Raw genomic sequence first — 127,795 nt, forward strand, 5'->3', positions numbered from 1 at the left:
GAGAGTAAATTGCATGGCGCAGACGCAGTGACCGTGGATTCAAACAAAGGGGAGGGAGCCAGCGTTTTTTTAACCATCTCCCCGTTTGAAAAATCTATTCTATTCACCTTTCGGGGACCCTTGGTGTTGTAAGTGGCTGGGTGGAGGAAGAAACCTTCACTGACATAAACGGGACATGGCTAGCTTGGTATCTAACCTTGTGCAAATGGGGAGTTTGCGGTTGGGCAAATGGACTGTTTGCAGTTGTTTGCGTTGCATTAAAAGGGGAGTTTGGTCTGTCAATGTCTGTGAAGCGGGCGTAACCCTTACACTACCTGATCGATACAACATCATACCTGATCGTATACACACACTGGATGTTTTAAACCACGTTGTTCAAAAATTTTTGGGATTGTTAGGTGATTTATGCCCTTTATGAATTAAAACCCAACTCTGCGTCAACTATGTAATTTTCCATGGGAGTTTTGCCATGGATCCCCCTCCGGCATGCCACAGTCCAGGTGTTAGTCCCCTTGAAACAACTTTTCCATCACTACTGTGGCTAGAACGAGTCCCTGTGGGTTTTAAAATTCGCCTGCCTATTGAAGTCTATGGCCGTTCGCCCGGTTCGCCCGTTCGCGAACATTTGCAGAAATTCGCATTCGCCGTTCGCAAACGGCAAATTTTATGTTTACGTTATCTCTTTTGGTGACACTGCCACAACTTGCAGGCAGGCCTGCTGCCACCTCCTCTACTCCTCCTACTCCATCCTCTTCGCTAACCTCCTCGGCTGAGTCCTCTTCTGCTGCTGCGTCTTGCTCCACATCAACTGCGCCCCCCCAGCTCCCAAGGGGCTATTCCACATCCCGGATACGACAGTGTGACGCCGTCTTGGGATTGACTTGCCTGAAAGCAGAGAATCACACCAGACCAGCACTCCTGTCCACCCTAAACGCACAGGTGGATCAGTGGCTGACTCCGCACAAACTGAAGATCGGCAAAGTGGTGTGTAACAATGGAAGCAATCTGTTGGCGGCATTGAATTTGGGCAAGTTGACACATGTGCCGTGCATGGCACATGTGTTGAATCTGATCGTACAACGATTTGTGTATAAGTACCCAGGCTTACAGGATGTCTTCAAGCAGGCCAGGAAGGTGTGTGGCCATTTCAGGCGTTCCTACATGGCCATGGCGCACTTTTCCAATATTCAGCGGCGAAACAACATGCCAGTGAGGCGCTTGATTTGCGACAGCCCGACACGTTGGAATTCAACACTCCTAATGTTCGACAGCCTGCTCCAACAACAAAAAGCCATCATCGAGTATTTTTATGACTGGGGTGCTAGGACAGCCTCTGCGGAGCTGGGTATTTTTTTGCCACATTACTGGACGCTCATGCGCAATGCCTGTAGGCTCATGCGTCCTTTTGAGGAGGTGACAAACCTAGTCAGTCGCACCAAAGGCACCATCAGCGACCTCATCCCATTTGTTTTCTTCCTGGAGCCCTGCGAAGAGTGCTGGATCAGGCCGTAGATGAGCGTGAAGAGGAAGAGTTGTGGTCACCATCACCACCAGAAACAGCCTTATCATCATCGTTTGCTGGACCTGCGGCAACGCTGGAAGAGGAGTGTGAGGAAGAGGAGTCAGAGGAGGAATGTGGCTTTGAGGAGGAGGAAGACCAACCACAGCAGGCATCCCAGGGTGCTCGCTGTCAGCTATCTGGGTTCCGTGGTGTTGTACGTGGCTGGGGGGAAGAACAGACCTTCAATGAAATCAGTGAGGACGAGGAACGGTACATGAGTAGCTCAGCATCCAACCTTGTGCAAATGGGGTCTTTCATGCTGTCATGCCTTTTGAGGGACCCTCGTATAAAAAGGATGAAGGAGAACGACCTGTACTGGGTGGCCACGCTACTAGACCCCTGGTATAAGCAGAGAGTGGCTGAAATGTTACCGAAGTACCAGAAGTAAGAAAGGATGCAACAGTTCCAAAACAAGTTAAAAGTATGCTTTACACAGCATATATGGGTGATGTCACAGCACAATGGGAATCTAACTGGGGAAGAGGTGAAAGTAATCCTCCTCCTACCACGACCACGCCGGCAAGGACAGGACGCTTTACAGACGTGTTGTTTATGGAGGACATGCAGAGCTTTTTAAGTCCTACACATCGCCACAGCCCTTCGAGGTCCACTCTCAGAGAACGACTCGACCCACAGGTAGCAGACTACCTCGCCTTAACTGCAGATATCGACACTCTGAGGAGCGATGAACCCCTTGACTACTGGGTGTGCAGGCTTGACCTGTGGCCTGAGCTATCCCAATTTGCAATAGAACTTCTGGCCTTCCCCGATTCAAGTGTCCTGTCAGAAAGGACCTTCAGCGCAGCAGGAGGTATTGTCACTGACAAGAGAAGTTGTCTAGGTCAAAAAAGTCTAGATTACCTCACCTTTATTAAGATGAATGAGGCGTTGATACCGAAGGGACTGACAGTGAGGGATGCATTTGACTAAAAAAGGCCTGATGAGATGCCTTGAGCTTAAAATGGTCCCCACGCTGCTGTATTTAATCTCTGCATACCGGATGACTTGCGTGACTTCTCCGCCACCAACTAGGGTTCAAGCTGCAATGTTTTAGTACACTTTCTGCCTGGAAAACATCAATTTGTCCGGCCGCAACAATACCTAATTTTTCAGGCATGTGTACATGCCTAATTTTTCTGGCCTCTGGTGCCGCACTGTGGCTGCAAAAACAAAAAAAAAGGCACATACATGTGTCAATTCCCCTTCGTGATCGTTACCTTGTTGTGGTGAAGGGGCTTGCGTATCACATCGAAGCGATCACCTCTATGAGTGTGTTGGCAATGTTGGCACACCCCAGATGATAAGGTCGTTGCTTCATTGTGAACAGACCAAAATTGATTGGCTGGATAATTTTGCATAGAAAAAACATTAATTTTCTTTGTGATCATCTAAGGTGATCATTAAAGCCTACTAGGCCAACAATGAGCCCACACTGCAGAATCATTGTTTTCTGGGTCACTTAACTATCACAGAACTACCTCAGCACGACCATAGGCTTTGAAAAACCACCATCGCCTGCAATCTCCCAAACGTGCGCATTAGCACAGTCATCACTACACCAAGATTGACGCATAGAGGAATAAAATTTATGTCATGAGTGTGTCAACTATTGACAACTCTTTGCAGTTGTCTAAAATCTATTCAATACACGTCCCCTGATAGGGGACGTAACAGGGATTAAACTGATAACAATAGTTCTACTTAACACACCACTCATATAGGGTGACACAGTACATTGCACGGCGCAAGCAAAGTGCCCCAAATTGGAAGTAAGAGGACCGACCAATCATCTTTTTCCATCTCCCAGTTCCTAAAATCTATTTAATACACGTCCCCTGATAGGGAAAGTAACAGGGATTAAACTGATAGGAATATTACTACTTAACACACCACTCATATAGGGTGGCACAGTACATTGCACGGCGCACGCGCAGTGCCCCAAATTGGAAGGAAGAGGACTGACCAACCATCTTTTTCCATCTTCCATACACCGGCCCCTGATAGGGGACAAAACAGAGATTAAACTGGTAAGAACAGATTTTTTTAATAAAAAAAAAAAGAGGACAGTCTCTGCGGAGCTGGGTATTTTTTGGGCGCATTACTGAACGCTCATGCACAATGGCTGTAGGCTCATGCGTCCTTTTGCGGAGGTGACAAACCTGGTCAGTCAAACCCAAGGCAACATCATCGACCTCATCCCATATGCGTTTTTTCTGGAACGTGCCCTGCGAAGAGTGCTGAATCAGGCCGTAGATGAGCATGAAGAGGAAGAGTTGTGGTCACCATCACCACCAGAAGCAGCCTTGTCGTCGTTGATTGCTGGACCTGCGGCAACACAGAGAGAGGAGTCTGAAGAAGAGGAGTCAGAGGAGGAAGTTGGCTTTGAGGATGTGGAAGACCAACCACAGCAGGCGTCCCAGGGGGCTTGTTGTCAATTTTGGGGACCCTTGGTGTTGTATGTGGCTGGGTGGAGGAAGAGACCTTTAATGACGTCAGTGAGGACAAGGAATGGGACATGGCTAGCTTGGTATCCAACCTTGTGCAAATGGGGAGTTTGCGGTTGTGCAAATGGACTGTTTGCGGTTGTTTGCGGTGCGTTAAACGGGGAAATTGGTCTGTCAGAGTTTGGTCTGTCACTGTGAAGAGGGCGTAACCCTTACACTAGCCGATCGATACAACATCATACCTGATCGTATACACACACTGGATGTTTTAAAGCATGTTATTCCAAACAATTTAGGAATGTTAGGTGATTTATGCCCTTTATGGATTAAAACCCGACTCTGCGTCAACTACATAATTTTCCATGGGAGTTTTGCCATGGATCCCCCTCCGGCATGCCACAGTGCAGGTGTTAGTCCCCTTGAAACAACTTTTCCATCACTATTGTGGCCAGAAAGAGTCCCTGTAGGTATTAAAATTTGCCTGCCTATTGAAGTCTATGGCGGTTCGCCCGTTCGCGAACATTTGCGTAAATTCGCCTAACTCCCGAAAATGTTATGTTCGCGACATCTCTAATCACTATCTGTCTTAAAAGCAGAGAGATTCAGATTTAGGAAATAGTGAATTTTTCCAAATTTTCAGTACATTTATTTATTTATTTTTAAAAATAAAGGTAAAACATATTCACTTAAATGTACCATTAACATGATGTACAATGTGTCACGAAAAAAACTGTCTCTGAATGGCTTTAATAAGTAAAAGCATTCCAAAGTTATTACCACATATAGTGACACATGTCGGATCAGCAAAATTAGGCTTGGTCATGAAGGTGGTGGGCGGTGGGCAGGGGGTAAATAGCCTGGTCTGGAAGTGGTTTAGAATTATTTTCATAATATGGTAACAATTTTTTTTTAATGTTTATTTGTAGGTGGAGACAATGCTGCAGTTTTGGTCAGGCCAGTTGTATCTTCATCTGAATGTAACCCATTGGGCAGCACGAGCACGCAGCAAGAAAAAGTCAGGATGATCACTTCACGTTGTATAACTGACGAATGCACTTCTAATCCTCCTGCATGTAAGTCATCTATTTCTGTCTTTTTTCCATTTACTTTTAGTCTTGTCCCCTGTTATTAAATTGCATTATATCATATTACATTGCATTATAGCAAAAACATTTTACAGCAGTAACACAATTATACAAGTGAAAGCAGAGAGAGAACTTTTTTTTTAAACTTCATTTTTCTACATAGGCTTATTACCAGCACAGCACCCCAGTGTTAGCCAAAGCAAATTACACAATATGCAGAAATTTTGCCGCCAATGCTGCATCATTATATTGGTGGCAGAGGGACACATTTTTGAATTGCACAGTGTGTTTTATGATACAGGCATTTCCTTTTTAAATACATATATATTACATAGAATTTTCACTTCAAACACTGCATTATTCCCTAAGTAAGTTGTCAATATCAGTATTCAGTGTGTTTGCAGAAGGGAAGTGATATATAATAGTGCCTCTGTCTTTAAATTATAGAAAAAACACTTGCAATTTTGCTAGTACCCTTTAATAATGTGTGTGTGCATATATGTGTATATACTGCTGCGCTGTGACTAAACGTCTTCCCGCTGTGCGCAGGACACAGCACAATTTGTGGCGCCAGCAGACAAAGACCAGGAAGTTGTGAGTATAGAGCCTGCACAGGGAGAGCTGCAGTCACCACTCCACGGTCCTGCTGTATTAATGAGCACTTTCAAAATGGAAGTGCTCATAAGTATTCGACCCATAAGTGCGAAAAGCATAGTATATATAAGGCTAGGTAGAGAGTGCTGGGGCACATAGATAACAACATACACTTGTTGTAGAAATATTAATAGTAGAAATCCGCTCTCATCAGACTTTGTGTAAGGACACGCAAATCTCTCAACCGCAGTCAAAGGTGTTTTCATGTTCAGTTGTGCTGAGCACTGCCCAGCTCCCGCCCAGTCTGTACACTTTTATTGTTTACTCACAAAAGGTGTAACAAGAGAAAAGGGGCCCATCACCCGACCACTTACTTCATGTAACAAGGATGCAGGAAGTTATGACATAGGAAGACAAGACACCATCATTTAGAATAGCATAGCCAGCTAACAAACACATGTATACAATAACCACTGGAGTTAACTTTATCCAGCCTTGCTCAGTGATCAATGCCAGATAAAGTTACTATGATCCTCATGCATGTTCATTTACAGGACAACGTCATTATCTCCAGCGGCTGATCAGGCGCACTAGAGGCAACAAACGCACGTTCCTTTCATATACTGTTCTCTTAACAAATGCATCCACGCCAATCCAATAAATCTGCGTCTTGCGCGGGGGCCCTAGCCGGCGTCCATACATCAGCCAACAAAACACTGCTCTGTTGAACACATCAGTCTCCCCTGGCCCACAGCCCAGTGCTTAGCACATGGACCATTCGCCGATGGAGACCTCTGCGCCCCGCAGCTGTGACAGGACATACACAGGAAGATATCCACTCTAATGGTTTACCCTGACACAGAGAGGCATGATGACAATACACAATATATTAGAAACACATCCTAATAAAATTTCCACAACAGTCCGTCCTCTTTGTCATATACTCCCCAGTGTCCCTTGTCTAATCTCGATCTTCCTCTTTTGAAAAAAAAGTCCTGAATCCATAAAACAAAACAGATGATGGAAAACAGAAAGTCAATCTTGACACGTAGCTCAAAAACAAAACTTGACTCGGATATTCTTTTCTTCGGGAGCTGACTCAGGAGGTGGTGTTTCGTGCTGGTCGCCGGCTGGTTTGGAATCCTCTGCATCTGGTCCATGGTTTGGTCTTCAGGGCATCTTGTCTGTTCGGGCTTCGGTAACTCAGTCGATTAGACATCAGGAACATCTCACTAGTGATGTCGCGAACCTAAAATTTTCCGTTCGCGAACGGCGAATGCGAATTTCCGCAAATGTTCGCGAACGGGCGAACAGCCATAGACTTTAATAGGCAGGCAAATTTTAAAACCCACAGGGACTCTTTCTGGCCACAATAGTGATGGAAAAATTGTTTCAAGGGGACTAACACCTGGACTGTGGCATGCCGGAGGGGGATCCATGGCAAAACTCCCATGAAAAATTACATAGTTGATGCAGAGTCGGGTTTTAATCCATAAAGGGCATAAATCACCTAACAATCCTAAATTTTTTTGAACAACGTGGTTTAAAACATCCAGTGTGTGTATACGATCAGGTATGATGTTGTATCGATCAGGTAGTGTAAGGCTTACGCCCGCTTCACAGACATTGACAGACCAAACTCCCCTTTTAATGCACCGCAAACAACCGCAAACAGTCCATTTGCCCAACCGCAAACTCCCCATTTGCACAAGGTTGGATACCAAGCTAGCCATGTGCCGTTGATGTCATTGAGGGTTTCTTCCTCCACCCAGCCACGTACAACACCAAGGGTCCCCGAAAGGTGAATTGAATTGATTTTTCGAACGGGGAGATGGTTAAAAAAACATCGGCTCCCTCCCCTTTGTTTGAATCCATGGTCACTGCGTCTGTGCCGTGCAATTTACTCTCACACCCGATATGAGTGCTATTTTCTGTAGTTCTCTCTTCTCATCAGTTTAATCCCTGTTACGTCCCCAATCTGGGGTCCATTTATTAAATGGATTTTTCGAACGGGGAGATGGTTAAAAAAACGCTGGCTCCCTCCCCTTTGTTTGAATCCACGCCACGGTCTCTGCGTCTGCGCCATGTAATTTACTGTCACACCCGTTATAAGTGGTATTTTCTGTAGTACTCTCTTATCAGTTTAATCCCTGATACGTCCCATATCAAGGATTGCCTTTTGTGAAAAAAAATTTAAGTCGGGTACCTTCACAGTGACAGACCAAACTCTGATACACCAAACTGAATTGATTTTAGGAACCGGTAGATGGAAAAAGCAGCTTGGTCGGTCCTCTTACTCCCAAGTTGGGGCACTGCGCGTGCACGGAGCAATGTGCTGTGACACCCTATATGAGTGGTGTCTTAACTAGTACTATTTCTATCAGTTTAATCCCTGTTACGTCCCCTATCCGGGGACGTGTGACGAATTGATTAACCATTGTCGAATTAACGAACCATTACGACATCCAGCAATAATTTAGTTCTGAGCTTTGTAATTGTTTGTATTGGAATTGATGGGGATTTTTTAAATTGTCTGGATTATTTCTAATAAACTATTAAGAGACTTTATTATGATTTTTTTTATTTTATGTATTAAAAACCCATACAACTTAAAAAAATAAATAAAAAATTAATGTTTTTTTTATGAAAAATTATCCAGCCGATCGCTTTTGGTCTGATCATAATGAAGCAACGGCCTTATCATCTGGGATGTGGCAACATTGCCAACACACTCATAGAGGTGATGATCGCTTCATTGTGATACGCAAGCCCCTTCACCACAACAAGGTAACGATCAGGAAGGGGAATTGACACTTGTATGTGCCTTCTTTTTTTTTTTTTTTTGCAGCCACAGTGCATCACCAGAGGCCAGAAAAATTAGGCATGTACACATGCCTGAAAACTAATGGTATTGTTGCAGCCGCTGTTGTAGCAGCAGCCGGAAAAATTGATGTTTTCCAGGCAGAAAGGTGACTAAAATATTATGGCTTGAACCCTAGTTGGTGGCGGAGAATTCACGAAAGTCATCCGGTATGCAGACATTAAATACAGTGTCTCCTGCTGCACTGAAGGTCCTTTCTGACAGGACACTTGAAGCGGGGCAGGCCAGAAGTTCTATCGCAAACTGGGATTGCTCAGGCCATAGGTCAAGCCTGCACACCCAGTAATCAAGGGGTTCATCGCTCCTCAGAGTGTCGATATCTGCAGTTAAGGCGAGGTAGTCTGCTACCTGTCGGTCGAGTCGTTCTCTAAGGCTGGATCCCGAAGGGCTGTTGCGATGTGTAGGACTGAAAAAGCTCTGCATGTCCTCCATCAACAACACATCTGTAAAGCGTCCTGTCCTTGCCGCCGTGGTCGTGGTAGGAGGAGGATTGCTTTCACCTCTTCCCCTGTTAGATTCCCGTTGTGCTGTGACATTCCCCTTATAAGCTGTGTAAAGCATATTTTTTAGTTTGGTTTTGAACTGCTGCATCCTTTCTGACTTTTGGTAATTTGGTAACATTTCCGCCACTTTTTGCTTATACCAGGGGTCTAGTAGCGTGGCCACCCAGTACAGGTCGTTCTCCTTCATCCTTTTTATATGAGGGTCCCTCAACAGACATGACAGCATGAAAGACCCCATTTGCACAAGGTTGGATGCCGAGCTACTCATTTCCCGTTCCTCGTCCTCACTGATGTCATTGACGTTCTGTTCTTCCCCCCAGCCACGTACAACACCACGGGTCCCAGATAGGTGACAACAACGAGCACCCTGGGATGCCTGCTGTGGTTGGTCTTCCTCCTCCTCAAAGCCACATTCCTCCTCTGACTCCTCTTCCTCACAATCCTCTTGCAGCGTTGCCGCAGGTCCGGCAAGCGATGATGACAAGGCTGTTTATGGTGGTGATGGTGACCACAACTCTTCCTCTTCCTCTTTATGCTCATCTACAGCCTGATCCAGCACTCTTCGCAGGGCACGCTCCAGGAAGAAAACTAATGGGATGAGGTCGCTGATGGTGCCTTCGGTGTGACGGACTAGGTTTTCACCTCCTCAAAAGGACGCACGAGCCTACTGGCATTGATCATGAGCATCCAGAAACGTGGCAAAACAATTCACAGCTCCGCAGAGGCTGTCCTAGCACCCCAGTCATACAAATACTCGTTGACGGCTTTTTCTTGTTGGAGCAGGCGGTCGAACATTAGGAGTGTTGAATTCCAACGTGTCGGGCTGTCGCAAATCAAGCGCCTCACTGGCATGTTGTTTCGGCGCTGAATGTCTGAAAAGTGCGCCATGGCCGTGTAGGAACGCCTGAAATGGCCACACACCTTCCTGGCCTGCTTGAGGACGTCGTGTAAGCCTGGGTACTTAGACACAAAGCGTTGTACAATGAGATTCAACACATGTGTCATGCACGGCACATGTGACAACTTGCCCAAATTCAATGCCGCCAACAAATTGCTCCCATTGTCACACACCACTTTGCCGATCTCCAGTTGGTGCGGGGTCAGTCACTGATCCACCTGTGCGTTCAGGGCGGACAGGAGTGCTGGTCCGGTGTGGCTCTCTGCTTTCAGGCAAGTCAACACCAAGACAGCGTGACACTGTCGTATCCGGGATGTGGAATAGCCCCTGGGGAGCTGGGGGAGTGCCGTTGATGTGCAGCCAGACGCCGCAGCAGAAGAGGACTCAGCTGAGGAGGTTATGGAAGAGGATGGAGTAGGAGGAGTAGAGGAGGTGGCAGTAGGCCTGCCTGCAAGTCGTGGCGGTGTCACCAACTCCGCTGCAGAGCCACGCATTCCATGCTTGGCAGCCGTCAGCAGGTTGACCCAATGCGCAGTGTAGGTGATATACCTGCCCTGACCGTGCTTTGCAGACCAGGTATTAGTGGTCAGATGGATTCGTGCAGCCACAGTTCTGCTTTCTGAAGGTAACCATGACTTTGGAGTCTAGTGGGGAATTCACGGACAAACTTTTTCCAAATCCAGACCTCAAAGGTCCCTTCTTTGGGGATGGTCCACTCTGAACCTTCAGTCCCTTGGTACCAATCTTTGAGGGGCTTAACAACTCCTTCTCCATAGATGGATTTCATGTACTGCTTGGCTGTCATATAGTCAGAAGTGGTACCCTTCTGTTCCCTATATTTCACTACACCCATGCTCAAGCCTTCTAAAAGTAGGTGCATCCACCTACAGTGTCCCGCGACACACGCCTGGACTGTCCCACGACACACGCCTGGACAGCTGCTTCTCCCCTTCGTTCGCCTCTGAGTTGCCCTAGGGTTTCTGGCACCGACATACAGACTCCGTTCACCCTAGTTAGACCTCAGGAAAAGGAGTGGCAGTGTGAGGAAAAGGGCTCTCGCTGACACACGGCAGCCCTCAGAGTCTCCTAATGAGATATAACAGCCTCGGTTTTGGCTCTGAATAGTGACCTGACCACAGGATAGGGCTTCCAATTGACCTGGAGTGGAATGTGCGCACAGGAAACACACAGTACTCCTGTGGGGAAATGGGTTACTCACACAGCTATTGGTATGCCCGGGTGATATATATCACCTTGTCTCCTTACAAAAAAAAAATCATCAACTCACTTTCCTTTGCCTATATTATTCTATATAGTCAAGCTGAAGAGCACACAAAGCCCTTTTTGCAGTGACTAATCAAAAACCTCTCACTCAGCAGCAACCCTTGAATTCAGACAGTAGTTCCCAAACAATATCACGAGACTCCCAGTACTCCCAACCAAATCTACAGAGAAGAGAGAGAGAGAGAGAGAGAGAAAAAGAAAAAGAGAAAAAGAAAGAGAAAAGAGCCAAATATGAAAAAGGAAAAACTGAATAATAGACTACAAATAAAAATGGGTTAGTAAAAAGGAAAAACTGAAAAAAACTTGATTACATCAATAAAAACCTAAAAAATAAAAATGGGTCAGTAAAAGAAAACGTAGAAAACTTCAGTTACAGGAAGTCATGCTATATACATTGAGATTCAGTAAAAAAACTAAAAAATTTACTTTAAAACAAAACCTCAAATACAAAAAACAAAAACCCTTTGGAAAACATACAACTGTATAGGACTAAATTAACAAATCAATGTCTTGGAGGGTTCACCTGAAACCGTGAGCAGGAGAATTTCTACCCACCCAGTCATTGAAATGTTGATTTGCCCAGCCCCAAACCAGCTTCAGATTCATTTTACCAAAGAAACAGGATTTAACATTACAAGGTCCCAAAACGTTTTTTTTTATTTTTTTTAGGGGAAGGGAAAAATCTATTTAAATTAGGTCTTAGAGTTAAAATGGTTTATAAAGACCTTAATTTACCCTTCTCTGGCACACAAAAATTTGAAACGCTACTGAATTCCAGGAACCAATCTCTTTCCTCTCTGAGCTTCACTTTTTCACATTTTAACCGTTCATATTGGGATTTAAAATCTGCTTCATTGGCTGTCCCTGGGTTCTCTGTCTTTGCAAAGAACCATGTCTGGGACCATTACCCCACCTTGCTGAATAAACCACTTTACTTCTAGGTGTGGTTCTGGGGTACTTAACATACCTGTGTCTGTTGCCATTAGCAACGTCACAATATCGTGCAATGTGCCTGTATTCCCTGCATGAAAAACAATGAATAGCTTGTCTCCCTGAACAATACCTTGTCTGGGCACATGGTGATTTGACTTGGTGCACAACATTAATCATCCTAGCATGACTAGATCCCACACTACTATCTGTATTGAGTCCACTTACCACAGACTCATTTGAGGAATCTTCTGGCATTGTGTTAACACTTCCAACTACTGGGTCAGACACATTGTCCATCTCCATCTCCGAGTCAGATCCACTATGTGACCCACAGTCCTCAGACATCTCCATACTTACAGCCCATACATTTCCTCTAATCCTAGACACATTACTCTCTAACGGTTGCTTCAATGACTCTGGCTGCACTAAGCACTGAGAATGTTCATCTTCTGTCCTCCTGCAGAGAGCAGACAATTCCCTTACAGCACCCTGTGCGTGCGTCAGGCTTTCAGATAACCATTCATTCTTGTTTTGGAGCTCAGTATTACACCTCACAGTACATTCATAATTAGCGCTAGCTTTAGCTGCCTGCTGGACAAGAGTTCTCAATTTACCAATTTCCACTTTTAAATTTTCCACTTCTCCTTCCAAACTCAGCTTCAGCCAACAAGACTCCTGATATTTATCCGCTATCCACCCAGCAGCAAAAATCAGAGCATACTTGCCTTTCCTTTTGCGCCATTTTTTGGTACCGATCAGGTTTGCTACACAATTCTGAGCCTGCAGCCATGGATCAGTAGATCCCTGCATAGCTTGAAGAATGGCCGCCGTGTCCTTCAACTTTTCAACTTCTTTAAAAATACTTTCCATTGCACAAGAAAACAAAACACTGGTACCAATTTCTAGGAGTTGTCCCAATACTTTTGGCACAAAACTAAAAGCACCTCCTTTCTACACTGTAGTACCCGTATTAATTATGCCAAACAAGTCTACAATTCAGTGTAACAGCCACAGATATACAAACATTAAGCAGAATCATCAACTATAGGACAATTTCACTGCTAAACTGCCACTAATGCTCACACAATGATTCCTGTATCAGACTGGTCACTGAGCTATACCATAACCAAACACTCAACTGATATCCAGCACAAAACTTACCAACACAAAATCAAACTGTACATAGAAAGTTACAAAAAGACAAGATAATTATTCTGGACAAAACTGACATTTGAGGCAAAAACAACCACATCGCTTTCCATAGACACCAAAACTAAAAATGAACCAGCTCAAACTTAAATGAATTCCTTGTTAAAACCTGCATCACCAAACTAACCAAGATGGCAGACAAAACCATGTCTTCACACACACAAAGGACATCAAAGATGGCTGACAAACCCACATGGCTTGACACAAAGGAAATCAAGATAGTGTCTACAAAATCCAGAAATAGAAAATCCAAATTAAACAAAACTGTTTCTATATTCCCTGTTCCCCACCCCCGAAGCCAGAGCAAACCTCCACTCTGCTGGTGATTTACAGGCTAACAATATAAAAATACTCTTTAAATGCTGTCTCTAATGTACAAACACTAAAACAAATTGCTGCCTCTAAAAACCTCTATAAAAATCGCCTCTTACAAAATCACAGTAATATGAAAGTTAAGAAGTTACAATAAAAAAACACAATACCCTGTACTGCTCAGCACACTATGTCATCATACAATCTCTGTACAATCAACTCAGATCCACCAAAAACTACACAACGGAAAAGCACCTACCTTGTCCTTACACAAATAGATCGAAAAACGTTCTTTTAACAAGCAGAAATTTTCTCTGACGCAGCAGACAAAGTTATAGTTTGTCCCCTTTTTCCCTGCTGTGCAGAGAAAAAAATCAGTTGAATCCTTCCAAGCTCGCCATCTGTTGTAGAAATATTAATAGTTGAAATACGCTTGCATCAAACTTTGTGTAAGGAAAGGTAAATCCCTCAACCGCAGTCAGACAAAGGTGTTACCATCTTGAATTCTTACTGAGCACTGCCCAGCTCCCGCCCAGTCTGTACACTTTTATTGTTTACTCACAAAAGGTGTAACAATAGAAAAGGGGCTGGCCCATCACCCGACCACTTACTTCATGTAACAAGGATACAGGAAGTGATGACATACAGGAAGTGATGACATAGGAAGACAAGACACCATCATTTAGAATAACATAGCCAGCTAACAAACACATGTATACAATAACCACTGGAGCGAACTTTATCCAGCCTTGCTCAGTGATCAATGCTAGATAAAGTTACTATGATCCTCATGCATGTTCATTTACAGGACAACGTCATTATCTCCAGCGGCTGATCAGGAGCACTAGAGACAACAAACGCATGTTCCTTTCATATATTGTTCTCTTAACAAATGCATCCACGCCAAGCCAATAAATCCAAGTCTTGCCTCCCTAGCCGGCGTCCATACATCAGCCAACAAAACACTGCTCTGCTGAACACATCAGTCTCCCCCGGCCCACAGCCCAGTGCTTAGCACATGGACCATTCGCCGACGGAGACCTCTGCACCCAGCAGCTGTGACAGGACATACACAGGAAGATATCCACTCCAATGGTTTACCCTGACACTGAGAGGCATGATGACAATACACAATATATTAGCAACACATCCTAATAAAATTTCCACAACGCATAACTCACAAAAAGTTATGGATATTTGGCTTGTGGGTGAATTTTCAGTATCAACCTGAAATGCATTCTAACCTTTATGTGACCTTCTCTAAACTTTTGAATGCACATGTCCAATAATTCAATGCTTCAGTACTTTTACCACAACTTACTGATCTCTAACAAGGAGCTCAACACCAAAGTTCACAACAGGTGTTTGATCCATGAATTGCCCAATAACTTTCCTGGTTCAATTAGAATTTGTATTTATACAGTCTTCCTCATCATTAGTCTTGAGCGCGAATATTCAAATAGCAAATTTTTTAGCGAATATTTTGAATATAGCGCTATAAATTCGTTATTTCGAATATTCTTTTTTTTTTTTATTGTTATATTTTTTTCTTTCCCACTTCCCAAAAGTAGTTCTTACCTGTTCTGAGGATTGCTGGCTTCCTGGCTGCTCCAGTCAGTGCCCATTGCCGCTTCTGCCGACTTCCGTGCTCATGGAGCGTCCCCATCACCATGGGAACGCCTCCATACTAGAATTTACTCTCGGATGTGAGAATTAAGTTGAAATCGCAATGCGATTAATATAACTTGAAGTAATCGCATTGAGATTTCAACTTAGACCTGGTTTACTATGGTTGGCTTGGTAGAATTAGAGAAGATGACGAATATGACGAATGTATTCGTCATATTCCTCAAAACGAAGATAACAAAATATTCTCCTTCTTCGTTTTAGTTTCGCTAATTCTAGCAATCAAATAGGAAAGTTGACTATAGAGACAGCTGTGTTTAATTCGCTATGCGATTTTATTACTTTGCTTTTTTTTTTTTTAAATAGAATAATTATAATACTTGATAATATTTTGTTATCTTCGCTTTGAGGAATATGACGAATACATTCGTCATATTCGTCATCTTCGCTAATTCTAGATATCAAACCAATAGGAAAGTTGCCTTAAGTTAAAATCGCAATACGCGATTATTTAAATCGCATATTAATCGATAACTAGAATAATGACGAATATTTGATTTTGACGAATATTCGCTATTATCGGCGAAATCAAATATGGCACCTCCCGCTCATCACTACTCATCATGATGTTCACTTTTTGACATCATGAGACCAAGACAACACCTAAGAATTGATCAACAGTACCTCGCTATTGCGAGGCTTCAACCAGGATGTTCTCAGATGGAAATTTCCACTGAGCTTAGAATATCACAGTGTGTCATCAGCAGGTTGCAACAGATACAGAGAGACTGGAAGAGTCACAGAAAGACATAGAAGTGGACGTTCCTTGGCCACATCCCACATTAATGACCGCAATGCCTTCAGGAACCGGATGATGAATATTACACAACTCCAGGCATATTTAATGGAGGTAAGTGGCAACCAAGTGCCACTTCAGACCATTTGAAACCATTTACATCAGTGTGGTCTGCGTTCTAGACGACATGCAAGTATACCTGACTAGAGTTGAGCGAACACCTGGATGTTCGGGTTCGAGAAGTTCGGCCGAACTTCCCGTAAATGTTCGGGTTCGGGATCCGAACCCGAACCGAACTTCGTCCCGAACCCGAACCTCATTGAAGTCAATGGGGACCCGAACTTTTGGGCACTAAAAAGGCTGTAAAACAGCCCAGGAAAGAGCTAGAGGGCTGCAAAAGGCAGCAACATGTAGGTAAATCCCCTGCAAACAAATGTGGATAGGGAAATAAATTAAAATTAAAATAAAAAAAATAAAAATGAACCAATATCAATTGGACAGAGGTCCCATAGCAGAGAATCTGGCTTCACGTCAGCAGAGAATCAGTCTCTTCATGCCATAGCAAAGAATCTGGCTTCATGTCAGCAGAGAATAAGTCTCTTCATGCCATAGCAGATAATCTGGCTTCATGTCAGCGCAGAATCAGTCTTCATGTCATAGCAGAGAATCAGGCTTCACGTCACCCACCACTGGAACAGGCCACTGTCACACATTTAGGCCCCGGCACCCAGACAGAGGAGAGCGGTCCCGTAACAGAGAATCTGGCCTTATGTCAGCGCAGAATCTGTCTTCATGTCATAGCAGAGAATCAGGCTTCACGTCACCCACCACTGGAACAGGCCACTGTCACACATTTAGGCCCAGGCACCCAGGCAGAGGAGAGAGGTCCCGTAACAGAGAATCTGGCCTTATGTCAGCGCAGAATCTGTCTTCATGTCATAGCAGAGAATCAGGCTTCACGTCAGCCACCACTGGAACAGGCCACTGTCACACATTTAGGCCCAGGCACCCAGGCAGAGGAGAGCGGTCCCGTAACAGAGAATCTGGCCTTATGTCAGCGCAGAATCTGTCTTCATGTCATAGCAGAGAATCAGGCTTCACGTCACCCACCACTGGAACAGGCCACTGTCACACATTTAGGCCCAGGCACCCAGGCAGAGGAGAGAGGTCCCGTAACAGAGAATCTGGCCTTATGTCAGCGCAGAATCTGTATTCATGTCATAGCAGAGAATCAGGCTTCACGTCACCCACCACTGGAACAGGCCACTGTCACACATTTAGGCCCAGGCACCCAGGCAGAGGAGAGCGGTCCCGTAACAGAGAATCTGGCCTTATGTCAGCGCAGAATCTGTCTTCATGTCATAGCAGAGAATCAGGCTTCACGTCACCCACCACTGGAACAGGCCACTGTCACACATTTAGGCCCAGGCACCCAGGCAGAGGAGAGAGGTCCCGTAACAGAGAATCTGGCCTTATGTCAGCGCAGAATCTGTCTTCATGTCATAGCAGAGAATCAGGCTTCACGTCACCCACCACTGGAACAGGCCACTGTCACACATTTAGGCCCAGGCACCCAGGCAGAGGAGAGAGGTCCCGTAACAGAGAATCTGGCCTTATGTCAGCGCAGAATCTGTCTTCATGTCATAGCAGAGAATCAGGCTTCACGTCACCCACCACTGGAACAGGCCACTGTCACACATTTAGGCCCCGGCACCCAGACAGAGGAGAGCGGTCCCGTAACAGAGAATCTGGCCTTATGTCAGCGCAGAATCTGTATTCATGTCATAGCAGAGAATCAGGCTTCACGTCACCCACCACTGGAACAGGCCACTGTCACACATTTAGGCCCAGGCACCCAGGCAGAGGAGAGAGGTCCCGTAACAGAGAATCTGGCCTTATGTCAGCGCAGAATCTGTCTTCATGTCATAGCAGAGAATCAGGCTTCACGTCAGCCACCACTGGAACAGGCCACTGTCACACATTTAGGCCCAGGCACCCAGGCAGAGGAGAGCGGTCCCGTAACAGAGAATCTGGCCTTATGTCAGCGCAGAATCTGTCTTCATGTCATAGCAGAGAATCAGGCTTCACGTCACCCACCACTGGAACAGGCCACTGTCACACATTTAGGCCCAGGCACCCAGGCAGAGGAGAGAGGTCCCGTAACAGAGAATCTGGCCTTATGTCAGCGCAGAATCTGTATTCATGTCATAGCAGAGAATCAGGCTTCACGTCACCCACCACTGGAACAGGCCACTGTCACACACTTAGGCCCAGGCACCCAGGCAGAGGAGAGCGGTCCCGTAACAGAGAATCTGGCCTTATGTCAGCGCAGAATCTGTCTTCATGTCATAGCAGAGAATCAGGCTTCACGTCACCCACCACTGGAACAGGCCACTGTCACACATTTAGGCCCAGGCACCCAGGCAGAGGAGAGAGGTCGCGTAACAGAGAATCTGGCCTTATGTCAGCGCAGAATCTGTCTTCATGTCATAGCAGAGAATCAGGCTTCACGTCACCCACCACTGGAACAGGCCACTGTCACACATTTAGGCCCAGGCACCCAGGCAGAGGAGAGAGGTCCCGTAACAGAGAATCTGGCCTTATGTCAGCGCAGAATCTGTCTTCATGTCATAGCAGAGAATCAGGCTTCACGTCACCCACCACTGGAACAGGCCACTGTCACACATTTAGGCCCCGGCACCCAGACAGAGGAGAGCGGTCCCGTAACAGAGAATCTGGCCTTATGTCAGCGCAGAATCTGTATTCATGTCATAGCAGAGAATCAGGCTTCACGTCACCCACCACTGGAACAGGCCACTGTCACACATTTAGGCCCAGGCACCCAGGCAGAGGAGAGAGGTCCCGTAACAGAGAATCTGGCCTTATGTCAGCGCAGAATCTGTATTCATGTCATAGCAGAGAATCAGGCTTCACGTCACCCACCACTGGAACAGGCCACTGTCACACATTTAGGCCCCGGCACCCAGACAGAGGAGAGCGGTCCCGTAACAGAGAATCTGGCCTTATGTCAGCGCAGAATCTGTATTCATGTCATAGCAGAGAATCAGGCTTCACGTCACCCACCACTGGAACAGGCCACTGTCACACATTTAGGCCCCGGCACCCAGACAGAGGAGAGCGGTCCCGTAACAGAGAATCTGGCCTTATGTCAGCGCAGAATCTGTATTCATGTCATAGCAGAGAATCAGGCTTCACGTCAGCCACCATTGGAACAGGCCACTGTCACACATTTAGGCCCAGGCACCCAGGCAGAGGAGAGCGGTCCCGTAACAGAGAATCTGGCCTTATGTCAGCGCAGAATCTGTCTTCATGTCATAGCAGAGAATCAGGCTTCACGTCACCCACCACTGGAACAGGCCACTGTCACACATTTAGGCCCAGGCACCCAGGCAGAGGAGAGAGGTCCCGTAACAGAGAATCTGGCCTTATGTCAGCGCAGAATCTGTCTTCATGTCATAGCAGAGAATCAGGCTTCACGTCACCCACCACTGGAACAGGCCACTGTCACACATTTAGGCCCCGGCACCCAGACAGAGGAGAGCGGTCCCGTAACAGAGAATCTGGCCTTATGTCAGCGCAGAATCTGTATTCATGTCATAGCAGAGAATCAGGCTTCACGTCACCAACCACTGGAACAGGCCACTGTCACACATTTAGGCCCAGGCACCCAGGCAGAGGAGAGAGGTCCCGTAACAGAGAATCTGGCCTTATGTCAGCGCAGAATCTGTATTCATGTCATAGCAGAGAATCAGGCTTCACGTCACCCACCACTGGAACAGGCCACTGTCACACATTTAGGCCCAGGCACCCAGGCAGAGGAGAGAGGTCCCGTAACAGAGAATCTGGCCTTATGTCAGCGCAGAATCTGTATTCATGTCATAGCAGAGAATCAGGCTTCAAGTCAGCCACCACTGGAACAGGCCACTGTCACACATTTAGGCCCAGGCACCCAGGCAGAGGAGAGAGGTCCCGTAACAGAGAATCTGGCCTTATGTCAGCGCAGAATCTGTCTTCATGTCATAGCAGAGAATCAGGCTTCACGTCACCCACCACTGGAACAGGCCACTGTCACACATTTAGGCCCAGGCACCCAGGCAGAGGAGAGCGGTCCCGTAACAGAGAATCTGGCCTTATGTCAGTGCAGAATCTGTATTCATGTCATAGCAGAGAATCAGGCTTCACGTCACCCACCACTGGAACAGGCCACTGTCACACATTTAGGCCCAGGCACCCAGACAGAGGAGAGGTTCATTCAACTTTGGGTTGCCCCGCAATATAATGGTAAAATGAAATTAAAAATAGTATTGAATGAGGAAGTGCCCTGGAGTAGAATAATATATTGTTAAGGGGAGGTAGTTAATATCTAATCTGCACAAGGGATGGACAGGTCCTGTGGGATCCATGCCTGGTTCATTTTTATGAACGTCAGCTTGTCCACATTGGCTGTAGACAGGCGGCTGCGTTTGTCTGTAATGACGCCCCCTGCCGTGCTGAATACACGTTCAGACAAAACGCTGGCCGCCGGGCAGGCCAGCACCTCCAAGGCATAAAAGGCTAGCTCTGGCCACGTGGACAATTTGGAGACCCAGAAGTTGAATGGGGCCGAACCATCAGTCAGTACGTGGAGGGGTGTGCACAGGTACTGTTCCACCATATTAGTGAAATGTTGCCTCCTGCTAACACGTTCCGTATCAGGTGGTGGTGCACTTAGCTGTGGCGTGTTGACAAAACTTTTCCACATCTCTGCCATGCTAACCCTGCCCTCAGAGGAGCTGGGCGTGACACAGCTGCATTAGCGACCTCTTGCTCCTCCTCTGCCTTCGCCTTGGGCTTCCACTGGTTCCCCTGTGACATTTGGGAATGCTCTCAGTAGCGCGTCTACCAACGTGCGCTTGTACTCGCGCATCTTCCTATCACGCTCCAGTGTAGGAAGTAAGGTGGGCACATTGTCTTTGTACCGGGGATCCAGCAGGGTGGCAACCCAGTAGTCCGCACACGTTAAAATGTGGGCAACTCTGCTGTCGTTGCGCAAGAACTGCAGCATGTAGTCGCTCATGTGTGCCAGGCTGCCCAGAGGTAAGGACAAGCTGTCCTCTGTGGGAGGCGTATCGTCATCGTCCTGTGTTTCCCCCCAGCCACGCACCAGTGATGGGCCCGAGCTGCTTTGGGTGCCACCCCGCTGTGAACATGCTTCATCCTCATCCTCCTCCACCTCCTCGTCATCCTCGTCCTCCTCGTCCTCCAGTAGTGGGCCCTGTCTGGCCACATTTGTACCTGGCCTCTGGTGTTGCAAAAAACCTCCCTCTGAGTCACTTCGAAGAGACTGGCCTGAAAGTGCTAAAAATGACCCCTCTTCCTCCTCTTTCTCCTGGGCCACCTCCTCTTCCATCATCGCCCTAAGTGTTTTCTCAAGGAGACATAGAAGTGGTATTGTAACGCTGATAACGGCGTCATCGCCACTGGCCATGTTGGTGGAGTACTCGAAACAGCGCAACAGGGCACACAGGTCTCGCATGGAGGCCCAGTCATTGGTGGTGAAGTGGGTCTGATCCGCAGTGCGACTGACCCGTGCGTGCTGCAGCTGAAACTCCACTATGGCCTGCTGCTGCTCGCACAGTCTGTCCAGCATATGCAAGGTGGAGTTCCACCTGGTGGGCACGTCGCATATGAGGCGGTGAGCGGGAAGGCCGAAGTTACGCTGTAGCGCAGACAGGCGAGCAGCGGCAGGGTGTGAACGCCGGAAGCGCGAACAGACGGCCCGCACTTTATGCAGCAGCTCTGACATGTCGGGGTAGTTGCGAATGAACTTCTGCACCACCAAATTCAGCACATGCGCCAGGCAAGGGATGTGCGTCAAACCGGCTAGTCCCAGAGCTGCAACGAGATTTCGCCCATTATCGCACACCACCAGGCCGGGCTTGAGGCTCACCGGCAGCAACCACTCGTCAGTCTGTTGTTCTATACCCCGCCACAACTCCTGTGCGGTGTGGGGCCTGTCCCCCAAACATATGAGTTTCAGAATGGCCTGCTGACGTTTACCCCGTGCTGTGCTGAAGTTGGTGGTGAAGGTGTGTGGCTGACTGGATGAGCAGGTGGAAGAAGAGGAGGAGGAAGCTGAGTAAGAGGAGGAGGAGACAGGAGGCAAAGAATGTTGCCCTGCGATCCTTGGCGGCGGAATGACGTGCGCCAAATAGCTCTCCGCCTGGGGCCCAGCCGCCACTACATTTACCCAGTGTGCAGTTAGGGAGATATAGCGTCCCTGGCCGTGCTTACTGGTCCACGTATCTGTGGTTAGGTGGACCTTGCCACAGATGGCGTTGCGCAGTGCACACTTGATTTTATCGGACACTTGTTCGTGCAGGGAAGGCACGGCTCTCTTGGAGAAGTAGTGGCGGCTGGGAACAACATACTGTGGGACAGCAAGTGACATGAGCTGTTTGAAGCTGTGTGTGTCCACCAGCCTAAATGACAGCATTTCATAGGCCAGTAGTTTAGAAATGCTGGCATTCAGGGCCAGGGATCGAGGGTGGCTAGGTGAGAATTTACGCTTTCTCTCAAATGTTTGTGAGATGGAGAGCTGAACGCTGCCGTGTGACATGGTTGAGATGCTTGGTGACGCAGGTGGTGGTGTTGGTGGTGCATCCCATGTTTGCTGGGCGGCAGGTGCCAACGTTCCTCCAGAGGCGGAGGAAGAGGCCGAGGCGGCAGCAGCAGAAGTGGTAGCAGGGGGAGCCTGAGTGACTTCCTTGTTTTTAAGGTGTTTACTCCACTGCAGTTCATGCTTTGCATGCAGGTGCCTGGTCATGCAGGTTGTGCTAAGGTTCAGAACGTTAATGCCTCGCTTCAGGCTCTGATGGCACAGCGTGCAAACCACTCGGGTCTTGTCGTCAGCACATTGTTTGAAGAAGTGCCATGCCAGGGAACTCCTTGAAGCTGCCTTTGGGGTGCTCGGTCCCAGATGGCGGCGGTCAGTAGCAGGCGGAGTCTCTTGGCGGCGGGTGTTCTGATTTTGCCCACTGCTCCCTCTTTTGCTACGCTGTTGGCTCGGTCTCACCACTGCCTCTTCCTCCGAACTGTGAAAGTCAGTGGCACGACCTTCATTCCATGTGGGGTCTAGGACCTCATCGTCCCCTGCATCGTCTTCCACCCAGTCTTGATCCCTGACCTCCTGTTCAGTCTGCACACTGCACCTGTGTTTCGTCATCATCAGAGACGTGCTGAGGTGGTATTCCCATGTCCTCATCATCAGGAAAAATAAGTGGTTGTGCGTTAGTGCATTCTATCTCTTCCACCCCTGGGGAAGGGCTAGGTGGATGCCCTTGGGAAACCCTGGCAGCAGAGTCTTCAAACAGCATAAGAGACTGATGCATAACTTGAGGCTCAGACAGTTTCCCTGATATGCATGGGGGTGATGTGACAGACCGATGGGCTTGGTTTTCATGCGCCATCTGTGCGCTTTCTGCAGAAGACTGGGTGGGAGATAATGTGAACGTGCTGGATCCACTGTCGGCCACCCAATTGACTAATGCCTGTACCTGCTCAGGCCTTACCATCCTTAGAACGGCATTGGGCCCCACAAAATATCGCTGTAAATTCTGCTGGCTACTGGGACCTGAGGTAGTTGGTTCACTAGGACGTGTGGCTGTGGCAGAACGGCCACGTCCTCTCCCAGCACCAGAGGGTCCACTAACACCACCACGACCATGTCCACGTCCGCGTCCGCGTCCCTTATTAGATGTTTTCCTCATTGTTCCCGTTCACCACAATTTTGAGAATGGCAAATTTGGGAATGCTTTTTCAACCCAGAACAAAAAGTCTGCTTTTACGGTCACTACAAATAACTTGACCAGCTAAAACTGTGCAGATTTGGTTGAATAGAGATGTGAGACCTGTTTTTTTTTTGCGCTGTGTGACAGTTATAGGTTTAATCACAGAATGACACTTCTATCAGCACGCTAGCGTGTGTCTTAGGTTTTTCTGAATGACACTATCAATAACTTCAATGTAAGATTTTCTTTTTGGGATAGATTTCAAGTAGGCCTCAAATACCACAAACTAGTTATTTTCAGAATGGCAAATTTGGGAATGCTTTTTCAACCCAGAACAAAAAGCCTGTTTTTACGGTCACTACAAATAACTTGACCAGCTAAAACTGTGCAGATTTGGTTGAATAGAGATGTGAGACCTGTTTTTTTTTGCGCTGTGTGACAGTTATAGGTTTAATCACAGAATGACACTTCTATCAGCACTCTAGCGTGTGTCTTAGGTTTTTCTGAATGACACTATCAATACCTTCAATGTAAGATTTTCTTTTTGGGATAGATTTCAAGTAGGCCTCAAATACCACAAACTAGTTATTTTCAGAATGGCATATTTGGGAATGCTTTTTCAACCCAGAACAAAAAGTCTGCTTTTACGGTCACTACAAATAACTTGACCAGCTAAAACTGTGCAGATTTGGTTGAATAGAGATGTGAGACCTGTTTTTTTTTGCGCTGTGTGACAGTTATAGGTTTAATCACAGAATGACACTTCTATCAGCACGCTAGCGTGTGTCTTAGGTTTTTCTGAATGACACTATCAATAACTTCAATGTAAGATTTTCTTTTTGGGATAGATTTCAAGTAGGCCTCAAATACCACAAACTAGTTATTTTCAGAATGGCAAATTTGGGAATGCTTTTTCAACCCAGAACAAAAAGTCTGCTTTTACGGTCACTACAAATAACTTGACCAGCTAAAACTGTGCAGATTTGGTTGAAGAGATGTGAGACCTGTTTTTTTTTGCGCTGTGTGACAGTTATAGGTTTAATCACAGAATGACACTTCTATCAGCACGCTAGCGTGTGTCTTAGGTTTTTCTGAATGACACTATCAATACCTTCAATGTAAGATTTTCTTTTTGGGATAGATTTCAAGTAGGCCTCAAATACCACAAACTAGTTATTTTCAGAATGGCAAATTTGGGAATGCTTTTTCAACCCAGAACAAAAAGTCTGCTTTTACGGTCACTACAAATAACTTGACCAGCTAAAACTGTGCAGATTTGGTTGAATAGAGATGTGAGGCCTGTTTTTTTTTGCGCTGTGTGACAGTTATAGGTTTAATCACAGAATGACACTTCTATCAGCACGCTAGCGTGTGTCTTAGGTTTTTCTGAATGACACTATCAATAACTTCAATGTAAGATTTTCTTTTTGGGATAGATTTCAAGTAGGCCTCAAATACCACAAACTAGTTATTTTCAGAATGGCAAATTTGGGAATGCTTTTTCAACCCAGAACAAAAAGTCTGCTTTTACGGTCACTACAAATAACTTGACCAGCTAAAACTGTGCAAAAAATAACCAGACTGTTGATGGTTAAATGCACTTCGGTGACACAGGCTCAGCCTGCAGCTTATGTAGGATATAGCACAAAATAACCACACTATCGATGGTTAAATACACTTGGTGATAGCTCGTGCTGGCGCACCACAAGTCACAAAATGGCCGCCAATCACCCCAGAAAAAAAGTGATCTAAAAACGCTCTGGGCAGCCTCAAAAAAGTGAGCAAGTCAATAATAGCACTTCAATGATCCACAGCTGCAGATCGATCACAGAATGAAGTCTTTTGGAGGAGTTAATCTGCCTAATCTCGCCCTAACGTCGCAGCTGCAACCTCTCCCTATACTGATCATAGCAGAGTGACGTGCGGCGCTACGTGACTCCAGCTTAAATAGAGGCTGGGTCACATGGTGCACTGGCCAATCACAGCCATGCCAATAGTAGGCATGGCTGTGATGGCCTCTTGGGCCAAGTAGTATGACGCTTGTTGATTGGCTGCTTTTCAGCCTTTCAAAAAGCGCCAAGAAAGCGCCGAGCACCGTACCCGATCCCGGACTTTTGCGAAAATGTTCGGGTTCGGGTCCGTGTCACGGACACCCCAAAATTCGGTACGAACCCGAACTATACAGTTCGGGTTCGCTCATCCCTATACCTGACCACACCACCAGGCGCAGGCATCATTGTCTTGCATGGACCAGGTAGCATCTACGCTGGACGATGGATCAGTAGGCCTCAGTGCTGTTCACTAATGAAAGTTGATTTACACTAAGCAGAAATGCTGTCCGCCAATGATGTTAGAGATGTCAAGGAGAGTGCTATGCATCAGCCACTGTTGTCATCAAATAAGCCTTTGGTGGTGGTGGTGGTGGTGTTACAGTGTGGGCAGGTACATCTAGTCAATACAGAGCTGCCCTACACTTTGTGAATGGTACAGTGAAAAGCCCATACTACTTGAATAACATCATTAATCCAGTCATTGTACCTCTGCATGAACAACACAGGTCTAATGTATTCTTCATGGATGACAATGCGCCAGCTCATCGAGGTTGCATCATTAGGGAATGGCTGCTGGAGACTGTGTTACCTTAAATGTATTGGCCTGCACTTTCTCCAGACCCAAATTCCATTGAAAACCTATGGGATCAGCTGAGTCACCGTGTAGAGGCTTGTAACTCTGTACCTCAGAACCTCAATGACCTGAGGGCCGCCCTTCAAGAAGAGTGGGATGCCATGCCTCAGCAGACAATAAGTCAACTTGTGAACAGTATGAGACATCGTTGTCAAGCTGTAATTGATGCTCAAGGACACGACAAGGTATTGAGACATTGACATTTTTCGTGGTGGTATACCCACCACTAGAGATAAGCGAATTTTTCAAAAATTAAATTTGCCAGTTTGCCAAATTTTTGGGGAAAAATTCAATTTGATCCGAATTAATTTGCAATGAATTACATTAAAAAACTGGCTGCACAGAGACTTTATAGTAGTGTAAAACACTGTGCCTTGCAGTAACATGCATAGGGAGTCTGCTCTGGTAGTGAAATAATACTGTAAGTCTGTATGACATGCAGATGACAGGTGTTGTTCTTAGATACACTGCACACTTAACTTATTTGGGCTGTCACGGGGCCAAAACTGACCAAATAAATAAAGTATAAACTCAGCCTTACAGGTCGATGTTAGTGCCAAGAAGAAGCACACTCCTTTTACACCCTCGTCAGCTGATTCCACATCTTATTCTACTTATACAAGTAGAGCCCCCTGACAGAGTGGAGAGGGTGTCAGCAGTAAGCTTGTGTTGATGTCACTGATTATTTTGCATTTCTGTCAGAACAATAACCCCCAAAAAACGGATCCTGTCTGTGGAGCATCTGCCTTTACTCGGTCAGCATTTGGTAAGTAATCCATCAGTATTGCTAATGCAAAAAAAAACAGGAGTGGATCTAAAACAGAGATGACATGTGAAGGTAATATTTGCATGTCTTCTGTGTTTTATACCCACTCCTGCTTTTGGCTACCAAATCATAAGCCGATTCTGATGAGACCATACAGGCCTTACAGCTGCTACACAGACATGATCCGTTGTGCATCTCATTTCTCCTTACTTCTGACCGATCAGAAGAAGGGTCAAATAGATGAAGATGTCGGAAAAGCCAAAAAGTCTAAATAGTGGCCCAGTCATGAAGTGGGGAGGGTGGGAACAGCATGAGAAGTCCGCAGAGTGGCCCTATGAAATAATCGTGAGGTGGAAGCAGCAAGAGGAGATCAAAGAGTGGCACAATGACAGAGTCAGGAGGTGGCGGCAGCATCAGGAGGCCACAGAGTGGCACAATGACAGAGTATGGAGGTGGCAGCAGCATGAGGAGGCCACAAAGTGGCACAATTACAGAGTCCAGAGTTGGCGGCAGCATCAGGAGAACAAAGAGTGGCCCAATGACAGAGTCTGGAGGTGGAAGCAGCATCTAGAGGCCACAGTGTGGCACAATTTCAGTGTCTGGAGGTGGCGGCAGCATTAGGAGAACACAGAATGGCACAATTACAGAGTCTGGAGGTGGCGGCAGCATCAGGAGAACAAAGAGTGGCCTAATGACAGAGTCTGGAGGTGGCTGCAGCATTAGGATTAGTGTTGATCGAGCATCATAGTGCTCGGGATGCTCGGGTACCAAACACCCGAGTACAATGGAAGTCAATGGGAGAACCCAAGCATTAAACCAGGCACTCCGTGCTCTGAAGAGGGGAGGGTGCCTGGTTCATAGGAAAAGGTCAGAAATTGATGGAAACACCACCGAAATGGTTCGGGAACAGCATCAGGAGGATGTCTGGATCCATCTTGGACTCACAGATCGCTGTTGGGAACCATGTTGTCTGAGAAGTACGCCACTTTTACAGATTGACAATAATGCGCACAAAACAAAACAAAACAAAAAAACAATTTCAGAGGAAAAAATTTTAAGAAACATTCTTTCCTGTATATTTACTTGTATATAAAGTGCAAGTGCTGCCAAAAATTACAAGGAAGAGGTACTCTGATACAACCTGTATATCACATAATGGAGGGCCTCATTCACATTGTGGTACAATAGTTCAGGTAGTGGGACTCCTACACTTATAAAGTCTATGCACTAAGTGAAAGGGCTGTCAAAAATTACAAGGAACCGGCACTCCAAAACACCCTTTGCTACACATAAAGGAGGGCATCATACACACCCTTAAAAAATTATGATTGATGGCCTGCTGGTGACCCTCAAAAACATTTGGAGCAAGGGCTTGCTGATCTGACCATCTAAAACATTAGTGACGAGGGCCTGCTGCCGCATTGGTGACTCTAGATAACCTCTGGGCGATTGCACGTCCCCGTGATGGCAACAATCCATTTGGATGTCTGCCCTATCAACTTTCGATGTTCTTTTCTGAGCCTACCATGGTGATCATGGGTAACGGAGAATCTGGGTTTGATGCCGGAGAGCAAGCCTGAGAAAAGGCTACCACATCCAAGGGAGGTCAATGGCTGAAATCTGATTGGCTGTTGTTGCCTTGCCCCTTTTTTTCCCTAATTGTGAACCACCCAGAGAGGATGAGACAAGTTATTAAAGCACAAGCGTTGAAGGAAGGCAGCAGGGGCGCAGCAATTACCAACTCCCGACTCGGTAGTGCCGATAAATAACAATACAGCACTCTTAAGAGGCCCTGTTATTGGAATGAGTACACTTTCCGTTAACGAGAATCTATTGGAGGACAAGTCTGGTGCCAGCAGCCAACTTGCTCCCGGCCTGCACAACATTCACCCAGTGTGCCATCATGGTGAGGATTGTGTTGACCAGACTCTTGGCTACTGAGACTGGACTTGTAGGTGAGGGCCTGCTGCCGATTTATTGACTAGATAACTTCTAGGCGGTAGATCCTGTGCCATTCCAGGGTACGACTCGCTCCCGGCCTCCACAGTGTTCCCCCAGTGTGCCGTCAGGGAAATGTAGCGTCCCTGGCCAAATGCACTTTTCCATGTATCCGTGGTTAAGTGGGCCTTTCCAGTAACTGCGTTGATCAGGGCACGTGTGATGTTTCAGGACACATGTTGGTGTAAGGCGGGCACGGCACACCTTGAAAAATAGAGGCGGCAGGGGACAGAGTACCGCGGGGCGGCCGCCGACATCATGCTGCGGAAGGCCTCAGTGTCCACAAGCATAAATGGCTACATTTCCAGGGCAAGTAATTTTGAAAGGTGTGCATTTAGTGCTATGGCCTGTGGGTGGATGGCTGGGTATTTGCGCTTGCGTTCAAAGGCCTAGAGTAATGACATTTGGATGCTGCGCTGGGACAGGGAACTGGATGCGGTCGCTGATGGCATTTGCGAAGGTCCAGGTGCAGGGCAGGAGGCATCCTCGCCTGCGCCTTTGACAGGCGATTGGCCAGCATGTACCATAGGGGAAGAGGAGGAACTGGTGTGACCCGCAGACACAGATTCTGGACCCAGGCGTTCGTCGCCACTTATTACGGTGCTTGGATGACATGTGTCGTATCATGCTGGTGGTGGTGAGGTTGCTAGTGTTCACGCCCCAGCTCATTTTGGTGTGGCACAGGTTGCAAACTACTATTCTTTTTTCGTCCGCACTTTCCTCAAAAAAGCTCTATACTGCGGAACACCTACCACTTGGCAAGGGGGTGCTCCATGGAACAGTTGCAGGCCTGTTTGGTGTGGCCCGCCTACTCAGTTTTGCCACCCCACTGCCTCTTCCAGCCTGTTGTGGTGCTGCAGATCCTTCCTCCTCTGTACTGCTGTCCTCGGTCGGCTTTCCACCTTCCCACGCTGGGTCAGTGACATCATCATCCACCACCTGCTCTTCCTCTTCATCACTCTGATCATCCTCTTCATTTGTTGACTTAACCACAACCTCAGTGATTGACAACTGTGTCTCATCGTCTTTATCAACCTCTTGAGACAGTAATTGCAGTTGACTCATTGGCAACTGTGTCTCATCATCATCCACCTTATTAAACACTAATTGCCATCCCCTCCGTCATGTTCTTGTGACTGTGGATGCTCAAGAGGTTGGAAATCAGGGCACAAGATCTCATGTCCCTCTTCAAGCGTGCTTGCCGAGAGAGCCAAATCAAGTAATGGCATGGTGGGAGGAAGGAGGATCAGGGTGAGAATTCTGTTGACCAGACTCTTGGCTACTGAGACTGGACTCGGTGGAAGACAGGGTGGTGCTTAACCGACCTGAAGCAATATCTGCTGCAATCCAACCGACCACCTGGTCGCACTGGTCTGACTTCAAAAGTTTCGTCCTGCGACGCCCTGTAAACTGGGACAAGAAGCTAGGTATCGTGGATTATTGTTTTTAATGTGCTCGGGCAGCAGGCACAGTTTTAACGCGCCCAGGGCCACGGCCTCTGCAAAAAAGTATGGAAAAAGGAAAATAGATTTCAATTATATTTTTCCTATCTTTGGACCTGACACACAGAAGGTATTGGACAGATGTCACAAGTCACTGCAGACACCCTCTGTAGAAAAAGTATTGAAAATGATGGAAAAATATATAAATTTCAGTAATATTTTTCCTATCTCTGGCCCTGACACACAGATGGTATTGAACAGATGTCACAAGTAACTTCAGACACCCTCTATTAGAAAAAGTATTGAAAATGATGGGAAAAATATACTAGTTTTCAATTATATTTTTCCTATCTCTGGCCCTGACACAAAGAAGGTATTGGACAGATGTCACAAGTCACTGCAGACACCCTCTATAGAAAAAGCATTGAAAATGATGGAAAAAATATACTAGTTTTCACTTATATTTTTCCTATCTCTGGCCCTGACATACAGAAGGTATTGGACAGATGTAACAAGTCACTACAGACATTCTCTATAAAAAAAAGTATTGAAAATTATGGAAAAAACATACTAGCTTTCACTTATTTTTTCTATCTCTGGGCCTGAAACACAGAAGCTATTGGATAGATATCACAAGTCACTGCAGACAACCTCTATAGAAAAAGTATTGAAAATGATGGAAAAATATATATTAGTTTTTACTTGTGTTTTTCCTATCTCTGGCCCTGAAACACAGAAGGTGTTAGACAGATGTCATAAGTCACTGCAGACACCCTCTATAGAAAAAGTATTGAAAATGATGGAAAAAATACACTAGTTTTCACTTATATTTTTCCTATCTCTGGTCCTGACACACAGAAGGTATTGGACAGTAGAGATGTCCCGAACTATTCGCCGGCGAACAGTTCCCGGCGAACATCACTTGTTCGCGTTCGCCGCGGCGGGTGAACATATGCGATGTTCGGCCCGCCCCTATACTTCATCATTGAGCAAACTTTGACCCTGTACCTCACAGTCAGCAGACACATTCCAGCCAATCAGCATACCCTCCCTCCCAGACCCTCCCACACCCTCCCACCTCCTATAAAAAAGCAAGGCTGGCAGCCCTCTTAGATTCATTCTGAATCTGCAGTGTTAGTTAGAGCAGGAAGAGTGCTGCTGCTGCTGAATTAATAGGGAAAGCGTTAGTTAGGCCAGTGTTCTGTGTCCACTCCAGTCCTCAAAGACTCATCTGCTGTAAGGACAGCGTCCTGACAGCACCCCAAAAAGCCCTTTTAGGGCTGGTACATCAGTCTGCTTTTATAACTTTTTCTATATATACAGTACAGACCAAAAGTTTGGACACATCTTCTCATTCAAAGAGCTTTCTTTATTTTCATGACTATGAAGACATCAAAACTATGAATTAACACATGTGGAATTATATACATAACAAACAAGTGTGAAACAACTGAAAATATGTCATATTCTAGGTTCTTCAAAGTAGCCACCTTTTGCTTTAAATACTGCTTTGCACACTCTTGGCATTCTCTTGATGAGCTTCAAGAGGTAGTCCCCTGAAATGGTCTTCTAACAGTCTTGAAGGAGTTCCCAGAGATGCTTAGCACTTGTTGGCCCTTTTGCCTTCACTCTGCGGTCCAGCTCACCCCAAACCATCTCGATTGGGTTCAGGTCCGGTGACTGTGGAGGCCAGGTCATCTGGCGCAGCACCCCATCACTCTCCTTCATGGTCAAATAGCCCTTACTTTCAAAGTTTTCCCAATTTTTCGGCTGACTGACTGACCTTCATTTCTTAAAGTAATGATGGCCACTAGTTTTTCTTTACTTAGCTGCTTTTTTCTTGCCATAATACTAATTCTAACAGTCTATTCAGTAAGACTATCAGCTGTGTATCCACCTGAATTCTCCTCAACGCAACTGATGGTCCCAACTAGAGTTGAGCGAACAACTGGATGTTCGGGTTCGAGAAGTTCGGCCGAACTTCCCGGAAATGTTCGGGTTCGGAATCCGAACTCGACCCGAACTTCGCCCCGAACCCGAACCCCATTGAAGTCAATGGGGACCCGAACTTTTCGGCACTGAAAAGGCTGTAAAATAGCCCAGGAAAGGGCTAGAGGGCTGCAAAAGGCAGCAAAATGTATGTAAATCCCCTGCAAACAAATGTGGATAGGGAAATGAATTAAAATAAAAATAAAATAAATTAAATTTAACCAATATCTATTGGAGAGAGGTCTCATAGCAGAGAATCAGGCTTCATGTCATAGCAGAGAATCAGGCTGAACGTCACCCACCACTGGAACAGCCCATTGTCAGATATTTAGGCCCCTGCACCCAGACAGAGGAAAGAGTTCTTATAGCAGAGAATCAGGCTTCATGTCATAGCAGAGAATCAGGCTTCATGTCATAGCAGAGAATCAGGCTTCAAGTCATAGCAGAGAATCAGGCTTCATGTCATAGCAGAGAATCAGGCTTCACGTCACCCACCACTGGAACAGGCCATTGTCAGATATTTAGGCCCCGGCACCCAGACAGAGGAGAGAGGTCCCATAGCAGAGAATCAGGCTTCATGGCATAGCAGAGAATCAGGCTTCAAGTCATAGCAGAGAATCAGGCTTCATGTCATAGCAGAGAATCAGGCTTCACGTCACCCACCACTGGAACGGGCCATTGTCAGACATTTAGGCCCCGGCACACACATAGAGGAGAGAGGTCCCATAGCAGAGAATCAGGCGTCATGGCATAGCAGAGAATCAGGCTTCAAGTCATAGCAGAGAATCAGGCTTCAAGTCATAGCAGAGAATCAGGCTTCACGTCACCCACCACTGGAACAGGCCATTGTCAGATATTTAGGCCCCGGCACCCAAACAGAGGAGAGAGGTCCCATAGCAGAGAATCAGGCTTCATGTCACCCACCACTGGAACAGGCCATTGTCAGATATTTTTAGGCCCCGGCACCCAGACAGAGGAGAGAGGTCCCATAGCAGAGAATCAGGCTTCATGTCATAGCAGAGAATCAGGCTTCAAGTCATAGCAGAGAATCAGGCTTCATTTCATAGCAGAGAATCAGGCTTCACGTCACCCACCACTGGAACAGCCCATTGTCAGATACTTAGGCCCCGGCACCCAGACAGAGGAGAGAGGTCTCATAGCAGAGAATCAGGCTTCATGTCATAGCAGAGAATCAGGCTTCATGTCATAGCAGAGAATCAGGCTTCAAGTCATAGCAGAGAATCAGGCTTCATGTCATAGCAGAGAATCAGGCTTCACGTCACCCACCACTGGAACAGGCCATTGTCAGATATTTTTAGGCCCCGGCACCCAGACAGAGGAGAGAGGTCCCATAGCAGAGAATCAGGCTTCATGTCATAGCAGAGAATCAGGCTTCAAGTCATAGCAGAGAATCAGGCTTCACGTCACCCACCACTGGAACAGGCCATTGTCAGATATTTAGGCCCCGGCACCCAGACAGAGGAGAGAGATCCCATAGCAGAGAATCAGGCTTCATGTCATAGCAGAGAATCAGGCATCAAGTCATAGCAGAGAATCAGGCTTCATGTCATAGCAGAGAATCAGGCTTCACGTCACCCAACACTGAAACAGGCCATTGTCAGATATTTAGGCCCCGGCACCCAGACAGAGGAGAGAGGTCCCATAGCAGAGAATCAGGCTTCATGTCATAGCAGAGAATCAGGCTTCATGTCACCCACCACTGGAACAGGCCACTGTCAGATATTTTTAGGCCCCGGCACCCAGACAGAGGAGAGAGGTCTCATAGCAGAGATTTAGGCTTCATGTCATAGCAGAGAATCAGGCTTTATGTCACCCAACACTGGAACAGGCCACTGTCAGATATTTTTAGGCCCCGGCACCCAGACAAAGGAGAGGTTCATTTAACTTTGGGTTGCCCCGCAATATAATGGTAAAATGAAAATAAAAAAAGGATTGAATGAGGAAGTGCCCTGGAGTACAATAATATATGGTTAAAGGGAGGTAGTTATAAATGTCTAATCTGCACAAGGGATGGACAGGTCTTGTGGGATCCATGCTTGGTTCATTTTTATGAACGTCAGCTTGTCCACATTGGCTGAAGACAGGCGGCTGCGTTTGTCTGCAATGACGCCCCCTGCCGTGCTGAATACACGTTCAGACAAAATGCTGGCTACCGGGCAGGCCAGCACCTCCAAGGCATAAAAGGCTATCTCTGGCCACGTGGACAATTTGGAGACCCAGAAGTTGAATGGGGCCGAACCATCAGTCAGTACGTGGAGGGGTGTGCACACGTACTGTTCCACCATGTTAGTGAAATGTTGCCTCCTGCTAACACGTTCCGTATCAGGTGGTGGTGCAGTTAGCTGTGGCGTGGTGACAAAACTTTTCCACATCTCTGCCATGCTAACCCTGCTCTCAGAGGAGCTGGCCGTGACACAGCTGCGTTGGTGACCCCTTGCTCCTCCTCTGCCTTCGCCTTGGGCTTCCACTTGTTCCCCTGTGACATTTGGGAATGCTCTCAGTAGCGCGTCTACCAACGTGCGCTTGTACTCGCGCATATTCCTATCACGCTCCAGTGCAGGAAGTAAGGTGGGCACATTGTCTTTGTACCGGGGATCCAGCAGGGTGGCAACCCATTAGTCCGCACACGTTAAAACGTTTCCCCCCAGCCACGCACCAGTGATGGGCCCGAGCTGCGTTGGGTGCCACCCCGCTGTGAACATGCTTCATCCTCATCCTCCTCCACCTCCTCCTCATCCTCGTCCTCCTCGTCCTTCAGTAGTGGGCCCTGTCTGGCCACATTTGTACCTATTAAGTGAATGAACATAATGCGACTAGTATATTATCTGGTCTAACGGTGTCATCATAATTGAGGACCTTGCCATTAGATTGGTTACCTCTTTTTGATGCCTAACTAAAGCATTGTACTTTGATATACGTCCCCTGATGAACCCGACTATCAATCAGGGTGAAACGCGTTGGGACTCCGGCATCTGATTGCATACTAGATGTAGTGCTTCTGGTGCCGAATGTGTATATACATCATAATTTATATACTGATATGTACAAATGTTAACGGCGTATCTTGGTGTGTTGACGTCGCACAGTGTATCCGGTGTGTGGGGTTTACACAGTGTTATTGTCCATTGATGATGCATATTCATAGATAGCCATATCTCTGGCTGTTTATATATTCCTTATGACATATTTATTATTGGCAGCATTTCCACCCACGCCACTGAGTATCCAAGGGGGTGGCTGGATTGTTGCTTTTTGAATGATTATCTATACTTTGTTTTTGTTTTGTGTACCCAGAGCAGGCCCCAAGTAGGGATCCACCAGGGTCACAGGGCCTTACCAGGGCCACCAGGAGGTTCCAGAATACGGGATCGTCCTTATCAGGGCGGCCATTCCGTTCTTAGGCAGGGCTATTTAGCCCAGGGCCAGGAATAGGGACAGGCTAGACTTCATTTCTATCCTCTCAGTCCACACCTGACCCGCACTTCTGAACCATTATAAGTATCATCTTCCATGTCATTAAGGATATATTTTCTGTTTTGTTCTTTTTCTATGTATGTCTGTGGGAGTTTTGTTATTTTATGTTAAAATTAGATTAAAGGCTACGTTTTAAACAGGTCGTTCCCTGTGATTACACATTTGTACCTGGCCTCTGCTGTTGCAAAAAACCTCCCTCTGAGTCACTTCTAAGAGACTGGCCTGAAAGTGCTAAAAATGACCCCTCTTCCTCCTCCTCCTCCTCCTCCTGGGCCACCTCCTCTTCCATCATCGCCCTAAGTGTTTTCTCAAGGAGACATAGAAGTGGTATTGTAACGCTGATAACGGCGTCATCGCCACTGGCCATGTTGGTGGAGTACTCGAAACAGCGCAACAGGGCACACAGGTCTCGCATGGAGGCCCAGTCATTGGTGGTGAAGTGGTGCTGTTCCGCAGTGCGACTGACCCGTGTGTGCTGCAGCTGAAACTCCACTATGGCCTGCTGCTGCTCGCACAGTCTGTCCAGCATGTGCAAGGTGGAGTTCCACCTGGTGGGCACGTCGCATATGAGGCGGTGAGCGGGAAGGCCGAAGTTACGCTGTAGCGCAGACAGGCGAGCAGCGGCAGTATGTGAACGCCGGAAGCGCACACAGACGGCCCACACTTTATGCAGCAGCTCTGACATGTCGGGGTAGTTGTGAATGAACTTCTGCACCACCAAATTCAGCACATTCGCCAGGCAAGGGATGTGCGTCAAACCGGCTAGTCCCAGAGCTGCAACGAGATTTCGCCCATTATCGCACACCACCAGGCCGGGCTTGAGGCTCACCGGCAGCAACCACTCGTCGGTCTGTTGTTCTATACCCCTCCACAACTCCTGTGTGGTGTGGGGCCTGTCCCCCAAACATATGAGTTTCAGAATGGCCTGCTGACGTTTACCCCTGGCTGTGCTGAAATTGGTGGTGAAGGTGTGTGGCTGACTGGATGAGCAAGTGGAAGAAGAGGAGGAGGAAGCCGAGTAGGAGGAGGAGGCAACAGGAGGCAAAGAATGTTTCCCTGCGATCCTTGGCGGCGGAAGGACGTGCGCCAAACAGCTCTTCGCCTGGGGCCCAGCCGCCACTACATTTACCCAGTGTGCAGTTAGGGAGATATAGCGTCCCTGGCCGTGCTTACTGGTCCACGTATCTGTGGTTAAGTGGACCTTGCCACAGATGGCGTTGCGCAGTGCACACTTGATTTTATCGGATACTTGGTTGTGCAGAGAAGGCACGGCTCTCTTGGAGAAGTAGTGTCGGCTGGGAACAACATACTGTGGGACAGCAAGCGACATGAGCTGTTTGAAGCTGTCTGTGTCCACCAGCCTGAATGACAGCATTTCATAGGCCAGTAGTTTAGAAATGCTGGCATTCAGGGCCAGGGATCGAGGGTGGATAGGTGGGAATTTACGCTTTCTCTCAAATGTTTGTGAGATGGAGAGCTGAACGCTGCCGTGTGACATGGTTGAGATGCTTGGTGACGGAGGTGGTGGTGTTGGTGGTACATCCTCTGTTTGCTGGGCGGCAGGGGCCAAAGTTCCTCCAGAGGCGGAGGAAGAGGCAGAGGCGGCGGCAGCAGCAGCAAAAGAGGTAGCAGGGGGAGCCTGAGTGAGTTCTTTGTTTTTAAGGTGTTTACTCCACTGCAGTTCATGCTTTGAATGCAGGTGCCTGGTCATGCAGGTTGTGCTAAGGTTCAGAACGTTAATGCCTCGCTTCAGGCTCTGATGGCACAGCGTGCAAACCACTCGGGTCTTGTCGTCAGCACATTGTTTGAAGAACTGCCACGCCAGGGAACTCCTTGAAGCTGCCTTTGGGGTGCTCGGTCCCAGATGGCGGTGGCCAGTAGCAGACGGACTCTCTTGGCGGCGGGTGTTCTGCTTTTGCCCACTGCTTCCTCTTTTGCTACGCTGTTGGCTCGGTCTCACCACTGCCTCTTCCTCCGAATTCTGAAAGTCAGTGGCACGACCTTCATTCCATGTGGGGTCTAGGACCTCATCCTCCCCTGCATCGTCTTCCACCCAGTCTTCCTCCCTGACCTCCTGTTCAGTCTACACACTGCAGAAAGACGCAGCAGTTGGCACCTGTGTTTCATTATCATCAGAGACGTGCTGAGGTGGTATTCCCATGTCCTCATCATCAGGAAACATAAGTGGTTGTGCGTTAGTGCATTCTATCTCTTCCACCCCTGGGGAAGGGCTAGGTGGATGCCCTTGGGAAACCCTGCCAGCAGAGTCTTCAAACAGCATAAGAGACTGCTGCATAACTTGAGGCTCAGACAGTTTCCCTGATATGCATGGGGGTGATGTGACAGACTGATGGGCTTGGTTTTCATGCGCCATCTGTGCGCTTTCTGCAGAAGACTGGGTGGGAGATAATGTGAACGTGCTGGATCCACTGTCGGCCACCCAATTGACTAATGCCTGTACCTGCTCAGGCCTTACCATCCTTAGAACGGCATTGGGCCCCACCAAATATTGCTGTAAATTCTGGTGGCTACTGGGACCTGAGGTAGTTGGTTCACTAGGACGTGTGGCTGTGGCAGAATGGCCACGTCCTCTCCCAGCACCAGAGGGTCCACTAACACCACCACGACCATGTCCGCGTCCCTTACTAGATGTTTTCCTCATTGTTACCGTTCACCACAATAAGAAAAAAATTATTTGGCCCAATGTATTGAATTCAAATACAGGCCTTTTTTTACAGGCACCTAACACTATCTGGCTATCTATTTAGGTACCGTATTACACTAATACAGGCACAGCAGTAACGACAGATTTAGCTGAATATAAATTGTAGGCCTAGTATTTAGGCGCTGGATGACATGTATCCCTTTTACGGACAGAATTAGACTTGGAAATGCACGGTAGCGTGTGAAGTTATTGAGGATGACCCTATCAGCACCTTCAATCTTATATACCCTTTTATGGATAGATTTAAACTTGGCCTGATACAGCAAAAAACAATTATTTAGGGAATTGCTAAGTTGGGAATTGTATTCAACCCAGAACAAAAACTGTGATTCGGCAGACAGCAGACAGTATTACAATTGGCTAGCCACAGCTGAAACACCAGATTTAGGGTACTGCTATTTTGGCAATTGTATTTTACCCCTCAATAAAATAGCAAACACAGCCAAGCCCCTGATGTAGGATATAGCAAAAAACAAAAACCACACTATTGATGGTTAAAAATGGACTTGGTGGCAGCTTGTGCTGGAGCACCACAAGACACAAAATGGCCGCCGATCACCCCAGAAAAAAGTGACTGAAAAACGCTCTGGGCAGCCTTAAAACTGTGAGCAATTGAATAGCAGAGGTTGTATGATACACAGCTGTATATCGATCACTTCAGTAAGTAAATCACTGCCTAATCTCACCCTAACAGCAGCAGCTGCATCCTATCCCTACACTGATCAGAGCAGAGTGACGTGCGGCGCTACGTTGACTCCAGCTTAAATAGAGGCTGGTCACATGCTGCACTGGCCAATCACAGCCATGCCAATAGTAGTCATGGCTGTGATGGCTTTTTGGGGAAAGTAGTATGACGCTTGTTGATTGGCTGCTTTGCAGCCTTTCAAAAAGCGCCAAGAAAGCGCCGAACACCGAACCCGAACCTTTACGAAAATGTTCGGGTTCGGGTCCGTGTCACGGACACCCCAAAATTCGGTACGAACCCGAACTATACAGTTCGGGTTTGCTCATCCCTATTTATAAGTTCCAGCTTTCTGCAACACCATCCGTGACATTATAAACCGCCATAACCGTCTTAAGCATGGATCCGGTCTCAGCCTTGATTGACCGCATGCAAGGTCTTTCACTGGAGGTAGCAGATCTCCATAAAACTGTGTCTCAGTTTCAGGTGACCAGTTCTGCTTGCGTTCATGGAGTTTGTTCTGAGCCTAAGATCTCGCTTCCGGATACGTTCTCCGGGGGTAGTGAGAATTTTGTTCGCTTTAGAGAAAGGCTTGCAAACTCCATTTTCGCCTACTTCCCCATTCCTCTTGTGATGAGGAGCAGAGGGTGGGGATCAACATCTCGCTGCTCATGGATAACGCTCAGTCTTGGGCTTCGCTGCTGGACGGGGCACGGCCCTGGGACACGGCCCTGGGACACAGCCCTGGGACAGATATATGATGACCCGGATGGTATTGCTCTGGCTGAATCTAAACTGCGTCTTTTATGCCATGGTAAATAGTCCGCAGAGATACACTCACCTAAAGAATTATTAGGAACACCTGTTCTATTTCTCATTAATGAAATTATCTAGTCAACCAATCACATGGCAGTTGCTTCAATGCATTTAGGGGTGTGGTCCTGGTCAAGACAATCTCCTGAACTCCAAACTGAATGTCAGAATGGGAAAGAATGGTGATTTAAGCAATTTTGAGCGTGGCATGGTTGTTGGTGCCAGACGGGCCGGTCTGAGTATTTCACAATCTGCTCAGTTACTGGGATTTTCACGCACAACCGTTTCTAGAGTTTACAAAGAATTGTGTGAAAAGGGAAAAACATCCAGTATGCGGCAGTCCTGTGGGCAAAAATGCCTTGTGGATGCTAGAGGTCAGAGGAGAATGGGCCGACTGATTCAAGCTGATAGAAGAGCAACGTTGACTGAAATAACCACTCGTTACAACCGAGGTATGCAGCAAAGCATTTGTTAAGCCACAACACGCACAACCTTGAGGCGGATGGGCTACAACAGCAGAAGACCCCACCGGGTACCACTCATCTCCACTACAAATAGGAAAAAGAGGCTACAATTTGCACAAGCTCACCAAAATTGGACTGTCTAAGACTAGAAAAATGTTGCCTGGTCTGATGAGTCTCGATTTCTGTTGAGACATTCAAATGGTAGAGTCCGAATTTGGCGTAAACAGAATGAGAACATGTATCCATCCTCTGATGGCTACTTCCAGCAGGATAATGCACCATGTCACAAAGCTCGAATCATTTCAAATTGGTTTCTTGAACATGACAATGAGTTCACTGTACTAAAATGGCCCCCACAGTCACCAGATCTCAACCCAATAGAGCATCTTTGGGATGTGGTGGAACGGGAGCTTCGTGCCCTGGATGTGCATCCCTCAAATCTCCATCAACTGCAAGATGCTATCCTATCAATATGGGCCAACATTTCTAAAGAATGCTATCAGCACCTTGTGGAATCAATGCCACGTAGAATTAAGGCAGTTCTGAAGGCAAAAAAGGGTCCAACACCGTATTGGGCAGCTGATACTGGTTGGAATGATGCTGCACTCCGAAGTCAATTTTGCCATGGTCTTTCGGAAAGATTGAAAGATGCATTTGCTTTTCATGAGAGACCAGCATCGTTAGAGTCAGCCATTTCTCTAGCTGTTCGCATTGACAGGCGTATTAGAGAGAGAGAGGAGACTACTCCTTCCTGTCATATTCAGTCCAAGGACAGTGGGGCTGTCTCATTCAGTGCGCAGTGGTCTCAGTCTCTCTCAATCCCCTCTGAGGAGGAGGCCATGCAGCTGGGTTTGCTTGCCTCTGATAGTAGAGGATTCAGCTCTCAGAGGAGGGTTTGTTTCTGTTGTGGGGGTATAAATCATTTGGCTAATGTTTGCCCCTCTAGGAGATTCATGGAGTTTTCGGAGGGTAATAAAAGAAAAACAAAAAGAAAAAAACCCTCTAAAAACTTTCCATTTGCTACTATTGGCAAGGTTGATGCGGAAATTGAAGGTTTGCCATTTACTTGTAGTTCCCATTTTCTCCTACCTGCCAGGGTGGAGCTAGACAGCAAGAACATTGTTTGTGAGATTTTTGTAGATAGTGGAGCAGCTGTCAATCTCATTTATAATAAATTTGCAATAACGCATGATTTCCAGGTATGCACTTTGGAAAAGGATATACCTGTTTTTGCTATCGATTCCGCTCCACTTTCTCAAAGATCGTTTAAGGGCATAGTTCACAATATCCGTTTGACTGTGGGTGACGCTCATGTTGAGGATATGTCATGTTTTGTCTTAAGCGGATTACCTACTCCTCTAGTGTTGGGGCTACCCTTGCTCACTAAACATAACCCCACCATTGATTGTCAAGCAAGCATAAATGGTTGGAGCGAGTTTTGCAGAGAGAATTGCCTCACGTCGTCTCTTTCAGAGATTTCTACCAAGACTGTGCAATCTTTTCTCTCTGAATTTTCGGATGTGTTTTCCGAGAGTGGTGTCCAGGAGTTGCCCCCGCAACGGGAGTACGACTGCCCTATTAATCTCATCCCAGGCGCCAAACTGCTAAAATCCTTTTATACAATCTCTCCCAACCTGAAAGAGTCGCTATGCATACTTATATCTCTGAGAGCCTGAGAAAGGGACAAATCCGACCCTCGAAGTCACCTGTTGCCGCTGTTTTTTTTTTTTTTAAGAAAAAAGATGGTTCTTTAAGACCTTGTCTGGATTTCAGGGAGCTGAACCGTATCACGGTTTGTGACCCATATCCGCTTACTCTGATCCCGGACGTGTTTAACAAGATTGTTGGGGCTAAGGTTTTTACTAAGTTGGATTTAAGAGGGGCATACAACCTAGTCAGGGTCAGGGAAGGGGACGAATGGAAGACGGCCTTCAATACCCCTGAGAGTCATTTCGAGAATTTGGTTATGCCCTTTGGTTTGATGGCCGTCTTCCAACATTTTGTGAACAGCATTTTTTATCATTTAATGGGGAAATTTGTACTGTTGTATCTGGATGACATTTAGATTTTTTCTCCTGATTTCAAGACTCATCGAGACCACCTACGTCAGGTCTTGCTGATTCTGCGGGATAATAAATTGTACGTTAAACTGGAAAAATGTGTGTTTGCGGCTCCGGAGATTCAATTTCTTGGTTTTCATCTCTCCGCTTCTGGTTTTTGCATGGACCCTGAGAAGGTCCGCACTGTGCTTGATTGGGAGCTTCCTGAGAATCAGAAGGCGCTGATGCGGTTTTTGGGTTTTGCCAATTATTACAGAAAGTTAATTTTGAATTATTCCTCTGTTGTTAAGCCACTCACTGATATGACTAAAAAGGGGGTAGATTTTTCTTCATGGTTAGTAGATGCGCTTAAAGCCTTTTCTAGTATCAAAGAGAGTTTTGCTTCCGCTCCCATTTTGGTACAACCTGATGTCTCTCTACCTTTTATTATTGAGGTGGACGCTTCTGAGGTGTGTGTGGGTGCGGTCATATCTCAGGGTCCCTCTCCTGCCAAATGGCGATGTGTGCTTTTTTCTCAAGGAAACTCTCCTCTGCAGAGAGAAATTACGATTGGGGGAGATAGGGAGTTGTTGGCCATCAAATTAGCTTTTGATGAATGGCGCCATTGGTTAGAGGGAGCCAGACACCCTATTACCGTGTTTACAGACCATAAGAATCTGGCCTACTTGGAATCGGCTAAGCGTCTGAACCCGAGACAGGCCAGATGGTCTTTGTTCTTTTCTAGGTTTAATTTTGTTGTTACGTTCCGCCCTGGGGTTAAAAATGTGAAGGCAGATGCCCTGTCACGTTGTTTTCCGGGTCCCATTTTGGCTGAAGGGGTGGTCGTCTCTGCTCTTTATCCTGATTTGGAGGCAGAGGTTCAGGCAGCCCAGACAGAGGCTCCTGATCTTTGTTCCCCTGGGAGGTTGTTTGTGCCTCTCGCTTTACGACACAAGGTTTTTAAGGAGCACCACAATACTGTCCTTGCTGGGCACCCGGGGAGCAGAGCCACAGTGGATCTCATTGCTCGGAGATTCTGGTGGCCGGCTCTTCATAAGACGGTGGAGGGTTTTGTGGCAGCCTGCGAGACCTGTGCTCATGCCAAGGTCCCTCATTCACGGCCATCGGGTTCTTTCCTCCCGTTACTCATTCCTTCCCGTCCTTGGACGCATCTGTCCATGGACTTCATTCGTTCCTCGGGGAAGACTGTGATTCTAGTAGTAGTGGACCGTTTTAGCAAAATGGCGCATTTCATTCCCTACCCTGGGTTACCCAATGCTAAGATGCTGGCGCAAGCGTTTGTTGATCACATTGTTAAATTGCATGGCATTCCTTCATACATCGTTTCTGATAGGGGCACGCAATTTGTTTCCAGATTCTGGAAGCCCTTCTGTTCTCGCTTGGGGGTTCAGTTGTCGTTGTCTTCTTCTTTTCACCCGCAGTCGAATGGTCAAACCGAACGCGTCTATCAGAATCAGGAGACATATCTGCGCTGTTTTGTGGCGGAGAATCAGGAGGATTGGTGTTCTTTTTTGTCCCTTGCTGAGTTTGCTTTAAAAACCGTCGCCAGGAGTCCTCTGATAAGTCACCATTTTTTGGTGCATATGGGTTTCATCCGCAGTTTGGGACATTCTCTGGAGAGGGGTCTTCTGGTTTACCTGATGAGGAGAGATTTTCCTCATCTTTGTCATTTATTTGGCAAAAGATTCAGGGTAATCTGAAGAGGATGAGTGAGAGATATAAGCGTGTGGCGGATAAGAGACGTGTGCCTGGCCCGGACCTGAATGTGGGGGATCTGGTGTGTTTGTCGACAAAGAATATCAAACTGAAGGTTCCCTCCTGGAAGTTGGGTCCTAGGTTTATTGGGCCTTACAAGATCTTGTCCGTCATCAATCCCGTTGCCTTCTGTCTTGAGCTTCCTCAGACTTGCAAGATCCATAATGTTTTTCACAGGTCCCTATTAAAACCTTATGTCCAACCCACTGTACCCTCCTCTTTGCCTCCTCCTCCGATTCCTGTTGATGGTAATCTCGAATTTCAGGTCTCTAGGATTGTGGATTCTCGTATTATCCGCGGTTCTCTCCAGAACCTCGTTCATTGGGAGGGTTATGGTCCTGAGGAGAGGATGTGGGTCCCAGTGGCAGACATTAAGGCCACTCGTCTCATCAGGGCTTTCCATAGGTCTCATCCTGAGAAGGTGGGCTCTGAGTGTCCGGAGTCCACCCGTAGAGAGAGGGGTACTGTCACCGCCAGCTCTGTGAGAAGATCTGGCAGACGTTCTTCTCTACCTGTTGTATGATGTTCTTTGTTTTGGTTTCACTTTCTCATCTCCTTTTTCATCTCCCAGATGTCACCTATTTGCACTGATTGTCTCCCTTTATATTTCCTCCCATACTGCCTCACTTTGCGGTTTATACTTCTTCCTGGATTGTGATCACTGCTGGAGGCTGCTTCTCCTGATTCCTCAGATAAGTCTGTTTCCTTTATTTGTGTTTCTTGCTGGCTTGATTGTAGGTGACCCTGATTCCGTCCGTATTAAGTGCAGGGAGACAGTGGTCGTGTCCCCTCACTATTAATGGGTTTTCAGGTGTCACATAGTATAAGGTACGAGGACATGCAATCGTCTACCACAAAGATCTTTGCATGGGCATAGCAGTCAGGGAGAGCTCTAGGGGTTTTATAGGGCTCACCCATGTGCTCCTTAGTTTGGGATCAAGCCAGTCGGATGTTTATTTATAAGTTCCAGCTTCCTGCAACACCATCCGTGACAACCGGTCTATGTTGTCAAAGTGATGGCCTGGCACCATGGATGATCTAGTCTGATGAGTCAGGAATTGGTGAATGAAAATCCTGGATGATCCACGCCTGATTCATCTTGACAAATTTCAGTCTCTCCACATTTTGAGTGGACAGGCGAGTTCTTCTTGAGATCACTATGGCCCCCGACGCAATAAACATCCGCTCTGATGCCACACTACTGGCCAGGCAGGACAGCTTTTCCAAGGAAAACTCTGCCAGTTGCGGACAAAAAATTTGTTTGGCTACCCAGTAGTCCAGCAGATCTTCAATTGTGGGGTGGCAGGGTGCTGTCCAAGTATGCCGCCACCTGCTGGTTTAGGTCCTGCTCCAGATATAGCTGCTGATGCTGGTGAATTGTTTCTTCACTTGGTGGGTGAAGAAAGCTGCTCATCAGTGACTCTAGACTCAAGTTGCTGCTGATGGAGCTGGAACTGCTCCTACCCCACCACCCTGCCACAGCAGCCATTGCAGAGGAACGTGAGCGCAGCGGGCCCTCCGGTCAGACCTGCGAGAGGATGGACGATGGGGCAGATAGGCAGCAGCCAACTGACTACATGGGATGTCTCTATAGTAGTTCAGTTTGTCCTCCTTCTCAGCGTGTGTAAAAAATGCTCCATTTTGGACCGGTAGTGAGGGTCCAACAAGTTGGAGAGCCAGAACCATCCCTCTGCCGAATGGTGACAATTCGGCTGTCCCTACACAAGCAAGTGAGCATGCAGTGGGCCATTTGCGCAAGTGACTCGGAGGGACTCCCTGCCTCCATCTCCACTGCATACTGCCACTATGTGCTTGGGTCATCTGCCTCATCTTCCTCATCTCCCTCTTGCTCCTCCGGCTGCTCCTGCTCCTCCTCTCCTGTCACCTGTGTAGAAAAACCACTTATTTTGCTACACATTGCTTGTGCTCCAATGTCCACACCCCTTGTCAAGTGTTCCCTGTGGTCATCACAGAGGCTCTATTTAGTTCACTCTCACACTGCTTACCATGTGGTTGATATTTCCTGCTTGGTGTTTGTTGAGCTGGGGTGTTGTTCCTGTGGATCACCAGCTTCTCCATTTACTCTTTAAAGATAACTGCGTTTTGTTGTTGTGTTTCTAGGCCTCAGGGAGACGCTGGGTCCTTCATCTGGAAAAGAACCAGTAGTCTCATTCCCTGCCATTGTTCCTAGGGATTCCAGGGTCTCCAGTGCCTAGGTTCCGGTGTATGAGTTTTTCCACCTTCAGGGTCTACTCATGCTGGCAGTCTCGATAAAACCTACTATATTGAAAACCTCTGGTTGCGATTTGCACCTATGGTCCACCCCTCCACTCGACTTCTCCAGTCCAGTAGAAGCTTACTATATTGTTGACCCAGATGGCGGCCTGGCCCCCGCCATAGGAGAGTGCGGACAAATTCTACAGCATCAACCAGTTACAATCTACCACTCCAATTTGCCTTCATTGTGGTTGCGCCCAAATTTAGGTGCAACCTAAACAGGTGAGCATAACCACACTTCCTGTACTCTATGCTACTAGTGCTTGACATACTCACCCTATGAGCGCCTTTGTCTTCTTGTGGCCACCATTTTCTCATACTCGCAGGAGTCAGGGAGAGATCTAGGGATTCCTAGGAGGTCACCATCCCTCTTCCTTAGCTTTGAGGTCTAGACTCTGGTTTATTTCCTTCTGTGTGTTTTCTTGTGTTGTCCTCTCACCATTACGTGTGACATTATCAACTGCTGACAAACCGTCATTTTGTATGTGCCAGTACAGATATGGATACGGTCGATCGTATGCAGGGACTGTCTTTGGAGGTGGCTGACCTCCGCACGGCTGTCTCGCTGTGTCAGAGACCACAGGCGGCGGTTTCCGGCAGCAAGAACCAGGCCTGCCCTGAACCGAAGGTTGCTCTCCCGGATAGGTTTTACGGAGAAATGGACAACTTTATTCGGTTCAGGGAGTTGCGCAAACTATATTTTATACTATGTCCTAACTCTTCTGGGGACGAGAGTCAAAGAGTGGGGATTATTATTTCATTACTGAAAGGTGACGCGCAGTCTTGAGCTTTTTCTTTGCCGACCGGATCACAATCCCTCCAGTAGGTAGATGAATTTTTCAGAGCTCTGGGACTTATCTACGATGACCCAGATCGGGTCTCCCTGGCCGAGACTAAGTTGTGTGGCTTACGGCAGGGAGAGCGTTCTGCAGAGTCCTATTGCTCTGAATTTAGGAGGTGGGCAACTGGAGTGGAATGACCGAACCCTCTGTAGTCAATTCTTTTGTTTTTTACCAGTAGTACCCGATTTCTCCTGCCTGCCAAGGTGGCAATAGACTCCATAACTGTGGGAATGGAAGTATTTATTGACAGTGGGGCAGGGGTTAACCTAGTGGATGGCCAGTTCGTCCGTATGCATGATTTGACAACAAGCGCATTAGACAAAAATATTTTGGTGTTTGCGATTCATTCCGCGCCACTCTCACAAAAGTGTTTATCACAAATGGTGCAGGACATTCACCTAAAAATTTAATAAACTGTATGCTAAGATGGAGAAGTGTGTATTTGCAGTCCCGGAAGTGCAATTCCTGGGTTCCCAACTCTCTTTAAATGGTTTTTGTATGGACCCGGAAAAAGTCCAAGCTGTGTTGGACTGGGATCGACCTGAAAATCTGAAGGCACTCATGCGATTTCTGGGGTTCACCAACTACTAACGTAAATTTTTCTTGAATTACTCGACTGTTAAACCATTGACTGATATGACTAAGAAAGGTGCAGATTTCTCAGTCTGGTCTGATGCGGCATTGCAAGCCTTTTTAGCGGTAAAGGAATGTTTTGCTTCTGCTCCTATACTGGTGCAACCTGATGTGTCACAGCCATTCATTGTGGAAGTTGACGCATCCGAGGTGTGGGTTGGAGCGGTCTTGTCGCAGGGTCCTTCTTCTAGCAAATGGCGGCCGTGTGCTTTTTTCTCTAAAAAACTCTCTACTGCCGAAAGAAATTATGATGTAGGTAATAAAAGAGTTGCTCGCTATTAAGCTGGCTTTTGAGGAATGGCGTTATTGGTTAGAAGGAGCGATTCATCCTATTACGGTAATTACTGATCACAAAAATCTGACCTATTTGGTGTCGGCTAAACATCTGAACCCAAGGCAGGCTAGATGGTCGCTGTTTTTTACCAGATTTAATTTCGTTGTCACCTATCGCCCTGGGGTTAAGAACGTCAAGGCGGATGCTTTGTCGCTTAGCTTTCCCGGGGGGGGGGGGGGGGGTTGTGATTCAGAGGATCCTGGCCCGATATTAGCTAATGAGGTGGTTGTATCCAACCTTTATCCTGAACTGGAGGCAGAGGTGTTTTAGGCCCATAGAGATGCACCTGATTCTTGTCCTACGGCACAAGGTGATTGAGGAACATCACAGTAGTGTTCTTATGGGACACCCTGGGAGCAGATCCATGGTTGATCTCATTTCCCGGAGATTCTGGTGGCCAGGGTTGCGTAAATGTGTTGAGGGTTATGTGTGAGCTTGTGAGACTTGTGCGCGTGCCAAGGTGACACATAATCGGCCTTCAGGATCTATACTTCCCTTGTCTATCCTGTCCCGACCGTGGACTCATTTGTTCCTTCTCTTCGGCTTTTCATCCTCAGTCGAATAGACAGACTGAATACACTAACCATAATCTGGAGATTTATTTGAGATGTTTTGTCTCAGAGAATCAGGAGGAGTGGTCTTCATTTTTGTTGTTGGCCGAGTTTGCCATAAATAACCGTAGACAGGAGTCCACTGATAAGTCACCGTTTTTTGGAGTATATGGGTTCCATCCGCAGTTTGGCACATTTTTGGGTACTGAGACTTCTGGTATACCGAAAGAGTAAAGATTTTCCTCTTCGTTGTCATCTATCTGGCAGAAAATTCAAAACAATTTAAAAAAGATGGGCAAAAAGTATAAACGTATGGCTGACAAGAGATGTATGAGTGGTCTGGACCTGAGAGTGTGTTATTCTGTGTGGCTGTCCACAAGATAAAATAAGTTGAGCCCAAGCTTTATTGGGCCATATAAGAATTCTGCCATTATTAATCTGGTTGCCTTTTGGCTTCTTGACCTTCCTCAGGCTTTAAAAATTCATAATGTCTTTCACAAGTCATTGCTGAAAAGATATGTCGAACCGGCTAAACCGTCCTCCTTACCTTCTGCTCCTGTCTTGGTGGACGGTAATCTTGAATTTCAGATTGCCAGGATAGTGAAGTCACAAATTCTTCGTAGATCTCTTCAGTACCTTGTGCACTGGAAAGGTTACGGTTCAGAGGAAAGAATGTGGGTTCCAGCGGCTGACGTTAATGCCAGTCACCTTGTGAAGGCCTTTCACATGGCGCATCCTGATAAAGACGGCCATGGGTGTCCGGAGATCTCCCGTAGAAGAGGGAGTACTGTCATGGCCCCTCCCATGACAGAGGTGAGAAGATGAGGGAGATTGCACGTGAGGCTGATAGTCTCTGTTCTCATCTTGCAGTTGTTGTTTAGTGATGACCACACCCCTTGTCACACCCCTTTCCTGCTTGGTGTTTGTTGACCTGGTGTGTTGTTCCTGTGGATCACCGGCTTCTCCATTCCCTCTTTAAAGATAAGTGCTTTTGTTGTGCATTTTGTTGTGACACTTATGTGTGTTGTGTTTCTAGGCCTCAGGGAGAAGCTGGGACCTTCACCTGGGAAAGAACCAGTAGTCTAATTTCGTGACACCATTCCTAGGGCTTCCAGGGTCTCCACGGCCTAGGTTACTATGTATGAGTTTCTCGACTATAAGGCTCTACTCATACTGGCAGGAGTCAGGGAGAGATCTAGGGATTCCTAGGAGGTCACCATCCCTCTTCCTTAGCTTTGAGGTCTAGATTTATTTCCCTCTGTGTGTTTTATTGCGTTGTCCCCTCCCCATTACATGTGACAGCCGTGCACTTTGGCAGACACCGACAGGCTCAACGACTGGCCCACCTTTTGTTCTACATGTGTGTGCAGGGCTGGTACTGCCTTTTTGGAAAATAAATGACGGCTTGGGACTCTCCACCTCAGCTTGGCACAAGACATCAGTTCTCTGAAAAGTGCAAAGTCCACCCCTTGGAAAGGGAGAGACTGCAGCACCAGCAAGTTGGACAGGAGCACATTCAACATCTGCACCATTGGATGAATGTACGCATACTGTTGTCTCTTGGCAATCGCTTTGGTGATCGATTGCTGACAGAATGAGCGATGAGGAGTAGGAGGAGGAGGATCAGGAGCATCGGGACCAGCAGATGATGGGAATGACAGACAGCTCCTTTCAGCTGAGATGGTGGAGCCTTGACTGCCTGAATCCTGGTGCATGCCACTGGGTGATGCAGCAGTTGCTACAGCAGGCTGGACCACCACATCGGAGCCACGGTTTGCCCAGGCCACTGTATGGCGACACTGCATATGTTGACACAGGGCCGTAGTGCCAACATTGGCACCCTGGCCACTCTTCACCTTCTGCCCACATATTCTATGTATGGACACATTCACCTCCTTCAGCGACTTAAGAAAATACTGCCACACTGCCGAGTAGGTGATTTTATCCCCAACACTACGCACTGACTGATTGCTACTGCCACTGCCTCCATAAACCCCTGCACCGCTACTTCACGGGCAGGTAGACTCCCGCGAAGAGGGTGGTCTACCCCTGCCAGGTTTGGCTTCCGACCTCCCACTGTTGCCACTCTGCTGACTCCTGGCCACGCTTGCATCTTGTTGTCTCCGTCGCTTGTTCACGGGCAAGCTGCCACCCTCTTCTCCCGATTATGATGAAGCCCCTTCATCACCCGGCACCCAAGTGCGATCAGCTACATAATCATCATCAAGTACTGTCTGCACATCACTGATGTCCTCCTCAACCGTCTCTGGGTCAGGAGCCTGACCACTCACAACAGCAGCTCCCACGCCACTGTCCTCGTCACTACTTGCCCGCCTAGCGGATTAAGCAGTGGATGTCTCCTCCAGATCTTGGCTGGGCAGTAGCTACTGACTGTCCTCTAGTACTTCGTCCTCGCTGTATAGTGAAGCTGAGCCCACAGCATACAATACTTCTCTGGCTGAGGGAACAGAAAAGGACTCTTGGCTGGGGGTGTCTGATGTCACTTGCGATGATGTCGAAGATCGAGTCAACCATTCAAGAACCGCTGGTTTGCTGGTCAAGACACGACCGCTAGCTGACACTGGGAGCTCAGGCCTCACGAAGTGACCCTTGCTGCCATGGCCCCTTACTCTGCTGCGACCTCTGCCTCTGCCTGAAACATTTAGGCTTCTGACACTCCCCTGTGAAGAGCCTGGCACTTCTCTGTCTGACATACTGTGAAATCAAATGAATAAATTAAAAGGAAATCAAAACACCCCACAAAAGCTGATAACTGCACTGCTGAGCAGGAAATATATTTTTTCTTTTTCCGCTAAAACACCCCACAAAAACCTTTACTACAGATAACTTCACCGTTGAGCGGCAGATATAATTTTTCTTTTTTCCGCTAAAACACCCCACAAAAGGCTTAACAAGAAATAACTGCACCGCTAAGCGGCAAATGTATTTTTTCATTTTGCGCTTTTTGGGGAATGAAGTGCGCAGGCACGGCAAATCTGTTGAACGGCGCTGGCGATGGCGCTAGATTTCTCACTAAGAGGAGGACGTAATCAGAAGAACCTAGGCAGGCCAGAGGGGTGAAAGGGGAGGGGTTTTGTATGAAAAGCGACGAGGGGCCTGGGCTACGGCTGCATGAACGCCGCCCCTGGGCACCTTCTTAAGCTAATTAACATATTGAATACAAGTGTTTTTCTGAGAAAATCGGCGATGGACAGCAATATGGAAGGTAGCATTCTAATATGGGGAATGTAATGAAGATCCTGATGTTAGTGTTCTATAATGGTGATTTTAGGTGAAAGACTCCCTTTAAGACACCGCTGCACTTCTTCCGGGGTCAGACAGGCCAATTTTAATGGGTAATTTACTTATACACTCTGCATTTTATCTGACAGTTTATTTTTCTCAGTGAATACAGTGGAGAAAAAAGCATATTTAATAGATTTGTTTTCTCCTCATCACTCATCAGCCAGGCTATGAGCTGAGCGCTGCCATTGGCCAGCGCTACAGCATAGGAGAAGAAGACGCCGGCAGGATCAAATGGGTGGAGCCTAACTCCTTACATACCGGAGGCTGTACCGGGCGAACGGAGCAGCGCCCGGGGATAACAGTAAGTGCAGGGGGATCCCTGGGCGCCGCTCTACACCTCTGTATAGTTAGTTTAGAGGCTTTCCTCTGGTGAAAGGTCCTTTTTAAACTTATTACCATTTATATAATTGAAGAATATTTTAGGGTTACTTTTACTCTCCTCGGCAATAAGTCTCTCTGACTCGAGCTTGGCTGCTTTATTTGTCTTTTACATATTCTATTGTTTTCCTTATAGTTTTCAATGCTTCCTCGCTACCTTCCTGTTTAAGTTATTTAAATGCATTATTTTTGTCATTTATTGCTCACTTTACATTTCTATTTATCTACATTGTTTTTTTTTTGTTCATCAAACTTTCAAATCCCATAAGGTATGTAACTCTCACCATGACATTTTGTGGCTACATTTTTATTTTTAAGGACGTGGAGTTCTACTAACGTGAGGCTACTTTTTGGAAGTTTTGTATTTTTGTACCTCCCTGAATAAACACTCTTTTGAATGATAATTGGAAGGTTATTACTTTATGGTCATTATTTCCCAGGTGTCCCCCAACCTGCACGTCTGTTGTTCTGTCAGGTCTATTGGTTAATACTAAGTCCAGTATGGCCGTCCCTTTTAGTCAGGTAGGTCCTGAACCAGTTGGGAAAGGTAATTTTCTTTGTTTATTGCTAAAAACCTGTTATCTTTATGAGATCCACAGGTTTTAGTTTCCTGGTCTATATCTGGAAATAGAGATAAGCAAATTTCTTAGAAATTAGATTCGGCTGATTCGCCGAATTTCCCCAAAAATTTTGCTTTGTGACAAATTACTTAGTCACGAAGCACTTTTTTTTGTAAGTAGTGGGTGCCATAGCGCTTCCCCCCCATCATTGTACTCTCAGATGCCGCGGTTACATGATCGCGGCATCTGAGTGTAATTTCACACTGTTTTTAGCAATAAAAAAACTATTACATCAAACTTACCACCTCCATTTGCTCACGATGGGCCTCCCCACCTTTAACTTTGTCATTGGTTCCAATATGGACCATGATTGCTGGGTCTTCGACCAGCCCCTCCCAGTAATCTATCAAACCTATCCGCGATATGTCAAGCTCGAACGTCAGGAAGACAACACACCGTTTGACGATCCTGGTTTTTGCCACAGATTGCTATATCGGTACCTCTAATGATTGAGTCTCCCACTACCAGAATCTGTCTGGCCTGCCCTGCTTTCTTAGTCCCCTGCTTATTGAAGCTGATTGGGAGAGAAACTATCTGGCTGTAGCAGTGCCATCCTTGAACAGACATTCCTTTCATCCACTGTACTCGGCTATCTCCGATAAAAATGAACAGAGCAATCACGCTCATGCTCGACCAGCTGCTCCATTCATTTCATGGGGACTGCAGCTGGTACAGGGCCCCATTCTCATGGCTCCCACCAATCTAATAGTTATCCACTATCCTGTGGTTAGGAGATAACTTAATGTAACTGGAATATCCCTTTAAATACATTTTTAAAGAAATGTTGTTGATGTTTTTATAAATTTTCCATGACAATAATTTTATTTAAACAAAAAATAAAAAAAAGAATAAATAAATAAAGTCCTGCAGTTTTCACACTGGCCACTAAGCCTAATAATAGGCAGCACTTTTTGGTCTGTACAGATCACTTTACTGCAATTATCTACTTACCTGTCATTTTAATCCTGCATGTAATGGTATCACCTATGTGTATAGATAACACAGGATCCACCATTCACAAGTTGATTGCAAAATCTTATCTACTCTTTCCTTGTACGATAACCTCTGCACAGGTCACATAGCATGCCCAGAAAACTTTGCCATAGAAATCAATAGGATCAGCTCCAGACCATGGTGTCTATAAACCATGGGGCTGTTGTTAAGCAATTTTTTTAATGCTTTCTAAATGCTGTTAAGAACAGCTTAGGCAAGATGGCCGCCCCCATAATCATGTTCAGGATATAGAATTTAAAAAACCTGTAATGAAAAAAACAAAAATAGATTAGATAAAAAGGAACGTGTGTCGCTGACACATTCCATTTAAATGAATGCTTATGAGGGCAGATTCAGGCGTCACATCAGTGTCATCTAATGGGACCAAAAAGTGATACTCAGCAAGCAGACTTATTTTTTACCCTTGGACTGAACATTTTTAATAAAGACCAATTGAAAAATGATTCTTATCCCAAAATGAGTAAAATACAATCATAAAAAAAAAAATTGTCCCAAAGTTGCCCATACCGTTTCAGACCTGTTTTTCTTTATACAATTTTGACAAGAAAAAGTTTTATGTTCATTTATAGGTGCAAAAATGGTTGACGCTTTGTCCAGGACATCTGCATGCGCAACAGAATGTAACTACATGGGCAGCATGAGTCTACAGCAAGTACAATTCCAGATGGGCACCTCATGTTATGGCGCTAACAATTGCACTCTTAGCACCACACGTGAGTCATATATTCCTGTTTTTTCTACTCGTAATTTGTCAAAGAAAACCGCTCATCGTCTCATAGAGCTCGGTGTTTAGTAGCACAGCACAATTTTTAGATTCCACATAGGTGAATAGACATTCTGATGCTCCCCTCCCTATCTTTCCTCTTGGTTCGAAATATCGTAAAATTATTGGAGAAGATGACCAGTTTAAAAGAACAAAACATGTATGTCTAGCTCTGTAATAACACAAAAGTTTTATTTTTCGATGCTAATTATCTTGCGTCACCCAAGGCCAGATGTGGAGAAAAAAAGGAGGAGACAAATCTCTGTCTTATTGAACATTATTTACTATGCTGCCAAGTTATCTTGATGCTTATTTTTATCAATGGAGTACATGGACTCCGTTCATATTACCTTAATCCAGAGCCTTCAGGTGGCGTGACTAAGGTATTTGGCATACAAAACACTGAATCTATCAAATGGACTGCACTGTGCTTCGTGGGGTAAGAGAAGGCAAGAAAATAGAACAGTCCAACACCTCCCCTAAGCCCTATTGTTAGAGATATTTGGGTGGACATTACAAACATCACTACAAAAAATACAGGGTAATACCAGGGTAGTGCCACATACTTCTAACATCCAGTCTCTGAGGTAGATGTTCTCTTTCCTCATCTTCTCCATTCAGACCAGACCACCTTGATAGTATTATACAGGTAAATCTCGAAAAATTAGAATATCGTGCAAAAGTCTATTTACAGTGGATATAAAAAGTCTACACACCCCTGTTAAAATGTCAGGTTTCATGTGATGTAAAAAAAAAATGAGACAAAGATAAATCATTTCAGAACTTTTTCCACCATTAACCCCTTAAGGATACATGACGTACCGGTACGGCATGTTTCCCGAGTCCTTAACGACACATGACGTACCGGTACGTCATGGCTTTAAATCGTGATGCCGGCGCCGCGGGGGTTAATCGGAACGGGATGCCGACTGAAATCATTCAGCCGGCATCCTGTAACAATGCAGGGGGGGGTCATTTGACCCCCCCGCACCGACGATCGCAGAAAACCGCAGGTCAATTCAGACCTGCGGTTTTCTGCGTTTCCGGTCCATTCGGGTGTCCTGTGACCCGATGAACCGGAAAAAGACTGCGATCGGTGGCGTAATTATACACCACCTATCGCAGTCCGAGGATTTGGAGAGGCGGTGCTGGCCCTGGTGCTGAACGCCGCTGTCCAGGGTGCTGATTGGTGCAGGGGAGAGAGGCGCGAGATTCAAACTTCCTGCGCTCCTCTCTCCCCTCCTCTTCCTGTCCAGCACCCTGACCGTGCAGCATCGTCCAGCACCAGCTCCTGTGTCCCCCAAATCGGCATCCATCACCCTCCTGCACCCATCGCCACCCAGGTAGGTTAGGGTCAGTGAGGGAGAGGCACCTTTAGGCAGGGATAGAAGGGAAAAGTTAGAAGAAAAAAAAAAGAAAAAAAGCACATTTATTCCAAACTTTTTTGTTTCAGCTTTCAGACCCCAGACCCCCTGCCACTTGCCCCCCCCGCATACCCCCCACCACCAGCCCCTCCACCACCCCCCCCCCCACCACCGGCCCCTTCCCCCACCACCACTTTTTTTTTTTTTCGCGTGCGCTGACTGGCCGGCACTCTTAGCGTCCGGCCACTGTTAGCGCATCGCCCGCCCCACCGCTGATCAGCGTTGAACCGCTGATTAGCAAGTTTGAACTTTTTTTTTTCCTAAACACTTGCCTGGACTTTTTAGTACGTGAACACCCGTGCCCCCACACACACGCACATACACACGCACACACACACACCAATGGCCCGCCGGATGTTCTCGGTGGAGGAGGCATACGCCCAGATTGCCTCCGACTCCGAGAGCCCCAGTGAGGATGAGGATGACCCCACGTTCCTTTTGTCATCCGCATCCTCCTCATCATCATCGGATGACGATGAGCCACCAAGGCGGCGGAGCCAGGGGCCCCACATGCTAGGGATCCTGTGGCCCACCCTAGTACGAGCCGCCCTGGGGTTCGTACTGGTTTCCCGGCCCACCAAATAAGCCCACCGGAGCCCCTTGCCGATGAACTTAGCTGGTGTCCCCCAGTGGACTTTGAGCCCGAGATTCCGGATTTTGCTTGCAATCCAGGAATCCAGATTCCCACAGTGGGGTTTACTGAAATTGACTTTTTTAGTTTTTTTTTCATTAACCCACTGGTGAATCTGATGGTGGAGCAGACGAATCTGTACGCCCAACAGTTCGTCGCTCAAAACCCGGGCTCATTTTTGGCTAGACCCGGTAACTGGACGCCGGTCAGTGCAGCCGAGATGAGGACATTTTGGGGCCTCGTGCTGCATATGGGTCTAGTGCAAAAACCCAGTGTCAGGCAATACTGGAGTGGGGACATACTCTACCAGACCCCACTGTACAGTACGGCCATGACACGCTCCCGGTTTGAGGCCATCCGGAAATGTCTGCATTATTCCGATAATGCAGCATGTCCCCCCCGAAGTGATCCTGCCTATGACCGGCTGTATAAGATACGGCCGGTCATCGATCACTTTGGGGCCACATTTCAGCAGGCCTACGTACCTGGAAGGGAGGTCGCGGTTGATGAGTCTCTCGTTGCGTTCAAGGGGAGACTCAGTTTCCGCCAATACATTCCCACAAAGTGGGCGAGGTATGGTATGAAGCTATACAAAATTTGTGAGAGTACCTCAGGGTACACTTACAAATTTCGTGTGTACGAGGGGCGAGATTCCCGGATTCAACCCCCAGAATGTCCCCCCACTCTGGGTGTTACCGGGAAACTCGTGTGGGACCTTATGTACCCACTGCTGGATAAGGGTTACCACTTGTACGTGGACAACTTTTATACCAGCATTCCCTTGTTCAGGTCCCTTGCCGCCAGATCCACGTTCGCTTGTGGGACCGTGTGGAAAAATCAACGCGGCCTCCCTGCCCACCCCCTCCAGGTACCTATCCCCAGGGGTGAGACCCGTGCCCTTACCAGTGGAAGCCTGTTGCTGGTCAGGTATAAGGACAAGAGGGATGTCCTTATGCTGTCCACAATCCACAGTAACAGCACCACCCCGTCTCTGTGCGAGGTACCGCGGCAACGGTCCTCAAGCCCGATTGTATCGTCGACTACAATCGGTATATGGGAGGAGTTGATCTCTCTGATCAAGTCCTCAAGCCATATAACGCCATGCGCAAAACCCGGGCATGGTACAAAAAAGTTGCGGTCTACTTGGTACAGGTTGCCATGTACAACTCTTTTGTACTATCCCAAAGCGCTGGCAGCACAGGGACATTCCTCCAATTCTATGAGGCAGTCCTCAAGGCCCTGATCTTTTCGGACCGGGAAAGAGCAGGCCGGAGTACCTCGGGAACTGGAGGCGCCCGGATCGTCCCTTGCCAACACTTTCCAGGTGTGGTCCCCCATACTGGAAAGAAGGGACGAACCCAAAAAAGATGCAGAGTGTGTCACAAGAGGGGGATACGGAAGGACACCACCACTCAATGTGACACTTGCCCCGATCATCCGGGCCTCTGCGTTATCGATTGCTTCAGGGAGTATCACACTTCCATGGAGTACTAAATTTTTATAATCTCCAACAGTCCACTAGAGAACATAAAAAAACTATGTCTCTCAGACTTTGGAGACACAGAAACAATTTTTTTTCCCCAAAAAAATATTAGTTTTAGTGCAGGCATCCTCAAACTGCGGCCCTCCAGATGTTGTAAAACTATAACTCCCAGCATACCCAGACAACCTACAGCCATCAGCAGGGCATGGTGGGAATTGTAGTTTTACAACATCTGGAGGGCCGCAGTTTTAGGATGCCTGCTTAGTGTCTCCAAAGTCTGAGAGCCATACATATTGGGCATCGTCGCGTGCGTAAAAGTCGTCGGTATAAAAATAACATTTGACCAAACCCCTCGAATTAACAGCGTTAAAAATATAAAATAAAAACGGTGCCAAAACACCAATTTTTGGGCAAAATTTCCATTTGAATCCTTTTTTTCCAGTAATAAAGCAAGGGTTAACAGCCAAAAAAACTCAATATTTATGGCCCTGATTCTGTAGTTTGCAGAAACACCCCATATGTGGTCGTAAATTGCTATATAGCCGCACGGCAGGGCATAGAACGAAGGGAACTCCATATGGTTTATGGAAGGCAGATTTTGATGGACAGTTTTTTTTTGACACCATGTCCCATTAGAAGCCCCCCCTGATGTAGCCTAGACTAGAAACTCCAAAAAAGTGACCCCATCTAAGAAACTACACCCCTCAAGGTATTCAAAAGTTACTTTACAAACTTTGTTAACCCTTTAGGTGTTCCACAAAACTAAATAGCGAATGTAGAAAAATTTTTGAATTTTATTTTTTTGTTACCTTGCCTCAAAAAAGTGTAATATAGAGCAACCAAAAATCATATTTACCCCTAAAATAGTCCCAAAACAACAACCACCTTATCCCGTAGTTTCCTAGATGGGGTCACTTTTATGGAGTTTCTACTCTAGGGGTGCATCAGGGGGCTTGAAAGGGTACATGGTGTAAATAAACCAGTCCAGCAAAATCTGCCTTCCAAAAACCGTATTGCGTTCCCCTCCTTCTATGTCCTGCCGTTTAGCCAAATAGTAGTTTACGACCACATTTGGGGTGTTTCTGGGAACTACAGAATCAGGGCAACCCATTTTGAGTTTTGTTTGGCAGTTAACCCTTGTTTTACTCCTGGAAAAAATTGATTATATTGGAAAATTTTCCAAAAAATAGAAATTTCAAAATTGTTAACCCTTTAGGTGTTCCACAAGAGTTAATGGCAGATGGAGAAACAATTTTGAAATTTCTATTTTTTGGAAAATTTTCCAATATAATCAATTTTTTCCAGGAGTAAAACAAGGGTTAACAGCCAAACAAAACTCAAAATGGGTTGCCCTGATTCTGTAGTTTGCAAAAACACCCCATATGTGGTCGTAAACTACTGTTTGGCCGAACGGTAGCACATAGAATGAGGGGAACACCATATGGGTTTTGGAAGGCAGATTTGGCAGGACTGGTTTTGTTTATACCATGTCCCATTTGAAGCCCCCTGTTGCACCCCTAGAATAGAAATTTTTAAAAAAGTGACTCCATCTAAGAAAGTACACCCCTCAAGGCATTCAAAACTGGGTTTACAAACTTTGTTAACCCTTTAGGTGTTCCACAAGAGTTAATGGCAGATGGAGAAACAAAGTTTGTAAACCCAGTTTTGAATACCTTGAGGGGTGTACTTTCTTAGATGGAGTCACTTTTTTGAAATTTCTATTCTAGGGGTGCAACAGGTGGCTTCAAATGGGACATGGTATAAACAAAACCAGTCCTGCCAAATCTGCCTTCCAAAACCCATATGGTGTTCCCCTCATTCTATGTGCTACCGTTCGGCCAAACAGTAGTTTATGACCACATAAGGGGTGTTTTTGCAAACTACAGAATCAGGGCAACCCATTTTGAGTGTTGTTTGGCAGTTAACCCTTGTTTTACTCCTGGAAAAAATTGATTATATTGGAAAATTTTCAAAAAAATAGAAATTTCAAAATTGTTTCTCCATCTGCCATTAACTCTTGTGGAAGACCTAAAGGGTTAATAAAGTTTGAAAAAACAGTTTTGAATACCTTGAGGGGTGTAGTTTCTAGAATGGGGTCATTTTTGGGAGGTTTCTATTATCTAAGCCTCACAATATGACTTCAAACCTGAACTGGTCCATAAAAAGTGGGATTTTGAAGATTTCTGAAAAATTTCAAAATTTGCTTCTAAACTTCTAAGCCTTGTAACATCCCCAAAAATTAAAATATCATTCCCAAAATGCTACAAACATGAAGTAGACATATGGGGAATGTAAAGTCATCACAATTTTTGGGGGTATTACTATGTATTACAGAAGTAGAGAAACTGAAACTTTGAAATTTGATAATTTTTCAAAATTTTTGGTAAAAATTGTATTTTTTTTATGCAAAAAAATTAACTTTTTTGACCCAATTTTAGCAGTGTCATGAAGTACAATATGTGACGAAAAAACAATCTCAGAACGGCCTGGGTAAGTCAAAGCGTTTTAAAGTTATGAGCACTTAAAGTGACACTGGTCAGATTTTCAAAAAATGGCCAAGTCCTTAAGGTGAAATAAGGCTGTGTCCTTAAGGGGTTAATGTGACCTATAAACTCAATTGAAAAACAAACTGAAATCTTTTAGGTAGAGGGAAGAAAAAATATAAAAATAAAATAATATGGTTGCATAAGTGTGCACACCCTTAAACTAATACTTTGTTGAAGCACCCTTTGACTTTATTACAGCACTCAGTCTTTTTGGGTATGAGTCTATCAGCATGGCACATTTTGACTTGGCAAGATTTGCCCACTCTTCTTTGCAAAAACACTCCAAATCTGTCAGATTGCGAGGTCATCTCCTGGGCACAGCCCTCTTCAGATCACCCCACATATTTTCAATCAGATTCAGGTCTGGGCTCTGGCTGGGCCATTCCAAAACTTTAATCTTCTTCTGGTGAAGCCATTCCTTTGTTGATTTGAATGTATGCTTTGGGTCGTTGTCATGCTGAAAGATGAAGTTCCTCTTCATGTTCAGCTTTTTAGCAGAAGCCTGAAGGTTTTGTGCCAACATTGACTGGTATTTTCTACAGTTCATAATTCCCCCTAGCTTAACTAAGGCCCCAGTTCCAGCTGAAGAAAAACAGCCCCTTGGCATGATGCTGCCACCACCATGCTTCACTGTGGGGATGGTGTTCTTTTGGTTATGTGCAGTGTTGTTTTTGCGCCAAACATATCTTTTGGAATTATGGCCAAAAAGTTCAACCTTGGTTTCATCAGACCATAACACCTTTTCCCTTTTGGGAGACTTAAAATATGTTTTTTTAAAATGTAGCCTGGCTTGGATTTTTTTCTTCGTAAGAAAAGGCTTTCGTCTTGCCCCTCTACCCCATAGCCCAGACATATGAAGAATATGGGAGATTGTTGTCACATGTACCACACAGCCAGTACTTGCCAGATATTACTGCAGCTCCTTTAATGTTGCTGTAGGCCTCTTCGTAGCCTCCCAGACAAGTTTTCTTCTCGTCTTTTCATCAATTTTGGGGGGACGTCCAGTTCTTGGTAATGTCACTGTTGTGCCATATCTTCTCCACTTGATGATGACTGTCTCCACTGTGTTCCATGGTATATCTAATGCCTTGGAAATTCTTTTGTACCCTTCTCCTGACTGATACCTTTTAACAATGAGATCCCTCTGATGCTTTGGAAGCTCTCTGTGGACCACGGCATTTGCTGTGGGATGCGACTAAGAAAATTTCAGGAAAGACCAACTAGAGCAGCTGAACTTTATTTGGGGTTAATTAGAAGCACTTTAAATGATGGCCGGTGTATGCTGACTCCTATTTAACAGGATTGTGAATGTGATTGCTTAATTCTGAACACAGCTACATCCCCAGTTATAAGAGGGTGTGCACACTTATGCAACCACATTATTTTTTTATTTATTTTTTCTTCCCCCCACCTAAAAGATTTCAGTTTGTTTTTCAACTGAGTTGTACAGTTTATAGGTCACATTAAAGGTGGAAAAAGTTCTGAAATTATTTATCTTTGTCTCATCTTTTACAGCACAGAAACATGACATTTTAACAGGGGTGTGTAGACTTTTATATCCACTGTATTTCAGTAATGCAGCTTAAAATTTGAATTTTGTGAAAAGGTTCAATATTCTAGGCTGAAAGTGTCACACTTTAGTCAGCTAATTAATCCATACCCCCTGAGCAAAGGGTACCTTAAAATTGTGACTTTGGGGTTTCATAAGCTGTAAGCCATAATCATCCAAATTATAACAAATAAGGCCTGAAATATCTCGCTTTGCATGTAATGAGTCTATCTCATATGTTAGTTTCACCTTTTAAGTTGGATTACTGAAATAAATGAACTTTGCACAATATTCTAATTTTTCGAGTTTCACCTGTATGTAATTGCCTCCTCTGTACTATTAGCATAATATTTAATGGCCCCCCTCTGTATTATTATAATATATAATGGTCCCCTCTGTATTATTATAATATATAATGGTCCCCTCTGTATTAGTATAATATATAATGGCCCCCTCTGTATTATTATAATATATAATGGCCCCTCTGTATTATTATAATATATAATGGTCCCCTCTGTATTAGTATAATATATAATGGCCCCCTCTGTATTAGTATAATATATAATGGCCCCCTCTATATTAGTATAAAATATAATGCCCCCCTCTGTATTAGTATAAAATATAATGGCCCCCTCTGTATTAGTATAATATATAATGGCCTTCTCTGTATTGTTATAACATATAATAGCCCTTCTGTATTATTAATATAATATATAGTGGCCTTCTCTGTATTAGTATAATATAGAATGGCCCCCTCTATATTATTATAATATATAATTGCCCCCTCTGTATTATTCTAATATATAATAGCCACTCTGTATTATTAATATAATATATAAAGGCCCCTCTGTATTATTAATATAATATATAATGGTCTTCTCTATATTATTATAATATATAATTGCCCCCTCTGTTTTATTAGAATATATAACGGCCCCCTCTGTATTAGTATAATATATAATGGCCCCCTCTGTATTAGTATAATATATAATGGCCCCTCTGTATTAGTATAATATATAATGGCCCCTCTATATTAGTATAATATATAATTGTCCCCTCTGTATTATTAATATAATATATAATGGTCTTCTCTGTATTAGTATAATATATAATGGCCCCCTCTATATTATTATAATATATAATTGCCCCCTCTGTTTTATTAGAATATATAATCGCCCCTTCTGTATTATTATAATATATAATGGCCCCCTCTGTATTAGTGTAATATATAATGGCCCCCTCTGCATTAGTATAATATATAATGGCCCCCTCTGTATTAGTATAGTATATAATTGCCCCCTCTGTATAAGTATAATATATAATGGCCCCCTCTGTATTAGTATAATATATAATGGCCCCCTCTGTATTAGTATAGTATATAATTGCCCCCTCTGTATTAGTATAATATATAATGGCCCCCTCTGTATTAGTATAATATATAATGGCCCCCTCTGTATTATTATAATATATAATGGCCCCCTCTGTATTAGTATAATATATAATGGCCCCTCTGTATTAGTATAATATATAATGGCCCCTCTATATTAGTATAATATATAATTGTCCCCTCTGTATTATAATAATAGATTATGCCCTCTCTGTATTATTAGCATACTATTTAATGTCCCCCATCTGATCCCTTAGAGCTTCACAATGGTGTCTCTGATCCCCATGGGTCGCCAACCACTATGGTTGGTTGGCATAGTGGCTCCACAACCACTGGCCATGACGAGATGGTCCATCTAGTATTGCTCAGGTAGAGCAGAGATCTTTTGAAATAAGTAGAGCTCTCTCTAGAGGACCATTAGTATCTTTGTTTTGCACGGAAGTTCACTGATTTCAATCCACTGCCGAAGGAGTTCCTTAGGTAAAACCAAATGACTGTGGCTCTAACAGAGGCACAACCCCAGAGAGAATGGTGGCTGGTGAGAGTACTGCATATGTTCTTGCATTAAAAATATTTTATTTCTCTCTCTCCTATCTGATTCTAGTACCAACACAAAGCTCTACCCTCAATGGCCTGGTCTGCCCATCCTGTGTATCTGCTAACTCTACCTGGTGTTACACTGATGATACCATACAGTGCACAGGGAATGAGAATATGTGTCTTTTTCTGCAGTCAACACAAGAATCAGGTACAGAAATATTTGTTTTTTACTTCACTTTAAAGAAAACCATTGACAAAGATTGAAATGTCCTCAAGATATCAGCTCTGAACTAATGAGCCCTATTCTTCCCCCACATGCCCATTAGGGGGCACCTAAAAGAATAGGCTGTCAGTGTGTTAGGAAATAACAATAACTAGAAAGGACCGATATACAGATGTGTCCAATCTTACCTTTGCTTGTATTTGGTTAAGGACTTCAATTTCACATGAAACAAATTGAATACAATAGTGTGATATTCTAATAAAACCCTTGACAGGCTGCAGTTCACGCCACAACCACTGGGTAGCGGCACATATAAAATAAAGATCTTACGACAGAATATTGTGAAGTAAAGTTATATTTTTTTAGTTTTTTCTCCCGAGATGGTCACCTTACACCACACATATCAGGAAATGTGAATTCAAAAGGAAACTTAAAGGGGTTATCCGAGTTATTTTTTTGTTCTTTCTATGTTCCTAACTAAGCAAATGTAACAGATTTCCAATTAACTCACTTTATCTCCAGTGGCTGGTTTCTCAGATTTCACTGAGGGTCACATGACCTGTGATGTCAGCCTCTCTCCCTGCTCTGATAAAGGTCGTTTACAAGCCTGTAAACGAAACGTCACTGTGCTGACCACGCCCCCCCTTTACTGCCGTCTGCTCTCTCTCCTAAGATTCTTAACCCCTTCAGCTGCACATACTGGCTAGCTGCAGCAGTGACAATTCTGGGCACAGGATCTGACAGACTAGAGAGAGCATTGCACAAGAAGGTAGGGGGAAGATCCTGTGTGTATTAGCAGTGTAATTATACAGCTGGGACTTGTAGTTATACACTTACAAGTTGCTATTGATTCTCCCAGCACTCAGGGCAGCTCTTGTATCCACTCCCTTAGCAGTGTCATTATACAGCTTGGACTTGAAGTCCTACACATACGACATGCTGCAGAGTCTCCCAGCAGGCAGACATGTCACTCAGGGCAGCTCTGGTATTCACTCCCTTAGCAGTGTCATTATACAGCTGGGACTTGTAGTCCTACACATACGACATGCTCCAGAGTCTCCCAGCAGGCAGACATGTCACTCAGGGCAGCAACTTGTATCCACTCCCTTAGGAGAGCAGGGGGAGGGGCAGAGATTGTTTTTATTGCATGTAAACAAAGGGCCAGAAAAGAACCAGGGAAATGAGGAAATATATATATTTTTTTTACATAAAACTTGCTTAGCCTAGTTATATATTGATGCCCATAAGATTTTCAGTGCTATATTATTATTTTTTTCATAACTCGGACAACCACTTTAAAGAAGGACAAATGTCATTTTTTGGCATTGCGGGCTTACAGCACAAGGGCCAATTGATAACATATATATAGTACATTAAATCATTTATTAGCCTGCCAGGTCTTTAATTTAGGTTCAAAATCAAACCTTCAAGACTTATGAAAACTGTTTTATAGAAAATCTTCCTGGAGCTGTACTAGGATTAGTATCTGTAGTCAAGAAGACCCGTGTTTAGATTTAAAAAGTCTTCATATTTCAGGTCAAATATTGTGTTCAATGAAAGTCCTTCTGTGGATTTTTGCAGGATCAATGTCAACTTCAACAGCCTTTCGAGGGTGTGCAACGAAGTCCCTCTGTGATCTTGGCAGTCAGTCCCAAAATAAGACAGGATTATCCACTGAAGTCAAGTTTAACTGCACGAGAGCCAGCATCACCATTGGCAGCACCACCAGTAGCACCATCGGCAGCATAAGTGTCCATAAAGTCGTCCTGACTCAAGTCATTGTGTTTTTTCTACTGCTCAAATTGATCTTCTAAAAGTTGCTAAGGATCCTTGGATGAATGTGGCCAAACGAAATTACAAATATGTATTTTTATATTGTTCTTTTCATTGTTAATTTTTAAATAAACCTTGGCTGGAAAATATCAAAGTGCAGAATATCACAATTGTCTCCAGCATATATTGCCTTTCTTTTCTTTGCAAAGGAACAAAAGTAGTAGGACAAAACGTACTTCAGAAAGGAAAAGCAAACAATAGGGCAGATATATGAATGTGTTTTTTTCTACAATATGCACCAGTTTTGTTGGTACATATGATGTGCATCTCATATACCAACATGTTTGCTCCTTGCTCAATTCATCAAGTCATACATGAAGAAATTAGACTTTTTGTCCTGTTTTTGGACAAATTTTGTCTCTATTTTCAAGTGGCAGATATTTGGCACAAAATATACCAGCTGCAGCCTTTGGTTGGGGTACTATTTTCTCTTATGGAGAGCACTGAGTATTCATCAAGAATATTGTAAGCCAGTCCTCTGGGTTTCAGGGGAAATTATATAAAAATTTGCACAACTTACATTTGCTAACATCAGATAGGATTAGGAAAGTTAATCCGAATATCTTTCCCAGATACCCAGAGGAGCGTTGCCTGACTTACAATACTCCTTACATGTACTATGAATACTAGATGCTCTCCGAAATGAGGAGTACCACCCCAGACAATGCATATATATTGCCCAGAAATCCAAAGTATATCTCTTTCTTTCTTTTTCTTTCTTTCTCTCCCTCCTAGGAGACCAGAGAGTGTTATATACCAACTTTCAAGGCAATTGGAGCATATTTTATATGGATCAAACTTTAAAAATAAATGTGGCTAATTGGATCCAGAACGAATTTCAACAAATTTGCTCATCACTAATCAACTTTACAGTGGCATATACATATATTAGAAGTATACACTGAGAAATAAACATGCCTAATGAAGGCATTAAAAGGATAAAGAAAACAGAGCAAATAAAAAAAGGAACCAAGACAACTTTTATGTCTCCTAAGGTAGTAGTCTATCAAGCAATGCAAATATTACAAGATATCATTAGGGTGCTCAAACCTAGTGATGAGCGGCAGGTGCCATATTCGATTTCGACGAAATTCGCGAATATTCGATAGAATATTCGTTTTATATTCGTCAAAATCGAATATTCGTCATTATTCTTGTTATCGCGATTAATATGCGATTTAAATAATCGCGTATTGTGATTTTAACTTAAAGGCTACTCTCCTATTGAAATAGCAATGCGATTAATTCAAGTTATAATAATCGAATTTCGATTTTAACTTAGCACTGCTATATTCCATATTAGGCTAGAATTAAATATAGCAGTGCTAAGTTAAAATCGAAATTCAATTATTATAACTTGAAATAATCGAATTGCGATTTTCACGTAATTCTCAAATCCGACAGTACATTCTAGTATATGAAGACGTTCCCATGGTGATGGGGACGCTCCATGAGCACGGAAGTCGGCAGAAGCGGCAACGGGCACTGACTGGAGCAGCCAGGAAGCCAGGAATCCAAAGGACAGGTAAGAACAACTTTAGGAAAGTGGGAAAGAAAAAAATATAACAATAAAAAATAAAAATAAATTAAAAAAAAAAACGAATATTCGAAATATCAAATTTATATCACTATATTCGAAATATTCGCGAATTAGCGAAGTGCCGATATTCGCGAAAAAAAATCGATATTCGAATATTTGCGCTCAACACTACTCAAACCCAGGCAGTCCAGATACTTTATATATTTCATCTACCAAAGATACTAAAGGATATTATACTCTCATACCTATACTGTAGGTGACATTAATGGAGTGAGTAACTTCTCCCAACTCGAGGCCACAGCTGCTTCCAGTGTCCAGTTATCACCAGCAAAGATAAGCAAAGTTTTAAAAAAATTGATTCGGCAGCTTCCCCGAAGTTCGACAAGAAATTAAATTTGTTACTAATTAACAAATTAATTTGTCACAAATTGCTATAAATCAGGTATACCCAGGCCAATCTGCCTAAAAGCAGAGTTTTCAAATCCGGCATGAAAACAGAATTGGAGCAAATGGATGTCAATATAATAACATCTATTGAAGTATAAGTTAAATAAAATGGAAACATTTGTTTACATTTTAAAAAACAGGCAGATGGATCCATTGGACGGAAGGCTAAAAACCAGAGAAACGCTAGTGTGAACCCACCCTGTGTGTCAGTATTAGAGGTCACTTAACGGCAGCTCTACAGGTGCAACCGAGCTAAACTTGATGGTTAACGTGTTAAATAAAAAATGGCACAAAAAGGTTAACTGAGGGTACTTTCACACTTGCGTTGCTGGATTCCGGCAATCTGTATGCAAACGGAGAGCATTTGTAGACAGATCCGGATCCGTCTCACAAATGCATTGCAATACCGAATCCGTCTCTCCGGTTGTCATCAAGAAAAACTGATCCGGTATTTATCTTTTTCACATTTTTAAAGGTCTGCTCATGTGCATTTCTCCGGAACAATTGGGGCCAGATGCGGCATTAATGCACTTCAATGGAAAATAATGGCGGATCCGGCATTCCGGCAAGTGTTCCAGACATTTGGACTGAGAAAATACTGCAGCATGCTGCGGTATTATCTCCCTCCAAAAAACCTACAGTGACTGAACTGAAGACATCCTGATGCATACGGAATGGATTGCTCTCCATTCAGAATGCATTAGGACAAAACTGATCAGTTTTTTCCCAGGACAGAACTCAATACCAGAAAAGTTTAACACAAGTGTGAAAGTACCCTTAGGCCCCTTTCACACGGGCGAGTATTCCGCACGGATGAGATGCGTGAGTTGAACGCATTGCACCCGCACTGAATCATGACCCATTCATTTCTATGGGGCTGTGCACACGAGCGGTGATTTTCACGCATCACTTGTGCGTTGCGTGAAAATCGCAGCATGTTCTATATTCTGTGTTTTTCACGCAACGCTGGCCGCATAGAAGCGAATGGGGTTGCGTGAAAATCGCAAGCATCCGCAAGCAAGTGCGGATGCGGTGCGATTTTCACGCACGGTTGCTAGGTGACGATCGGGATGGGGACCCGATCATTATTATTTCCCCTTATAACATGGTTATAAGGGAAAATAATAGCATTCTGAAACCAGAATGCTTAGTACAATAGCGCTGGAGGGGTTAAAAAAAAATAAAAATAAAATTATCTCACCTTAATCCACTTGTTCGCACAGCCCGACATCTCTTCTGTCTTTAACTGTGAGCAATAGAACCTTTGATGACATCACTACACTCATCACATGATCCATCACCATGGTGATGGATCATGTGATGGACCATGTGATGAACGCAGTGACATCATCAAAGGTACTATTGCTCACAGTTAAAGACAGAAGGAGATGTCGGCTGCGCGAACAAGTGGATTAAGGTGAGTTAAAAAATATATTTTTTTTTTAACCCCTCCAGCGCTATTGTACTATGCATTCTGTATTTAGAATGCTATTATTTTCCCTTATAACTATGTTATAAGGGAAAATAATACAATCTACAGAACACCGATCCCAAATCGGGCATGTTCCCGCAACGCACCCGCACCTTTTCCCGCAACGCCCGTGTGAAACCAGCGACACTCTTTCAATGTATTTCAATGTTTTTTGTCACAAGATGGCATAAGATAACACTGTAATCAGAGTCAATTTTAATTCAACTACATCTGTAATTTATTGCTGTATATATAAGTGTGCAGCGCACCAAGATTCATATGTCACGGTCATATTGGTGTTTGACCGTGACGCGGTTGCCGTGCAGACTAGTTGCTTGTGGCAACGTGTAGTTTCGGTTTGCACATGCACTTCCCCCTTAAGTTGTGTCTCCCTGCTGTGTGGTGTGCGTGGGGTTAATATCCTGACTTGGCTAGATCAGGGTGTGGTCTCTTCTAGCTATTTTGCCTATTTTGCCTTTGCTTGTAGCTTGGAGGTGAGTTATGCTCTAGCCTTGCTGTGGGCTGGAGTTATGCTCCTTGTCTGGTTGTTCCATCTTCCAGTATGAGGGCCACCTTGTTGAACATCGAGGTCTCTTAGCAATGTCATTCCTTTGTCTCCCTTGTATCCTCTATGTACCCAACCTCACTTGTATGTTTGGTGTGGGTTTATGTTCAGGGTTTGTTGTATGCCTTGTTTGTTGCTACATGTCTGGGATGTTGTTGGTGTTTGTTCCTGCTTGTGTGCAAGACGTTTCCCTGTTTGTGTTGTTCCTCCGGAAGGGGGTTGGTTTCCCGGAGGGGAGAACCATTTTCCTAGGATGTGAAGTTGCTGGAGTCCTGGTTCCTGTGTGTCAGTACGGACTGCATCCGGAAGGTGTTTGAATGGCAGCGCGTCTGTTTGGGTTCCAGGTTACTTCAGCTGTGTTCTTCATTGGTGTCTTCCAGCAGCTGCGGCAGGTAAGTGACCAGATTTACTGTTGTTGTTGGTTTGGTTGTCTCTGGCCACTGGTTACTTACCTGTAATTTCCTTGGTGGTGTTGTCCTTTGTTGCTAGGACTGTGGGAGACTCTGGTTCATCTGTTTCGTGGATGAACCAGTTGGTCTCTTGTCCCTTTCTCCTTACCTCAGGGTAATTTCAGGTATTTCAGGGTTCTGAGGTTTTGGCGTATCGGCCCTCCTACCATCAGGGTCGGCTCATACAGATAGGAGATGAGGGTCAGATTTAGGGATGCTTTAGGAGGTGACCCAGTCCCTGATCCGAGCATCCAAAGAAACATAGAATGTGTCCGCAGATAAGAACCATTTGGCCCATCTAGTCTGCCTAATATACTGAATACTATGAATAGCCCCTGGCCCTATCTTATATGAAGGATGGCCTTATGCCTATCCCATGCATGCTTAAACTCCTTCACTGTATTTGCTGTTGGAAGGCTATTCCATGCATCTACTACTCTCTCAGTAAAGTAATACTTCCTGATATTACTTTTAAACCTTTGCCCCTCTAATTTAAAACTATGTCCTCTTGTAGCAGTTTTTCTTCTTTTAAATATTCTCTCCTCTTTTACCTTGTTGATTCCCTTTATGTATTTAAAAGTTTATATCATATCCCCTCTGTCTCGTCTTTCTTCCAAGCTATACATGTTAAGGTTCTTTCATCTTTCCTGGTAAGTTTTATCCACTAATCCATGTACTAGTAGCTCTTCTCTGAACTCTCTCCAAAGTATTAATATCCTTCTGGAGATATGGTCTCCAGTACTGCGCACAATACTCCAAATGAGGTCCCACTAGTGCTCTGTAGAGCGGCATGAGCACCTTCCTCTTTCTACTGGTAATGCCTCTCCCTATACACCCAAGCATTCTGCTAGCATTTCCTGCTGCTCTATGACATTGTCTGCTTACATTTAAGTCTTCTGAAATAATGACCCCTAAATCCCTTTTCTCAGATACTGAGGTTAGGACTGTATCGCTGATTTTATATTCTGCTCTTGGGTTTTTACGCCCCAGGTGCATTATCTTGCACTTTTCAACATTAAATTTTAGTTGCCAGATTTTTGACCATTCCTCTAGTTTTCCTAAATCATTTTCTATTTGGTGTTTCCCTCCAGGAACATCTTTGTAACAGGGTTGATGTTCACACCTTACCATCGAGGACTTCTGCAATTTTGCTGATAAAGATATTAAACAATATGGGTCCCAGAACAGATCCCTGAGGTACCTCACTGGTAACAAGACCATGGTCTGAATATACTCCATTGACTACAACCCTCTGTTGTCTGTCCCTCAGCCACTGCCTAATCCATTCAACAATATGGGAGTCCAAGCACAAAAACTGCAATTTATTGATAAGCCTTCTATGTGAGACAGTATCAAAAGCCTTACTAAAGTCTAGATAAGCTATGTCTACTGCACCTCCGCCATCTATTATTTTAGTCACCCAATCAAAAAAATCTATAAGATTAGTTTGACATGATCTCCCTGAAGTAAACCCATGCTGTTTTCATCTTTCAATCCATGGGATTTTAGATGTTCCACAATCCTCTCCTTAAGTATGGTTTCCATTAATTTCCCCACTATTGATGTCAGGCTTACTGGCCTATAGATGCCCGATTCCTCCCTACTACCTTTCTTGTGAATGGACACACATTTGCTAATTTCCAATCTTTTGGGACGACTCCTGTTACCAGTGATTGGTTAAATAAATCTGTTAATGGTTTTGCTAGTTCACCGCTGAGCTCTTTTAATAGCTTTGGGTGTATCTCACCAGGCCCCTGTGACTTATTTGTATAAATTCTAGACAGCAGACTTAGAACCTTTTCCTCTGTAAAGACTCATGAATCAAAAGATTCATTAGTCTTCCTTTCTAACTGAGCTCCTTTTCCTTCATTTTCCTTTGTAAAAACTGAACAGAAGTATTCAGTGAGGCAGTCAGCTAGTTCTTTATCTTCTTCCATATACCTTCCTTCTTTTGTTTTTAATTTGTTAATTCCTTGTTTTAGTTTCCTTTTTTAATTTATGTATCTGAAGAATGCGTATCGCCTTTTTTCACTGACTGAGCTATTTTCTCTTCGGCCTGTGCTTTAGAAGCTCTTATAACTTGCTTGGCCTCTCTCTGCCTAATCTTTTAAATTTGCCTGTCATCCTTGTTATTTTTTTTATAATTACTAAATGCTATCTTTTAGTTTTTAATGATTTTGGCCACTTCTGCTGAGTACCACAGTGGTCTCTTCCTTTTTTTGCTTTTACTGACAAGCCTAATGCAATTATCTGTTGCCTTCAATAGTGACACTTTTAAGTAGTCCCATTTCTCCTGGACTCCATTGAAACTGTTCCAATCTGATAGGGACTCTTATACCACTAATCTAATTTTAGAAAAGTCAGTTTTTCTAAAATATAAAACTTTTGTTTTTGTGTGATGTGACTCAGTCACTGTACTTATAATAAACCACACTGACTGGTGATCACTAGATCCCAAGCTTTCCCCTACAGTAATATCAGATACCAAATTCCCATTTGTGAATACTAAATCTAAAATGGCCTCCTTCCGGGTTGGCTCCTCAACTACTTGATGTGGAGATAATCCCAGTAGGGATCCAGGCTTAGTTGCTACCTTATATTTATTACATTTATGACATTGTACGTGGGGGTTTTCCCCACTCCCCACCGTGACATCATAGCCCTGTGATGTCACAGCTAGGCAGAAACCTATAAAACCCTGATCCCAGGCGTGGAAAACTGATTTGTGAATTAGGCTTTACAGGCAAGTGTAATTTACTGCCATGTACATAACGGTGCATGGCACCAAAATTCATAGCTAATCCATTCTGTTAGCTGTACAGTTACTGTTAGAGATTAGCAAATTTTTCAAAAAATAGATTCACCGGTTCGATGAATTTTTCGGGAGAAATTCACTCGGTCAGCATCCGCCTTCGCTCGGTCAACATTTGGTCAGTAATCCATCAGTATTGCTAAAGGCAAAAACAAAACAGAGTGGATCCAAAACAGAGATGACACGTGAATGGAATATTTGCATGTCTTCTGTGTTTTCTAATTTAGTGCTCTCATTAAGAGAAACAAAATAAGAGTATTGCAGGTTTGATACCTTTTAATGGCTAACAAAAATAGAAGTAATAATGTTACATAGCGAGCTTTCGAGACATCACCAGTCTCTTCATCAGGCGTACTACAAGAATATATGAAGAAACAGCAATACATATACAATAAGAACAGAGGCATGGGGGAATGAATGGACATTTGAAAAAAAAACAGAACAACAAAATAAAGATCTTGAGAATGAGTCCTTAATTTTCTTACAGATAAGGGGTGTAAAAGTTGTATGGTCTCTACATTGATGTTATCTCAGAGACCTGGTGCCCCGACTATGTCTATAGAAGACTCTTTAGATCTTGTAGTGTGTCATTAATCCCGGGGACAAATTCAGTCCAGTATTCAAAGTGTCAAGCAGTGTTATAAAATTTGTATTCCCAAATTCTAATAGCTTTTTGGGAATCTCTCATTTTGTTCAGATCCACTGCACCAGCTGCTGTCACAGGTTCTGGCTATTACTTTTTGACCTTATTGTGATCTGCTTTTATTCATTAGTGGCCATACCTTATTTAACATTTTCCACATGCAGTCTATAGGTTGACATTGTGTATAGCTGGCATTTATTTCATGTCCTGATTTGTGAACGCTCAGTGGATTCTGTATGTGTCGGTTTTACAGGGAGTGCAGAATTATTAGGCAAGTTGTATTTTTGAGGATTAATTTTATTATTGAACAACAACCATGTTCTCAATGAACCCAAAAAACTCATTAATGTCAAAGCTGAATATTTTTGGAAGTAGTTTTTAGTTTGTTTTTAGTTTTAGCTATTTTAGGGGGATATCTGTGTGTGCAGGTGACTATTACTGTGCATAATTATTAGGCAACTTAACAAAAAACAAATATATACCCATTTCAATTATTTATTTTTACCAGTGAAACCAATATAACATCTCAACATTCACAAATATACATTTCTGACATTCAAAAACAAAACAAAAACAAATCAATGACCAATATAGCCACCTTTCTTTGCAAGGACACTCAAAAGCCTGCCATCCATGGATTCTGTCAGTGTTTTGAACTGTTCACCATCAACATTGCGTGCAGCAGCAACCACAGCCTCCCAGACACTGTTCAGAGAGGTGTACTGTCTTCCCTCCTTGTAAATCTCACATTTGATGATGGACCACAGGTTCTCAATGGGGTTCAGATCAGGTGAACAAGGAGGCCATGTCATTAGATTTTCTTCTTTTATACCCTTTCTTGCCAGCCACGCTGTGGAGTACTTGGACGCGTGTGATGGAGCATTGTCCTGCATGAAAATCATGTTTTTCTTGAAGGATGCAGACTTCTTCCTGTACCACTGCTTGAAGAAGGTGTCTTCCAGAAACTGGCAGTAGGACTGGGAGTTGAGCTTGACTCCATCCTCAACCCGAAAAGGCCCCACAAGCTCATCTTTGATGATACCAGCCCAAACCAGTACTCCACCTCCACCTTGCTGGCGTCTGAGTCGGACTGGAGCTCTCTGCCCTTTACCAATCCAGCCACGGGCCCATCCATCTGGCCCATCAAGACTCACTCTCATTTCATCAGTCCATAAAACCTTAGAAAAATCAGTCTTGAGATATTTCTTGGCCCAGTCTTGACGTTTCAGCTTGTGTGTCTTGTTCAGTGGTGGTCGTCTTTCAGCCTTTCTTACCTTGGCCATGTCTCTGAGTATTGCACACCTTGTGCTTTTGGGCACTCCAGTGATGTTGTAGCTCTGAAATATGGCCAAACTGGTGGCAAGTGGCATCTTGGCAGCTGCACGCTTGACTTTTCTCAGTTCATGGGCAGTTATTTTGCGCCTTGGTTTTTCCACACGCTTCTTGCGACCCTGTTGACTATTTTGAATGAAACGCTTGATTGTTCGATGATCACGCTTCAGAAGCTTTGCAATTTTAAGAGTGCTGCATCCCTCTGCAAGATATTTCACTATTTTTGACTTTTCTGAGCCTGTCAAGTCCTTCTTTTGACCCATTTTGCCAAAGGAAAGGAAGTTGCCTAATAATTATGCACACCTGATATAGGGTGTTGATGTCATTAGACCACACCCCTTCTCATTACAGAGATGCACATCACCTAATATGCTTAATTGGTAGTAGGCTTTCGAGCCTATACAGCTTGGAGTAAGACAACATGCATAAAGAGGATGATGTGGTCAAAATACTCATTTGCCTAATAATTCTGCACGCAGTGTATTCTGTTACCGACACGCTGTTCATATTGTATACAATTTTTTTATGTGTCTGTCTGTTTTAGTTGTCTAATAAACTTCATATATAAACTTTTACCTACGGTCATTGTTGGATGTGCATTTATAGGGTGGTTCTTTTGACTCTTCCTTGAGTCTATTTGTTTTGTATCATTTTAAACCACCCGCCTCCACTCCCTGGATTATTTGTACTTATTGGTGTGCCCCCTCCATCCACACTTTATATCATGGTCCTGCTGTGTGTTGGGGATCCGGATCTTATCTGTTGTCATGATATGGGAACAGGTTTTGCATCTTCTTATATTACAGGGATGTGTTCCTTTTTCTGTGGTACATGGCCTTGAACTTGATCTGATCAGAATGTTCCTTAGATTTGGAGATTGTCGGTAAGCTAGTAAGGGGGGATCTAGGAAGATTGTTTTTAGTCGTTCATCCTTACGTAGGACATGATGTAATTTTTTGGCAGTTTTCCTCAGTACCTGTAGTTGTGGGTTGTAGGTCACAACCAGAGGTATGCGCTGGTTCTGTTTCTTTTCATTGTATTGGAGAAGTTTACTTCTGGGGATCTTGGTGGCTCTTGTGATCTGATCTTCAATTGAAGCAGGATGATAGCCCTGGTGTAAAAATGTCCTTTTCAGATATTGTAAATGCTCATCCCTGTCTGATGGGCTGGAGCAGATTCGGTTATATCTGATGGCTTGACTATAGATGATGGACTTTTTAATATGTTTGGAGTGGAAGCTGTCCCATTTGAGGTATGTAGGCCGATCAATAGGTTTCCGATACAGGGATGTCTGTATTGAGCTGTCTTGAAGTTTTATGGTGGTGCCCAGAAAGCTGACTTCTGTGTGGGAATAGTTGAGGGTCATGTTTATGGTGGGATGGAATTTGTTTAATTGTTCATGAAATTTTATCAGTTCATGTTCAGAGTCGGTCCAGATTATTAGGATGTCATCAATGAAACGGAAGTAGGCCAAGGGTTTTTTGAGTATAATCACAGACTGAACATAACCCTGTTCAAGGGAATATGGTAGAATTAGGTCAATTAGTAAACAGATTTCACAGGAATACCAATAATTCCAAAATTTATAACCTTTAATTTATTACTATTAAAAGAATGGACCCTTTAAATATAGACAAAAAAGATAAAGAAAAAAATGAAATCAAAATAGCTATATAGTGATTGTATCCTTGGTAGCAAGAGGGTCAGCCAGATACATTTCTGATAGGCTAAAATGGGGCAATATCCCTAATGCTTACCCTGTTTTAGTAACCCTGCCTAGAAATGAAATAGCCACCCCGATAGGGGCGATCCCGTGTCTCGTGCCTCTTGATGTTCCCTGGAGAGCCCTAGGACAGGTGACAATTAAGACTGTTCCTAACTAGAGGTCCAGACTATTCTATACAAATACAAAAAACAACAACAAAGTTAGTAATACACCCCCCCCCCCCCCCCCCCGTGTAATGATAACTAGACCACCCATAGATGAATAGTGCAAAATTGTAGTAATGAGAAGAATAGCTAGAGTGTTATGTGGACATATCTAGGCTAACCGTCTCAACGCGTTTCGCCCGGTTGATGTGGGGCTCCTCAGGGGACAAAATAAACGACAAACAGCAGAGTATCTTATACCAAAACCATTAAAACATGTAAGGAGGACAAAAAGAGGGCGGGGGGGAAGGGGAGGGGGAGGAGGAGAGAGACAAGGGTATCTCTAACTCTCCTAAAGTAGTGGTCACTAAATATAGAGCCACATATAGATAGTTAATATACAGTGAAATCACTATAGATTGATTGAAGGGACTTGATATAGAACCACACTTTTGATAGTGTTATTAGCAGAACCCCCAGTAGAGGCAAATGTAAGGTAACAAGATAAACATAAATTGTTTAGATATGTCAGTTTAGCAAGTATTCTCTTGGTTAATATAGAAATCAAGAAAGGCAACCTATATGATGCAGTACATTAATACAGTATTATTGCAGAAGCTTGCATCACAAAAATACATCACCAGCAATCCAAATGGGTGAGGGGACCAGCAATACTTGCGTGACCTGTAAGGAGCCCCTCACGGTCAATGCAGCGGCGGACTGAGGGGAGAAGATATTGCAGTCACAGGAGGGATGCCTTTATAGACATGCGGTGTCCCGGCGTGCCTGTAGTCTTAATGGAGACAGGACAGCATCTGAGGCTTGATGGCAGCGGTATTTAAAGCCGACTTCCGGGTCTAAGGTCAGAGGTGGACAGATCACATGACCGCTGAATGCGGTCACGTGACCATCAGCGGCGTCCATAGAGGCCAAAGTCCTGTATAGCTGCATGTTAGTTGCGATGCGATGAGTGTGACGTCAGTGGTAGGTTGTTCACATGACCGCTCCAATGCGGTCACGTGACTAGTGTCAGCGTCCCTGGAGACCAGGCTCTGCATATCGACACGGTGGTGATAGTGTGATGCGATTCTAAATATGGTTTGGATTGCGTTTTATCAAACCTAGCCATATGCAAGTAGAACTATGAATATAAGATGATAAGATGCCTGAACATGAATATATCAACATTTAATATTAGTATTTATTTAATTTTATTTTTTATTTTTTATGTTTCTAGTTTTTATTATTGTTTTTGCACAGTAAAATATGCATGATTAAATAAATTGAAATGAGTTGCAAAGATGAGCACCCTATATATGCCAGTGCATAATATTATACTGACCAAAAAATGTTGCTGATTATCGTGGCAAGTCGCCTCAATCTATTAGATTTATTTGAGTCCAAAATTTCAACTACAATATAGCTTAGATACGTTGCAGGGAAATTCATCCCTGTATAATTTATGGTATGGTACCACTGGTATATTTGTCCCCAGTATTAAATATATATAACCTCTTTATAGGAAACACGCAAAGTCAATGTGTTCATTCAATCCTGCTGGTATTGTGGTATTAAGTCTAAAAATCCACTTGGATTCTTTTTGTTTCAAAAGCTTGTCTCCATCACCTTTTCTGGTGGTGGGTTTAAGGACTTCAATTGTGGAGAAGTGGACCACCTCTGCAGCCCCGGCATGATTTGCCCACACATGGCGAGAGATGGGTTTGTCACGTCTATTACGGATGTCCCCAATATGTTCCAAGATTCTGGTTTTAAACATCCTCTTAGTCTTCCCTACGTATTTTAGACCACATGTGCAAGTGGCCAAATATACCATTGCTGTAGTATTGCAATTAGCAAAACTACGAGTGTGGAAGATTTTATCATCAGAGCTGTTTTTGAATGTATTACCTGGGACATATAACTGCACGCTTTGCACTTGCCACATTTGAAAGTGCCAACTTGCCTATTAGTGAGCCAAGTACTGGTTTCTGGTGGAACAAGGTGGCTGTGCACCAAAGTATCCCCTAGACTCCGACCTCGTCTGAATGTAATGGAGGGGTTTTCTGGTAGAACCCCAATTAGATCTGGGTCTGTTTTGATCAGAGACCAATAGCGACTCAAAATGTCGCAAATTTGTTGAGATTCAGAGTCAAAAGTGCCTATTATCCTGATGGGCTCTTTGGTAGTACTTATTTTCTTTTTAATTTGGAGTAGAGAGGATCGATCTCTTGATTTGGCCCAGTTCCAGGCCTCATAGAGACATGGGCCTGGGGTACCCCCTTTCCCTAAAACGATTAAATAGTTTAGAAGCCTCATGTGTGAAGGTCTCAGGGTCCGAGCAATTCCGTCGCACCCTCAGGAATTGGCCTTTGGGGATGCCCCTTTTAAGGGATTTGGGGTGAAAACTCTCCCACCATAAAAGACTATTTGTAGAGGTCTTTTTTCTAAATAAAGTGGTTTTAATATTGTTATTCCCATCTCGTTCCAGGGTAACATCCAAGAATGTAATTCTGTTCTGATGAATTTCAAACGTGAAGTAGAGGCCTATAGAGTTGGAATTTAATTTATCCATGAATTTATAGAATTCCTTCTCTGTCCCTGACCATAAAAGCAGAACATCATCGATGAATCTGGACCAGAGACATATGTGTTTTGTCCACTCACTCATGTTTTCCGAGAAGACTATCAGGTCTTTCCACCAGCCCAGGAGCAAATTAGCATAAGTCGGTGCACAAAGGCTACCCATAGCGGTGCCCCTGAGCTGGTGGTAGAGCCGGTCTTCAAAAACAAAGTAGTTGTGTGTTAAAACATACTGGAGTAATTCCAGGACAAAATTATTATGATGGCTCATCTCTCTGGACCGGGTATCGAGAAAATATTTTGCTGCTTTTAAACCCTTGTCATGGGGGATTGATGTATACAGTGCCTCAACATCTATCAAGGCAAACCAACTGTTTGGTTCCATCGTGATGCCTTCTAATCTTTTAATTAGATCTGTCGTGTCACGGAGGTAAGAATGTAGGGCGGAGACAAAAGGACGGAGAATCTGATCGATATAGGTCCCTATATGCTGGGTAAGGTTGTCAATACCCGAGACTATGGGACGTCCTTTCAACGGGAACGTCCCCTTATGAACTTTAGGGAGTCCATAAAAGGTTGCTATTTTTGGATTGGTTGGTAATAAGAAATCAAATTCTTTTTTATCAATGCATTTATGAAGCAGGCCACCCTGTAGAATTTGAGAGAGTTCAGCAAGATATATTGCGGTTGGATCCCCCCTTAGAATTCCATAACTTCTTGTATCTGATAAGAGAGTACGACACATATCTCTATATTGTTGGAGGGAGAGGATCACAATGTTTCCTCTCTTATCTGAGGGTTTGACTATAATTTTTTTATTTTTGCTGAGATTTTGTAATGCTGTCATTTCTGAATACGTGGTTTTTCTTGGATCTAGTATGTTCCAACTTTTCAAGGTCAAGAGTCACTGAGGTCAAGAAGATGTCTACATTCGCGTCATTAAGTGTTTTAGGTGGCATTTTAGTGCTTTTGTTTCTGAATGAGGTAAATGGACCATGTCCACTAGGTCGTTCATTATCATCTAGAAGGTCTGTAAGATTGTCCAGACTATCTAGATCTTCTCTATCTATGCCAAGTTCCAAGCATTTTTTTTTGTCAGATGTGGCAAAAATCTTGTGCCAACAAAGTTTTCTGGCAAAAAGATTTATGTCCTTGATCCAATCAAAGCAGTTAAAACGCGTAGTAGGAACAAAACTCAGGCCCTTTCTCAGAATAGACATTTCATCTCTAGATAGGGTTATCCCTGACAGATTGATAATCAGGGTATCAGAGGAGATTGTATTTATTTCTTGTTCTGTTGTTGAGATGGTTGACGATCTTTTTTTGTGATGCAAGCTTCTGCAATAATACTGTATTAATGTACTGCATCATATTTACAATTTATGTTTATGTTTATCTTGTTACAATTTATGTTTATCTTGTTACCTTACATTTGCCTCTACTGGGGGTTCTGCTAATAACACTATCATAAGTGTGGTTCTACATCAAGTCCCTTCCATCAATCTATAGTGATTTCACTGTATATTAACAATCTATATGTGCCTCTATATTTAGTGACCACTACTTTAGGAGAGTTAGAGATACCCTTGTCTCTCTCCTCCTCCCCCTCCCCTTCCCCCCCGCCCTCTTTTTGTCCTCCTTACATGTTTTAATGGTTTTGGCCAGAACCCACCATGGTGGGTTCTAAGAAATTTGCTTATCTCTATTTCCAGATATAGACCAGGAAGCTAAACCCTGTGGATCTCATAAAGGAAACAGGTTTTTAGCAATAAACAAAAAAAATTACCTTTCCCAACTGGTTCAGGACCTACCTGACTAAAAGGGACGGCCATACTGGACTTAGTATTAACCAATAGACCTGACAGAACAACAGACGTGCAGGTTGGGGGACACTTGGGAAATAGTGACCATAAAGTAATAACCTTCCAATTATCATTCAAAAGAGCGTTTCTTCAGGGAGGAACAAAAATACTAAACTTCCAAAAAGTAGCCTCACGTTAGTAGAACTCCACGTCCTTAAAAATAAAAATGTAGCCAGAAAATGTGATGGTGAGAGTTACATACCTTATGGGATTTAAAAGTTTGATGAACAAAAAAAAAAACAATGTAGATAAATAGAAATGTAAAGTGAGCAATAAATGACAAAAAAAACGCATTTAAATAACTTAAACAGGAAGGTAGCGAGGAAGCATTGAAACTATAAGGAAAACAATAGTATATGTAAAAGACAAATAAAAACAAGCTCGAGTCAGAGAGACTTATTGCCGAAGAGAGTAAAAGTAACCCTAAAATATTCTTCAATTATATAAATGGTAATAAGTTTAAACCTGAAAGCGTTGGCTCTTTACAGAGTGTCGAGGGAGGAGTTATGAGAGAGTGATGAGGAGAAAACAAATCTATTAAATATGCTTTTTTCTCCACTGTATTCACTGAGGAAAATAAACTGTCAGATAAAATGCAGAGTGTATAAGTAGAGTTAAGCGAACACCTGGATGTTCGGGTTCGAGAAGTTCGGCCGAACTTCCCGGAAATGTTCGGGTTCGGGATCCGAACCCGACCTGAACTTCGTCCCGAACCCGAACCCCATTGAAGTCAATGGGGACCCGAACTTTTCGGCACTAAAAAGGCTGTAAAACAGCCCAGGAAAGAGCTAGGGGGCTGCAAAAAGCAGCAACATGTAGGTAAATCCCCTGCAAACAAATGTGGATAGGGAAATGAATTAAAATAAAAATAAAATAAATAAAAATTAACCAATATCAATTGGAGAGAGGTCCCATAGCAGAGAATCTGGCTTCACATCAGCAGAGAATCAGTCTTCATGCCATAGCAGAGAATCTGGCTTCACGTCACCCACTACTGTAACAGTCCATTGTCATATATTTAGGCCCCGGCACCCAGGCAGAGGAGAGAGGTCCCGTAACAGAGAATATGGCTTCATGTCAGCAGAGAATCAGTCTGCATGTCATAGCAGAGAATCATGCTTTACGTCACCCAACACTGGAACAGTCCATTGTCAGATATTTAGGCCCAGGCACCCAGGCAGAGGAGAGAGGTCCCGTAACAGAGAATCTGGCTTCATGTCAGCAGAGAATCAGTCTGCATGTCATAGCAGAGAATCATGCTTTACGTCACCCAACACTGGAACAGTCCATTGTCAGATATTTAGGCCCAGGCACCCAGGCAGAGGAGAGAGGTCCCGTAACAGAGAATCTGGCTTCATGTCAGCAGAGAATCAGTCTTCATGTCAAGATTCAGGCTTCATGTCACCCACCACTGGAACAGGCCACTGTCAGATATTTTTCGGCCCCGGCACCCAGACAGAGGAGAGAGGTCCCATAACAGAGATTCAGGCTTCATGTCAGCAGAGAATCAGTCTTCATGTCATAGCAGAGAATCAGGCTTCACGTCACCCACCACTGGAACAGGCCACTGTCACATATTTAGGCCCAGGCACCCAGGCAGAGGAGAGGGGTCCCATAACAGAGATTCAGGCTTCATGTCAGCAGAGAATCAGTCTTCATGTCATAGCAGAGAATCAGGCTTCACGTCACCCACCACTGGAACAGTCCATTGTCACATATTTAGGCCCAGGCATCCAGGCAGAGGAGAGAGGTCCCATAACAGAGATTCAGGCTTCATGTCAGCAGAGAATCAGTCTTTATGTCATAGCAGAGAATCAGGCTTCACGTCACCCACCACTGGAACAGGTCACTGTCAGATATTTTTAGGCCCCGGCACCCAGACAGAGGAGAGAGGTCCCATAACAGAGATTCAGGCTTCATGTCAGCAGAGATTCAGTCTTCATGTCATAGCAGAGAATCAGGCTTCACGTCACCCACCACTGGAACAGTCCATTGTCACATATTTAGGCCCAGGCACCCAGGCAGAGGAGAGAGGTCCCATAACAGAGATTCAGGCTTCATGTCAGCAGAGAATCAGTCTTCATGTCATAGCAGAGAATCAGGCTTCACGTCACCCACCACTGGAACAGGCCACTGTCACATATTTAGGCCCAGGCACCCATGCAGAGGAGAGAGGTCCCATAACAGAGATTCAGGCTTCATGTCAGCAGAGAATCAGTCTTCATGTCATAGCAGAGAATCAGGCTTCATGTCACCCACCACTGTAACAGGCCACTGTCAGATATTTTTAGGCCCCGGCACCCAGACAGAGGAGAGGTTCATTCAACTTTGGGTTGCCCCGCAATATAATGGTAAAATGAAAATAAAAATAGGATTGAATGAGGAAGTGCCCTGGAGTACAATAATATAATGTTAAGGGGAGGTAGTTAATGTCTAATCTGCACAAGGGATGGACAGGTCCTGTGGGATCCATGCCTGGTTCATTTTTATGAACGTCAGCTTGTCCACATTGGCTGTAGACAGGCGGCTGCGTTTGTCTGTAATGACGCCCCCTGCCGTGCTGAATACACGTTCAGACAAAGCGCTGGCCGCCGGGCAGTCCAGCACCTCCAAGGCATAAAAGGCTAGCTCTGGCCACGTGGACAATTTGGAGACCCAGAAGTTGAATGGGGCCGAACCATCAGTCAGGACGTGGAGGGGTGTGCACAGGTACTGTTCCACCATGTTATTGAAATGTTGCCTACTGCTAACACGTTCCATATCAGGTGGTGGTGCAGTTAGCTGTGGTGTGGTGACAAAACTTTTCCACATCTCTGCCATGCTAACCCTGTTCTCAGAGGAGCTGGCCGTGACACAGCTGCGTTGGCGACCTCTTGCTCCTCCTCTGCCTTCGCCTTGGGCTTCCACTTGTTCCCCTGTGACATTTGGGAATGCTCTCAGTAGCGCGTCTACCAACATGCGCTTGTACTCGCGCATCTTACTATCAAGTTCCAGTGCATGAAGTAAGGTGGGCACATTGTCTTTGTACCGGGGATCCAGCAGGGTGGCAACCCAGTAGTCCGCACACGTTAAAATGTGGGCAACTCTGCTGTCATTGCGCAGGCACTGCAGCATGTAGTCGCTCATGTGTGCCAGGCTGCCCAGAGGTAAGGACAAGCTGTCCTCTGTGGGAGGCGTATCGTCATCGTCCTGCGTTTCCCCCCAGCCACGCACCAGTGATGGGCCCGAGCTGCGTTGGGTGCCAGCCCGCTGTGAACCTGCTTCATCCTCATCCTCCTCCACCTCCTCCTCATCCTCGTCCTCCAGTAGTGGGCCCTGTCTGGCCACATTTGTACCTGGCCTCTGCTGTTGCAAAAAACCTCCCTCTGAGTCACTTCGAAGAGACTGGCCTGAAAGTGCTAAAAATGACCCCTCTTCCTTCTCCTCCTCCTGGGCCACCTCCTCTTCCATCATCGCCCTAAGTGTTTTCTCAAGGAGACATAGAAGTGGTATTGTAACGCTGATAACGGCGTCATCGCCACTGGCCATGTTGGTGGAGTTATCGAAACAGCGCAACAGGGCACACAGGTCACACATGGAGGCCCAGTCATTGGTGGTGAAGTGGGGCTGATCCGCAGTGCGACTGACCCGTGCGTGCTGCAGCTGAAACTCCACTATGGCCTGGTCTGTCCAGCATGTGCAAGGGGGAGTTCCACCTGGTGGGCACGTCGCATATGAGGCGGTGAGCGGGAAGGCCGAATTTACGCTGTAGCGCAGACAGGCGAGCAGCGGCAGGATGTGAACGCCGGAAGCGCGAACAGACGGCCCGCACTTTATGCAGAAGCTCTGACATGTCGGGGTAGTTGTGAAAGAACTTCTGCACCACCAAATTCAGCACATGCGCCAGGCAAGGGATGTGCGTCAAACCGGCTAGTCCCAGAGCTGCAACGAGATTTCACCCATTATCGCACACCACCAGGCCAGGCTTGAGGCTCACCGGCAGCAACCACTCGTCGGTCTGTTGTTCTATACCCCGCCACAACTCCTGTGCGGTGTGGGGCCTGTCCCCCAAACATATGAGTTTCAGAACGGCCTGCTGACGTTTACCCCTGGCTGTGCTGAAGTTGGTGGTGAAGGTGTGTGGCTGATTGGATGAGCAGGTGGAAGAAGAGGAGGAGGAAGCTGAGTAGGAGGAGGAGACAGGAGGCAAAGAATGTTGCCCTGCGATCCTTGGCGGTGGAAGGACGTGCGCCAAACAGCTCTCCGCCTGGGGCCCAGCCGCCACTACATTTACCCAGTGTGCAGTTAGGGAGATATAGCGTCCCTGGCCGTGCTTACTGGTCCACGTATCTGTGGTTAGGTGGACCTTGCCACAGATGGCGTTGCGCAGTGCACACTTGATTTTATCGGATACTTGGTTGTGCAGGGAAGGCACGGCTCTCTTGGAGAAGTAGTGGCGGCTGGGAACAACATACTGTGGGACAGCTAGTGACATGAGCTGTTTGAAGCTGTGTGTGTCCACCAGCCTAAATGACAGCATTTCATAGGCCAGTAGTTTAGAAATGCTGGCATTCAGGGCCAGGGATCGAGGGTGGCTAGGTGGGAATTTACGCTTTCTCTCAAATGTTTGTGAGATGGAGAGCTGAACGCTGCCGTGTGACATGGTTGAGATGCTTGGTGACGCAGGTGGTGGTGTTGGTGGTACATCCCATGTTTGCTGGGCGTCAGGTGCCAACGTTCCTCCAGAGGTGTAGGAAGAGGCAAAGGCGGCGGCAGCAGCAGCAGAAGAGGCCGAGGCGGCCGCAGCAGCAGAAGAGGCCGAGGCGGCAGCAGCAGAAGAGGTAGCAGGGGGAGCCTGAGTGACTTCCTTGTTTTTAAGGTGTTTACTCCATTGCAGTTCATGCTTTGCATGCAGGTGCCTGGTCATGCAGGTTGTGCTAAGGTTGAGAACGTTAATGCCTCGCTTCAGGCTCTGATGGCACAGCGTGCAAACCACTCGGGTCTTGTCGTCAGCACATTGTTTGAAGAAGTGCCATGCCAGGGAACTCCTTGAAGCTGCTTTTGGGGTGCTCGGTACCAGATGGCGGCGGTCAGTAGCAGGCGGAGTCTCTTGGCGGCGGGTGTTCTGCTTTTGCCCACTGCTCCCTCATTTTCTTTTGCTACGCTGTTGGCTCGGTCTCACCACTGCCTCTTCCTCCAAACTGTGAAAGTCAGTGGCACGACCTTCATTCCATGTGGGGTCTAGGACCTCATCGTCCCCTGAATCGTCTTCCACCCAGTCTTGATCCCTTTCCTCCTGTTCAGTCTGCACACTGCAGAAAGACGCAGCAGTTGGCACCTGTGTTTCGTCATCATCAGAGACGTGCTGAGGTGGTATTCCCATGTCCTCATCATCAGGAAACATAAGTGGTTGTGCATTAATGCTTTCTATCTCTTCCCCCCCTGGGGAAGGGCTAGGTGGATGCCCTTGGGAAACCCTGCCAGCAGAGTCTTCAAACAGCATAAGAGACTGCTGCATAACTTGAGGCTCAGACAGTTTCCCTGATATGCATGGGGGTGATGTGACAGACTGATGGGCTTGGTTTTCATGCGCCATCTGTGCGCTTTCTGCAGAAGACTGGGTGGGAGATAATGTGAACGTGCTGGATGCACTGTCGGCCACCCAATTGACTAATGCCTGTACCTGCTCAGGCCTTACCTTCCTTAGAACGGCATTGGGCCCCACCAAATATCCCTGTAAATTCTGGCGGCTACTGGGACCTGAGGTAGTTGGTACACTAGGACGTGTGGCTGTGGCAGAACGGCCACGTCCTCTCCCAGCACCAGAGGGTCCACTAACACCACCACGACCATGTCCGCGTCCCTTAATAGATGTTTTCCTCATTGTTACCGTTCACCACAATAAGAAAAATATTATTCGGGCCAATGTATTGAATTCAAATTCAGGCCTTTTTTACAGGCACCTAACACTATCTGGCTATCTATTTAGGTACCGTATTACACTAATACACACACACCAGTAATGACAGATTTAGCTGAATACAATTATTTAGGCGCTGGGTGACAGGTATACGTTTACGGACAGAATTAGACTTGTATCTGCACTGTAGCGTGTGTGTGAAGTTCTTGAGAATTACCCTATAAGCACCTTGAATCTAATCTACCCTTTTAGGGATAGATTTAAAGTAGGCCTGATACAGCAGAAACCACTAATTTTGAGAATTGCAAAATTGGGAATTGTTTTTCAACCCAGAACAAAAACTGTGCTTTGACGGACACTAAATAACTTGACCAGCTAACGCAGTAATGACAGATTTGGATGAATATAAATGTGAGGCCTATTTTTTAGGCGCTGGGTGAGAGGCTCAACTTGCCCCTGATGTAGTATATGGCCAAAAAATAACCACACTATTGATGGTTAAATGCACTTGATGAAAGCTTGACCCTGATGTAGGATATAGCAAAAAATAACCACACTATTGATGGTTAAATGCACTTGGGGGACAGGCTCAGCTTGCCCCTGATGTAGTATATGGCCAAAAAATAACCACACTATTGATGGTTAAATGCACTTGATGAAAGCTTGACCCTGATGTAGGATATAGCAAAAAATAACCACACTATTGATGGTTAAATACACTTGGTGGCAGCTTGTGCTGGCGCACCACAAGCCACAAGATGGCCGCCGATCACCCCAGAAAAAAGTGACTGAAAAACGCTCTGGGCAGCCTAAAAACACTGAGCAATTGAATAGCAGCAGTTCAATGATCCACAGCTGTAGATCGATCACTGAATGAAGTCTTTTGGAGGAGTTAATCACTGCCTAATCTCGCCCTAACGTCGCAGCAGCAACCTCTCCCTATGCTTGTATCAGCAGAGTGACGTGCAGCGCTACGTGACCCAAGCTTATATAGAGTCTGGGTCACATGCTGCACTGGCCAATCACAGCCATGCCAATAGAAGGCATGGCTGTGATGGCCTCTTGGGGCAAGTATTATGATGCTTGTTGATTGGCTGCTTTGCAGCCTTTCAAAAAGCGCCAAGAAAGCGCCGAACACCGAACTCGAACCCGGACTTTTATGAAAATGTTCGGGTTCGGGTCCGTGTCACGGACACCCCAAAATTCGGTACGAACCCGAACTATACAGTTCGGGTTCGCTCATCCCCATGTATAAGTAAATTACCCATTAAAATTGGCCTGTCTGACCCCGGAAGAAGTGCAGTGGTGTCTTAAAGGGAGTCTTTCACCTAAAATCACCATTATAGAACACTAACATCAGGATCTTCATTACATTCCCCATATTAGAATGCTACCTTCCATATTGCTGTCCATCGCCGATTTTCTCAGAAAAACACTTGTATTCAATATGTTAATTAGCTTAAGAAGGTGCCCAGGGGCGACGTTCATGCGGCCGTAGCCCAGGCCCCTCGTCGCTTTTCATACAAAACCCCTCCCCTTTCACCCCTCTGGCCTACCCTTGGTTTTTGTGATTACTTCCTCCTCTTAGTGAGAAATCTAGCGCCATCGCCAGCGCCGTTCAACAGATTTGCCGTGCCTGCGCACTTCATTCCCCACTTCATTCGCCAAAAAGCGCAAAATGAAAAAATACATTTGCCGCTTAGCGGTGCAGTTATTTCTTGTTAAGCCTTTTGTGGGGTGTTTTAGCGGAAAAAATAAAAATTAGATCTGCCACTTAGCGGTGAAGTTATCTGTAGTAAAGGTTTTTGTGGGATGTTTTAGTGGAAAAAGAAAAAATATATTTCCTGCTCAGCAGTGCAGTTATCTGTAGTAACAGCTTTTGTGGGGTGTTTTGATTTCCTTTTAATTTATTTATTTGATCTCACAGTATGTTAGACAGAGAAGTGCCAGGCTCTGCACAGGGGAGTGTCAGAAGCCTAAATGTTTCATGCACAGGCAGAGGTCGCAGCAGAGTAAGGGGCCATGGCAGCAAGGGTCACTTCGAGAGGCCTGAGCTCCCAGTGTCAGCTAGCGGTTGTGTCTTGACCAGCAAACCAGCGGTTCTTGAATGGTTGACTCGATCTTCGACTTCATCGCAAGTGACATCAGACACCCCCAGCCAAGAGTCGGTGGGTTCGTCAGAAACAACCCTTGGTTGGCATGGCCCGGGAACAGGCCCTGTTCCCTCACCTGTCCTCAACCTGCCTCTGTCCTTTTCTGTTCCCTCAGCCAGAGAAGTAATGTATGCTGTGGGCTCAGCTTCACTATACAGCGAGGACAAAGTACTAGAGCTACTGCCCAGCCAAGATCTGGAGGAGACATTCACTGCTTAATCCGCTAGGCGGGCAAGTAGTGATGAGGACAGTGGCGTGGGAGCTGCTGTTGTGAGTGGTCAAGCTCCTGACCCAGAGACGGTTGAGGAGGACATCAGTGATGTGCCGACAGTACTTGATGATGATGATGTAGCTGATCGCACTTGGGTGCCGGGTGATGAAGGGGCTTCATCATAATCGGGAGAAGAGGGTGGCAGCTTGCCCGTGAACAAGCGAAGAAGCCAACAAGACGCAAGCGTGGCCAGGAGTCAGCAGAGTGGCAACAGTGGGAGGTCGGAAGCCAAACCTGGCAGGAGTAGACCACCCTCTTCGCGGGAGCCTACCTGCCTGTGAAGTAGCGGTGCAGGGGTTCATGGAGGCAGTGGCAGTAGCAATTAGTCAGTGCGTAGTGTTGGGGATAAAATCACCTACTCGGCAGTGTGGCAGTATTTTCTTAAGTCGCTGAAGGAGGTGAATGTGTCCATACATAGAATATGTGGGCAGAAGGTGAAGAGTGGCCAGGGTGCCAATGTTGGCACTACGGCCCTGTGTCCACATATGCAGTGTCGCCATACAGTGGTCTGGGCGAACCGTGGCTCCGATGTGGTGGTCCAGCCTGCTGTAGCAACTGCTACATCACCCAGTGGCATGCACCAGGATTCAGGCAGTCAAGGCTCCACCATCTCAGCTGAAAGGAGCTGTCTGTCATTCCCATCATCTGCTGGTCCCGATGCTCCTGATCCTCCTCCTCCTACTCCTCATCGCTCATTCTGTCAGCAATCGATCACCGAAGCGATTGCCAAGAGACAACAGTATGCGTACATTCATCCAATGGCGCAGATGCTGAATGTGCTCCTGTCCAACTTGCTGGTGCTGCAGTCTCCGTCTCTTTCCAAGGGGTGGACTCTGCACTTTTCAGAGAACTGATGTCTTGTGCCGAGCTGAGGTGGAGAGTCCCAAGCCGTCATTTATTTTCCAAAAGGCAGTACCAGCCCTGCACACACATGTAGAACAAAAGGTGGGCCAGTCGTTGAGCCTGTCGGTGTCTGCCAAAGTGCACGGCTGTCACACGTAATGGGGAGGGGACAACACAATAAAACACACAGAGGGAAATAAATCTAGACCTCAAAGCTAAGAAAGAGGGATGGTGACCTCCTAGGAATCCCTAGATCTCTCACGGACTCCTGCCAGTATGAGTAGAGCCTGATAGTGGAGAAACTCATACACTGTAAGCTAGGCCCTGGAGACCCTGGAAGCCCTAGGAATGGTGTCACGAAATGAGACTACTGGTTCTTTCCCAGATGAAGGTCCCAGCTTCTCCCTGAGGCCTAGAAACACAACACACAAAAGTGTCAAAACAAAATGCACAACAAAAGCACTTATCTTTAAAGAGGGAATGGAGAAGCCGGTGATCCACAAGAACAACACACCAGCTCAACAAACACCAAGCAGGAAAGGGGTGTGACAAGGGGTGTGGTCATCACTAAACAACAACTGCAAGGTGAGAACAGAGACTATCAGCCTCACGTGCTGCCAATCTCCCTAATCTTCTCACCTCTGTCATGGGAGGGGCCATGACAGTACTCCCTCTTCTACGGGAGATCTCCGGACACCCATGGCCGTCTTTATCAGGATGCGCCGTGTTAAAGCCCTTCACAAGGTGACTGGCATTAACGTCAGCCGCTGGAACCCACATTCTTTCCTCTGAACCGTAACTTTCCAGTGCACAAGGTACTGAAGAGATCTACGAAGAATTTGTGACTTCACTATCCTGGCAATCTGAAATTCAAGATTACTGTCCACCAAGACAGGAGCAGGAGGTAAAGAGGACGGTTTAGCCGGTTCGACATATCTTTTCAGCAATGACTTGTGAAAGACATTATGAATTTTTAAAGCCTGAGGAAGGTCAAGAAGCCAAAAGGCAACCAGATTAATAATAGCAGAATTCTTATATGGCCCAATAAAGCTTGGGCTCAACTTATTTTATCTTGTGGACAGCCACACAGAATCACCCACTCTCAGGTCCAGACCACTCATACATCTCTTGTCAGCCATACGTTTATACTTTTTGCCCATCTTTTTTAAATTGTTTAGAATTTTCTGCCAGATAGATGACAACGAAGAGGAAAAACTTTACTCTTCCGGTATACCAGAAGTCTCAGTACCCAAAAATGTGCCAAACTGCGGATGGAACCCATATACTCCAAAAAACTGTAATTTATCAGTGGACTCCTGTCTACGGTTATTTATGGCAAACTCGGCCAACAACAAAAATGACCACTCCTCCTGATTCTCTGAGACAAAACATCTCAAATAAGTCTCCAGATTATGGTTAGTGTATTCTGTATTCAGTCTGTCCTATTCGACTGAGGATAAAAAGCCGAAGAGAAGGAACAAATGAGTCCACGGTCGGGACAGGATAGACAAGGGAAGTAGAGATCCTGAAGGCTGAGTATGTGTCACCTTGGCACGCGCACAAGTCTCACAAGCTCACACATAACCCTCAACACATTTACGCAACCCTGGCTACCAGAATCTCCAGGAAATGAGATCAACCATGGATCTGCTCTAAGGGTGTCCCGTAAGAACAGTACTGTGATGTTCCTTAAACACCTTGTGCCGTAGGACAAGAATCAGGTGCATCTCTATGGGCCCAAAACACCTCTGCCTCCAGTTCAGGATAAAGGGTGGATACAACCACCTCATCAGCTAATATCGGGCCAAGATCCTCTGAATCACCGCACCCCCCCCCCCCCCTTGGAAAGCTAAGCGACAAAGCATCCGCCTTGACGTTCTTAACCCCAGGGCGATAGGTGACAACGAAATTAAATCTGGTAAAAAACAGCGACCATCTAGCCTGTGTCACGGCTGTATGTGAGCAACAAGAGCATACACAGTAAATAGAGCTACTGACCGGACCCAAACTAGGGAGGATAAAGGGTGACCCCTGTCAGACCCTCAAAGCTCTCCCTATGCTGCTAAAGCACATGCCCGGATCCAAATGGTGGAACGAGGCATGCCCGCGTACCTAAGACTGATGACCACTGTAACTCCTACAATAGTGGAAGGGGCACGGCCACCGGTGCCCTGCTCAGTATATGGAGGGAACCGTGGTCGCCTCAGATCCAGTCAGAAAATAAACAGATACACTACAATGTCTGCACACTTAGCTGAAGGAGCTGCAGCAGCAGAGAAGACGGATCCAAAGACAGCTGGCAATATCCGGAGTACTTGCTGCAGCAGAACACAGGTCCAGTGAAATGATAGCTTACAAGTGAAGATACTCAAGCAAGAGCTACAACTCAAATGAGAAATATAATCCACACCCTACAAAGGAGGAGGGATGATTTAAAGGCAGGGAAATCAAACGCAGGAGGAACAGCTGGGAGGAAGGAAACAGAAAGTAAAAACCACATCACAGGGGCGGAGAAACAGAGCAGTGAGAACTCCTCCAAGCTCTAGTAGTGACATCATCACAGGGGTGGAGAAACAGAGCTGTGAGAACGTCTCAAAGTTCTGGTAGTGACAGCATGCCTTGGGTTCTGACGTTTAGCCGACACCAAATAGGCCAGATTTTTGTGATCAGTAATTACCGTAATAGGATGAATCGCTCCTTCCAACCAATGACGCCATTCCTCAAAAGCCAGCTTAATAGCGAGCAACTCTTTGTTACCTACATCATAATTTCTTTCGGCAGTAGAGAGTTTTTTAGAGAAAAAAGCACACGGCTGCCATTTGCTAGGAGAAGGACCCTGCGAAAAGACCGCTCCAACCCGCACCTCGGATGCGTCAACTTCGACAATGAATGGTTGTGACACATCAGGTTGCACCAGTATAGGAGCAGAAGCAAAACATTCCTTTACCGCTAAAAAGGCTTGCAATGCCGCATCAGACCAGACTGAGAAATCTGCACCTTTCTTAGTCATATCAGTCAATGGTTTAACAACAGTAGAGTAATTCAAGAAAAATTTATGGTAGTAGTTGGTGAACCCCAGAAATCGCATGAGTGCCTTCAGATTTTCTGGTCGATCCCAGTCCAACACAGCTTGGACTTTTTCCGGGTCAATACAAAAACCATTTAACCACTTCCCGCAACACTAACGCCGAAAGTCGTCATTGCTGCTGCGCTCTCAGGCTACACTAACGCCGATTGGCGTCATCTCGCGTGAGCCGAGATTTCCTGTGAACGCGCGCACACAGGAGCACGCGTTCACAGGATCGCATAGTGCACAAGTTCATCTACAGCCTGCCGGCCGCGATCATTGGCTGGCAGGCTGTGGATTTTTGAATCGACCAATGAAAGAGGCATGTCAGACGCTATTTTGAAAATAGCGTCTGATATAACTGCTACCTGCTCCTCTGGTGGTCCCTTTTGCTTGGATCGACCACCAGAGGACACAGGCAGCTCTGTAAGTAGCACCAAATCACCACACTACACATTAGATATTACCCTGTCATTTATTAACCCCTTATTTAGCACCTAGAATCACCTTAGGTTCTACAAAAAACGCAGTGTTCGCCCGATCAGGCCTGATCTTGTGCGCACACTTGCGTTCAGTCCGCCCCGCCGCAGTGACATAAATTTTTTTTTTCTGATCACTGCAAAAACACTGTAAAATCGCTGCACCGCTATAAAGATCACTTTTGAGCTTTTTGGATCTTTATTAGCGAACGCAGCTTTACTTCGCAAGCACTCCTTTTTACTAGGTAGGTTTGCTCTTTTTCCCGGGTAGTCTCAGAGGAATACCCCCTAAATTTAGTGAACCCAAAATGTCAAACAAGGGGTATTCCGCTGAAGAGGCCTACAGGATTCTGGCCGTGATGGATGAAAGCGATGGGGACGCCTCATCCGCTGAATCCAGTGGTTCAGAATATGAACCTGTAGACAGCAGTGGCACTCTAACCGCTAGCGAAGATGACGAGGTAGAGGTCCCTGCTACGGTCAGGCGTACCCGATCCTTGGGCCTTCTCCTCAGCATGGGTCTAACTAAAAAAAATGTATTGCGGTCATATTGGTCTAAAGACCCAATACATTACATGCCCATGTTCTCTGCTGCAATGTCCAGGGCACGTTTTGAGGTAATCATGTGCTTTATGCATTTCGCTGACAATAACACCTGTCATCCAAGAGGCCACCCTGCTTATGACCGGCTCCATAAAATTCGGCCCCTCATAGACCATTTGTCATCCAGATTTGCAGATGCGTATACCCCTAATCAAAACATCTGCATAGACGAGTCCCTAGTACATTTTATCGGGCGCCTTGCCATAAAACAGTACATCCCCAGCAAGCGCGCCCGGTATGGGGTCAAACTGTATAAGCTCTGTGAAAGGGCCACAGGCTATACATATCATTTTAGGGTCTATGAGGGAAAAGACTCAAAACTGGAGCCGGTCGGATGTCTTGACTACCTGGGGAGCAGTGGCAAGATTGTCTGGGACTTGGTGTCACCCTTACTCCACAAGCGGTACCACTTATACGTGGACAATTTTTACTCAAGCGTGGCCCTCTTTCGGCACTTACATCTAGTCGGAATTCAATGCTGTGGCACCGCGCGACCTAGTCGCCGGGGCTTCCCCCAACGGCTCGTTAGTACCCGACTTGCACCGGGGGAGAGGGCTGCCTTGTGTGACCAAGAACTGCTCGCGGTGAAGTGGAGGGACAAGAGGGACATTTACCTTCTGTCCACCATTCACGCAGACACGACTGTACAAATTGAAAGGGCAACTGGAGTCATTGTGAAACCCCTCTCTGTCCACGACTATAACCTTCACATGGGAGGGGTGGACTTCAATGACCAGATGTTGGCTCCCTATTTAGTTTCCCGACGCACCAGACGCTGGTATAAGAAGGTGTCTGTATATTTAATTCAATTGGCGATGTATAATAGTTTTGTTCTCTACAGTAAGGCTGGGAGAACAGGATCCTTCCTAAAATTCCAGTAAGAGATCATTTCGGAACTCCTGTATCCAGGAGGATCCGTGCCCCAAGTCCCTGATGTAGTGAGCCGGCTACATGGCAGACACTTCCCGTCTGTCTATCCTGGTACCCCAACTCAAGGTTCCCCAAGAAAAAGATGTTGTGTCTTCTGTAGCAGGGGTGGAATAAGGCGTGACACCACCTTTTTTTGTCCTGACTGTCCTGACCAGCCTGCCCTATGCATAGGGGAGTGTTTCCGTAAGTTCCACACTCAGGTACACTATTAGTGTAGGGATTGCGTCACACAGGACAGGCACACAGGGGTCTTAGGGCCCTTTCACACAGAGCTGCCACAAACCTCTCCTTTCACCTGGGACAAAGTGCATAATGTACTTCGCCACATCTCTGGGCGATTTGCGCTTTGCACATTGTCCCATGAGGAAGGAGAGTTTGTCCTATAAAGGTAAAAAAAAATAAAAAAATCACCGGTAAGCAAAAAAGTTATTGTTCTGTTTCAAAAGTTTATCAAAGTTAATGTTCTCTAAAGTTAATGTTAATAAATTTATTGCGTTGCGGCCTGTTTTTTTTTTTTTTTTTACCTTCTAGGTGGACCAAGCGATCAAGCAGCTGCAGCACTGATGTGCATTCTGACAGAAGCATTGCGCTGCTGTCAGATTACACACAAGTCGGTGTATGCGGCGCTGCAAGACGAGATTTCTCCTCTGCAGTAAAAGATACGTTTGCCGAGGCATATGAGCTGAGGAGGCGGCGGTGTTCATATGTTTTGGCAAACACTTTGTATATATATAAAAAAAAAAAAAAATCCCGGCAATGATTTATTCATCCACATCGATTGATGTGAATGGAGAAATCTGGTTTGCCAGGGCATACGAGCTAAGTGGGTATGGATGTTGGGCGGAGCACCTATGTCCTGGCAGACGCCTTTCCACTCCTTTTTTTTTTGGCAGAGATTTTTTCATCCACATTGATCGATGCGAATGAAGAAATCTGTGCCGTTCATTTTTTCTTTCAGCCCAGAGGCTGAACGGAAAAAAAAAAATCTCATTACCTGTATGCTCAATATAAGGAGAATAGCAGAAACTCCTAATGCTGGCCATACATGTAATGACTGCGGAGACCCTCAAATGACAGGGCAGTACAAACACCCCACAAATGACCCCATTTTGGAAAGAAGACACCCCAAGGTATTCGCTGAGGGGCATATTGAGTCCATGAAAGATTGAAATTTTTGTCCCAAGTTAGCGGAAAGGGAGACTTTGTGAGAAAAAACAAAAAAAATCAATTTCCGCTAACTTGTGCCAAAAAAAATAAATTTCTATGAACTCGCCATGCCCCTCATTGATTACCTTGGGGTGTCTTCTTTCCAAAATGGGGTCACATGTGGGGTATTTATACTGCCCTGGCATTTTAGGGGCCCTAAAGTGTGCGAAGAAGTCTGGGATCCAAATGTCTAAAAATGCCCTCCTAAAAGGAATGTGGGCCCCTTTGCGCATCTAGGCTGCAAAAAAGTGTCACACATGTGGTATCGCCGTACTCAGGAGAAGTTGGGGAATGTGTTTTGGGGTGTCATTTTACATATACCCATGCTGGGTGAGATAAATATCTTGGTCAAATGCCAAATTTGTATAAAAAAATGGGAAAAGTTGTCTTTTGCCAAGATATTTCTCTCACCCAGCATGGGTATATGTAAAAAGACACCCCAAAACACATTGCCCTGAGTACGGCGATACCAGATGTGTGACAATTTTTTGCAGCCTAGGTGGGCAAAGGGGCCCACATTCCAAAGAGCACCTTTCGGATTTCACAGGGCATTTTTTACAGATTTTGATTTCAAACTAATTTGCACGCATTTGGGCCCCTAAAATGCCAGGGCAGTATAACTACCCCACAAGTGACCCCATTTTGGAAAGAAGACAGCCCAAGGTATTCCGTGAGGGGCATGGCGAGTTCCTAGAATTTTTTCTTTTTTGTCACAAGTTAGCGGAAAATTATGTTTTTTTTCTTTTGTTTTTTTTTTCTTACAAAGTCTCATATTCCACTAACTTGTGACAAAAAATAAAAACTTCCATGAACTCACTATGCCCTTCATGAAATACCTTGGGGTGTCTTCTTTCCAAAATGGGGTCACTTGTGGGGTAGTTATACTGCCCTGGCATTTTAGGGGCAAATGGGCCCACATTTCAAAGAGCACCTTTCGGATTTCACAGGCCATTTTTTACAGATTTTGATTTCAAACTACTTTGCACGCATTAGGGCCCCTAAATTGCCAGGGCAGTATAACTACCCCACAAGTGACCCCATTTTGGAAAGAAGACACCCCAAGGTATTTCGTGATGGGCATAGTGAGTTCATGGAAGTTTTTATTTTTTGTCACAAGTTAGTGGAATATGAGACTTTGTAAGAAAAAATAAAAAATTCATCATTTTCCGCTAACTTGTGACAAAAAATAAAAAGTTCTATGAACTCACTATGCCCATCAGCGAATACCTTAGGGTGTCTAGTTTCCAAAATGGGGTCATTTGTGGGGGTTTTCTACTGTGTGGGCATTGTAGAACCTCAGGAAACATGACAGGTGCTCAGAAAGTCAGAGCTGCTTCAAAAAGCGGAAATTCACATTTTTGTACCATAGTTTGTAAACGCTATAACTTTTACCCAAACCATTTTTTTTCCCCCAAACATTTCTTTTTATCAAAGACATGTAGAACAATAAATTTAGAGAAAAATGTATATATAGATGTCATTTTTTTTGAAAAATTTTACAACTGAAAGTGAAAAATGTCATGAAAAATTTCGATTAATAACAAAAAAAGTAAAAATGTCAGCAGCAATGAAATACCACCAAATGAAAGCTCTATTAGTGGGAAGAAAAGGAGGTAAAATTCATTTGGGTGGTAAGTTGCATGACCGAGCAATAAACTGCTAAAGTTGTGGAGTGCCGATTTGTAAAAAAGGGCCTGGTCACTAGGGGGGTATAAACCTGTGGTCCTTAAGTGGTTAATGAACGATATTCTCAGGGAGTTCTTAGGTAAATTTATTATTGTCTATCTTGATGACATTTTGATTTTCTCTCCTGATTTCGAATCTCATGTGTCTCATGTCAAACAAGTATTAGAGGTGTTGACGGAGAACCAGCTATCCGCTAAACAAGAGAAATGTGTCTTTGGTGTACAGGAGATACTGTTTCTAGGGCATGTTTTGACTCCTCACGCCTTTAAGATGGATCCTGGTAATGTTTTAGCAATTAAGGAATGGGTAAGGCCTTCATCCTTAAAGGCTTTACAACGGTTTTTGGGTTTCGCTAATTACTATCGTAAATTTATCATGAATTTTTCTGTAATTGCTAAGCCATTGACCGACCTTACTAAGAAAGGGGTAGATTTGGAGAATTGGTCTACCAAGGCCATCTCTTCATTTGAAACCTTAAAAAAGGCATTTAGTAGCGCCCCCATTCTGATCCAGCCTGATCAGGAGAGACCCTTTATTGTGGAGGTGGATGCGTCCGAGGACGGCGCAGGAGCAGTCCTTTCACAAGGTCCTGCTAGCCTCACTAACCTGAGACCATGTGCCTTCTTCTCCAGGAAATTCTCTCCCACTGAGAGAAACTACGACATAGGGAATAGGGAGCTGCTGGCTATTAAATGGGCATTTGAGGAGTGGAGGCATTTTTTGGAGGGGGCAAGGCATCGAGTAACTGTTGTCACTGATCATAAAAACCTAATGTTTCTCGAGTCGGCTAAGAGGTTGAATCCCCGACAAGCCCGATGGGGTCTGTTTTTTACCCGTTTTGATTTCTCCATTACGTTCAGGCCGGAAAGTAAAAATGTGAAGGCAGACGCATTATCTCGGAGCTTCCATGCTTTTTAACCCACTGAGATGCCGCCTGAATCCATCCTACCAGCAAACATCTTCTTAGCGGCTCTAACCCAGGATATCTCGGCCCCTCATTAAGGCTGAACAACATCTGGCACCGGCATCCACCCCAAAAGATAAGTTGTTTGTTCCTGTACAATTTCACGATTCTGCCTTTTGTGGACATCCGGGTTTTGAGGGCACTAAGGATCTGATTTCTAGAACTTATTGGTGGCCCACTCTGACCAGGGATGTCAAGTCCTACGTGTCAGCCTGTGAGGTTTGTGCCAGGTCTAAGACACCTAGGACACGCCCTGCTGGTAACCTACGACCCCTACCCATTCCCAGTAGACCCTGGTCCCATATCTCGATGGACTTTATAACTGACCTAGCGCTGGCGGAGGGTAAGACTGTGGTTTGGGTAGTAGTCGATAGGTTTAGCAAGATGGTTCATTTTATTCCCCTGTCTAAACTTCCGAATGCTAAAACCCTGGCGTCTATTTTTGTGAGAGATTGTTCGTTTACATGGCATCCCGGAAAATATTGTTTCTGACAGGGGTGTGCAGTTTGTGTCCAAATTCTGGAGGGCCTTCTGTCAAAGATGTAAAATTTCATTGTCTTTTTCTTCCGCCTACCATCCTGAGAGTAATGGGCAGACTGAACGCCATAATCAGTCTGACGAACAATTCTTGAGGTTGTATGTTGCTGATGACCAGCAATTATGGGTCAAATTTTTTCCGTTGGCTGAATTCACTTTGAATAACCGGGTCAATTCTTCTGCTGGGGTCTCTCCTTTCTTTTGTAACCATGGTTTTCATCCCCGTTTTCATTCTGGGTCGTCCGTCTCCTCCTCTAACTCTGAAGCGGATAAACTCTCCTCCGAACTGTGCACAGTTTGGGCCCGGGTTCAATCGAAGCTAGAAAAGGCTCAAAATTCTCAAAAACTCAAGGCCGATAGGAGACGTTCAAGGGGGGTGAACTTTCAGGTTGGGGATAAAGTATGGTTGTCCTCCAAGAATCTATCTCTCAAGGTAGCTTCTAGAAAATTTTCTCCTCGTTTTATTGGACCATATAAGATCACGGAAGTGATTAAGCCGGTATCGTTTAGGTTGGAGCTGCCCGAGTCATTCCACATTCATAATGTGTTCCATAAATCTCTGCTTAAAAAATATTTTGAACCGGTAGTACCATCAAAAGCCTCGCCTCCGCCGGTTCTTGTTAATGATGCTGTCGAGTATGTGGTGTCTAAAATAGTGGATGTCAGGAAGGTGCGTAATTCCTTGCAGTACCTGATTCACTGGAAGGGGTATGGACCTGAAGAGAGATCTTGGGTACCTGCCAGGGAGGTTCATGCTCCTAGACTTGTTCGTAAATTTCATTTAGAACACCCTGTAAAGCCATCGCCTGAAGTCTTGGGTCCGGTGGACCCTCGTAAAAAATGGGGGGACTGTCACGGTGTTCCGAAGGTGCACTCGGTCCCCCATTGCCCGCAGACCTGTTGCTTAGCTTTGGGAATGAGGATCTGTGTTTGACCTCATTCCCAGGGCGGCTTTACTAGCTGGGTGGCTCCCTGCTCCTAGTCTGCCTTGAGCGCCGAGCTGATCACTCGGCGCTCGACTGGTTGGTCTGTCGGTCATGTGACGCTGGCCACGTCACATGACCCTCACTCCCCACTAAAAATACAGGCAGCCTGCTGGCTACAGGTTGCCTGTTAATTTCTAGGTTCCTGGCTATTTGTTGGACTACTGAATGCTTACCTGATCCTGTTCCCTGACGATCCTTTGCCTGCTCCTCCTGTACTGCGCATCCATTCTGGTATTGTGACCTCGGCTCCCACCTGACTACTCTCTTAGGACTCCTCTTGTACTTCACTGCTCTCCTGGTATTTGACCCCGGCTTCTCCTGACCATTCTTTGCTTAATCCTTTGTACTGCGTAGCTCTCTTGGTTCTGACCCGGTCCGTTCATGTTCTGTATTTTGTCTTGTCTGTCTTCCCCGCACATATCCTAAGTTAGGGACTGTCGTTCAGTTGTCCCCTGTCATCAGGACTCGTGAGGCAAGTAGGCAGGGCCAGGGGTGAGGGTGGAGCGCAGTGGTCACTATTCTTCTCCCTGTGTGTGTGTGGACGTGACCGTTACAGCGTGGTCCGCTATATGGGTAAACGCTACTGTGTTTTTTATGGCTAACATGACTCCCCTGGCTTTAGAGTGAAAGTGTGATTGAAATGTGTGAGGGAACTGCGGATGTTTCAGCCTAAAAGCGTCACGCTGAAGCAAATGTGTTTCCTGTATCCCCAAGATATCACACTTCAACACCTTTGACTCTTTCCACATATGTGCTTTGCGCATAGGACTATTTAAACCATTGGCACTTAGGCTAGCAAATGTTATTACCATTATATATCAGAATAAACAATATTTTCACATTAGTGGGCAATAAGAGAGATACCAGACACAGAACGTCTCCCAGCAAATACGCCTGTGTCTCCCGGACATAGGCAGCACAAGTAAGTACATGCATTGTATGAACTACTAAGGATTTTAGCCCCAAAAAACACTGAAGGAAAGGCAGCAAAATCAAACCAACAAGTAACATAGTGAGCCTAAAAGAGGCTCAATACAAAAGATAGGGCAAATGTCCCGTCTGAAACCTAGGAAAACACAAAGGTAGGTTAGGGTGACAGAGCCCGTACGTACAGCACCTGGAGGCGAGGTGTACTCGCCCCGAATAAAACTGGATTCAGCGAACTCTTGACCAGTCTTTACGGACTTTGGCTGGAGCATGATGTTGAGCTTTATCTGTTGCGGATACTGGTATGTTCTAGCTTTGTAAGAGCGCCAGTCCCTCTTCCAGGGATTTGGTAGCATGGAAGGCCCCGCCATGATGGATTAGCAGGCGTACCGGGAAGCCCCAGCGGTACGGTATTTCCGCGCTTCTAAGGGCTGACGTTATGGGTGAGAAAGCTCTTCTTAGTCGCAATGTTGCTGCAGATAAGTCCGCGAACAAGAGAACTTTATGGAATGGTGCTGGGAGGCCTCCATTTTTCCTCGCAGAAGCCAGCAGCTGTTCTTTGATCCTGAAAAAGTGCACTCTGGCTAGTACATCTCGTGGCACTGATTTTTCCAGATGACGCGGTCTAGGTACACGATGAGCCCTGTCAATCTCCAAGTCCCTGTCAGGGCAGTCTGGTAGCACTGCATTCAGAAGAGACCGCACATATTCAGGAATTTCTCTAGGGGTCACCGATTCCGGGATCCCTCTCAGCTTTATGTTGTTGTGCCTACTCCTGTCTTCAAGGTCAGACATTTTGGCCTTGATGTTTTCGACCTCTGCCTCTAGCTCTGTGTAGGGTATATTTCCACTGGACCGGGGGTCGAGTGGAGGGGTGGACCGTAGGCGCAAAAAACGCAACCAGAGTATTTTTATAAACCAATAGTTTTTTTTATTATTGTTACAGTGACAACTCGTTTCGGGGTTCTGCGGACCCCTTTTTCAAGTCTAAAACAACATATACAAAAAATCACACAAATTAGAAACACACAGGTGTGCCTCAGGTTACAGAAATGTCCGGTAAAAAAAGATATTACTGGATAAAAAGTAGTGGTAACATGACCGTCACGAGTAATGATAGTAATAAAAGTGATAACATGACCGTCATGAGTCATGAGGTCGTGACTGAATAAAAGGGTACATAAATACGTAGATTCAAAGCAGTTAATGCTATAAGAAGTCAATAAATAAAGGTTGAGAGCTAGGTATGAATTGTAAAAACAAAACATAACAAATAAAAAATATATATAATATAATATAAAATATATATAAGCATATAAGTATAAGTATCTAAACATATGCACACATATATATAAGTATAAAATGGGCGCCGGTTGGAATTAAGGCAGAATATTAGGATTAGACGACGCAATCGCGGGTTGCGTCGTCTAATCCTAATATTCTGCCTTAATTCCAAGGGCATCATTCTTTGCCTCCTGTTGCCTCCTACTCGGCTTCCTCCTCCTCTTCTACCACCTCCTCATCCGGTCAGCGACAGACCTTCACCACCAACTTCAGCACAGCCAGGGGTAAACCTCAGCAGTCCGTTCTGAAACTTTATGTGTTTGGGGGACAGGCCCCACACCGCGCAGGAGTTGTGGCGGGGTATAGAACAACAGACCGACGAGTGGTTGCTGCCAGTGGGCCTCAAGCCCGGCCTGGTGGTGTGCGATAATGGGCGAAATCTCGTTGCAGCTCTGGGACTAGCCGGTTTGACGCGCATCCCTTGCCTGGCGCATGTGCTGAATTTGGTGGTGCAGAAATTCATTCACAACTACCCCGACATGTCAGAGCTGCTGCATAAAGTGCGGGCCGTCTGTTCACGCTTCCGGCATTCTCATCCTGCCGCCTCTCGGCTGTCTGCTCTACAGCGTAACTTCAGCCTTCCCGCTCACCGCCTCATATGCGACGTGCCCACCAGGTGGACTCCACCTTGCACATGCTGGAGAGACTCTGCGAGCAGCAGCAGGCCATAGTGGAGTTTCAGCTGCAGCACACACGGGTGAGTCGCACTGCGGAACAGCACCACTTCACCACCAATGACTGGGCCTCCATGCGAGACCTGTGTGCCCTGTTTCGAGTACTCCACCAACATGGCCAGTGGCGATGATGCCGTTATCAGCGTTACAATACCAATTCTATGTCTTCTTGAGAAAACACTTAGGGCGATGATGGAAGAGGATGTGGCCCAGGACGAGGAGGAGGAAGAGGGGTCATCTCTAACACTTTCAGGCCAGTCTTTTAGAAGTGGCTCAGAAAGAGGATTTTTGCAACAGCAGATGCCAGGTACAAATTTGGCCAGCCAGGGCCCACTACTGGAGGACGAGGAGGATGAGGATGGGGATGAAGCATGTTCACAGCGGGGTGGCATCCAATGCAGCTCGGGCCCATCACTGGTTTGTGGCTGGGGGGATACGGAGGACGCAGATGATACGACTCCCACAGAGGACAGCTTGTCCTTACCTCTGGGCAGCCTGGCACACATGAGCGACTACATGCTGCAGTGCCTGCGCAACGACTGCAGAGTTGCCCACATTTTAACGTGTGCTGACTACTGGGTGGCCACCCTGCTGGATCCCCGTTACAAAGACAATGTGCCGTCCTTAATTCCCTCACTGGAGCGTGATCGGAAGATGCGCGACTACAGGCGCACGCTGGTAGACGCGCTCCTAAGAGCAATCCCGACTGACGCCGGGGGACAAGTGGAAGCACGAGGCGAAGGCAGGGGAGGAGGAAGAGGTCGCCAATGCAGCTGTGTCAGCGCCAGCACCTCAGAAGGCAGGGTTAGCATGGCTGACATGTGGAAAAGCTTTGTCACCTCGCCGCAACAACCGGCCCCAACTGCTGATATGGAGCGTGTTAGCAGGAGGCAGCATTTGAACAACATGGTGGAACAGTACCTGTGCACACGACTACACGTACTGACTGATGGTTCTGCCCCATTCAACTTCTGGGTCTCCAAATTGTCCACATGGCCAGAGCTTGCCCTGTATGCCTTGGAGGTGCTCGCCTGCCCTGCAGCCAGTGTACTCTCTGAACGTGTATTTAGCATGGCAGGAGGCGTCATTACAGACAGACGCAGCCGCCTGTCCACAGCCAATGTGGACAAGCTCACGTTCATTAAAATGAACCAGGCTTGGATCCCACAAGACTTGTCTGTACCTTGTGCAGAATAGACAGTTTTAACAGCCTCAACCATCCATCCTTGTACTCAAGTCAAGTGCAATGATTCTTTGTTTTCTTTTTTTTTATTTGTCCCAATATTTTGGGGCTACCTACCCCAATAAAACATAAATAAAAAAACATTGTTGGCTACCTCCTCCTCCTCAACCTCCGACTCCATATCCACCTCCTTCTCTGAGTTGCAGGTTAATAATTTGTAATTTTTAGCTATTTTATTTCATTTTAAGTTATTTCCCTATCCACATTTGTTTGCAGAGCACTTGCCATACACTTAAGCACATTTTACTGCCTTTTACATCCCTCAAACCTTTTCAAGGACCATTTTAGAGCCATTTTAATTAAAAAAAAGTGCCAATTTTAGTGCCCTAAATTGAAAAAATTCTTATTTTCAAATGTTGGGTGATATTTTACCATTTTTGGCGTATACAAACCCCTGCTGTGCCTGGGTGACAGGGGCCTAAATCTCTCAAAATCCTCTGTTCTATTGCTGGGTGACATGAACCCCCTTTTGCCGTGAATGAACCCCTGCTGTGCCTGGGTGACAGGGGCCTAAATCTCTCCAAATCCTCTGTTCTATTGCTGGGTGACATGAACCCAGGGAACTAAATTTAGTGAAAACATCTGTTACTGATCGGAAGATGTGCGACTATAAGCGCACGCTGATGATGGCATTCCCACCTGACAGAGGGGGCACAGTGGAAGCACAAGTCGATAGCAGAGGAGAAGGAAGAGGTCGCCAACGCAACTGGGGCACCGCCAGGACCTGAGAAGGCAGGGTTAGCATGACCCAAATGTGGAAAAGCTTAACGTGTGTTTAGTACGGCAAAGAGCATTATCACAGGCCACGGCCAATGTGGACAAGCTTACCTTTATTAAAATGAACCAGGCAGGGATCCCACAGGACTTGTCCATACCTTGTGCAGAATAGACATTTATACCAGCCTCAACTATCCATTCTTGTACTCAAGTGCACTTATTCTTTGTTTTATTTTGTTATATGTCCCAATATTTAAAAATAAAAAATTATACAAATCAGTGTTGGCTACCTATTCCTCCTTCACCGCCGCTTCCACCTACACCACCACGTCAACCTACACTGCCACATCCACCCATCCACCGCCTCCTCAACCTCCTACTCCTAGTTCCAGATTGTTATTTTTAATTTTTCTGTATTTTATGTTATTTTAAGTAATTTCCCTATCCACATTTGTTTGCAGAACAGTTGCCATGCTCTTAAGCACATTTTGATGCCTTTTGCAGCCCTCTAGCCCTTTCCAGGACAATTTTAGAGCCACTTTAGTGCCCAAAAGTTGGGGTCCCCATTGACTTCAATGGGGTTCGGGTTCGGGGTCAAGTTCGGGTCCCGAACCCGAACTTTTTTTTCAAGCTCGGCCGAACCCGAACATCCAGGTGTCCACTCAACTCTAATCTCTAGTTCCTCACTCTCCCTCATCTTCTTCTTCTCCCACTCCCTCCAGAGTGTTCTTTCATCTCTAGTTTAAATCTCTCACCTCTAGTTACCGTACATATACTACTGTATACCAGAAACCTGGTTGCACAGTGTGGGATTGGAACATTCCTCACACACTATGGTTGTCTTGAGTAGGCATTGACATGGCCCTAAGCTGTGTTTTTTAAGCATTCTCCTGTGTTCCTGACATGTCAGTGAGCACTACAACCCTATAGTGTACTAACAGTGTCTTAGTATAAAGGGACAACCCTCTTCATAGTTAGTTTTTTTTTTGTAGATACCACTAGCTATTTCTAGCTGTTCTATCACTTTGTGAGCTTCGCATTTCCAATTGTGGTAGATCCCTACTACACAAGTTGGGAGCCCTCTGCCTTGGTTTTAAAATGATGTGCATATTGTCAATGTTGTATAGGGGTTATCCCTGGGTGAGATATTGGTTGTGATAGAAATTACGGACTTCTGGACTATGGGCACCAGTGCCAACAGGAGAATCAGTTTTTGTGGCTCGGGTGCGGACCCATTCACTTCAATGGGGCCGCAAAAGATGCGGACAGCACTGCCTAAGTGAAAGGGCTGCCAAAAATTTCAAGGAACTGGAACTACACTGCACTCTTTATTACACATAAAGGAGGGCATCATACACACCCTTTAAAAATTATCATTGATGGCCTGCTGGTGACCCTCAAAAACATTAGGAGGAAGGGCCTGCTAATCTAAACACCTAAGAAGTTAATTGACCCGGTCAGCACAGGCTACCAAGAAAGAATGACCAATTTCTAATCATAATGTTCCTTTTGGTTCCAGAGAACGTCACATAGCAGAGTTAGGCCTCATGCACACGACCGTATTTTTTCACGGTCCGCAAAAACCGGGTCCGTAGGTCCGTGATCCGTGACCGTTTTTTTCGTCCGTGGGTCTTCCTTGATTTTTGGAGGATCCACGCCAGGCCGTGCGGAGCCAAACGGATCCGTCCTGAATTACAATGCAAGTCAATGGGGACGGATCCGTTTGATGTTGACACAATATGGTGCAATTGCAAACGGATCCGTCCCCCATTGACTTTCAATGTAAAGTCAGGAGTCCCTTTTATACCATCGGATCAGAGTTTTCTCCAATCCGATGGTATATTTTAACTTGAAGCGTCCCCATCACCATGGGAACGCCTCTATGTTATAATATACTGTCGGATATGAGTTACATTGTGAAACTCAAATCCGACAGTATATTCTAACACAGAGGCGTTCCCATAGTGATGGGGACGCTTCAGGTTAGAATATACTACGAACTGTGTACATGACTGCCCCCTGCTGCCTGGCAGGTGCTGCCAGGCAGCAGGGGGCAGACCCCCCCCCCTGTTTTTAACTCATTGGTGGCCAGTGCGGCCGGCCCCCCTCCCCCCTGTAGTTAACTCTTTGTTGTCCAGTGCGGCCGGCCCCCCTCCCCTGTAGTTAACTCATTGGTGGCCAGTGGGCCCCCCCCCTCCCTCCCCTGTAGTTAACTCGTTGGTGGCCAGTGGGCCCCCCTCCCTCCCCTGTAGTTAACTCGTTGGTGGCCAGTGGGCCCCCACCCTCCCTCCCCTGTAGTTAACTCTTTGTTGTCCAGTGCGGCCGGCCCCCCCTCCCTCCCCTGTAGTTAACTCGTTGGTGGCCAGTGGGCCCTCCCCCCTCCCTCCCCATTAAAATCTCCCCCCTATCATTGGTGGCAGTGGAGAGTACCGATCGGAGTCCCAGTTTAATCGCTGGGGCTCCGATCGGTAACCATGGCAACCAGGACGCTACTGCAGTCCCGGTTGCCATGGTTATTTAGCAATTTGTAGAAGCATTATACTTACCTGCGAGCTGCGATGTCTGTGTCCGGCCGACAGCTCCTCCTACTGGTAAGTGACAGATCATTAGGCAATGCGCCGCACAGACCTGTCACTTACCAGTAGGAGGAGCTCCCGGCCGGACACAGACATCGCAGGTAAGTATAATGCTTCTACAAATTGCTAAGTAACCATGGCAACCAGGACTGCAGTAGCGTCCTGGTTGCCATGGTTACCGATCGGAGCCCTAGCGATTAAACTGGGACTCCGATCGGTACTCTCCGCTGCCACCAATGATAGGGGGGAGATTTTAATTAGGAGGGGGAGGGAGGGGGGAGGGCCCACTGGCCACCAATGTGTTAACTATAGGGTGGGGCCTGCCCCCTGCTGCCTGGCAGCACCTGCCAGGCAGCAGGGGGCAGTCATGTACACAGTTCTTTTAGTATATTCTAACCTGAAGCGTCCCCATCACCATGGGAACGCCTCTGTGTTAGAATATACTGTCGGATTTGAGTTTTCACAAAGTGAAAACTCAGTTCTGAAAAAGCTTATATGCAGACAGATCTTCGGATCCGTCTTTATAAAAGTAACCTACGGCCACGGATCACGGACACGGATGCCAATCTTTGTGCATCCGTGTTCGTTCACGGACCCATTGACTTGAATGGGTCCGTGAACCGTTGTCCGTCAAAAAAATAGGACAGGTCTTATTTTTTTGACGGACAGGATACACGGATCACGGTCTCGGCTGCAAAACGGTGCATTTTTCCGATTTTTCCACAGACCCATTGAAAGTCAATAGGTCCGCGAGAAAAAAAAACGGAAAACGGAACAACGGCCGCGGGTGCACACAACGGTCGTGTGCATGAGGCCTTAGCGCAGCGAATGGCGGTCAGCACAGGCTACCAAGAAAGAATGACCAATTTCTAATCGTAATGTTCCTTTGGGTTCCAGAGAACATCACATAGCAGAGTTAGCGCAGGGAATGGCGGTCATCATTTGTTGCTTCTTTACATTATGGAACTGCACCACAATTACAAACTGCTATCTTACTATCTTGGAATTCTATTGTATACCCCAAAAAAAGATCTAGGGAAAGTGGCACATACAATGAAAAAAATGAATACAATTGTAATTCCTCCAGACCCCAAATGTGAAAGGGTCTAATATCTCCTGAAAAGGCTTGAGCCCCGGATGTTTTGACTAGTGCCCCGAATGTTATGCTGGCAGCAGTGGCGTAACCAGGGAAGCGGCTGCTTCGGGGGCTGGGGTGACAAGGGGTCCGGCGCCCGGCAGCCTGACACCAAGTGTCTTGATTATCTAATGCAGTTTTTCATGCCAGCGCAGTCATTTCCACACAATCTCCTGCACAGCCTGGAGCCTGACTCCGCCCACTCATGTGACTGATCATGTGCTCCTGACATCATGAAAGGTCCCTTTGCCCACTAGGAACTATCATCTCCTGAGGTAGGACATGTGAATGGAGCATTTCTAGGTGCATGTTTTGGCTATATTCTGCCCCCTGCCCTGTACTGTACCCCCTATACTGCACTGTGTGTGCCTCCTGCCCTGTACTGTACCCCCCATGCTGCACTGTGTATACCCCCTGCCCTGTACTGTACCCCCTAGGCTGTATTTTGCCCCCTGCCCTGTACTGTGCCCCCCATGCTGTATTCTGCCCCCTGCCCTATGCTGCACTGTGTGTGCCTCCTGCCCTGTACTGTACCCCCTATGCTGCATTGTGTGTGCCCCCTGCCTTGTACTGTACCCCCTATAATGCACTGTGCCCACCTATGCTGCACTGTGTGTGTGCCCCCTGCCCTGTATTGTGCCCACTATGCTGTACTGTCCCCCATGCCCTTTAATGTGCCCCCTATGCTGCATTGTGCCCCCTATGCTGCATTGTGCCCCCTATGCTGCATTGTTCCCCCTATGGTGCACTGTGCGTCCCCCCCTTGCCCTGTACTGTACCCCCTATACTATACTGTGCCCTGTACATTGCAGCCTCCCTTCTCTGTCTCTAGTACTTGGCACTGACCCCTGGTAATGTATACATAAAATGTATATGTTAACAGGTGACTCAGACTGACACCATAAAAAAAAAAAAGATACGTTAATGTATAAGTTGTTTTTTTTTAACAGACTTTTCAGGATACAAAAGCGTAGTGTGCTGCGCTTTTGTATCCCATTTTCCAACGTAAACATCAAATGGATGTCAATAATGTGATGTGAACACTCCCTTACATATGCACATATAGGAGGCCAGGATAGTCATGGAGGGGGGGGGCCCATACATTTTTTTGCTGTGGGGCCCAGTCAGTTCTAGCTACGCCCCTGGCTGTCAGGGCCGGCCGCTCTGACTCTCCCGCGCTGCGCAGCCCCGCCATCCTAATCCGTATCCTGCAGTAACTGAACTTTAAAACAGCGCTCATGATCTCATTACTATCTTACACACTCAGCTCCGGAAACATGCAGTGCGGGCGGCGCTCGCTCACTGACATCACGCGCCTGCTCCTCCCACTAGGCGGCGCAGGCGCGTAATGTCAGTGAGTGAGCGCAACCCGCACTGCCTGTTACTGGAGCTGAGTGTGTAAGTCAAGATAGTAATGAGATGAGCGCTGATTTAAAGTTCAGTTACTGCAGGATATGGATTACTGAGGGGATGATCTGTGGGGTTGCCCAGAAGGCTAGGCCCTTCACAGTAGTTATTAACTCCTTTCACTGAAGGGGGTTAATAACTACTGTGAAGGGAGGACTGCTGAAAAGGGTTAATAACTACTGTGCAGGGGGGACTGCTGAAAGGGGTTAATAACTACTGTGAAGGCCCAAGGGGATGTGGCTTCATGGGGTGGGTGCGTGGCACAATGGGCTTGTGCCCCGGATGTTTTCAGACCCTAGCAATGCTCCTGGGTGAGGGCCTGAAGGTGAGCGAACCCCATAAAACATTGTATTGAGGGCCTACAGCTGAGCAGATGTATGACACATTAGAGGTGAGGGCCTACAGCTAACCAGACCGTATGAAACATTGGAGGTTGAGGGCCTACAGCTGAGCAGATGTATAAAACATTGGAGGTGAGGGCCTACAGGTGAGAAAACCCCATAAAACATTGGAGGTTAGGGCATACAGCTGAGCAGACATATGAAACATTTGAGGTGAGGGCCTACAGCTGACCAGACCGTATGAAACTTTGGAGGTGAGAGCCTACAGCTGTGCAGACCGTATGAAACATTGGACTCCGTATGAAACATTGGACTGAGGGCCTTCAGCTGAGCCGTCCCATATGAAACATTGTACTGAGGGCATATATACTCTATGGAACAGGAGATTCAAACATATACCCTTTTTTGGAGGTGAAAAGCTGGAGGTGAATCTTGTGGATTGAGTACATTGTAAAGCATACATTTCAATTGCGTGTTTGTTCCTCATTAGCTCAGCGTTCCTCTGGTGGAGTGGAGAAGTCAGGGGGCAATCCAGGCCTTGTTCATTTTTATCTGAATCAACCTGTCAGCATTACCAGTGGACAAGCGGATACGCTTATCTGTTATGATGCCACCAGCAGCACTAAATACACGCTCAGACAAAACTCTGGCGGCAGGGCAGGCCAACACCTCCAAACGTAGAGCGCAAGTTTGTGCCACGTGTCCAGCTTGGACACCCAGTAGTTGTAAGGCACTGAGGGATCATTTAGGACGCTGACATGGTCTGCTATGTATTCATTCACCATTTTCCAAAACTTTTCCCTCCTTGTACCACTAGGCTGCGCTTCAGGGTGAGGTTGCTGGCGGGATGTCATGAAAGTGTCCCATGCCTTGGAGAGTGTTGCCCTGCCTTTGTTGGAACTGCTGTGTGTTCCCATTGTCTCCCTTCCCCGGTTGCCTAAGGAAGTACGGACTCTGCCTTCAGCGTTGTCGGATCGAAAATTCCGGAGCAATCTCTCAACAAGTACCTTCTGCTATAGCACCCTTTTACTCGTCCTCTCCAACACAGGAATGAGAGATGAGAAGTTTTCTTTGTACCGGGGATCGAGAAGGGTGAACACCCAGTAATCCATGTTATCTAAAAGTCGTATAACGCGAGGGTCGTGGTTAAGGCAGCCTAACATGAATTTAGCCATGTGTGCCACAGTAACAACAGGCAAGATGTCGACATCAGGATGACTCTCCATCTCCTCTTCCTTCTCCTCCTTTTCAGCCCATCCACGCTGAACAGATGGAATTAAAGTTCCATGGGTACTAGCCTCAGTAGCAGAGGCAGCAGTCTCCATCTCCTCTTCACGGTCCAATTCGTGCTGAGAAGACAAACTGTGGGTGGTCTAGGTATCACCCTGTGAGATGTCCTCCCCCAGTTCCTCGTCTGCCACATTCAGAGCTTTATCCCTAATTGTGAGCAGCGATCGTTTGAGTAGACACGGCAGTAGGATGGTTACGCTGATAATAGCGTTATCGCCACTAACCATCTGTGTGGATTCTTTAAAGTTTATTAAAATCTCACATAGGTCTGACATCAATACCCAATCCTCGCTTGTGAATAGTGGCAGTTGACTTGAAAGGCGACGACCATGTTGCAGCTGGTATTCCACAATTGCCCTCTGCTGCTCACAAAGCCTGGCCAACATATAGAACGTAGAGTTCCAGCGCATGCTCACGTCGCACAACAGTCGGTAAGCTGGAAGCCGCCAGCGCTGCTGCAGCGTTGGCAGGCTGGCTGAAGCTGTGGGCGACTTGCGGAAATGGGCACACACGCGGCGCACCTTCACTAGTAGCTCTGGCAAATTGGGGTATGTTTTGATAACCCGCTGAACCACTAAGTTTAAGACATGGGCTAGGCATGGGATGTGTGTCAGGTTGCTGAGCTCCAAAGCCGCCACCAAGTTACGGCCATTGTCAGACACAACCATGCTTGGTTGTATGTTGAGTGGAGAGAGCCACAGCTCGGTCTGTTCCCTTATACCCTACTAAAGCTCTACAACGGTGTGCTGCTTGTCCCCTAAGCAGATCAGCTTCAGCACGGCCTGTTGACGCTTACCCACAGCAGTTGGAGCCAGTAACATAGCTGCTTGTGGAGACCCTGATGGACGTAGGGCCCGCAATCCTGGTCGTGGGTAGCACCTGTGCCACCCCAGGGTATGACTCACTCCCGGCCTCCACCACATTCACTCGGTGTGCGGTCAGGGAAATGCAGGGTGAGAGGCATCCGGGCCTGCGTCTTGGACAGGGGATTGGACAGCACGTAACACAGGGGAAGAGGAGGCAGTGGTGTGACCCGCAGACCCAGATTGTTGACCCAGGCATTCGGCCCACTTAGTAGGTTGCTTGGATGCCATGTGGCGGATCATGCTGGTGGTGGTGAGGTTGCTAGTGTTCATGCCTCGGCTCATTTTGGTACCGCACAGGTTGCAAACTACTACTCTTTTGTCCTCTGCACTTTCCTCAAAAAAGCACCATACTGCGGAACACCTACCCCTTGCTAAGGTTGATTTACGCATGGGGGTGATCGGTGTAATAGTTGCGGGCCTGTTTGGTGTGGGTTGACTTCTCCCTTTTGCAACCCCACTGCCTCTTCCAGCCTGTAGCGGTGCTGCGGATCCCTCCCCTTCTGTACTGCTGTCCTCGCTCGGCTTTTCACCTTCCCATGTTGGGTCAATGACCTCATCGTCCAACACCTCCTCTTCCACTTCCTCACTCTGATCATCCTCCTGTCTTGACCTAACCACAACGTCAGTGATTGACAACTGTGTCTCATCGTCATTCACCTCGTGAACTAATGATTGACGTTCACCACCGTTATCTTCTTGAGACTGTGAAGGCTCAAGAGGTTGGGAATCAGGGCACAATATCTCAGGTCCCTCTGCAAGCATGCTGGCCGCGATGGCCAAATCTAATAGTGGAGCTGAAAAGAGCTCCTGGGAATATCCGAGTGTGGGATCACTCGTTTGGCAGGCCTCTCCATGGTGGGAGGAAGGATGATCTGAGCGAGGAGTTGGCTGACCAGACTCTTGGCTACAGAGACTGGACTTGGTAGAAGAGAGGTTGGTGCTTAGCCGACTGGAAGCATTATCGTCAGCAAGCCAACCGACCAACTGTTTGCACTGGTCGGACTTGGACAGTGTTGTCGTGCGCCGCCTAATAAGTTCGACATGAAGCTGGGTACGGTTTTATTACTTTTTTTTTGGGTGCACTGGCAGCAGGCACAGTTTCATTGCGCCCAGTGCCACGACCTCTGCCTAAACCATCAGCATATTTATGGAGAAAACAACGCACACTCTTGAGAGTTTAGATATGGCAGGTGGATTTATTGTGAATCATACACTTTAGGCCTCATGCACACGACCGTATTTTTTTTGCGGTCCGCAAAACGGGGTTCCGTTTTCCCGTGATCCGTGACCGTTTTTTCGTCCGTGGGTCTTCCTTGATTTTTGGAGGATCCACGGACATGAAAAAAAAGTCGTTTTGGTGTCCGCCTGGCCGTGCGGAGCCAAACGGATCCGTCCTGAATTACAATGCAAGTCAAAGGGGACGGATCCGTTTGACGTTGACACAATATGGTGCCATTTCAAACGGATCCGTCCCCATTGACTTTCAATGTAAAGTCTGGAGTCCCTTTTATACCATCAGATCGGAGTTTTCTCCAATCCGATGGTATATTTTAACTTGAAGCGTCCCCATCACCATGGGAACGCCTCTATGTTAGAATATACTGTCGGATATGAGTTAGATCGTGAAACCTCATTTCCGACAGTATATTCTAACACAGAGGCGTTCCCATGGTGATGGGGACGCTTCTCGTTAGAATATACTACAAACTGTGTACATGACTGCCCCCTGCTGCCTAGCAGTATCCGATCTCTTACAGGGGGCCGTGATCAGCACAATTAACCCCTCAGGTGCCGCACCTGAAGGGGTTAATTGTACTATCATATCCCCCTGTAAGAGATCAGGGCTGCCAGGCAGCAGGGGGCAGACCCCCCCCTCTCCAGTTTGAATATCATTGGTGGCCAGTGCGGCCCCCCCCCTTCCTCCCTCTATTGTAATAAATCGTTGGTGGCACAGTGTGCGCCCCCCCCCCCTTCCTCCCTCTATTGTAATAATTCGTTGGTGGCACAGTGTGCACCCCCCCCCCTTCCTCCCTCTATTGTAATAAATCGTTGGTGGCACAGTGTGCGCCCCCCATTGGCCCCCCTCCCTCTATAGCATTAACAACATTGGTGGCCAGTGTGCGGCCTCCAATCTCCCCCACCCCCCAATCATTGGTGGCAGCGGGTTACTAGCAATAGTACAATAGTAAAAGATTCATACTTACCTGGGAGCTGCGAGGTTCGTGTCCGGCCGGGAGCTCCTCCTACTAGTAAGTGACAGTTCATTTAGCAATGCGCCGCACAGACCTGTCACTTACCAGTAGGTGGAGCTCCCGGCCGGACACGAACATCGCAGCAGCAGCCAGCAGCAGGTAAGTATGAATCTTCTACTATTGTACTATTGCTAAGTAACCATGGCAACCAGGACTGTAGTAGCTTCCCGGTTGCCATGGTTACCGATCGGAGCCCCAGCGATTAAACTGGGACTCCGATCGGAACACCGCTGCCACCAATGATGGGGGGGGGGGGATATGGGAGGACGCACACTGGCCACCAATGTTGTTAATGCTATAGAGGGAGGGGGAGCCGATGGGGGGCGCACACTGTGCCACCAACGAATTATTACAATAGAGGGAGGGAGGGGGGGGGGCGCACACTGTGCCACCAACGAATTATTACAATAGAGGGAGGGGGGGGGGGGCCGCACTGGCCACCAAGGATATTCAAACTGGGGAGGGGGGGGAGGGTCTGCCCCCTGCTGCCTGGCAGCCCTGATCTCTTACAGGGGGCCGTGATCAGCACAATTAACCCTTTCAGGTGCGGCACCTGAAGGGGTTAATTGTGCTGATCACGGCCCCCTGTAAGAGATCGGGTGCTGCCAGGCAGCAGGGGGCAGTCTTGTACACAGTTTGTAGTGTATTCTAACTAGAAGCGTCCCCATCACCATGGGAACGCTTCTGTGTTAGAATATACTGTCGGTTCTGAGTTTTCACGAAGTGAAAACTCAGCTTTGAAAAAGCTTTTATGCAGACGGATCTTCGGATCCGTCTGTATAAAAACTAACCTACGGCCACGGATCACGGACACGGATGCCAATCTTGTGTGCATCCGTGTTCTTTCACGGACCCATTGACTTGAATGGGTCCGTGAACCGTTGGCCGTGAAAAAAATAGGACAGGTCATATTTTTTTCACGGCCAGGAAACACGGCTCACGGATGCGGCTGCCAAACGGTGCATTTTCCGTTTTTTCCACGGACCCCTTGAAAGTCAATGGGTCCGCGAAAAAAAACGGAAAACGGCACAACGGCCACGGATGCACACAACGGTCGTGTGCATGAGGCCTTAAGCTGTGAAGTAGGTGCCAGCAACATTTGCAATAATAGGCAAGTAAATGCTTCTGCTGGTAAAATTACACAATACTGCCCCAGTCGGGCAATTATTGCTCCATTATAATCAAAATAATGTTGCGCCGTAAGTCATGTGGAGAGTTGCGATGTTTCAGACGTTTCGGTCATATCAGACCTTTGTCAATAGATCGCAGGTATAGTTGCAGAGGGCGGGACCGCTGCGCAGCAGAGTAGGCTGGGAGCACTAGGTTAATTGAACAAAAAATCGTACTATCTAGGTTAATTGAACATATACTAATTAATTGAAAATAAGGGCAATATAACGGAAATACAGCTAAATACAAGTGGTAGTAGGAAGGCGGTACACAAATACATGGCTGTAATCCTGGAATAATGTGAATCCGTAGAGATCTGATGTGCCTGTAGGAGTGGGGCCATAGAAATGGTTATGGGGTATGTGGAGCCTGTGGGGGAGCGTGTATGTAGGATTATGGTAAACACTGGAGTGATATGGAGGAGAGGCAAGAGGTGGGAAAGCGGTACAAAAATATATATATATGGTTATATATGGTGGTGCTCCCAGACTGCTGTGAGGCCATGGAGATGATTAGAAATGCCTGGGGAATGAGGAAATAGAGTGGGTGGCCCATATGTGGGGTAATGACAAATGCCGTGATCCCAGGGAGGAGAGGCAGGGTACATGGAGCGGGAGAGGCAGAGGTAAACTTACCAGGTATAGTTGCAGACGGCGGGACCGCTGCGCGGCAGAGTAGGCTGGGAGCTGCCGATCTAGTGTGTAGGTCGGGTTTAAATGAAAAATTGCACGCTATGAGACGCCAGCGCAGGCGCGTTGCAGGATCCGGGTGGCGCATGCGCCGTGTAGTGGTATGTTGGACCGCGGCCATCTTGGTGGAGGGAATGCGTCAGATGGTAAGCTGCGCATGCGTTGTATGGTGATGTGGTGAGCGGCGGCCATTTTGGTGAGGGGAGAGTGTGATGTAGCGCAGGGTGATGCATGTAAAAAGGATAGGAGGGCAAAGTAACTGCTTAGTGGCATGGGCGATATAGGCCTACTATGGAGGAAAGGTGGGAGGGAAGGAGTTGACATAGGAATGGGGTGGATAAATCATACTACCTCAGATAGAGTAAAGAAATGGATTCAGCGGGTCTGAGGAAGAAAAGAGACACCAAATGTTAGACACACCAAATCAACATCGTATGAGGAAAATTCTTGACATATATCGATATGAATGAATAAACACATGTATACAGAGTTCATATATTGAATATGGGATATAATCCAACTTGTAAAGAAATGTGGGTCAAAGAAAAGTCAGAGAATCCAGAGTGAGTTATGTTGGAAAGATGTTGTATTCGCGGTTGAGGCCCCTAGTGGTCAGTGTGTCCAGGGTATAGATCCAGTAGGACTCTCATTTTTTCAAAACTTCAATATGGTTACCTCCCCGTCTGGGTCTGGTTACTTGTTCAATGATCTGAAAGCGCAGTTGCGATACGTTGTGTCTTGCTTTTACAAAATGGTCTGGTAGTAGAAGCCATGTTTTTTGACAGCGTATGGTAGATTTATGGCTCGATATCCTGTCTTTAATTGCTTGGGTGGTTTCGCCAATGTACATGAGACCGCAGGGGCATTTGATGGAGTAGACGAAATTGGAATCGCAGGTGAAGTAGTCTTTTATCTGGAAGGAGCATCCCGTGTGTGGATGGTGTAATGTATTGTCCTTCTGCACATTTGTGCAGCTGGCGTAATGTAGACATGGAAAACTGCCTTTTTATCCGGGTATCCAGACGAAGTTGTTTAGCGGCTTTTATTTTGCTTCCTATGTCTGCTCGTACTAAGTGATCTCTAAGGTTTTTCGGTCTTTTAAGGCACATTAGTGCAGGTGATTGAAACTCTGTAACGAGTGGATATGTGCGTTGTAGTAAAGGCCAGTGTTTACGGATGACTTGCTGGATCTTAGGGACAATGGGATGGTAGGTGTGGACAAAAGTTATCCTGTTGGAGGTGGTGTGTGTCCTGTTCTCTGTTTGTGCGGTGTTTGTGATTTCATTGACCAGAAGATGGTCTGGATATCCCTAGTTGGCAAATTTTTGTCGCATGATATCTAGTTGTGTCGATAGACGTATAGGGTTTGAGACGATGCGACATATTCTAGTGAATTGGGACTTAGGTAGGGATCTTTTAGTGGCTCTTGGGTGACAACTTGTGAATTGAAGTAGGCCGTTCCTGTCAGTGGGTTTTGTGTATAAGTCGGTTGATAATGTACCCTTCTCGTCCTTCTGGACCAGTGTGTCCAGGAAGCTGATGGAGGTGGAATCATAGAGTAGAGTGATGGTAAGTTCAGGCCTAATCTGATTGATAGATTCTACAAAGTGTGTCAGGGAGTGGTCGGAACCCGTTCAGATGCAGAACACATCATCTATGTATCTGTGCCAACATAGGGCAAATTGTTTGAATAGTGGATGTTCATAGATATGGGAAATCTCGAACTGAGCCATGTACGTATTAGCATAGGTTGGCGCCACATTAGAACCCATCGCGGTTCCGCACTTCTGTATGTAGTATGTATCCCCAAATAGAAAGTAATTCTCTTTCAGGACTAGTGTCAACAGTTCAATGCAAAAATTGATGGAATTGGGTGTCAGTGTTTGTGTTGAGGTTAGCAGTTGTCGGGTCGCCTCTATTCCTAAGTCGTGGGTGATATATGTGTAGAGGCTGTTGACATCTAATGTGACCAAGAGTGATGACAGTGGGATATTAGTGATTTCACGTAGAATGCCTAAAAAATGGCCTGTGTCCAGAAGGAAAGATTTAGATTTGTGAGTCAGAGGAGTGAGAATTTTTTCTAGAAAAATTAAGAGAGGGGCTAGGATGGAATCGGTGGAGGCAACAATGGGTCTGCCAGGTGGGTTGGTGAGTGATTTATGTATTTTTGGAAGAGTATAGAATACTGGAGTAACAGGATGTGTATTGATTAGAAAATTGTATTTTTTTTGTCAATGGTTTGTGTCAGTAGGTATCTGTCTAATGTGGTTTTGTATTTTGGACCGAATGGAGTGAATTGAATCCAATGCCAATTTGGAATAGGTCGTGGTGTCAGTGAGTTGCCGCTCAATCTCTTTTGTGTAATCTTTTTTGTTCATGACTACGATGGCACCCCCTTTGTCCACTGGTTTGATTATTATGTGTGGGTTGGTCTTGAGGTTGCGTACTGCTGTTTGTTCGTCCGGTGTTAAGTTGTGTTTTGTGGGGTATAAGCCTTGTTTAAATTCAGTTGTAATTTTCCGAATGTCGCGGTTGATAAGTGTGATGTATGTTTCAATCCCATGATTGGTATTAGGGGGGTTGAAATTGCTTGGTTTTCGAAGGCCTAATGTTGCTATTGATAGTTCGGGTTGCGGTAGGGTGATTGTTCCTGTGGTGATGCTCTATTCTCCCGAAAAGTGGGCTTTGAGTCTCAGGGTTCTATAGAACCGCTGAAGTTCTTGGTCTAAACCAAATGTATTGTGTGGTGGTATGGGACAAAAAGAGAGTCCTTTCTGTAGTACTTGGAGTTCAGATGATGTAAGGTTGTGAGAGGAAATGTTTATGGTTATGTAACGGGGTGCCGAAGGCACACTCGGTCTCCCATCAGCCGCAGACCTGCTGCTTAGCTTCGGGAGCGAGGATCTGTGTTTGACCTCGTTCCCAGGGCGGCTTTGCTACCTGGGAGGCTCCCTGCTCCTAGGTCTGCCTTGAGCGCCGAGCTGATCACTCGGTGCTCGACTGGTCGGTCTCACTCCCCACTATAAATACAGGCAGCCTGCTGGCCACAGGTTGCCTGTTAATTTAGGTTCCTGGCAGTTGTTTGATACCTGTGTACTTACCTGATCCTGTTCCATGACGATCCTTTGCCTGCTCCTCCTGTACTGCGCATCCTTCCTGGTATATTGACCTCGGCTTCCACCTGACTATTCTTTGCGGACTTCTTTGGCACTTCTCGACTCTCCTGGTATTTATGACCCCGGCTTCTCCTGACCTTTCTTTGCTTATCCCTCTGTACTGTGTTGTCCTCTTGGTTTTGACCCGGTCCGTTCACTATCCGTTATTTGTCTTGTCTGTCCTTCCCGCACGTATACTAAGTTAGGGACTGCCGTCCAGTTGTCCCCTGTCATCAGGACTCGTGAGGCAAGTAGGCAGGCCCAGGGGTGAGGGTGGAGCGCAGTGGTCACTATCCTCCCCCCCTGTGTGTGTGTGTGTACGTGACCGTTACAGATTAACAGGCCCAATAACCATTGTATAATGAATCCTCTGGTGACCCTGACTGACTATGTCTCTAATCTGACACAGATGGTGCAGGAGCTAGGGGAAAAAATCAGTTCTTTTGAGTTAGGGCAAGGTTCTTCCACTCCTCAGGCCTCCATTCCGCATTTTGAGCCCCAGATTAAGCTCCCAGAACCCTTTTCTGGAGACCGGAAGAAGTTTCTCTCTTTTAAGGAGAGTTGCAGACTTTACTTCCGTTTGCGCCCCGTGTCCTCTGGCCCCGAGAGTCAACGCATGGGCATTATCATTTCCCGACTACAGGGTGATCCCCAGGACTGGGCCTTCTCTTTACTTGCTGGCGCCAGTTGTTTAACTTCTGTGGAGGGGTTCTTTCAGGCCCTGGGTACCCTCTATGATGAACCAGACAGGGCTCTAGTAGCCGAGACGGCTCTAAAGGCACTGGTTCAGGGCAATCTACCTGCGGAGGATTATTGCACCCAATTCAGAAGGTGGTGTGTCCCCTCACGATGGAACGAACCAGCCCTGAAGAGTCAGTTCAGGTCAGGTCTGTCTGATAATTTAAAGGATCTTCTGGTCAATTATCAACTTCCAGAGACCTTAGAGGAGATGATGACCCTTGTTGTCCGACTTGACCGACGGGTTAGAGAGAGACGACAGGAACAACAGTTCTCTTCCCAGATGGTGGTCCAGCCAGAGGCCTATCCCAGAGACAATGCTGAGGTCTCCACCGAGGAACCCATGCAGGTTGGCATGACCTGAGGGAATCTTCGCCGCAGACGTGGAGAATGCTTTTACTGTGGAGATCCTGACCATTGGATCAACCAGTGTCCTAAGAAGGTCCTCTCTATCAAGTCTCCTAAGGCAAGGCAACCTAAAGACCAGGTACACCCTGATTTTTCTAAATGTAAGCTTTTGGTACCCATTACGATTTCTCTGGGGGTAGATAAAAGGCCGGGTAATGCCTTTATTGATTCTGGAACAGCGGCCAGCTTTATTGACTCTGAGTACGCTGTAAGATTGGGTATTCCAATGTTTGCTTTACCAACTCCTATCTATATTCATGCTACTCCTCTTATTGGTGGTACGGTGAGCTCATGTACCTCAGAGATTTCTCTAACCGTGGGTGTCTGCCACTCAGAGAGATGTTCCCTTTTAGTCCTGGAGAACCTACCGGCTGAGGTGGTACTAGGGTTGCCTTGGCTCCGACTACATAACCCCACTATAGATTGGTCCAAGGGGGAGTTGGTGAGATGGAGGCCTAAGTGTGACTCGTGCTTGTCCGTGGTACAGGCTGGGGTCTCAGTAAAGTCTGATACTTTATCCACTGTTAGGGAATATTCTGATGTATTCTCATCACCAACCCCGGAGGTTCTACCCCCCCCCCCCCCATAGACCTTATGATTGTACTATAGAGCTAGTAGAGGGGGTCAAGTTTCCTAAGGGGCGAATTTATAATCTTTCTAAGCCCGAACGCAAGGCCATGGAAGATTATATTAAGGAGAGGCTTGGTAAAGGGCATATTAGACCTTCTGTCTCTCCTATGGGGGCAGGGTTTTTCTTTGTTAAGAAAAAAGATGGTGGTCTTAGGCCATGTATCGATTACCGGAGGTTAAATAAAATCACTGTCCAGAATAGATACTCCCTCCCATTGATTCTGGATTTATTTAACCAGGTTCTGGGGGCAACCTGGTTTTCCAAGATTGACCTGAAAGGGGCATTCAATCTAATCCGAATCAAGGATGGAGACGAATGGAAGACGGCGTTCAATACTCCGGCAGGACACTTTGAATATCAGGTGATGCCTTTTGGACTCAGCAATGCCCCAGCTGTGTTCCAAAACTTCATGAATGACATTCTTATGGAGTTCTTAGGTAAATTTGTTATTGTCGATCTTGACGACATTTTGATATTCTCTCCTGACTTCGAATACCATGTGTCTCATGTTAAACAAGTATTAGAGGTGTTGAGGGAGAATCAGCTATCCGCTAAGCAAGAGAAATGTGTCTTTGGTGTACAGGAGATTCTGTTTCTAGGGCATGTTCTGACTTCTCACGCCTTCAAGATGGATCCTGGTAAGGTACTAGCAATTAAGGAATGGGTAAGACCTTCATACTTAAAGGCCTTACAATGGTTCTTAGGTTTCGCCAATTACTATCGTAAATTTATTATGAATTTTTCCGTAATTGCTAAACCGTTGACCGACCTTACTAAGAAAGGGGCGGATTTGGAGAATTGGTCTACTGAGGCCATTTCTTCATTTGAAAAATTAAAAAAGGCATTCAGTAGCGCTCTCATTCTGATCCAGCCTGATCAGGAGAGAACTTTCACAAGGTCCTGCTAGCCTCACTAACCTGAGACCATATGCCTTCTTCTCCAGGAAATTCTCTCCCAAATGGGCATTTGAGGAGTGGAGGCATTTTCTGTAGGGGGCAAGGCATTCTGTAACTGTTGTCACTGACCATAAAAACCTTATGTTTCTCGAGTCTGCTAAGAGGTTGAATCCCCGTCAAGCCAGATGGGCTCTGTTTTTTACTCGTTTTGATTTTTCCATTACGTTCAGGCCGGGAAGTAAAAATGTGAAGGCGGATGCATTATCTCGGAGCTTCCATGCTTTTCCACCTACTGAGGTACCACCTGAATCCATCCTACCAGCAAAAATCTTCATAGCAGCTCTAACCAAGGATATCTCGGCTCGCATTAGGTCTGAAAAACATCTGGCACCGGTATCCACCCCAACAGATAAGTTGTTTGTTCCCGTACAATTTTGTCTCCAGCTGTTGGGTGAGTGTCACGATTCTGCCTTTTGTGGACATCCGGGTGTTGAGGGCACTAAGGATCTGGTTTCTAGATCTTATTGGTGGCCCACTCTAACTGTCAAGTCCTACGTGTCAGCCTGTGAGGTTTGTGCCAGGTACAAGACACCTAGGAATCGCCCTGCTGGTACCCTACGACCCATACCCATTCCCAGTAGACCCTGGTCCCATATCTCGATGGACTTTATAACTGACCTACCGCCGGTGGAGGGTAAGACTGTAGTTTGGGTAGTGGTCGATAGGTTTAGCAAGATGGTCCATTTCATTCCCCTGTCTAAACTCCCGAATGCCAAAACCCTGGTGTCTATTTTTGTGAAAGAAATTGTTCGATTGCATGGTATCCCGGAAAATATTGTTTCTGATAGGGGTGTGCAGTTTGTGTCCAAATTCTAGAGGGCCTTCTGTCAAAAATTTCTAATTTCATTGTCTTTTTCCTCTGCCTACCACCCTAAGAGTAATGGGCAGACTGAACGCCTTAATCAGTCTGTGGAACAATTCTTGAGGTTGTATGTTGCTGATGACCAGCAATTATGGGTGAAATTTCTTCCATTGGCTGAATTTGCTTTGAATAACCGTGTCAATTCTTCTGCTGGGGTTTCACCTTTCTTTTGTAACCATGGTTTCCATCCCCGTTTTCATTCTGGGTCATCCGTCTCCTCCTCTAACCCTGAGGCGGATAGGCTCTCCTCTGAACAGTGCACAGTTTGGGCCCGGGTTCAATCGAACTTAGAAAAGGCTCAAAGTTCTCAGAAACTCAAGGCCGATAGGAGACGTTCAAGGGGGGGGAAGTTTCAGGTTGGGGATAAGGTATGGTTGTCCTCCAAGAATCTATCTCTTAAGGTAGATTCTAGAAAGTTTGCTCCTCGTTTTATTGGACCATATAAGATCACGGAGGTGATTAACCCGGTATCATTTAGGTTGGAGCTGCCCGAGTCATTCCACATTCATAATATGTTCCATAAATCTCTACTTAAAAAATATTTTGAACCGGTAGTACCATCGAAAGCCTCGCCTCTGCTGGTTCTTGTTAATGATGCTGTCGAGTATGTGGTGTCTAAAATGGTGGATGTCAGGAAGGTGCGTAATTCCTTGCAGTACCTGATTCACTGGAAGGGGTATTGACCTGAAGAGAGATCTTGGGTACCTGCCAGGGAGGTTCATGCTCCTAGACTTGTTCGAAAATTTCATTTAGAACACCCTGAAAGGCCATCGCCTGAAGTCTTGGGTCCGGTGGCCCCTCGTAAAAGGGGGGGTACTGTAACGGGGTGCCGAAGGCACACTCGGTCTCTCATCAGCCGCAGACCTGATGCTTAGCTTCGGGAGCGAGGATCTGTGTTTGACCTCATTCCCAGGGCGGCTTTGCTAGCTGGGAGGCTCCCTGCTCCTAGGTCTGCCTTGAGCGCCGAGCTGATCACTCGGTGCTCGACTGGTCAGTCTGTCGGTCATGTGACGCTGGCCACGTCACATGACCCTCACTCCGCCCTATAAATACAGGCAGCCTGCAGGCCACAGGAGGTTATTTGAGTTTCAATCGCACTCAGATTTTCCTTGGTTTTGGTTATGGAGAGTTGGAGGAATTCCAGGTTCAGTAAGATCAGATCGAGTGAACACTTGTTTAATATTTGTCTGAATCGGATTCTGAATTCTTTATTATCTGGGAAGAGGGTTGGGCGTAGATTACATCTAAGGCCTCTGGGGATCCTGTTAAGTTTGTGGTATTCTGCTAGGGTAGCACTGTGTAACTCGTGTGCCAGTAATTTCTTGGATTCTTTTTCAAAATCATGTGCTCAGAGGTCCTGTGTGAGCTCCCAGCCTACTCTGCCGAGCAGCGGTCCCGCCCTCCGCAACTATACCTACAATCTATTGACAAAGGTCTCATATGACCGAAAACATCTGAAACATCGCAACTCTCCACATGACTCATGGTGCAACATTATTTTCATTATAACGGAGCAATTAATGCCCGACTGGGGCAGTATCGTGTAATTTTACCAGCAGAATCATCTACTTGCCTATTATTGCAAATGTTGCTGGCACCTACTTCACAGCATGAAGTGTATGATTCACAATAAATCCACCTGGCATATCTAAACTCTCAAGAGTGTGCGTGGTTTTCTCCATAAATATACACGGGCTCTGCCGTATACCACAGCACCTCGCCCTACCACCAGGAGTGCAAGTTCCTCCCCTCTACGTTATTGAACCATCAGCATAACGCCCACTTCCCCGTCACTTAGTGCTGGCCATCTTCATATTTATGGATTTTTAACTGGTTGTGACGCAGTTTTTTTTACTGTCCACAAAAGACAGTTTTCAGATACAGGGCAGTATATGACACAGAACACAGATTTTGGACAGTATTTTAGCCACAGATTTTTGTAATCTGCAGTACAGACACTGTTTTATGATGTTGTTTATATTTATGACTATATTATTCCCAATATATGGGCCTGAAGCGTACAGAGTATACAGAAATGCAATGCACCACGATTAACGCTTTAAACCGCAGACAAGAAAACTGGGTGCTGATTTAGT

The 127,795-nt window shown here is 45.9% G+C and overlaps 1 protein-coding gene across 1 annotated transcript; it reads left to right on the forward strand.

Moving 5' to 3' along the window:
* The first annotated feature begins 4,826 nt into the window (after positions 1-4,826).
* On the forward strand, positions 4,827-67,105 carry LOC121002255 (phospholipase A2 inhibitor 25 kDa subunit-like). The gene is made up of 5 exons (XM_040433942.1): positions 4,827-4,842; positions 4,932-5,078; positions 55,315-55,458; positions 65,133-65,276; positions 66,873-67,105. Exons 1-5 carry the CDS (start codon positions 4,827-4,829, stop codon positions 67,103-67,105), a joined length of 684 nt encoding a protein of 227 aa, XP_040289876.1.
* Positions 67,106-127,795: the final 60,690 nt, after the last annotated feature.

The sequence above is a fragment of the Bufo bufo genome, chromosome 1, assembly GCF_905171765.1.
Source record: "Bufo bufo chromosome 1, aBufBuf1.1, whole genome shotgun sequence".
In the NCBI taxonomy this organism is placed as follows: Eukaryota; Metazoa; Chordata; class Amphibia; order Anura; family Bufonidae; genus Bufo; species Bufo bufo.

Excerpts from the sequence above, each read along its gene's own strand:
- LOC121002255 (XM_040433942.1), top strand. Across the intron at positions 5,079-55,314 it reads CACTTCTAATCCTCCTGCAT|GTGCAAAAATGGTTGACGCT; the intron begins GTAAGTCATCTA and ends GTTCATTTATAG. Across the intron at positions 55,459-65,132 it reads TTGCACTCTTAGCACCACAC|TACCAACACAAAGCTCTACC; the intron begins GTGAGTCATATA and ends ATCTGATTCTAG.